This window comes from Chiloscyllium plagiosum, unplaced genomic scaffold, assembly GCF_037043375.1.
Source record: "Chiloscyllium plagiosum isolate Xiang-an unplaced genomic scaffold, Cpla_swu_hap1 HiC_scaffold_4, whole genome shotgun sequence".
NCBI lineage: Eukaryota > Metazoa > Chordata > Chondrichthyes > Orectolobiformes > Hemiscylliidae > Chiloscyllium > Chiloscyllium plagiosum.
The window spans coordinates 110902461-111023629 of record NW_028270142.1 but is presented as its reverse complement, the minus strand read 5'-3'; the positions used below and the strand labels follow the sequence as shown (position 1 = coordinate 111023629).

The 121169-nt window shown below is 42.2% G+C and overlaps 1 protein-coding gene across 1 annotated transcript; it reads left to right on the top strand.

Moving 5' to 3' along the window:
• The first annotated feature begins 3362 nt into the window (after nucleotides 1–3362).
• Nucleotides 3363–116214, top strand: tmie (transmembrane inner ear). Its single transcript, XM_043689394.2, has 4 exons — nucleotides 3363–3603; nucleotides 70035–70149; nucleotides 113797–113946; nucleotides 115773–116214. Exons 1-4 carry the CDS (start codon nucleotides 3487–3489, stop codon nucleotides 115877–115879), a joined length of 489 nt encoding a protein of 162 aa, XP_043545329.1. The 5' UTR covers nucleotides 3363–3486; the 3' UTR covers nucleotides 115880–116214.
• The last annotated feature ends 4955 nt before the right edge of the window (nucleotides 116215–121169 follow it).

Genomic DNA, 121169 nt, shown 5'->3' with positions numbered 1-121169 from the left:
TAAGAAGGGTGGTAAGGACAGGCCAGGGAAGTATAGACCAGTGAGCCTGACATTGGTGGTGAGCAAGTTGTTGGAGGAAATCCTGAGCGACAGGATGTACATGTATTTGGAAAGACAAGGACTTATTAGGGATAGTCAACATGGCTTTGTATGTGGGAAATCATGTCTCACAAACTTGATTGAGGTTTTTGAAGAAGTAACAAAGAGGATTGATGAGGGCAGAGCGGTAGATGTGATCTATATGGACTTTAGTAAGGAGTTCAACAAGGTTCCCCATGGGAGACTGATTAGCAAGGTTAGATCTCACAGAATACAGGGAGAACTAGCCATTTGGATACAGAACTGGCTCAAAGGTAGAAGACAGAGTGTGGTGGTGGAGGGTTGTTTTTCAGACTGGAGGCCTGTGACCAGTGGAGTGCCACAAGGATTGGTGCTGGGTCCTCTACTTTTTGTCATTTACATAAATAATTTGGATGCGAGTATAAAAGGTACAGTTAGTAAGTTTGCAGATGACACCAAAATTGGAGGTTTTAACAGATTACATTACAGTGTGGAAACACGCCTTTCAGCCCAACAAGTCCACACCAACCCGCAACCCACCCATACTCCTACATTTACCCCTTACCTAACAGTATGGGCAATTTAGCATGGCCAATTCACCTTACCTGCACATCTTTGGACTATGGGAGGAAACCGGAGGAAACCCACGCAGACACGGGGAGAATGTGCAAACTCCACACAGTCAGTCACCTGAGGCGGGAATTGAACCTGGGTCTCTGGCGCTGTGAGGCAGCAGTGCTAACCACTGAGCCACCGTGCTGCCCGCTAGTGGACAGCGAAGAGGGTTACCTCAGGTTACAACAGGATCTTGGCCAGATGGGCCAATGGGCTGAGAAGTGGCAGATGGAGTTTAATTCAGATAAAAGCGAGGTGCTGCATTTTGGGAAAGCAAATATTAGCCGGACTTATACACTTAATGGTAAGGTCCTAGGGAGTGTTGCTGAACAAAGAGACCTTGGAGTCCAGATTCATAGCTCCTTGAAAGTGGGGTCACAGGTAGATAGAATAGTGAAGAAGGCATTTGGTATGCTTTCTTTTATTGGTCAGAGTATTGAGTACAGGAGTTGGGAGATCATGTTACGGCTGTACAGGACATTGGTTAGGCCACTGTTGGAATATTGCGTGCAATTCTGGTCTCCTTCCTATTGGAAAGATGTTGTGAAACTTGAAAGAGTTCAAAAAAGATTTACAAGGATATTGCCAGGGTTGGAGGATTTGAGCTATAGAGAGAGAGACTGAACAGGCTGGGTTGTTTTCCCTGAAGTGTCAGAGGCTGCAGGGCGACCTTACAGAGGTTTACAAAATTATGAGGGGCGTGGATCAGATAAATAGACAAAGTCTTTTACCTGGGGCCAGGGAGTCCAGACCTGGAGGTCTGGCGTAGGTTTAAGGTGAGAGGGGAAAGATATAAAAGAGACCTAAGGGACAACATTTTCACACAGAGGGTGGTACGTGTGTGGAATGAGCTGCTAGAGGAAGTGGTGGAGGCTAGTACAATTGCAACATTTAAAAGGCATTTGGATGGGTATATGAATAGGAAGGGTTTGGAGGGATATGGGCCGGGTGCTGGCAGATAGGACTAGATTGGGTTGGGATATCTGGTTGGCATGGACGGGTTGGACCGAAGGGTCTGGTTCCATGTTGTACATCTCTATAACTCTATGACTCTATAGGCAGTGAGCCTTACATCAGTGGAAGGGAAATTACCGGAGAAGATTCTTAGGGACAGGATTTACTCACGTTTGGAGAGGAATGGATTTATTAGGGATAATCAGGATGGCCTTGTATGTCTCACAAATTGGATTCAGATTTTTGGGTAAGTGATAAAGGTCGGGCGTGGATGTTGTCTACATGGACTTTACTAAAGCATTTGACAAGGTCCCTCATGGAAGGCTGATCCTGATGGCTAAGTCACATGGAATCCATGGTGAGTTTGCAGGTTGGATATAAAATTAGCTTGGTCATTGAAGATGGACAGTAGTTGTGGAGAAGTGTTTTTCTGACTGGAGGTCTGTGACCGGTGGTATTGCACAATTATCCGTGCTGGGACCTCTATTGTTTGTAATATATATAAATGACTTGGATGAAAATGCAGGTAGTAAGTTTGCACATGAGTCAAATGTTGGTGGAGTTGTGGATAGTGAGTAAGGTTATTAAAGGATAAAACAGGATATACATCAGTTGGAAAATTGGGCAGAGAAATGGCAAATGGGAGGTCAAATACAAGAGGAAAGTATATTAATGACCAGACCCCGAGCAGCCATTGATATACGGAGAGATCTTGAGCTTCAAGTCCAGTTCAAGTGAACAATGTGGAAAAGAAGGCACATGGCATGATTGCCTTCACTGAATGGGCTTTGCGTATATAGTCATTTTGCAGCTATATAAGACTTTAGTTAGGGCAATTTTGGAGTGTTGTGTGCAGTTCTGGTTGCCATATCATAGGAAGGATGTGGAGGCTTTGGAGAAGGTACAAAAGTGATTTACCAGGATATTGCCTGGATTGAAGTATATTAGCTATAAGGAGAGGTTGGACAAACTTGGATTGTTTTTGCTAGAATGTTTGAGGCTAAGGGGTGACCTGATAGAAGTATATAAAATTATGAGAGGCATGAAGAGGATGGAAAGTTGGAAAATCTTTCCCAGGGTGGAAATGTCAAATGCTGGGGGACATAGGTTTAAAGTGAGAGGGGAAAAGTTTAAAGGAGATGTGTGAGGGAAGGTTTTAACACAGAATGTGAGAGGTGCCTGGAATATGCTGCCAGGGAAAGTGGGAGGAAGACATATATTAGCAAAGTTTAAGTAGCATTTAGACAGACATATTTATAGATAGGGAATAGAGGGATATGGTGCATGTGCAGGCAAATGGGATTAATTTAGTTGTGGTCGGCATAGACACTTTGGGCCAAAGCACCTGTTCCTGTGCTGTACTATACTATGTTCTATGCTCTATGTAACAGGCTTGAGGGGCTGAATGGTCTACTTCTGCTCCTGTTTCTTTTCCACTGATCAGTCAGGGAGATGGACACAGCCTTAGTATAAGCTACTTCTTGTCATGCTGCTATGTTGCAGAGATCAATGCAAAAACATTTTCAGCTGCAGAGAAAACTGAAACATGTTTTTGTTGGCACGGAAGAATTCTGTCCCAGTCATCAGCACTCATGGTTTCCTTAACTAGTGTTTGTGTACAGCCTGTGTGTAAAAGGAGATTCATTTAATTAATTAATGAATTTCCCCAGGGTGCAGTGCAGGCCCTGTGTACCGTGAAATAAAAAAAAGAAGGCAGCTGGTTCAGGGGCAGATGTGAAGTCTGTGAGCCCAGCTTCTCCTCATCAATCACTCAGCCTCTCACGGTGTGTGAATGTGCCTGCTTGTAGATGTGCAACTATCCTGATCGCCTCTGGGTCAAGGCGAGCATACAAGGGAATGGCGTGTCGTGGGGACCCATACTGCTGCTTTTCAGCCCTCAGGATAATCAGCACTGTCACGGCCCTGCTTTCTCTCCTTATCTCAGCTGCATCTTCTCAGTTCCTGGATCCAGACGTGAGTTACGTATTTGTTTCCTCTCCCTTTCTCACTGACACTCTATCCTCTGCGTCATTGTGGTATTGAGCTGCCTTGGTGCTACTGGTTAGTACAGGCAGTGCTGTCACTGTCTCGGGAGGCCTGGTTCCCCTGGCCACTCAACAAGAAAGACAAATGTTTGCTACAGAAAAAAATTTGGGGGTCATGTAGCTCCTCAAACACATATTCTGATCCCTTGTTTCCTCTCTTGCTTCATTCTCTTCTTCCTGACACTGTCACTGTTTCAATGCCGGGAAATTTATTTCCCTCTCCAATTTTAGTGCCTGCCTCTGTGTTTTTGCTGTGTGTTGAGGGCAGCAGTTTGTTAAAAATATCCTTTTGTCACTGGTGAAGGTTTTACAACAGGGTATCCCTTTAATAGATGTTAAATGGGAAAACATTGCTGGGGAGAAGGGTGGAAATATGTGAGGTTATTCGAGAGGTTGGGAGATGATGGGACTGTATTTCTATTTAGGGTCAGGTTCCTGACTCTGCATGATGTCAGGATGGTTACCTGACAGTGAAATTTTACAGGAACGGCAAAAAGATTTAAAAGAGACCCGAGGGGCAACATTTTCATACAGAGGGTGGTTCATGTGTAGAATGAACTGCCAGAGGAAATAGTACAGTTACAACATTTAAAAAGCATTTGGACAGGTACATGTGTAGGGAAGGTTTAGAGGAATAAGGGGCAAACACAAGAAAATGGAACTTGTTTAGATTGGGAAACATGGTTAGCATGGATGAGTTGGGTTGAGTGTCTGTTTCGATGCTTTATGACTCTATGATCTATGATGTGTGCTTGGGTAGGCTTCTAAGCTGGAAGGTCAATAGGATGCTTTTCGGCAATGCTACATCCATTGGTCTCACCAGCCAAGTATAGATTGTGCAAATCCTCTGTGTAATATATATATATATAGCTTTAAATTGAAGAAGGGCACAGCTGCTTCCATGATCATGGAAGGACAGTTCCCCCCACTAGATGGACAGCAGTAGCCCATTGACCATGAGAGATTCGGTGCCTGGATGCTGAGTAAAGCTCATGGGATGGAAGATTGTCCTGCACTTCCCAGTTTATCAGTGGCCCTTGTCATTTCATTTTCTCTCTTTCAACTGCAATGTGCAGTGCTGACTGAAACAGTCCAATTCTCAAGGTCTTCAACAGACTGCTTCACTGCCTTTTTTTCATTAATTCATGGGATGAGGGCATTTCCAGCTAGGCCAGCACTTATCCCTAATTGCTAGAGGGCTTTAAGACCTAACCACATTACTGTGGGTCTGGAATCACATGTAGGCCAGATCAGGTAAGGATGGCAATTTCCTGATGGGTTTTGTCTAACAATAGGTTTATACTTCCTAATTCCAGATATTTATTGAATTCAAATTCCACCATCTGCCTTGGTGATATTCGGACCCAGGTCCCTAGAGCATCACCTGAATTATCAGTCTAGTGATAATACCATTAGGCCTTCACCTCCCCCTTGCAGCCAAAGTAGCCATCTTGCCTCAAAATACATAATTGTTTTGCAAACACCAGTCAAATAAAAGCAAAGTACTGGAGATATAAAATAACAACACAAAACACTGGAGAAACTCAGCAGGTCTGGTAGTACCTGTGAGGGAAAAACTGAGTTAATGTTCTGAGCCCAGATATAACAAGGTATTAATGGGTGGAAAATCTAACAGTTTCTAACGAAAGGCATGAAGTATTTAACAAACTAATGGGACTGAAGGCAGACAAGTCACAGGTATTTGATGGTTTGCATCTAAGGGTTTTAAAGGCATTGACTGTAGAGATTAATGGAGGCCTTCGTGTAAGTACTCCAGAACATACTGGATTCTGGAATGGTTCCAGCAGATTGGAAAATTGTTGGTGTAATGTCTCTGGTCAAGAAGAGAGGGAGATGGAAAATAAGAAGCAGTTAGTCTAACATCTGCCGTTGGGAAAATGCTGGAGTTCATTATTCAGGAAGAAATAGCAGGGCATTTAGAACATCTTAACAGTCGAAGTTCTAGAACTAAGAGTCACAATCTGTAGTAAAGGTATCATAGTCCTACTCTCTCATTAAGGAGAGACAACCGGTGGTGGTTTAACCCAAGGGTCACCACAGCTCAGGTGAGGAGAGTCCTTCATAGGAACATCAGTTGGTGTGGGAATTGTTGGCATTACTCTGTGTTACAAACCCAATCACACCAACTGAGCTAACTCCCTTGGATAGAGGGTAGGGCATTTAGAACTGAGATGAGGAGAAATTTCTTCACAGAAAGAGGATGAACCTGGAAATCTCTGCCACAGGAAGTAGTTGAGGCCAAAACATTAAATATTAGACCCCAAGACTATGAGGTATAGGAGCAGAATTAGGCCATTCAGCCCATCAAGTCTGCTCTGACATTCAATCATGCCTGATATGTTTCTCATTTCCATTCTCCTGCTTTATCCCAGTAATCCTTCATTCCCTTACTAATGAAGAACCTACCTCCATTATAAAGACACACAATGTCTTCACTTCAACTGCCTTCTGAGGCAATGTTTTCAAGAAGAAGTTAGATATACTTTTTCCATCTAGAGGGATCAAAAGGTGTGGGATGAAAGCAAGAACAGGGTACTGAATTGAATGAGCAGCCATGATCATATTAGATGGCAGAACAAGCTTCAAGGACCACATGAAGATCTTTTGCCTGAAACATCTACTCTCCTGCTCCTCAGATGCTGCCTGGCCTGCTGTGCTTTTCCAGCACCACACTCTCGACTTCAAGGATCAGATGCCTACTCCTGTTCCTGTTTCCTATGTTTCTACGTAACATGGTTTTGTGAAAGACAATTCATGTTTGACAAATTTGCTCAGGTTCTCTGATAGTATAAGAAACAGAGTTGAAAAAGGGGGCCAATAAAGTGCATTTGGATTTACGAAAGCCATTCAATAATGTGCCACATTAAAGATTAATACACAACATAGGGGATACTGTATTAGTATGGTTTGAGGATTGGTTAACACATAAGACAAAGAGTCAGGATAAGCAGGTCTTTTTCAGGTTGGAAAGATATAATTAGTGGAGTGGTACAAAGATAAGTCTTAAGATATCAACTATTTACTACCTACATTAATGACCTGGAGCAGGGACAGAGTGTAATATATCCAAATTTGGTGATCATATAAAAATAGGTGTGAGGTTTTGTTATGATGAGGACATAAAGAATCTGCAAATGGATATAGATCTTTTGAGTTAGTGAGCAAAAGCTTGCCAGATAGGGTTTAATGTAAGAGTGTGCAAGGTCATACACTTTGCTAGAAAGAATCAAAAAGCAGACAACTATTTAAATGGAAAAAAACTCATGCATGAAACAGAAAGTTGGAAAGCAAGTGCAGCAAGTTAATAAAAAAAAGCAAATTAACTTTTCAACTTTCATTGCTGAGGGGAGGTTTGGAGTTTAAGAACAGAAAAGTCATGGTACAACTGTTCAGGGTGTTGGGCGAGGCTGCACCTGGAGGATCGTGTACAGGTTTTGATCCCATATTTACGAAATACTGGCATAGGAGGCAATTCAAGAGAAATTCATTGGACTGCCTCTTAGGATGAGGAGGTGGGTACTGCAGATGCTGGAGATTAGAGTCAAGATGAAAGTGGTGCTGGAAAAGCACAGCAGGTCAGGCAGCATCCGAGGAGCATGAAAATCAACACTTCAGGCAAAAGCCCTTCAAAAGGAAATTCCTGATGAAAGGCTTTTGCCTGAAACGTCAATTTCCCTGCTCATTGGATGCTGCCTGACCTGCTGTGTTTTTCCAGCACCACTCTCATCCTGGGATGAGGAGTTGACTTATCAAGAATGGTTAAACAGTTAGACTTTCATTCATTACTGTTTGAACAATGAGGTAATCTTATTGAAATGCACATGATTCTGAGGGGACTTAACAGGGTGGAAGTAGAGAGATGCTTCCTGTAGTAGGGAAATCATGAACTAGGAATTATAATTCCTGAGTAAAGGGACACTCATTCAAAATGGAGATGCAAAGGAAGTTCTAGAAATCTCTACCCCAGAGAGTTGTGGAGGTTCGATTATTGAAAATATTAAACAAAGCGGTATATAGGTTTTTAAAATATTGGGAAGTTGAGAGCTATGGAATGTGTTTATCCAAATCTTTATTTCATGCTTTAGTTTTCAGACAGAGCTTTTCATTCTTCTGCTGTGTACATTCACTTTACATAAATGCTTTATTTCCTTTCCTACAACCATCTAATTTACCTTTGTTCTGTTACATTTTTAGTGGAAGCATCCTCTCAGCTTTTACCCTGTCAAGCCCCTTAACAGTCCCAAACTGTTTAGCCTTTGCTTGTAAGACAATCCCTCCAATACCAGACGTCATTTGAGTGTATATTCTCTGAACTGCCTCCAATGAAGTAACACATTTCCTTAGATAAGGGAATCAAACTACTGACAGTGCTCCAACTGTGGTCTCATCAGCACCTTGCACAGTTTCAAGACTTCTTGACTCTTCTACTCCAACCCTGTTGAAACAAGGGCCAAGAATAATTAGCTTTCCTGCTGCACTTGTGTGCTAGGTTTGTAGCTTTTATCACAAATAGTAAGAGATAAACAATCTTCTGATGCAAGTAAAAGCAAAATTTTAATATGATAAAGTAGCTGAAATGTGCTGAGAACCAATGAAGAGCCCATTTTACATTGTGCCAAAAAGATTGAAAGTGAAAATTGGGCACAGTGTAAAATGAGCTGCCAATCCATTTTCTATCCATTTTCATTTCCTGACAAAGACAAATCCCTAAAGGCTTTAGTTGACAACATTGTCAGTAAGCCAAATGCCATGTAAGATTAATTCAGGATTTTAGTTTTCACTGAGTGCACCTAAGCCTGGCCTATTACATAAATCAATCTAAGGGCATCTGAGGTTCATAATCAAGGCTACTCTGCCCTCTCTAGGTACAGACAAGTACTGACACTAACATGACTAGTTCCCAATGTCATTCTGATTTACACCTATTTTGCAGCACTCATTAGAGAAAAGAAGTCAGGAAAATCTATTCTCTGATTTTTTAAATCTATCCTTTTTAATTTGCTCCTGGAATGGAGGTGCTTTTGCTATGGACACCATTTATTGCCATTTCCGATCTGCCCTTGAAAAGGTTGTGACGAACTGTCATGTATTCTCTCTATGAGGTGTAGATACTCTCATACAGTTGTCAGATACAGAGCTTCAGTTATTAATCCATCAAAAATGATAGAACACATGATTCCACTTCAGAATTGTTCATGACTTGCAGGTTGCCATGTGCCTGTTATCTTTGTCCTTTATCACAATTTCACAGGGCTTTGGGGAAGCTGCACCAGGAACATTGTATGCCGTTCTCCTCTTCTCACCTAAAGAAGTTCACACTTGGCCCAGAGGGAGTGCAATGAAGTTCACTTGACTCATTCTTGGGTTGAGAGGAATGTACTATGAGGAGTACCCTACGTTTTTTGGTGAATGAGCAGTCATGTAATCGAATCACCTAAAATATTAAGTTGACTACCAAAGTGGAAGATGAGGAAATGTTTCTGTCAGCTAGGGATTTGGGAACACAGGGTCACAGTCTCAGAATAAGCAGTTGACCATTTAGAACTGAGATATAAAGAAATTTCTTCAAATGTTTGTGAATCTCTGGAATTATCCACCACAAAGAGTGGCTTGGGTATATTCAAGACATAGAACCAGTGCAAACCAAAAATACTTTTAAAAAAATATTGGGAAGTTGAGAGCTATGAATTGTGTTTATCTAATTTTTTTTCATGTTTTAGTTTTCAGACAGAGCTTTTCATTCTTCTGCTGTGTACATTCACTTTATATAAACGCTTTACTTCTTTTCCTACAACCATCTAATTTACCTTTGTTCCATTACATTTCTAGTGGAAACAACCTCTCAGCTTTTACCCTGTCAAGCCCCTTAACAGTCCAAAACTGTTTAGCCTTTGCTTGTAAGACAATCCCTCCATACCAGGATTCATCTGAGTGTATGTTCACTGAACTGCCTCCAATGAAGTAACACCTTTCCTTAGATAAGGGAATTAAACTACTGACAGTGCTCCAGCTGTGGTCTCATCGGCACTTTGCACAGTTTCAAGACTTCTTGACTCTTCTACTCCAACCCTGTTGAAACAAGGGCCAAGAATAATTAGCTTTCTTGATAACCTGCTGCATCTGTGTGGGAGGTTTGTCATATAGGCTATAGCTTTTATCAAAAATTGTAAGAGATAAACAATTTTCCGATGCAAGTAACTGAAAAAGATTAATAATGTACATGGCTTAATGAAAGTTGTCAAGGATGGTTTTAAATCTAAAGGTGATACTTATAAGATTGCACAGAATGGTGATAATTCTGAGGTTTAAATTGGTTTTAGAAACATACCAGCGTCTAGGAGTCACGGAATGGCTACAGAATATCCTTCCAGAATAGGGTGGGATGGTGGAGGTGAAAGGCCAGAAGTTATGGTCCTCATTGGGACCAACAATATAGATAGTAAGAGGGATGAGGTATTGTAAACAGATTTTAGTGATTTATGAAGGAAAGAGCAGGACCTCAAGAGCAGTAATCGCAGGATTACTCACAACGCCAAGTGCTGTTAATATGAGGAGGACTCGATCAAGCATGGAGGTGTTGGTAGGTGAGCATCAAATCTCTGAGGTATTGGGCCTGGTTCTGAGGCTGATGGGGCTTGTACAGTCTGAATGTATCACTCTTTAACAGGACCAGAACTGACAGCCTTGTAGGGAGATTTGCTAATCCCGTCAGGGAGACTTTAGACTGGCTTGTCTGGGAATGGGAAATTGAGGGGTAGCTCAAATTGCAAGGAAGTAATGTTGGCAGCAGGAACAAAAAACAAGGCAAGTGAGATTAGACAGCAGGCAAAACAAAGGAGAGGGCTGAATGGCATACTTCTGTTCCTTGTTACTATGTTTGTACTATGCAATCTGAACTATAAGAGTCTCACACTAACATGCTTCACTAACTATCCTCTGAAGTGGCTTAATATTAGGAGATATTCAAAGAGAAGGCCCACTACCAGAATGGACAATTAATGCTGGTCTTTTCAGTGAATGTCATATTCTGAAAATAAACAATATGAAGAAGTTTGTTTAGTAACAGAGAAAGATGAGAAAAAGTTGTAAGAGCTAAGCTCACCAACAAAAGCAATTAAGCAAATCATGTGGTTGAACAGAGGTGGAAGAAGCTTCCGGAAAAGTAACTGATACTATCCTAATGAGATACAATGAAAGTTAAAAGGACAGATGGCTTCTAGTGTGTATCAGAACAGTTCTCTCAACACTTGGCTTTGTCACATCTGATTGAATCAACAGTGGCGTTGATGTCATTCTAATTGCATTTTCAAAGGATGTAATTTTGAAATAATTGTTTAAAAAGAACAATCGAACTCAATTCAGATAACAAAAGTGTTTCTTGAGATGTAATTTTCTGTAATGAAAAGGTTGACCTTGTCCCCAAGTCTCTAAAATATTGGTTATTGCATCAAATAGCGGGTCAGTGCCAGTGGCTAGTGGTGAAACATAGTTCACCAAACCCAGTCATTATTCAGCCATTGGCATTAAACCTGTCAGATTGCTGTATCAACTCAGTTCATTAATCTACATCAGAGAAGATGGAATGAGAAAGTTGAAGTGGTGAACTAAAGGTGTGGATCATCCTTACAGACAAAGCAGAATTATTCAGCCTATTTGCTTCTTTGATGCTAAATGACCTGTTGCACATTTCTAACAACAATATAATAACAGCCAGACAACCTGTTTCTGTAATTTTAGTTAAGGGATGAATATTGGCCAGAACACTAGGATAACCCATCTACCTTTCTTCAATGTGCCATTGTGAGATAATTTCCATCCAAGAAGCTTCAGTTTAACATCTCATTCAAAGAACAGTGTCTTTAACAATGCAGTACTACATCAGTGTTGAACTGAATATCAGCTTTGATTCATATGCTCAAGTCCCAAAGCAGGACTTGAACCCATGACACTCAGATTCAAGGGTAAGAGTGTTCTAAACTGAACCACAGCTGACTGTAGTTAAGTGTAGTATGGAATCCTGAAATACTTACCTTAGATAAATACTTACCTTAGATAACTGAATTTTCAAAGTGGATAGATTAACTTTCTTGCCCTTTGAAGTGGCCTAGTCAACCAGTTAGTAGAAAGGAAATCTTAATGACCTAACCTCAGAATGGTAACTATTTGAGCAATGATGTTTGTGAGGGCAGGTCACCAGGGAGTTGTGTGGAAAGTCACAGTTATCATGCACATTGTTGCATACAGTCGGTAGTCAATAAGATGTCTGTATAATGACTAAACAGCTGAACATACTGTAGATTAGGGCAAACACTGAGGTTTAGAGTGTTAAAACATAAGAACGTGGAGCAGGAGTGGGTAACTCATTCCCTCAAGCTTGCTGCACCATTCAATATGATCATGGCTGATCTCAGCTTCAACTCCACTTTTCTGTCCGTTCTCCATAACCTTTCAAACTGATACTAATTAAAAACCTGTTTATCTCTTATTCAGATTTACTCAATGTCCAAGCATCCAATGCAATCGGGAGTAATTACTTCCACAGACTCATGACTTTTTGAGAGAAGTAATTTATTTTCATTTATGTTTTAAATCTGCCACCCCTTATCCTAAAACAATGACATCTTATTCTAGGTTGACCAACATAAGGAAACAGCTCTTCCATGTCTACTTTGTCAATCCCTTTTAGCATCTTATATATCTTAATTACATCTCCTCTCATTCTTCTAAACTCCAGAGACTTTAGCATAAGCCGCTAAATCTCTATTCATAAGGCAATCCAGTGAACCTCCTCTGAACTGCCTCCAAAGCAACTACATCCCTCCACAAGTAAGGGGACCAAAACTGTACATAATACTTGAGATGAGGTCTCATTAATGCCTTCTACAATTGCAGCAACATTTCCCTATTTTTACACACTATTCATTTAGGAATAAATGTCAAGATTTCATTTGCCTTCCTTATTACCTGCTGTATTTGGATACTAGTTTCCTATGTTTCATGCACAAGGATACACAGATCCCTCTCACTGAAGCATTCTGAAGTTATTTTACATTTAAATAATAAGCTATTTATTATTTGAACTCAAATACCACTAACTCCCATGTGATGAGAATTGAACCCCTGTCTTTAGATCATCAGCCTAGTGACATCATGATTACTGTGCCACGATCTCCCCAATATTGTCACAGCCAGCCGCAAATCAACTGTTTTTCTATTGGCTGATTCCTATGTGTAGACCTTTATGTTGGCAACATGAAACTTGGACAGGGCTGTTCTCCTCTTGGTTTCTGGCCATTGTTCCCATTCTCTAAAGATAGGCAATTGCGTAGGATACATTTGAAAATGGACAAGGAAGGTTCAGGGGTCAGTACTGTACCTGTGGTTGGACAGTTGGGAGAGGAATGAACCATCCAGTTTTCATCTGGATGATCATGTGTTAAACTTAACAGGGCTGTCTTTGTTTTAGAGTCATAGAGTCATAGAGATGTACAGCATGGAAACAGACCCTTCGGTCCAGCCCGTCCATGCTGACCAGATATCCCAACCCAATCTAGTCCCACTTGTCAGCCCATATCCCTCCAAACCCTTCCTATTCATATACCTAATCCAAATGCCTTTAAAAACTGCAATTGTACCAGCCTCCAATACTTCCTCTGGCAGCTCATTCCATACCTATACCACCCTCTGCATGAAAAGGTTGCCCCTTAGGTCCCTTTTATATATTTCCCCTCTCACCCTAAACCTATGCCCTCTAGTTCTGGACTCCCCTACCCTAGGGAAAAGACTGTCTATTTAACCTATCCATGTCCCTCATAATTTTGTTAACTTCTATAAGGTTACCCCTCAGCCTCCGACGCTCCAGGGAAAACAGCCCCAGCCTGTTCAGCCTCTCCCTATAGCTCAAATCCTCCAACCCTGGCAACATCCTTGTAAATTGTTTCTGAAACCTTTCAAGAGTCACAACATTTTTGTGATAGGAAGGAGACCAGAATTGCACACAATATTCCAACAGTGGACTAACCAATGTCCTGTACAGCCGCAACATGACCTCCTGTACTCAATGCTCTGACTAATGAAGGTAAGCATACCAAACACCTTCTTCAAATCTTATCTACCTGCGACTCTATTTCCATTGTCAATAAGATACCTACCCCGAGAGTCATGATGGCGACTGCTGTGATCTAGCATTGTTTCTATAATTGGGCAAGCAGGTACCTAAAGAAAATTAAGTGATTATGTCTTTGTATAAAATACCAGTTCCATGTTGAACAACTCTTGCTTTAGTTTGTAATCCAACAGTATAATCAGTTAATCAAGCAGATTGAGTCCAGACTGTATCAATATCTGTGATAGAGTTGTAATGTATTTGGTTGCTATATGAATACGTCCTCTGGTACTTTTCTCAACAAGAATGCAGTCTCAGTGTTCATGTTCTAGAATTAACAAAATGACTCAATAATGCAGCAAAGACCACAAGAACATTGGAATTGTGAGACATGAAAAGACCACAATCCAACTAGTTCATATTTTACCAAACTGATGTTTGGACGATAAAATAATGATGAAGTAGTTGAATAATCATTGCAACTAATCCTTATCAATAAATCTGCAATAAACCCAGACACAGCCCAAAGAAAATCCCAGAGAGAAAGGGCTATGGTGACGGAAGATCCTGAGTTACCTGCTCCATTTAAGTATTTTATGTCTCAAATTAGTCACATCCTCTACCAATACTGGGTCCATTTCCTGCATAGTTAAAGTTGTGTATTTTTTTTAAAGCTTGGTTTTCATTAAAAAATCCTATAAAAAGTTAATTTCCCTCATCATTTGAGAAGAAGCAACATTGTTTTGTTTAAATTCAATCTTTGGATATGGTCAGGTCTGGCGTGTAATCCCCATCATTCATTGCTTTAACCAGGTCATATTGGTACTTCCCCTCGGATTCCCAATAAAAAGGTTGAACTAAGTAGAAAGGGTGATTGATGAGGGGAAGTGTTTCAAGGCTGTAAGGAGTCTTTTGAAACTAGGAAAAGGGGTGGTAAGGCAATGACCTTTATCGATAGTGTTTTAGAAATGATGATTAATTCCCTTGAATGTACAGGAAGAAAGATTTTTTAAAATAAAAAGTCTTCTTGGAATGTGGACATTGTAGGTAACATTAGCCATTCTAGAGATGATAGAATGGTAGGGCAGGAATGATACACAGGATGACAGAGTTGCAGGAGCAGAATGCTTGCTGGCAAGCAGGACTGCATGGAGAGTTTCAAAAGAGACATACCAGAACGTTTGAGTTGTAAAGAAAAGCTGGATAGACTGGAGCATAGGAGGTTGAGATACAACCTGGTAGAAGTTTATAAAATGATGAGAGATGTAGATAGAGTTAATGGTAGTTGTCTTTTCCCTAGGATAGGGAATTTCAACTCTAGGGGGCACAATTTTAAGGTGACAGGAAAGAGATTTAAAAAAGGCATGAAAGGCAAATAATTTTACACAGAGGGTGGTTCACATGTGGAATGAACTTCCTGAGTAAGTGGTGGATGCAGGTACAATTACAACTTCTAAAAGACATTTGCATAGGTACATGAATAGGACCGATTTGGAGGAATATGGGCAAGGAGCAGACAGGTGGCACTAGTTCAGTTTGGGATTATGTTCAGCAAAGGGTCTGTGTCCGTGCTGTATGACTCCATGATCCTATGAAGAAACAACACAACAAATGATTGAAGTTCATAAGGATAGCTACACCAAGGAAAAAAAAGCAAAGGTCACCTTGCACGTCTCTGAGAGCAATGTTATTTGAAGACAAATTAATGAAAACTTGAAAGCCAGCTGCACTTTGTGATTAATAAAAAATATTGATGATCTCACAAGCTTATCAGTGAAACTGTAAAGATGAAAGCAACTTATTAAAAAAAATCTGAACGTCAGCAGCAGTCTCATCTCCAAGAAATTGTGCATTAATATTTTTGTGGTTGACAAATATATGAATATCCTGTCACGTGCTATTTCTGTGACCTTCAACTCTCAGTTTAAGATCAACCTTCTTTTTTTAAATTTCCTGCAATCACTGAGGCAGAATTAGTTTTATTAAGAAACTCAGGTGCAGGACAAAAACATGTGACGTAGAACACGAATGTTGGAAAGAAGATGAAATGAATCAAGACATGATAGATATGTATTATGATTATGAGAGAGTGGGCAGTTTAGATAGAAACTGGATGTTTCCAGCAGTTTACAGCTGCATAATGAGTTTCCAAAGATAGAAGATTAAATGTAAGAGATATAGAATAGGAGGAATGAGAAATCCCTTTCCACACAGAGAGCTGTAAGGCTGTGGAAATTGAATTGTATTGAATTGAATTTATTGTCACGTGTACCGAGGCACAGTAAAAAGCTTTGTCTTCTGAGTAATACAGGCAGATCACAGAGTTAAGTAGCATAGAAAAGTAAATAATAGGTAAACAGCGGCAAAGACAAAAACACAGGTACAGGTGAATGTTAAGAGTTTGTGAGTCCATTCAGTATTCTAACAACAGTAGGGTAGAAACTGTTATGTAACCGGCTCACTCAGATTTAGTAATTGTTTCAACATTAAAGCTTAGAATGAGTAGGTGGAAGAAGGGAAAGAGGCTGAATGCCGATGCAAATAAGATGGGTAAGTATTTCTAAGACTATTTGCTCACATAGAAGGCAAATGTCAATAAACTTAAATAACTTGTTTCTATGTTGTGCCATAGACATAAGCATTGTGGGATGATTTCAAATTCTTTGAGGAAAAATTTCATGGGATGGCTTATCTAATTCCATTAGCATCTTCATTGGTGCCTGGTCAACCAGCTCATTCTTCATCTGCAGTTTCTTGAGCAGTTTTGTCATAGGAACTCTTGGTGGAGCTCTGGTATAAGCAAATTCCTTCCACTGACTCTGCCTTTCTTCAGCAGCCTCACATATGTTTGTTTCAAACCTGTTGATTAGTTCCCTTGTTATAATGCGTCTGCTCCTGTAGCACAGTCTCTCTGTTATCAGAGCTTGGTTCAACATAAAGCACTGATTTTGACATTCAAGAATCAACCATCAGTGACACAAATCTGTCCCAGTTCATTTGGCATTGGAAGAGAATGCATGTCATGCCAAACAAATTGGTTCTGTTGAGGACCACCTAAACTTCATGATGGAGTGAAGACAGCATTGATGGAAGTACTCCAACAAGGCAGTAGGCACCTTGGTTTCCTGTACAAAGTCTGAACACAATGATCTTTCTTGGAGACTCAGGATGGAATCTCCATAGACCTGAATGATGGGGACCATGGCAAGATAGTTGGGAAAATTGGATGAGAAATCTAGTGAGGAGTTTCCAGACTTCAAGAGCAAAAGGTCCAATTTTCCAACCAAATATTAAATTGTGAGCCAAACTTTTTGCTGGTGAGCAGTAAGAGATGTATTTGTATGCATTAGTGTACATTGGTATCTTATTTAATCTCAATCCACCCTCTTCCATCAGGCAGAAGATAGAAAAGTTTGAAAACATGAATCAACAGATTTAAGAACAGCTTATTCCCCGCTGTTATCAAATATTTGAATGGACCTCTCATTTATTAAAGTTGATCTTTCTCTGCACCTTCTCTGTAGCTGTAACAGTATAATCTGCATTCTGTTCTACCATCATGATGTACGTATGTAGGGTGTGATTTGCCTGGATAGCATGCAAAACAATACTTTTCACTGTATCTCAGTACATGTGATAATAATGAATCAGATCAAATCCATTAAATGTGCAGTTTCACATTCTTCCACCTACCAGACAGAGATCAGATGCCGAGAATTCCTGACAGGAAATTCAGAACAAAGACTTGCATTTCCTGACCTCCTCCTTAGACTGTCGGCACCACCAACTCTGGGCTCACTCCACAGGCAGTGGACTGCACACGCCCCATTTCCGTGGACATTGGCATCCAATATGTCCCAACCTCTGTGTTAACATTTCCGATCCACGTACAATAAGTTTCTGCAATACTGCAATTCAACAACATTGCACTTCAAGGATCAGCAGAACCTATCTTTACAATGTTGCCGGCAAGGATAATTTGCACAAACATGAGTTGCATTTCAGGTCTGCTTGCTCACTCTCTTGTACATCACAATGGTCGCAGGACTAAGCTGTAGGGACAGGGATTGGTAGTATGGATGAGAGTTACTGTTGTAATGCCAGGTGGTATGTGAATAAATGTAGGGGAGCAGTAGTGATTGGTCTGTCCATGGAGTGCAGGCAGTTAGAGCCATGGAGCATTGGTGTGGTGGATCGTGTCCTTTGCTGACCACGTTGGACCTGTGACTCACTGTGTCGAGCACAACCTGCATTTCCTGGTGTAGTCACTTGACTCCTAAATGCAAATGAGGAATAGAAAATAGCTGAGACCATACTTGGAAGGTGCTGTGCTCTTTGTTGTAAGAGTATTTTGATTTAAAAGTAGGGATGTCTTACTGCAGTGATATAGGGCCAAGGTGAGACCACACTTTAAGTATTGTTCTGCCTAACTAAGAGAGGGTGTTGCCACAAAGGTTCACCAGGCTGATACAGAGATGGTAGGGCTGTCCTCAGGGAGACATTGGTCCGTCTGGATGTGTATTTGCTACCAGGGATCGAGTTGCGAGGCATCAGAGCTAGTTGAGATCATCGCTGGATCGAGATTGGACATTGGAGGATCGCTTGGTTGTGCTGACCTGCTATTGGTGGATCTTCATGCTGGCTTTGGCCTAATGCCAATTCAGGGACCAGCCAACCTCAGAGCTATGGCCTCAACAGCTGCCCGCAGCCCTGGGTCGGGGGTTCGAAACACAGTCCGGGTGACTGTGAAGAAGGTAGAGGGTCGTACACCGGTGGATTCATCCTGTTTATTAAGAAGATACTGCTGGGATCCTGTGGGTTCACTGCAGCGGACATGTATTGCCTGCAGGATTTCCCTGGGGCAGGCTACTTTGATGTGACCTTCAGGAGTGCGAAGCAGTGCGAACAGCTCCTGAAGGTCTTCAAGGAGAAGGAAGGGGAGCCGCTGTTTTCCATCTTGTCGGCAACCTCATTGTGTGTGCCTCCTGCACAGAGGAGTCGGGTGGTTACAATCCATATGTACAACCCCTATGTTCCAGCGGCTGATGTCCTGACCTTCCTGGGAAGGTACGTCCAAGTTGAGGGAGAAGCCACCGATGTGGTCGACCCCTTTGGGATCTGGACCAGTAAGCGGCAGGTCAGGGTGACTCTGAGGGTCGATGGCAATGGGAACATTCTCCACCCACCCTCGAGTTTCGCAATTGGAGGGAACAGAGGCTACCTGACATATGCAGGGCAGCTGAAAGTGTGCCGAACCTGCGGGAAGTCGGGACACGTGGCGGCGGACTGCAAGGTGACCATCTGCAGGAACTGCAAACAGGAGGGTCACCTGACTAAGGACTGTCAGGAAGAAAAGAGCTGCAACCTGTGCGGGGAGGCGGGCCACATGTACAAGACCTGCCCAAGACAGGGGGGGCTCCACTTATGCACAGATGGCTGGATGTGGCAATGCAAGCCGTGGACCACCAAAGACCAGTAAGGTGCACCCAGACAGCAGGGAAACAGAGTCTGGTGGCACCCAGAAAGAAGAACAGGCTGGAGTGGAGGAGGATGCAATCAGCGGAGAGACACAGCAGCTGATCCTAGCTCTAGCTGGGCAGATTAAAGCAATGGAGGAGAAGGTAATCGAGCAGAGGAGTGGATACCTGTTAAAAACAGGAAGAGAAAATCCGGCCAGGCCCCCAAAGCCTCCCAGCAAAGGGGGAAAAGACAGCTGCACGAGGGAGGGACGGCCAACTCTTCAGATGGGGAAGACGGGCGCAAAGAATGTCATCACCACCAGAAGAAGAGACAGAGCGCCATAGATAAAGAGGAGGGCATTCCCTCCCAACCAGGAAACAAAGGACCCTCCGAAGTCCACCCTCCACCCAGTGAGAACCAGGAGGTACCCACTGCCCCACAACTGAGAGCTGCGATCCTCTGACAGTCCCATTGTCAGACACAGAACTGGACGGTGCGGACCCTTGCTCAATGACTCCAGAGCAGGTAAATGACCCCAGTGAGAGCCTGGATAGCTACCTCAGCCCAGCGAGGGTCCAGCAGTTCGTGCTCACCATGGGGATGCAGACAGCTACCCCAGAGACAGGACAGTCAAATGGACAACGGTAACCCCATAAAGTGGGATTAAAAAAGGTGCATTTGCTATAGTATAACAGGGCACCCACTCAGTAGGTGGGTTCTGCTGAAGCCACAGCTAAATAATAAGAGACTGGATGGTTAATTAAGGGAACTGTAAATAGGATAACTGTAAATTCGAGTAATTCAATCTGTTCTATGTAATGTTAAGACATGCAATGTATATATCTATGAACGACATGACAAATTGTACAAGTACCAAAGATTTATTTCTATGAATAAAGTATATTTTGAAATTAAAAAAATGGATGTGTACTGACTGCAGGATTTCCCTGGGGCAGGCTACTTTGATGAGACCTTCAGGAGTGTGAAGCAGTGGCGGCGGACTGCAAGGTGACCATCTGCAGGAACTGCAAACAGAAGGGTCACCTGACTAAGGACTGTCAGGAAACAAAGAGCTGCAACCTGTGCGGAGAGGCGGGCCACATGTACAAGACCTGCCCAAGACGGGGGGGGGGGGGGGGGGGCACTTACGCACAGATGGCTGGATGTGGCAATGCGAGCCGTGGACCCCCAAAGACCAGTAATGTTCACCCAGACAGCAGGGAAACAGAGTCTGGTGGCACCCAGAAAGAAGAACAGGCTGGAGTGGAGGAGGATGCAGCCAGCGGAGAGACACAGCAGCTGATCCTAGCTCTAGCTGGGCAGATGGAAGCAATGGAGGAGAAGGTAATCGAGCAGACAGAGGAGTGGATACCTGTTAAAACCAGGAAGAGAAAATCCGGCCAGGCCCCCAAAGTCTCCCAGCAAAGGGGGAAAAGACAGCTGCACGAGGTAGGGACGGCCAGCTCTTCGGATGGGGAAGACGGGCGCAAAGAATGTCATCACCACCAGAAGAAGAGACAGAGCGCCGTAGATAAAGAGGAGGGCATTTCCTCCCAACCAGGAAACAAAGGACCCCCCGAAGTCCACCCTCCACCCAGTGAGAACCAGGGGGTACCCACTGCCCCACAACTACAGACAACTGAGAGCTGCGATCCTCTGACAGTCCCATTGTCAGACACAGAACTGGACGGTGCGGACCCTTGCCTTGGCTCAATGACTCCAGAGCAGGTAAATGACCCCAGTGAGAGCCTGGATAGCTACCTCAGCCCAGCGAGGGTCCAGCAGTTCGTGCTCACCATGGGGATGCAGACAGCTACCCCAGAGACAGGACAGTCAAATGGACAACGGTAACCCCATAAACTGGGATTAAAAAAGGTTCATTTTCTATAGTATAACAGGGCACCCACTCAGTAGGTGGGTTCTGCTGAAGCCACAGCTAAATAATAAGAGACTGGATGGTTAATAAAGGGAACTGTAAATAGGATAATTGTAAATTCGATTAATTCAATCTGTTCTTTGTAATGTTAAGACATGCAATGTATATATCTATGAATGACATGACAAATTGTACAAGTACCAAAGATTTATTTCTATGAATAAAGTATATTTTGAAATTAAAAAAAAATTTGCTACATTGAGAAGAATGAGAGGGGTTTTAATTGAAACATATAAAATTCTAACAGAGTTGGACAGATTAGATGCTGGGTGAATGTTTTCCCTGGTTGGGGAGTCTATAACCAAGGAATATAGTCTCACGATACAGGGAAGACCATTTAGGACCGAGAGGAGGAAAATATTCTTCACTCAAAGAAGGATGAATCTGTGAAATTTGCTACTATAGAAGTTTGTGGAGGGCAAGTCACTGAATATATACATGAGGAGGATAGAAACATTTTTACACTTTAAAGATGTTAAGGCATATGGGGAGAAAGTGGGAATATAGTGTTGTAATGAAGGATCAGCTATAACCTTGTTGAATGACAGAGCAGGATTGAAGGACCTTATGCTGTGCTCTTGTTCCTGATTTCTATGTTCTGTGTTTTTTATGTCTGTCCCAGCATACAATTTCCTTTCTGAGCAACAGGAAGCCCTTCGTGAGACAATAACATCAACCATGATGAACTTGCAAAGTGCAGGTTGCCAACATCTGTAACCATCTCATTGTGCATGTGAAATGCAGGCAATGTCCCACTGTGTGGGATACAAATGCTGATCACAAATAATCTTGACTATGTTATTGATCATTACAGATTGAAGATTGTCATTGCTATGAAACAGATATATTCAAAGGTGACATTAAAAGAGATAAGTCCCAAAGCACAATGTTAATGCGAGACCTCATAGGTTGCACAGGAGCAAGGACTGATTCTTCTCACATTGAATTGTAAATATTCTGGACCATGCTTTTATATACAATTATGCTTTTCCTGGGTGATGTGGAAGAGGATAGGACAGTATTAATGCAGCACGTATAATCTCCTACTGCCTCTTTGCAAAGTGACTGATACTGCATTCATCAGAATCAAGTGCAATGCGAAAGTTCCTTGTGGAGGTAGTTCATTGCCCTCTATTGGGGTGCTCTATATCCCACTATGTGGAGGAGTATGTTAAATTGTGATTTGTGGGTGAGGCAAATAATGGAAGGACATATTCCGAAGGACGTGTTCTGCTTCTACTGTTCCCACACAAGTTTAATTGCAGGTAGACAGGGGAGTTTGGTAGGTGTTTACTATATTTGGCTTCAATTCTCCGATCTTTGAGTAAATGAGTTGGGACGTCGTGTTGAGATTGTGCAGGGCATTGGTGAGGCCTCCTCTGAAGTACCGTGTACAGTTCAGATCGCCCTTTTATAGGAAGGATATTATTAAACTGGAGAGGGTTCAGAAAAGATTTACCAAAATGTTGCCAGAAATGGGGGGTTTGACTAATAAAAATAGGTGAGGTAAGATGGGACTTTTTTCACTTGCGCGTAGGAGCTGAGGTGTGAGAAATTTATAAAATCATGAGGGACATAGAGAAGGTGATTTAAAAAAAGGCCTTTTCCTTACGGTGAGGAAGTTCAAAACTAACAGCATAATTTTAAGGTGAGAGGAGAGAGATTTGAAAAGGACATGAAGGACAACGCTTTTACACTGAAGGTAATTCATGTGTGGAATGAACTGCCAGAGGAACTGGTGGATGCAGGTACAATTACAACATTTAAAAGGCATTTAGACAGGTATATGAACATGAAAGGTTTGGAGAGATCTGGGCCAAATGCAGGCCGGTGGGGCTAGTTTAGTTTGGGAACATGGTTGGCATGGAGCATGTATGACTCTATGACTCCATAAGTGTGACTAAAGAATCCAGAATGGCAGGAGTTAATGTTGCTGTTGTTTGTGAACAAACAAAGGAGGACCATGCAGATGTAAGAGGAGCCCACGACCAGTAGCAGATACCAAGCAGCCTCCACATGAACAGATCAGAGCTGAAGGTCCCATCTGGGTGTGCAGAAGGTACGGGAGGCTCCTCATCTCTCATTCTTGATGCTAATTTCTCCAAATGAGTGAAGTACGCTGTCGCTTCAGACAGTAGAAGTCCCAGGACACGGTCACAGAATTGTTGCAACTGCTGGGTGCCACCTACAATATGAAGGGTTGACACGACAGGTAGTTCATGACCCTCTATTGGGGTACTCTATATCCCACTATGTGGAGGAGTATTTTAAACTGTGATTTGTGGGTGAGGCAAATACTGGAAGGACACGACAACTGTATTGAACTTTTGTGCAAATCGCTCCTCTGAAGCAGCTGCTGGAAATGTGTACAAGGGATTTCTCAATCACCCACACGGATCGAGGCTGCTACTAATACCATTTATAGCATGTCATACCATTGCTTCTCATTTCCCCTGGACAAGGTCAGTGTTACAGTCCAGGGCCAATGTTACAGGAGTCAGTGTTACAGTCTGGGTCAATGTTACAGGAGTCAGTGTTACAGTCCAGGGCCAATGTTACAGGAGTCAGTGTTACAGTCTGGGTCAATGTTACAGGAGTCAGTGTTACAGTCTGGGTCAATGTTACAGGAGTCAGTGTTACAGTCCAGGGCCAATGTTACATGAGTCAGTGTTACAGTCCGGGGTCAGTGTTACAATCTTGATCAATGTTACAGCCCGGGGTCAGTAGTACAGGGGTCATTGTTACAGCCCAGGATCAGTGTTACAGCCTGAGGTCAGTGATACAGCCTGGGGTCAGGGTTACAGGGGTCACTATTACAGGAGACAGTGATATAGCCCAGGGTGAGTGTTACAGCCTGAGGTTATTGTTACAGTCTGGGGTCAGTGTTACAGGAGTCGGTGATACAGATCAGGGTTAGTGTTACAGCCTGAGGTCAGTGATACAGCCTGGGGTCAGGGTTACAGGGGTCACTATTACAGGAGACAGTGATATAGCCCAGGGTGAGTGTTACAGCCTGAGGTTATTGTTACAGTCTGGAGTCAGTGTTACATGGGGCAATGTTACAGGAGTCGGTGATACAGATCAGGGTTAGTGTTACAGCCTTAGATCAAAGATACAGACTGGGGTTAGGGTTATACCCTGAGATCAGTGTTACATTCTGGGGTCAGTGTTACAACCTGGGACCATTGTTACATTCTGGGGTCAGTGTTACAACCTGGGACCATTGTTACATTCTGGGGTCAGTGTTACAGCCTAGACTCAGTGTTACAGCCTGGGGCCATTGTTGCAGTTTGAGGTCAGTGTTACAATTTGAGGTCAGTGTTTTTTTTAGATTACTTACAGTGTGGAAACAGGTCCTTTGGCCCAACAGGTCCACACCAACCAGCCACAGCGCAACCCACCAAGACCCATTCCCCTACATTTACCCCTGCACCTAACACTACGGGCAATTTAGTATGGCCAATTCACCTAACCTGCACATTTTTGGTCTGTGGGAGGAAACCGGAGCACCCGGAGGAAACCCATGCAGACACGGGGAGAATGTGCAAACTCCACACAGTCAGTTGCCTGAGGCGGGAATTGAACCCGGGTCTCTGGTGCTGTGAGGCAGCAGTGCTAACCTCTGTGCCACCGTGCCGCCGTGCCGCCCACACTGTTACAGTGTGTGGTCAATGTTACAGCCTGGGGTCAGTGTTACAGCCTGGAGTCAGTGTTAGAGGAGTCAGTGATACAGCCCAACGTCAGCGACACAACCTGGGGTCAGGGTTATAACCTGGGGTCAGTGTTACCGGGGTCACTATTACAGGAGACAGTGATATAGCCCAGGGTCAGTGTTACAGCCCAGGGTCAGTGTTACAGGCTGAGGTCAGTGTTACAGCCTGGGGTCAGTGTTACAGTCTGGGGTGAGTGTTACAGCCCAGGGTCAGTACTGCAGCCTGGGGTCGGTGTTACATGGGGCAATGTTACAGGAGTCGGTGATACAGATCAGGGTCAGTATTACAGCTTGGGGTCAGTGTTACATGGGGCAATGTTACAGGAGTCGGTGATACAGATCAGGGTCAGTGTTACAGCCTGGGGTCAGTGTTACAGCCTGAGATCAGAGATACAGATGGGGGTCAGGGTTACAGACTGGGGTCAGTGTTACAGCCCAGGGTCAATGTTATAGCCTGAGATCAGTGTTACAGTCTGCGATCAGTGTTACAGCCCAAGGTCAGTGTTACAGCCTGAGGTCAGTCGTACATTCTGGAGTCAGGGTTACAGTCTGGGGTCAGTGATACAGGGGTCAGTATCAAGCCTGGGGTCATTGTTACAGCTTGAGGTTAGTGTCACAGGGGTCAGTGTTACAGTCTGGGGTCAGTAGTGCAGCTTGGAGTCAATAGTGCAGCCTGGGGTCAGTGTTACATGGGGCAATATTACAGGAGTCAGTGAAACAGATCGGGGTCAGTGTTACAGGCTGGGGTCAGTGTTATAATCTGGGGTCAGTGTTATATCCCGAGGTCAGTGTTACAGTCTGGTTCAATGTAACAACCCTGGGTCAGTATTACAGCTTGGGGTCAGTGTTACTGTCTGCAGTCAGTGTTAAAGTCTGGGGTCAGTGTTACAGCTTGAGATTAGTGTTACAGGGTCAGAGTTACTGTACAGGGTCAGTGTTACAGCCTGGAGTCAGTGTTACAGTCCACGGTCAGTGTTACAGTCCACAGTCAGTGTCACAGCCTAAGTTCAGTGTTACAGTTCACGGTCAGTATTACAGTCCGGGATCAGTGTTACAGTCCGGGGTCAGTGTTACAGCCTGGGGTCAGTGTTACAGTCCGCAGTCAGTGTTACAGCCTGGGTCAGAGTTACAGCCTGGGATCAATGTTACAGTCTGGGGTCAGTGTCACATTCAGGAGTCAGTGTTACAGTCCGGGGTCAGTGTTACAGTCTGCGGTCAGTGTTACAGCCTGGGATCAGTGTTACAGTTTGAGGTCAGTGTTACAGTCCGGAGTCAGTGTTACAGCCTGGGGTCAGAGTTACAGCCTGGGATCAATGTTACAGTCTGGGGTCAGTGTCACATTCAGGAGTCAGTGTTACAGTCTGGGGTCAGTGTTACAGCCTGGGATCAGTGTTACAGTTTGAGGTCAGTGTTACAGTCCGCGGTCAGTGTTACAGCCTGGAGTCAGTGTTATAGTCTGGGGTCAGTGTTACAGTCTGGGGCCATTGTTACAGTCTGGGGTCAGTGTTAAAGTCTGGGGTCAGTGTTACAGGTTGAGATTAGTGTTACAGGGTCAGAGTTACTATACAGGGTCAGTGTTACAGCCTGGAGTCAGTGTTACAGTCCGCGGTCAGTGTTACAGTCCACAGTCAGTGTTACAGCCTAAGTTCAGAGTTACAGTTCACGATCAGTATTACAGTCCGGGATCAGTGTTACAGTCCGGGGTCAGTGTTACAGCCTGGGGTCAGTGTTACACCCTGAGGTCAGTGATAGAGCCTCGCCTCTGTGTTACAGTTAAAGATCAGTGTTACAGTCTGGGATCAGTGTTACAGTCTGCGGTTAGTGTTACAGCCTGGGGTCAGAGTTACAGCCTGGGATCAGTGTTACACTTTGAGGTCAGTGTTACAGTCCGAGGTCAGTGTTACAGTCTGGGGCCATTGTTACAGTCTGGGGTTAGTGTTAAAGTCTGGGGTCAGTGTTACAGGTTGAGATTAGTGTTACAGGGTCAGAGTTACTGTACAGGGTCAGTGTTACAGCCTGGAGTCAGTGTTACAGTCCGCGGTCAGTGTTATAGTCCACAGTCAGTGTTACAGCCTAAGTTCAGAGTTACAGTTCACGGTCAGTATTACAGTCCGGGATCAGTGTTACAATCCGAGGTCAGTGTTACAGCCTGGGGTCAGTGTTACACCCTGAGGTCAGTGATACAGCTAGCCTCTGTGTTACAGTTAAAGGTCAGTGTTACAGTTAAAGGTCAGTGTTACAGTCTGGGATCAGTGTTACAGCCTGGGGTCAGAGTTACAGCCTGGGATCAGTGTTACAGTCTGGGGTCAGTGTCACATTCAGGGGTCAGTGTTACAGTCCGGAGTCAGTGTTACAGTCTGGGGTCAGTGTTACAGCCTGGGATCAGTGTTACAGTCTGGGGTCAGTGTCACATTCAGGGGTCAGTGTTACAGTCTGGGGTCAGTGTTACAGCCTGGGATCAGTGTTACAGTTTGAGGTCAGTGTTACAGCCTAGACTCAGTGTTGCAGTTTGAGGTCAGTGTTACAGCCTGAGGTAAGTGTTACAGCCTAGACTCAGAGTTACAGTTTGAGGTCAGTGTTACAGTCTGGGGTCAGTGTTACACTCCAGGAGCAGTGTTACAGTCTGGGGTCAGTGTTACTGCCTGGGGCCATTGCTCCAGTTGGGGGTCAGTGTTACAGTTTGAGCTCAGTGTTACAGCCTGAGGTCAGTGTTACAGCCTAGACTCAGTGTTACAATTTGAGGTCAGTGTTACAGTGTGTGGTCAATGTTACAGCCAGGGGCCATTGTTACAGTCAGGGGTCAGTGTTACAGCCTGGGGTCAGTGTTACAGCCTAGACTCAGTGTTACAATTGAGGTCAGTGTTACGGTGTGTGGTCAATGTTACAGCCAGGGGCCATTGTTACAGTCAGGGTCAGTGTGACAGCCTGGGATCAGTGTTACAATCTGGTCCGTGGTATGCCTGGAGTCAGTGTTACAGTCTGGGGCCATTGTTACAGTCTGGGGTCAGTGTTACAACCTGGGGCCATTGTTACAGTCTGTGGTCAGTGTTACAGCCTAGACTCAGTGTTACAGTTTGAGGTCAGTGTTACAGTCTGGGGTCAGTGTTACAACCTGGGACCATTGTTACAGTCTGGGGTCAGTGTTACAGCCTGAGGTCAGTGTCACAGCCTGAGGTCAGTGTTACAGCCTGAGGTCAGTGTTACAGGCCAGGGTCAGTGTTACAGCCTGAGGTCAGTGTTACAGCCTGGGGTCAGTATTACAGCATGGGGTTAGTGTTACAGTCTGGGATCAATGCTACAGTCTGAGATCAGTGTTACAGTCTGGGGTCAGTTTTACAGTCTGAGGTCAGTTTTACAGCCTGGGATCAGTGTTACAGTCTGGGGTCAGTTTTACAGTCTAGGGTCAGTGTTCCAGTCCGGGATCAGTGTTACAGTCTGGGGTCAGTATTACAGTCTAGGGTCACTGTTACACTCCATGGTCAGTGTTACAGCCTGTCAGTCGGATTTGATAACTTCACTGACCTTCCCCCAGGTCAGGATGTCATGGACTGCACAAACACAACGTTGAGAGGTCCATATCATGATGCTGCTGAGTTCATAAATTGAAAAGGTTTCCATTGCACAATGTCCAAGTGATCTATAATTATTAATGCCTCTTCTCAGAAGTCTGTGCCTGGTATCCTGGGAACTTCCATGTTGCCGATATCCTTGAGTAATTCCTGCTGTGCTGTACAGCCAGATTCCTTACAGAATGGTAGCCTGGATGGTGCGTTGGGGGGGTGGGGGGGAGCCATGGGAGGTGACTCTGTTACTCAATCTCCCCAGTTGCTTTGTGATACATTGCAATCCATTCTTCAACAAGGCCCATGGTAGAGGAGACAATATGCCTCCTGAAAATGAGGCTCCAATCTGTGGATCAGCCGGGGGTGGCTCTAATAGTACAGTGCAGACAGAGTGTACCACATGACGCTAGCATGCTATACAACTGGAGCAGGTAAAGATGAGAAGTGATGAAGGCTAATGAGCTGGGAGAGTGGGAGGAGGAAGGTGAAGATACTGAGCAGCAGGAACATCATCTTGTCCAACAACATTAGGTGCACTAAACCAGATGGGACATAATTGACACTGAGTATCCAGTACATCAGCTGGATGTAGTGATCATTTCATTGTCTATAAAATTATTTTTGCTGAAAGGCAAGTTGTTTGTTTCTGTTCCAAGTGGCAGATTCAGCTTCTGTTTGTTTGTTTCCTGTTGGTTCTGCTCCTGGTGAATAAAAATTACTGTTTTCAAGCATTTGAAGATTTCATGTGCATGCTGACCCACACTGAATGACAATAAGATGCTGGGATACACTCATCATTGACAGTAGAGGAGTAAAAGTGACTTAGAGAGTGATGTAGAGTGGGAGGTGGCTGAGGGCAGGCTAACTTTGTGGCTTGTTGATTAAACATAAGTAAATGTAGGAATGCACAGTTGTATGTACAAGGAAGGTTTTAGACATGCCACTTGATGTCATCAAAAGCGTTGATTATTGTTGCTGTTCCATTTCTGCCAACACTTGACCAGATGTACAGCCAGTCTTCCAAAATAGTATTGATGCCTGGGATTTTGAGGTATCCTGGCAGTGATGAAAATATTTGCCTAAAGTGAGTGGGTGAATAGAAATATTTACGCCAGGCAGGTTGACTCTGATTGGACGAGATATTGAACTAGAGATTGGCTGTCACCTGTTTTGGCAAGTTGGAACAGGCACAATGTGCAAACCTGTTCTTTCTGTCTGTCTTTTATTGCATCTGGTACATAGGCCAAAGCTGGGGGTCTGTCTGATTTATTTCTTCTTCAAACTTTCTCTCTTAGCTTGATACGAGTGATACAAGGCCATTTCAGAGGGCAGTTCAGTGTCTGTGAGTCTAAGGTTACCTGCAGCTGTTCCAAGGATATTTCTTCCCTGAAGGGCAAAAGGAAAGCAAATGGCTGTTTACAATAGTCCTATACCTTCACAGTCTCCGGTAATGCAGTTGGACTCTTAGTCCAACATTACTGATTTATTGAATTATCATGGTGGGATTTGAACTCATAATTTTGGAGCATTAGCTCTGCCCTCTAAGTGAACGACTTAATCCCAATAGTGATCAGAAGCTGTTAACTGAAGTTAAATTTTACACTCCATCACAATACTGGGCTTGAATAAAGGGGACTGTGGGCCTGGTGAAAGGAGGAGAATTATTACTGTCCTAAGCTTTAGTAGGACAGGAACCAATCCCAGCGCATCAACACTCTCCAATCAGCTCTCTGCTCACAATGGTGCTTCTGGGATGGAAAGCTAACCCATGGTGATGCAATTTATAAAGATAAGATAGAAATAATATTAGCTTTTTGCTCTGATTTCAAGGAATCAATAATTCCTACCATAAATGTCTTGAAATTGCCAATTCATTTTAATGTCAGGTTCAAAAAGCTAATAATCTGTTGAGATACCTAACATCAAAGCAGGTGCAGTGCATCTGGATAAGATAACACAAATGGTGCTGGGGTCTACTTGTTCAATTTTGTCTTATTTATGACTGGTTGAAATCTATAAGATGACAAAGCTTGCCTGGAAGAAGAGGATTTTGAATACACACATGAAAGACAGGATCATGTGCCCAACTGGAAAAATTACATGCTACCAAAATATGTTGAGCAATTGAAATTGTTTCATGACTAGTATAGCTAGCTTCTCTCATTAACCTTGTGTATTTGTAGTGAGATTTAGATTATGTATTAGTTATTACATGAATGGGATCCAGCATCAACACAATAACTATTTGGCTAACTGTTCTGTTGGGTGAACTCTTTGAATTTTGCCACATTGATGTCAGAGATTAATGGATGAATTAGTGGACCTGAATTTCCTAGGCCCTGGGGAGCCTGAATGAGGCTTGAGAATTCATTGAGGAGGAAATCAAAGTTGAATATTGATTTAGCACATACTGGGGGACATAGGTCCAGTCAATTCCCTGGAACAATACAAAGATAGGTAGAGGGACAGGGAGCATTGAGGAGGTGGGGAGGCTGCAGAAGGATTTGGACAGGTTAGGAGAGTGGGCAAAAAGGTGGCGGATGGAGTACAACGTGGGAAAGTGTGAGGCCAGGCACTTTGGTAGAAAGAATCGAGGCATGGACTATTTTGTAAATGGGGAAAAAAATTCAGATATCTGAAGAGCAAAGGGACTTGGGGGTTCTAGTCCAGCATTCTCTCCAGGTAAACTTGCTGGTTGAGTCAGTAGTTAGGAAGGCAAATGCAATGATGGCATTTATTTCGAGAGAACTTGAGTATAAAAACAGGGATGTACTTCTGAGGCTCTATAAGGACCTGGTCAGACCACATTTGGAGTATTGTGTGCAGTTTGGGGCCCCATATCTCAGGAAGGATGTACTGGCCCTGGAGTATGCTCAGAGGAGGTCCACAAGAATGGTCCCATAAAATGAAAAGCTTAATATATGAGGAACTTTTGAGGAATCTGGGTTTATACTCGATGGAGTTTAAAAGGATGAGAGGGGGATCTAATTGAAGCATACAGAATACTGAATGGCCTGGACAGAGTGGATGTCGGGAAGATGTTTCCATTGGTAGGTGAGACTAAGACCCGAGGGCATAGCCTTAGAGTAAAGGGAAGACATTTTAGAATGGAGATAAGAACAAACTTCTTCAGCCAGTGAGTGGTGAATCTATGGAATTTATTGCCACAGAAGGTTGTGGAGACATGGTGGCTCAGTGGTTAGCAAGCTGCCTTACAGCCCCAGTAACCAAAGTTCGATTCCAGCATCGGGTGACTGTCTGTGTGGATTTTTCACATTCTCCCCATGTCTGCATAGATATCCTCCCACAACCCAAAGATATGCAGGTTAGGTGAATTGGCCTGCTAAATTGCCCATAGTTCAGCAATATGTAAGTTACCTATGTTAGTTAGGGGTAAATGTAGAATAATAGGGTAGGAGAATGGGTCTGGGTGGGTTACTCTTCAGAGGGTCGGTGTGGACTTGTTGGGCCAAATGGCCTGTTTCCATACTGTAGGAATTCTATGATCTCTATGAGGCCAGGTCATTGAATATATTTACGATGGAGGTAGATAGGTTCTTGATGTTCAAGGGTTACGGGGAGAAAGCAGGAGAATGGGGTTGAGAAACTTATCAGGTCATGATTAAATGGCAGAGCAGACTTGATGGGCTGAATAGCCTAATTTTTGCTCTTATGTCTTATGGTCTTATTATGAAAAGAGTAAATGTGCAATTTGTTGAGTGTAGCAGAATAAAGTATTTACTATTAATGTGCCACTGAGCAGCGGAAGTGAGGGAAGAATGGAGTCAGGTCAACACCAGTGCTCATAATGTCTAGTCTCTATTAGTAATGAAGTTCATAACCTTTTGCCAAGTTATGGACATCATCTCTTGGCCATTATCCACTAGGTTTAACAAAATTTAAACTTGCTGGTCACTTTTCCCGCACATCCCACAACTGGATCCCTCAAGAATGTCACTTGTGGATCCACTTTACCTCTTTGTGCTGCATCTGACAGATCTGTCATATATGTAATGATTTCTTTCATTAGAGTGATCTATCAGGCTATTTATTAAATCTGATTTTTAAATATTTTATTATTTATTACATTAATCATATTATATTCTGTTTGTCAGGACATTCATTACAATACATAAACATTTGGGATACAAAGTATCATGTTTACTGTTATCAGCTACTTTGATTCTGAGATTTTTTAATTAATTCTATTCAATTATGAGAAATGACCTTATATGTTTGATTGTCATGCTCATGTTGCCTATAGCCTTGTCTTTTTAATACATCTGATTTCCTGATTCGAATTTGGTCCCTTTGCATGTGCCTCAAAACTCAGAATTTTCACAGACACCTCAACGATGATTAAAGTCTGTCCTCCTGCAAATAGAGGGGGAGAAAAGGGCTAATTGTGGTACCATCCAAAGAAGAAGGACCTTAACAAAGCACAAAATTGAGACAATTCTGATTTTGCTAAGAGACCATGTTTTGGAGTAATATTCACCAGTGAATTGAATACTTACACATCCATGCCAATCTGATTATCAATTTACAGTCTGATTGAACAGCTAAAAGCATAATTCATGCTATGTCTCATTGCTGAAAGGACTTACATTTGTAGAATTAACGACATAATGCTTATGTTTTCACACATCTAAACTCATAATTAGCAAATTCTGCGCATTATCAATCAGGAAACGTGATGGTGGCCAATATCTGGTCTGAGTTTATTTCTCTAAACTTTTCTCTATAATCATGCTTTTGTCCTTACTATTGTAGAAAGCCTAATTCTGATTTTCACATTTATAAAATGTAGAATGAAAATATGTTTCTCTTTGTTCCATATCTTTAAATGCATGGTGCCTATTTATTTAGATTAGTTACAGTGTGGAAACAGGCCTTTCGGCTCAACAAGTCCACACCAACCCTCCAATGAGCAATCCACCCAGACCCATTTCCCTACAACTAACACTACAGGCAATTTAGCATGGCCAATTCACCTAACCTGCTCATTTTTGGATTGTGGGAGGTAACCCACTCAGAAACGGGGAGAATGTGCAAACTCCACATAGACAGTTGCCTGAGGCAGGAATTGAACCCAGGTCTCTGAGGCAGTGTGCTAACCACTGTGCCACCGTGCTGCCAACAACTTGTTAATGTCACATGCCAATGGAAAGCTTACAAAAGGATGTGACAGAATCATCCAATGTCTTTTATAGATTTCACATTTCTCACTAAGCTTTTTGACTAGCCACATATACTCTTCATTAACCATACCTAAAATGTTTAACAGGATTTTTTAACCTTTGCCCATTAGGATGGGCATATTGGCTTTGTGTCTTTAAGACACTTGGCTTTATTTCACTGTAATGTTTATTCTGCAGCAAGAAACTCATCTCGTGCCTTTCCAAAGCTCGTTGATCATCTACAAGGTGCAAGTTCGGAGGGTGATGGAATACTCATAACTTGCCTGAATGTGCAGAGCTCCAAAAACACTCAAGAAGTTCTAAAGTGTTCAGGGAAAAGTAGCACACTTAGCTGACATCCCTTCCACCAACTTGAACATTTATTCCCTTCATCAATGATACAGATTAGCAGCAGTTTATTTATTACCTAGAAAATACATTGCTGCTACAAAATCAGGAATGTGTGTGGTTTGGAGGGGAACTTGCAGGTGATGGTGCAACAACTTGTTAAGCCTCTTTCGGTGATACAAGATGTCTGCAATCTTGTACCACCCTCAAGTTCCCCTCCAAACCATACACCATCCTAATTTTGTACCGTAACACTGTGCCTTCTTGTTGCTGGGAACATCCTCCCCTAACAACTCTGCAGACTTACCAACACTGTGTTCAAGAATACAGGTATTGGAGCTGGGATATAAATACTGGCCTAGTCAAGCCTGATCACATCCCATGGCAGATTGACAGGATTGTTACTGTGCAGAAGGAAGCCATTCAGTCCATCAAAGAATTAAAGAAGAATTAAAAAGAAACCAGATGTCATTAGTAATTATCTCACATGTAAATGAGTACCATTGGGTTAGATTGCACTAGCTTCCTAGATATGGACAGCGAGGCAGAAATCCTAGTAAAATGGAAGACCTCTTAATTAACTGCTGCAGGTAATGTCACATCAGGGTCCTGTGTCTATCCCCATGGCCTCAGGATGCATTTCTGATCCCAGTGGTGGGACAATGTAAGATGTGGTAAAATTCAGCTCTTCAAGTTTTGTTAAGGGATACAAGGATGTCCTGAATGGGGAAACCTAGCCACTGTTGAATCCTCTCGTCTTTGTGTCACCATGGAATGTGCCATTTGCTCCATGAAAGTTGAAAGGAGTGATTGTTTCCCCAGAAATGTTTTGAAGTTAATACACATCTCAATCCAACATGCTTCCTCCCCTCCCCCGCCCCACCCCGAGAGCTGATCGTCCCAGTTAGGGTCAGTTGCATTTCGCAATCTTCTAAATGCAACCTGCTAAAGCTCATGGTACAGTCTTCCGATTGACCACCCATTGTGTGAAATTTGTCAAACCCTGGCCATGCCTCTCAGCAATTTAACAAAGTGTATTTCTTATGGAATTCACTTGATTCAAATCTTCATCATTTTCCAATTCATGAGGATCCACGTCATAAAATATTTTACCTCTGACAATACTAAGGCGAAGCCTTGTTTATTTTTTTTTGGTAAAAATGCAATTCATGCCCACAAGTCCCCTTCATTCTTCCAAGTCACATAGTTCTGATTTTAAGAGCATCTTATCTTGGCAACTAAGGGGAGCTTTCAGTCATTTTTGGCAATGGTCATTGGGATTGTGGTTTGCTGTCTAAGTAATCTTTTCTTAATATTCAGTTTTTACCTTGAAGAATCCTTCTGTCATCTGTGAGCATTTTATCCAGAAAACTAGTTGGTGAAGGATAGAGCTGGAGCCAAACTTTCCTCATGTTTATGAGCACGTATTTACATAACTATACAATGCAAGCATGCACATTTGCAACTTAAAACGATAACTTCAGTCTGTGTCTATTTATAAGGAAACAAGTGAATATCTACTCCACATACAATTTACACTATTAGAATATAATTAAAAATAATCTTACATACTAATCCTAAACCAAATCCTCGAAATTCTAAGCCTAATAGAGCCAACACTGACTGTCATAGAATCACAATGCTCACCTGGTTTTGACTAAACCTGACAGGGCCAGCCTATTCCTTCTGCTGACTAACCTAAGCCTGGCAGGGCATCAGTTGATTTTTGGATGAGATGTTTTCTGGATAATTTGTTAATTTGCTTTCTGTGTTTCTGTCTGATTTTCTATCTTTCCACTTTCTATCGAGGTTGACCCTATCTTTTTGCACAAAATAATTTATAATATTTAACTATGGTTACTAGAGACCATAGTAATTTTTTCCACTAAAGATGGATGCAGAAAACCAATAGGACAGTTCTGACATATAAGAATATAACTAACATACAAAAAGTAATTATAAGCAAGTAACTATACTGATTTACAATGTGGTCATGAATTAATCCTGTCTCATTGCACACGACCAGGTGTAAGGTAGCATACTTTCTGATTGGCTATAGAATGCATTGTTCTGGAACTGGAGCTGAATATACTTCAGGAACTCAATTTCAAAGCATCATTTGACAATTTGATTCATCTGATCTACATGAAGATTAAAATCATCCCCGATTATTGTAATACCTTTCTCAAGTACCTATTATTTGATCCTTAATTTACCCCAAAGTGTAGTTAGTGTTAGAGAGCCTGTAAGTGACATTTTACCTCTGCTGTGCCTTAACTCCACCCAAAGTGATTCTACATTTTGATCTTTAGAACTAAGGTAATCACTCACTTAAACATTACAACCACGTATCTGAAATTGTTATCAAGTCATATATACTTATTTCTATTTGTGACACTGTTCTGTTTGATATCTGTCTCTTTGCACTGTCGTGCCATTTGGCGTTCCAAATTTGTTACTTTGTACCATCTCGCTTCTGTATATATGCTGTTTTCTGCTGGCATCCACAGACCATTAGTCTGATGTTCAGATTGACTAATTGCTACCCACATGCCAGTTACGAATATTGTTTATCTTCCCTTGTTCTACGGGTAATTATCAATTACTATTGATCAACAAGAAGTGATCCCAAGTAGGGACGGTTTTCTGCACTTGTGTGATGAATAGCAATTGCTTATTGGTTCCACAGGGCAAATGAAAAGGATGTACATATTCATTTTAACAGTGTTGTGAATGCTGCTCCAAACTCTTGTGTTCTTGATTTCAACAACAGATGGGCTGAGGCAGGGATACAGTCAGATTACATGTTTGGAAATGGACAGTCATATTGATGGTGTGGGTATGTGTTCAGAATATCTGTGTTCAGCAGCTCAGATATGAAATATAAGTTAAAAAAAGAAAGCCTGGTTCAGCCCCAATCATTTCCTAGAGCAAGGGATGGAATTGGTAGTTAGGGATTGGAGTTTATATCAAGGCTCAAAGACAATGATTTCAATCTTCCCAACTTTCTGAGAGAACTTTCTCTCATTCAGTCGTGGATGTTGGAAGATGGAGAGATTAGGTGATAAACTAAGCCTGGTGAGATGTCACTTATAAGAGTAGTCTCATCAGCATGCAAGTGGATACTAATACTTTGATTTTTAGGTGACATTTCTGACAGATACATAAATAGAAGGGATTAAACTACTCGATTATGTTAATTTTAATCATATGCAAATTAACTATCTAGATTTGCAATTAAACTATAGCTATAACCTTGTTGGCAGAGACAATAATTTGAACAGGACAAAGTGTATCACTATCATTTGTTAATAGAATTAAAGGCAGCTGAGATTACAAAGTTCTTGCCCTTTAATCTCATCTGATTTTCTGTGCCTCTAGATTTCTTCATTAAAAGATATAGGTCCTTCATTGCTTACTACATTTCATGTATTAACATGTATCTATCAGATGACCAACTGGAATTGTCTGTTGGTGAGCTTCATTTATAGCTATCAAAGAAAACAATCACTGAGGTATTGCCATGCTTAATGGAACCTAGGTGCTTAGCAACATCTTAACCATCAACCAAGCAATTATATTTATACTGAAAGGCCAAAGTTCAAAGTTCAAGATAACACTGGAGCTAGAAATATCATGAAAGATAAAACAGGAAGTGTTGGTTAGACAAGGATAAACCCTGGAACTTTAACAAGGAGACAAGATTGAGGTAGGCAAGGTACTTGTTAGGACTGTACTTGGAAGGAAGAATGAAGTAAGAGTAAAGTGATATTAATTCATGCAAATGCATGCAAATAGGTCTTTCATTAGCCATCTTGTCTCACTATTCATCATGTGGTTGGAAAATGAGACTCGCCATCACGACGCTCCTTGCTGGACATCTCACTCAATTTTTCCAAGTTGCTTGCCAGGACCCACATTATTCAAGGGCCGGAAAAAAATCACCCTTAGTTATTTTCATTTAAACATTGCCTGAATTCATTCAAGGAGAAACAGGATGAAATGGACAGAATACAAGCACAGCATAGTGAGGGGTTTAGAATAGACCTTAGCATGGCTCAGTGGTAGCATTCTAACTTTCAGAAAATCATTAGCTCAGAGTCCCACTGAGACTTTGACATAAAATCCAAATACACTGCTGTGCTGTCAAAGGAATGAAATGTTAAGCCCTGTTTGCTGCTTTAGATGGATGAAAAATATTTCATGGCTTTGGTTCAAACAGAGCAGACCTATTCTCCTGGCACCTGAGTGAATATTCATTCATCAATCAACATCACTAAAACACCTAATTTGAAAGTTTTATTTCATTGTAATTCCTGAAGTTTGCTAATTGCAATTTGTCACAATGACTGCACTTAAAAGTACTTAATTGGCTGTAAAGCATTTGGGATGTCTTGTGGTGAAACCTTCAAATATTTTCTTCCTTTGAGTTGAATCTCCAGTGCAGATAAGAAGATGCTGATTGAAAGTTGACTGTACTTTATGAAGGTTAAGCTCCATTACATTAACAATCTTAAACTTCCATTTTAACTGGAGAAGCTAGGTTTCTTTCCCATTGGATAAAGATGGTGGAAAGAAGGGTTAGGGTCTTTCATTTAAATTGTAGGTGGCAGGAGGAGCAGAGATGGAGAATTAAAATGACCAGCAATTCTCCACTCAACTCCCTCTGTGACCTCTATATTCTCAGCCTGTTCCAGTCAAGTTTAATGGATGATATAATGATCCCCATTAGCAGTTATTGATTCTTCCAGGCTGACCTTTACCCGATTCTTCGTCTGCCCGACTGCTGCTCTCTCTGGGCTCCATCTCCATCTATCGTTTATTCTTCCCTACCCCCTCTCCTCAACGCATCTTCAACCTATTTACCAACCTTTTCCTAGCTACACTTAATTGTAAAGAATGGTTATTGGACTCAAAAAATTAACTTGGCTTTCTCTCTACAGATATTGTTAGATCTGCTGAGTTTCTTGGGCACTTTCTGTTTTTGTTTCAAATTTCCAGCAGTCTTTAATTTGAGTTTAACAAAGTCAGGTCATAACTGTTGTCAACTAGGAGAAAGTCAGGACTACAGATGCTGGAGATCAGAGCTGAAAAATGTGTTACTGGATCAGCGCAGCAGGTCAGGCAGCATCAAAGGAGCAGGAGAATTGATGTTTCGGGCTTAAGCCCTTCTTCAGGGATTCCTGAAGAAGGGCTTATGCCCGAAACATCAATTCTCCTGCGCCTTTGATGCTGCCTGACCTGTTGCGCTTTTCCAGCAACACATTTTTCATAACTGTTGTCCTCAAACGTCCAGTTGGAAGCAGTTTGTACTGAATTTGCTTTCTCATTTACTCACTTCCAGCTACATCCCTTGTTTGTTTACATGTCCCATTAACATCTCCTCTTTCCTTGCACAATATTGCCTTTTCTCGCTTAATCACTGCTATCTACCTTTGTCCGAATTGCTTTATTCTTTATGTATCCCATCACCTCCTCGGCCTCTCATTTTGCTTAAAATCTGATTAATTTCTAACTTTATCTGGTTGTGAAGAATGCCCATTTCACTAAAGTGCTAACTCCCTTCTCTCTGCACATTTGCTACCTGACCTTCTAAGATTTCCAGTATTTTCTGATTTTATTTATCTTTCTGACCTTGTTTTCAGTTGTTATTTCAACATCCCTTATTAAAATTCAATATCATTTTATTGATGTTAACATGATGTGCCCTCAAGATAAAATGTTCTATTAAGAAGATTACCATTATCTTTCTCAATGTATCTGCGTTTTTCACTCACTCGATGGATTGGGTGAAAATGTGGAGAAGTTCAAAACCTAGGGGGTGGATAGGATGGACCATCAAGATGAGATGGCGGATGTTTGGGAGTTCACCAGTAGTAAGAAGCTAAACCTGAACTCATTTCATGGGGAGTGAATAGTTGTTTCTTCTGTCATGATGTATTTAACAAATGTGGAACTGAAGATCGCTGCCAACACGTCTGAATCGGTTGGGATAAGTGTTTCAATCTGTGATGGAGAAGGCTTCAACTTGAAATAACTCCACAGACGTAGTTATCCTGTCACCAAATCACCCTTTACTTACACGCAAAACGTGCTTGACACTGATCTGGCTCCCCCAGAGCCAGGTCTGCGAGTGTCAGGATGTCTGATAATCCTGTTTACATCTGTCAGCCAGGGCCCCCTGATTGGATCAGGTTAACAGCCCCAATCAGTGAACTTGTATTCTATGAGATCCCCCTGGCTGACCTCATTACAATCACTACATCTCTCCTTCTCTGAGTCCAAGGAGTTAGGCCTTTTTTTTGTAGTACCTTCTGGGACATTTTAGCACTGGGCCAGGTTCCACTGACTCTGCCTCTGATCTGGGTGGTGTGCAATACCACAGATGCCTGGAGCATCTCAGAAGAAATTCCTTCTCCTCGTCAGGCCATAAAAGCGGTGCCATCTGCCGTGTCCATCTCAGATTCCTAGGTCTGTTCAATGCCCTCACAATGTCTTCTTCTTTCTTACCCTCCTCCCCACTGTCTCTCGGTTCAGCCCTGGAATCCACATCTAGAATTGAGGGTGTCTGTTTTGGAATGGAGCCTGTTGGCCTTGGAGTTTTGGTTGGCTGACCTCAGGAGCATTTGTGTCGAGCGGGCCCAGACATAGTGAGTGTATCCTGTTCGGAGGGAGTGAACTCTGTTCGGCTGTCCCTCCCACAGGGCTGAGGGTGGCAGGCAGCATGGAGATGGCAGGCCCAGTTACCCTTGGAGCATCCTGAAAGGGGACCTTTGGGGGTCCTGTAAGTGTTTCCCACACCAGTCGAGGACCCTTTTAGTGCCACCCTGTTGCTTGGTGAGGAATGGGCACCTTGATTGAGATCAAGGTCCCTCATTCACCTGAATTGAGAAGAAACATTTTCACCCAGAGGGTTGTAAATCTATGGAATGCCCTGCCTAGTGACGTAGTTGATGTTTTTAAACCTAAGAAAGAAGGAATTAAGGGATACAGTGAGAGGGTGGGTAAGTGGAGCTGAGGCCACTAAAAGATCAGCCATGATCTTATTGAATGGCAGAGCAGGCTCGCGGGCCAAATGGCCTATTCCTGCTCCTAGTTCTTATGTTCTTATGACCTGTGGCATTTCTTCCTCAAAACGGTGTGGAGACTGACAGTGAAGAACTCCCCAGGATCTAACCCCATCTCTAATCTAGCGAATGTTCCCACCAAGGTGCCTGTATGTGAACTGGTGGAGGGTGCAAGATTGCCAGCCTTGTCAGTGCTTCCTCTGAGACAGACTTACTCTCTTCCTCAGGCGGGAGAGGAAAGGAATTCTTGTTGCTGGTGCCTACGGTAGACAAAAGAGAGAATGCATCATGATTGAAGGCTAGAGATTTGGGCACATTTAGAGCACATTCACAATGGAGAGTCACACAGCAAAGCAAAATGGTTCTTACTTGCTTGCTAGAATATGGGTGTTATTGTACATCCACAGAACGGGTTCTGGTCTTTGTTGAGAAGGGGCAAAACACTGTCTTCATAGGGGCTGATGATCTGAATTCTGGGTGCCCCAAATTTGATCTGGCTCGTTCAGGTCTTCTTTCCTTCTGGAATGAGTCAAAGGGGAGAGTTTAGTCAGGTGAAAGTGGCTGGCACTGCTGTTAGTGCAGGAGCAGGTAGGAGAAAGGTGCTGAGGTGACCCCAGTGAGTGAGATGACCATGCAAAAGGCATGCACGGTGGGTAGTGAGGGTGGGGAGGAGTGGCTGGACTGGCTAAGAGCAACTGATGAAAAGCGTCACAGACAATAGTGAGAGTGGCCACTCACGAGCCTTGTTGGGACGTGGGTGCAACAGCAGAGAGTGAGCATGAGGTGGCAGAGAGAAGATGGTGGTACTTATGGTAGCGAAGCAGGTAAGACCACTGATGGCAATATTGGATGCTGATTCAGACTGTTGCGACAGCACTGACCTGGTGGCAACCTCAGGGTGTCACAGCCCCCCTCTTGCAGTCCTGGAGGAAGAGGATGAGCCTCCTCTGCATCACCCCATTCAGCAGAACTTCCACATTCCTGACTGGAGAGCAGCACCCCAATATTCTCTTGCTTTCTTTATTTAAAAAATATACTTTTTTCATTAAAAATTTATACAAAGTAACAAATTCAGTTCGGTTCTGTACTGTAGCATATAAGGAGACAAACAAACATTGGAGTTTGACTCAATCTAACAAACAAACCAAAGGCATCTCTTACTTGTATATTTATATGCATTTGAGGTACTGGGAGGGTCTGATAAATCAACGGGCATCTCCAACAGTACAGGGCAGTTCGGGACTGCTCGCACTTGACTGGGTGCACAGCATCCTTTTAAATATGGTGCCAGCACCATAAATTCTGGGATGTCCCAACAGGGCGAAGTGTTTCTGCCTACAACATGTGAAAGATGTCAGACAGATGGGTGGCACTGGGATGTGGTGCGTGGTTAATGAACTGAGACTGAGATGATTATGCGAGGAAACTCGATGGGCCTCACAAAGAGAAATCGTCCATGAAACTCGACAAAAATAACACTAAGCCGATTTCTAGTAAGATTCCATCCTCGATTTGTGACATTGCAGCTACCGGATTAATGTGCTGATAAAAATTACAATTCCTTACAATTCCAAACAAGCGTAAACCTTGTTATTACAAATGGAATATTTCCTGTTGGTATGCTTTAATACAACTTCCTGAGTTGAGCCACCTTATCTGTTTAATTCAAATCTAGGTGTCGATAAGAGAGGGGATTATAAAAAACCTCTTATCAGCATCACTGAACTGAGCACAATTATTCATTGCAGCTGTTATCAACTATTAAACATTTAATTTTTGCATTCTGTCTAGAGAGAAATTTGAAATGGTACAGCTTTGAGATTTATTGATGCCATGACTGTTTTACTGAAGTATACACATTCACTGCTCAATATGTGCAATCAGCTTTATTAAAGTCTGAAGGCTGAACTCTGAAACTGACCCTTTTCATTTACTAATAGGAGTCATATTGTTTCAGGACCCCTTTCCAAAATTTAGTTTCCCTATGCACAGTTAAGGTGGGTTATGGCCATGATTAGAATGACAAGGTCACCGCAAATAAAAATAAAATATTTTCAATGTAGGAGATCAAAAATAAAAACAGTAAGTGCTGCAGAAACTCAACAAGTCTGGCAGTACCTTTGAAGAGAGAAACAGCTGATGTTTAAAATCTAATGAGCTCTTCAGAACTCCTGACAAATGTAAACTGTTGATTCTTTGTGGGAATGCTTGATACCAAAATTTGCTAAGTAGAATATATATGTGAGTGTAAATTTAGCAGAAAAGCCGAAGTTAATTTTCTCTCACCCCATGTTTCCTGAGGCTGTTGGTAGCAATGCAGCAGGACAAATTGAATTTACATCACTGTAGAGCTGCCTGGGGAGGCTCAGTAAAAACTTTTGGTTCATTTGGCTAAATAAAGCTCAGTTCATTTCGAGTATTACTTGGGTCCGACCATTCCAGCATAGAAATCATCTATTATCCCCATTTTATGCCAGCACTGTCCAGTCTCCAAGTATCACACTAATACTTACATGTGAAGAGGGCCTGAGTGGCCGACCAGTAAGGGACAGTTTCTTTAGAAGAATCAGAAGGAATAAAAGCCCTCTGGGCAAAGTTAACAACCAAACTGTAATACCACCTGCAGCCAATAGGTGCCAGCAGTGAAGCATTTTATAAAACTTGTTGAAAGTGTTTTAAACTTGATTTTTCCCAAGGTGGTTGAATGATGTTTTTCAGCCACTTTGAAGATCTACTGCTTTTGCTCCCCACACTTTTTTTTCACATTTTTACAAAGACTACGCAGAATGTACTGCAAGCTCTTCAAATGGACTGCATTGGTTCAAGATGGCAGCTCACCGTCATCTCTTCAAGGGCAATTCGGGATTAGTGTAGTTTCTATTTGAGTATTGCTGTGAAAAGATATATCTTACTGAAGCTTTTCAAATTGCACATCAGGATAATTTACAAGAATACCAATTCAAGGTGAAAGCCAACATTTATACGATATCAGAATAGAGTGCTGATTGGTTGTCAGTGGACTCTGATGATTGACAGTTAACTGACAAGCTTTGTTTATATTTTAAACCAGGCAGGTGACTCTAATTGATCAGGGTAGCACTCTGACAAATGAACCAGAGAATGGCTGTCACCTATTTCATTGATTTGAGATTTGCACTGGGTGTGTACATATCTTTCTGCCTGCAAAGAACAGGGCCCTCTCTGTTAATATATGTGGCTTCCAGTGAACACCAGTGTGCCACATTACAAACCTGACTAATAATCTTAAATTGATTGTCAAGATTATTTGGCAAATGCTGTCCAATTGTAGTATCACATCTAACGTTGGAGAGTGTTGCAAGTTTTGCAAATAAGCTGGTTAGATATGGTCTGTACTTTGTTTCTATGAACAGTCTGGTGAAATGCACTATTTAATATGATTGGCCAGTCAGTAGCCTACATACCTGGCAACACAGTGTCATTGAAATTCATATACCACACCACTCATCTGTGTGGTTTGTAGAAATTTTTCTAACTTGACAACAGCATTTTGTTCATGGAAAACATCACTCATCCTGCTTCTAGCTTGATGACAGGTTTCACTTGTTGAGTCCACTCACCACTAATAACAAATATAGAATCACCATGATATGTAAGCTCCAATTACTATGATTCAATTCAACAACTCCTCTCACTTGAGCAAATTTTCCTGAATTGAGTTTGAAAGGATGTTGTTTTACAGCTACATCATGAACAACCAAACATGTATTCCTGGCCTATTCGCACAAATCTACTTAAGATTCTGAAATAAACTATTTGATACTTTTCTAGATCATAAAATATCTAACCCTTTTAAGTACCAGAATCCAACCTTAATTCTCGTAAATCAACCTTTGAAGTTTCAATGTCTGATTCATTCATCAATTGCACTGATATTTTCATTTCAATCATCACCACTTTCATGATTTTAACTAAAAATTTTTCCCATTAACATAAAACACTTGCTAATTTTTTGTCCTCTCTGAAGTATTCACAACATCATTTACATCGCAGAGACTCTTTTTGATTTGATAAGACCAAAGAACATCACATTTAAAGGCTTTTATGGAAAGCTAACAATACTAACACTTTGAATTTTAGTCCTTTCTATCTGTTCTAGTTTTCATTGTTGGTTGAGCACTATTCAATGCTTTTTGGTGAAATCACATGCTTTGCCTGATTTTGCTCTGCAACTCGAAGCATAGACTAGAAACACCTCTGAGATTTGGTTCATTCATTTTTCTTTAATCAATTTGAATGGACCTCTCTTCTCATACCAATGTTGTTACGAGCAGATTCTGAGTTAGCTTTACCAATTTAAGGTTTTCAAGTAAAATTCTAACCCCAAGTGATTCTTTTAATCTTTTAACTGCCTGGGTGATAGAACTCTTAAATATTTAAAAATTACTTCCTCTGATTCTGTTTGGGTGCACTAGCATCAAATGTGGACATTCCAATACTTGCAGCAGTTCACACTGAAAGCCCTTTACATTCTTTTCTTTTAAAATATTGGTTTCAAAGTAACAATTCAGACACTATTTCTTTTAGTCAATTTGTGATTTCAATTCATGAGATGGAGAAGATCATTAGAAGCCTTGTTTTTTTTTTCTGTTACAATTCTATCTTTGTTTTAAGTTTCTTTGACATTCTACAGGTACAACATTCCGTGAGTCACATAAATGACTTTACAAGACAGCACTGAATTTATATCAGCAATTGGTTTTGGTTTGTAACTGAACATAGAACATAGACCAGTACAGCACATACAGGCTCTTCAGACCTTGATGTTGTGCCAAACTCTTATCCTACTCTAAGATGTGGGTGGCATGGTGGCACGGTGGCACAGTGGTTAGCACTGCTACCTCACATCACCTGAGACCCGGGTTCAATTCCCACCTCAGGCAACTGTCTTTGTGGAGTTTGCACATTCTCCCTGTTTCCTCCAGGTGCTCTGGTTTTCTCCCACAGTCCAAAAATGTGCAGCTTAGATGGATTAGCCATGCCAAATTGCCCGTAGTGTGTTGGTGCAGGAGTAAATGTAGGGGAATGGGTCTGGGTGGGTTGCTCTTCGGAGGGTTGGTGTGGACTTGTTGGACCGAGAGGCCTGTTTCCACACTGTAAGTATTCATAAACTAACCGACATACCCTTCATTTTACTCTCATCCATGTGCCTATCCAAGGGTTGCTTAAATGTCCCTAATGTATCTGACTGTACTGCCACCACTGGCAGAGCATTCCATGCACCAATCACTCTCTGTGCAAAGAACTTACCTCTGACATCTCCCCTAAACCTTCTGCCAATCACCTTAAAATTATGCCCCCTTGTGATAGCCATTTCTGCCCTGGGAAAAAGTCTCAGACTATTCACTCCATCTCTGTCTCTCATCATCTTGTACACCTCTATCAAGGGCCTCTCGCTCTTCTTTGCTCCAATGAGAGAAGCCTTAGCTCCCTCAACCTTTCTTCATAAGACATGCCCTCCAGTCCAGGTAGCTTCCTGGTAAATCTCCATTGCACCCTGTCTAAAGTTTCCACATCCTTCCTATGATTAAGTAACCAGAACTGAATATAATATTCCAAGTGTGGTCTAACTAGGGCTTTATTAACTGCAATATAACTTCGCGGCACTTAAATTCAATCCCCTTGCTAATGAATGCCAATACACCATATGTCATCTTAACAAACCTATCAACCTGGGTGGCAACTTTGAGGGATCTATGGACATGCACCCCAAGATCCCTGTGTACCTCCACACTGCCAAGAATCCTGCCTTTAATCCTATATTCTGCATTCAAATTTGACTTTTGAAAATGAATCACTTCACACTTATCCAGGTTGAACTCAATCTGCCACTTCTCAGCCCAGTTCTGCATCCTGTCAATGTCCCATTGCAACCTACAATAGCCCTCCACACTATCCACCAACCTTCATGTCATCGGCAAACTTAATAATCTAGTCTTCCACTTCCTCATCCAAGTCATTTATAAAAATCACAAAGAGCAGAGGTCCCGAAGCAGATCCTTGTGGAACACCACTAGTCATCAAGCTCCAGGCTGAGTAATTCCCATCTACTACCACCCTCTGTCTGCTAAGGGCTAGCCAATTCTGTATCCAGACAGCCAAATTGCCCTGTATACCATGCCTCCTTACTTTCTGATGAACCTACCATGGGGAGCCTTGCTAAAATCCACGTACACCACATCCACTGCTCTACTTTCATCAATGTGTTTTGTTATATCCTCAATAAGGCTTGTGAGGCATGACCTGTCCCTCACAAAGCCATGTTGACTATCTCTAGTGAAACTATGGTTTTCCAAGTCATCATAAATCCTGTCTCTCAGAATCCTCTGCAATAATTTGCATACAACAGATGTAAGAATGACTGGTCTGTAATTCCCAGGATTATCCCTACTCCCTTTCTTGAACAAGGGAATAACATTTGCCACCCTCCAGTCATCTGGCACTACTCCAGTGGATGGTGAGGACGCAAAGATCATCGCTAAAGGTGCAGCAATCTCTTCCCTTGCTTCCTGTAGTAACCTTGGGTATATCTTATCTAGACCAGTGGGCTTATCTATCCTTATGTTTTTCAAAAATTTCATCATATCCTCCTTCTTACCATCAACCTGTTCAAGCATATTAGCCTGTTACATGTTGTGCTCACAAATTACAATCCCTCTCAGTAGTGAATACTGAAGCAAAGTATTCATTAATAACCTCCCCTACATCCTCCAACTTTAGGCACAAGTTCTCTCTACTATCCCTAATCAGCTCTACCCTCACTCTGGCCATCCTCTTGTTCCTCACATAAGTGTAGAATGCCTTGGGATTTTCCTTAATCCTACCTACTAAAGTTTTTTCATCTCCCTTCTAGCTCTTCTGAGTCCATTCTTCAGTTCGTTCCTGGCTACCTTGTAACCCTCTGGACCACTGTCTGATTCTTTCCTCCTCAACCTAAAGTAAACTTCCTTTTTCCTCTTGACTAGATGTTCCACATTCCTTGTCATCCAAGGTTCCTTCACCCTACTATCCCTTCCTTGTCTCAGTGGGACAAACCTGTCCAGCACTATTAGCAAGTGCTTTCTAAACAACCTCAACATTTCTGTCGTGCATTTTCCTGAGAATATCTGTTCCCAATTTAGGCACCCCAACTCCTGCCTGATAGCATTGTAATCCCCCTCTCTAATTAATTGGGTGGCACGGTGGCTCAGTGGTTAGCACTGCTGCCTCACAGCGCCAGAGACCTGGGTTCAATTCCCGACTCAGGCGACTGACTGTGTGGAGTTTGCACATTCTCCCCATGTCTGCGTGGGTTTCCTCCGGGTGCTCTGGTTTCCTCCCACAATCCAAAGATGTGCAGGTCAGGTGAATTGGCCATGCTAAATTGCCTTGTAGTGTTAGGTAAAGGGGTAAATGTAGGGGAATGGGTGGGTTGCGCTTCGGCGGGTCGATGTGGACTTGTTGGGCCGAAGGGCCTGTTTCCACACTGTAAGTAATGTAATCTAATCTAATCTAATATTTTCCCATGCTGTCTGATCCTATCCCTCTCTATGACTATAGTAAAGGTCAGGAGATCGTCTCATTCCTGATGAAGAGCTTATGCTCAAAACATCGACTCTCCTGCTCCTCAGATGCTATCTGATCAACTGTGCTTTTCTAAAACACACATTTCGACTATAGTAAAGGCCAGGGAGTTGTGATCACCTGACCTGCTTTGTTGCCAAGCACCAAATCCAATATGGCCTCCCCTCTAGTCAGCCTTGTTAAGTTACCCATAACAACAAACCTACTACTTCAACACCTTTCCAAAATCTTCCTTCCAATCTGCTCCTCCATGTCACTGTTGCTATTGGGGGGTTTGTAGAAAATACCCAATAAAGTGACTCCTCTTTTCCTATTTCTGATATCCCCCCCCCCATACTGACTCTGTAGACAAACCCTCCTTGACGATCTCCCTTTCTGCAGCTCTGATACTACCCATGATTAGCAATGCCACTCCTCCAACTCTTTTACCTCTCCCTCTATTCCTTTTGAAACATCTAAACCCTTGAACATCCAACAACCATTCCTGCACCTGTGATACCCAAATCTCCATTATGGCCACAACGTCATAGCTCCAAGTACCAAGTTCCAAATTCATCATCCTTATTCCAGATACTTCTTGTGTGAAAATAGACACACTTCAACCCATCACACTGACTGCAACTTTGCTCTATCAACTGTCTATCCCTCCTCACAGACTGTCTGCAAGCTGTATCTGGCAGTTCACTAATTACTCCATCCTCAAATCCACAGTTCCTCTTCCCCCTGCCAAACTAGTTCAAACCCTCCCAAAGAGCTCTAGCAAACCTCCTGTCCAGGATATTGGTGCCTTTCCAGTTCAGATGCAATCCATCCTACTTGTACGGTCCCATCTTCCTCAGAAGATATCCCAATGATCCACATATCTGAAGTCTTGCTGGAAAAGCGCAGCAGGTCAGGCAGCATTCAAGCAGCAGGAAAATCGACGTTTCGGGCATGAGCCCTTCTTCAGGCTCATGCCCAAAACGTCAATTCTCCTGCTCCTTGGATACTGCCTGACCTGCTGTACCTTTCCAGCAATACATTTTCAGCTCTGATCTCCAGCATCTGCAGTTCTCACTTTCTCCTATCTGAAGTCTTCCCTCCTACACCAGCCCTGCAGGCATGTGTTCATCTGCAGTCGGTCGCTGATCCTAGCCTCACTAGCCTGTGGCATTGATAGCAATCCTGAGGTTACTACTCTACTCATCCTGCCCTTTAGCTTCCAACCTAACTCCCTATATTCACTTTGCAGGTCCTCCTTCCTTTTCCTACCTGTATCATTAGTACCATGACTTCTGGCTACTCTCACTCCCCCTTAAGAATCCTGTAGACTTGATCTGAGACATCCTTGACCCTGGCACCCAGAAGGTAACATACCATCTGGGAGTCTCGCTCACGATCACAGAATCTCCCATCTGTTCCTATCACTATCACTCTCCTATTCTCCTCCTTCCCTTCTAATCCACAGATCCAGTTCTCCTGTAAATAATACAGTATGGAAGTTAAAATATTTCCATTCACTTAGGGGTTCTAATCTGTTTTTATGAGACTATATCATTGAGTGTTAGTTATAGAGTCATACCGCATGGAAACAGACCCTTCAATCCAACTAGTCCAAATCAACAATGTTCCCAAACATATGTGCACTTCCCCTGACAGGTCATTCCAAATACTGACCACTCTGTCTAAAAAAGTTGCCCCACGTGTCCTTTTTATTACTTTCTTCTCTCAATTAAAAATATACCACCTAGTTTTGAAGTCTCCCACTCTAGGGGAAAAAAAACCTCGCTATTCATCCTATCTATGCTCCTCATAATTTTATAAACCTCTATATGCTCAACCTCCTAAGCTCCAGTTTAAAAAAGTCCCGGTCAAACCCTCCATTCCCAGCAACATCCTGGTAAATCTTTTCTGGACCCTTTCCAATGTAGTAATATCTTTCCAATAGCAGGGCAACCATGACTGCACACAGTACTCCAGGAGAAGCCTCACCCAAATCCTGTACAACCTACACATGACATCCCAATTCCTAAACTCAAAGAACTGAGCAACGAAGGCTCAAACAAGTTCTGAACAAGTGACATACTGGACTCAAAATGTTAACTCTGTTTCTCTCTTAACAGATGCTGCCAGAAGTGCTGAGTTTCTGCAGCATTCTTTCTGTTTATTTCAGATTATTAGTTTCTGTTTGTTTGGGAAGGGTTTTGAAGAAGAACAAAAAATTCTTCCAGTATCCTGGCCAACGTTCCTTCCTCAACCAACACAACTTCAATGGCAGTGCACATAAAATATGTAATTCATTGGCTGTGAAGAACATTATAACATAATAAGATGCCACTTAAATATGGGTTATCTGACCTTTTCTGATTGGTTAGCGATTGGAGAGCCAACAACAGCTAATCAGAGAGGAATATCTCTGTGCCCATCTTTAAAGAAGAGGTGTGGCCAGGCTATTGGCATCAGATGGGCACATTGAATTAATTTTGTTCATCATCATTTTATCATGGTGATGTGTTCAAGCTAACTTTAATCTAACAAGGACTCTTCTTGCATTCAAGGTACTATATAAAACGAACTCTTCATTCCAGTCAGCGATTGCAATCAGCCTGCACTCATCACATTAAAGTGGATGAACCATTGAACTGGAGAGTAACTAGGATGGTCACTGTAATGCAAATGGGATCCTATGTGCCTGACAGTCCAGTGCTTGTTCCAGGCATTTACTGTTCTGAACTACGAGGGCAAAATTTTTACATCAACAGGCTCCCATAACTTGTGCCTTTCTATCATGGTAAGGCCAGCATGTTGCACCCATTCTTGCCAAATCTCTCTGAGATGGTAGGCTATTGGAATAGCTGCACAGAGATCTGTCTTGACTACTGTATTGCAACGTAAGCTCTCAATTTGAGTGTTGCAGTGTGTGCTAACTTAGTTTGCCTGATAGCTAATTAATCATTTAGCAAGGGAATGCTACAATTTGCTTGAAACATTTCCCCTTTTCCCAATTTATGAGTATTAAAATGTAACTGTTCCTGTAACAGTTACTGCTCCGAAGGGCCATTACGTGATACTTTCCTGTATATTGGACAATACAAGTTGGCAGCAAATGAGGACAAGATGGAGTTCAGTTTGATCACAGACCAGGATTAATCAAGCTACACACACACACACACACAATAACTTGGAACAATAACAACTGGTTCTTTGGTATCTTGATCATAGTAAAATTATTTATGACATTTTACTGAAATGAAGGGAAGGGAGGGAAAGTGGAAACTATGAACATTGCACAGTGAACTACAGGAATAAAAGGCAGAGGATAGGTGGTGGACACACAGGATGGAAGGAGCTTCCGAGGCAGAGCTCAGGGATCAAATGAAGGCCAAATGTTGATGTACTTGAAGAATGGCCACTCATTTGAATGGTCACTCATTTGAAATACTCAGCAAGAGAAATTTCAAAGATCCTTTAGGAGCTGAAAGAAGCATTCCACTACCAACAAATCTACTTGTAGTTTCTTAAAAATGTACCTCCCTGGGCCACTCCTAACTTTAAAAACATCTCTTGGCATATTCAATCTAACAGGGGAGCTAAAGCTGTTTGACTGACAGGCTGCCAGTCAAAATATCAAGAAATGAAGGTCTTCCCTCTTCAATTGCATCATTGAATGTCCCAGCATCACTGTCCTGGAGTCACCTTTGACTAAACGTTTAAGTGGACCAGCCACATAACTACAGGTCTGTCTGAGGTCAGAGACTGGCAAACAATTCACCTCCTGACTCTTTAAGACCTTCCCATCATCTACAAGACACATTCCAGGAGTGTGATGAAATATTCTCCTATTGCCTGGATGCATGCAGCTCAAACCACTAAAAAAATTTGACCTCATCCAGCTGACTTGAATGGCAACTGATCAATATTTTTAACATTCATTCCCTCTACCACCGACAGTGTTAGCATTACAAAGTGTACTGCAGCAACTAGGCACTCCTCCCTTAACAGCGTCGTCCAAACCCCAGACCTCTAGCATCAAGAAGCTTAAGGACAGCTGACTTATGGGAATACTGCCATCTACAAGTTCCCCTCCAAGCCACATACCATAGTGACTTGGAACTATCGCTGCTCCTTCACTTATCCTGGGCTCGAATCCTAGAAGCCCCTCCCTAACAGCTCTGTGAGCACCCTTCTGGACAGACAACAGTGGTTCAAGGAATAGTTCACCACCACCAGCCTAAGGACACTTAGGAAGGATCAATAAATCCTGGCCATACCAAAGGTGTCAAAGACACACGAACAAATGTTTAAACCTCAAGCCATAACACTATTGGAGCCTGTTCAGCATAAATTCCAGCCCAGTGGAGGGTGTTAAAGTCTTGAAGCCAACAAGTTCCGAATTGTTGATTTTCTTCATCTACTCTGTCAGGTAGGACATGCCTGGAAGTAAAGTGGAGTTCCTGTTATCACTCTGGTGGAGATATAAACAATCTGAAGAAACTCCTGACTGTTTAATCTCTGTGTTGTTGAGTTTTGGTCTTCTCCAAGGCTGGAGCTGCAGCAAATCATTTGGAAGCAGAACTTCCACCACATTAATACGTCAAGGGCATGGAAACACCAATGATTACTGCCAAGTTTTCATCTCAGCCACAAACCATCCTAACTTGGCCATATACCTCCATTGTCATAAGGTCAAAATCCCAGAACACAGTATCTAACCATGTTCTGGGTGTATGTTCACCATGTATGAACCACAGCAGTATTTTAGGAAGAAGGCTAAATACCACCTTCCTAGGGTTAACTAGGAATAGGTCATAAATACCAATCTGGCAAGAACTAGAAGGCATAAGTTTAGGGTGAGAGGGGAAAGATTTAAAAGGGAGCTAAGGTGTATATTTTTCATGCAGAGGGTGGTGTGTGTATCGAACGAGCTGCCAGAGGAAGTGGTGGAGGCTGATACATTTAAAAGGCATCTTGATGTGTATATGAATACGGGCCAAGTGCTGGCAAATGGGACTGGATTGGGCTGGGGTATCTGGTCGGCATGGATGAATTGGACTGAAGGGTCTGTTTCCATGCTGTATGAGTCTATGAGTCAATGACACCCACATTCAAGAGAAGAAAAGTAAAATTTAGTGAAAAAAATAAAGTAGGAAGGAGCTGAAGCCAAATGGAAATCAATTATTCAGTCCAGTTAAAATCATCATAACAATCATTCCTTAAGTGCACTGATTCAGATTTTCATGAAACAGGGAACAACTAAAAGCATTTCTTAAACAGAAGTCCATATCCTTTGATTGGTAGACTACCACCACTTTTGTCATTCAGGATTATGTTTTAGAAATTTGAAGACTTAATAACTATAATTTATTTTTTGAATTGCAATCAATGTAGTCAAAATTACTAAGACCCTGTGCCTTCACAAACTGTTCTCATACTTTTCAAGGTAAGATCTGCATTCAGACACTGAAGGAGGCAAGAGGGAACAGATAAGGAGGAAGCATACAGAATGGTAGAGAAACATGAGGAAACAGAAATAGAGACAGATACTACAAGGAGCGGTCAGCTGAGGAACTGAGAGAGAATAACAAACAGAATGTTCATGAGAGACCTGCAATCAAATAAGAGAAAACCAGACACAAACACATTTCTCGTTGGTTTTCCTTACAGTAAAGCTTCATTTCATGTTGTTATAAGTTAGCGGATTATGAGTGCAAGGCCTGACAGTAACAGCAAATCCATACAAAACCTGTGGTTCAGAATCAGGGTAGAAAGGTCTGTATGCTATGCTTGAATATATACTGGAGAGGGTGTGGTAATGCAATTGCAAGTTTGACTTCCATTAATGTAATAAACATTATCAAAAATTGGTGACAGCAAATCTGCTGCTCATTTTGCATCACTGCTGACATTCATTTTTGTTGACATTTAGATTCATTGTCATCTGCTTGCAAGAAGTTGAGAACTATCCCACTACAGCTTCAGTGTTCTCAGTGCCATTATTACTGTAATACTAATGTTATGCAACTACCTTATTAATATGAATGATAGCTGTCATATAACGGTAAATACTTGTAACCATTTTTTTTTCAAAGTAGATGAAACTCAAGAACCCAGATACATGAGAAAATAAAGCCATAAGGTATTTGATCAAATAATTAATATGTTACTGTACAAAGTTAGCAAAGCAAACAAATCCATTCTATACCATTTATAAACTTACATCAGATAAATATGAGTAAACAGACAAACTGTGGTTGAACACAGAGCACAATCAAAAGTAAGAAGGCAGAACCCATGGAATTTTCAGCAACTCACCCACATGATGCTTAAACTGTGGGTCACCAAACCTTAGAAAAACTTTGTTTCCTTTATAAAGAATTCAAATGTTCCACTTTCAAAATTCTAACCTTGTAACTTTCTGAGAAGCAACTCCAACATGGGCTACCGCAATGACAGTTCACAACATTACAAAATGCTAAAAGGGATCTATTGTGATTGTAATGAGGTCAGCCAGGTGGACCCCATAGAATATGAGTTCCCTAATTGGGACTGTTAATCCGGTCTAGTCAGGTTTCACTGGCTGACAGATAAAAAGAGGAGTGTCAAACAACTGGTGGCCTCCATGTTGTGGTACTGGCTTGGCCCTTTAACCCATCCTCCCGATTTTGTCAAAAACATCCCAAGAACATTGGTTAATTTACTTTGCAACAAAATGATGTATTGGATCATGGCAGAAATCCTGAGTCTCCCCATTGAGGAGGGCGGTCAGTCGCTGGTGTGCCTCCGCACCCGGGTGATGACTTTGGCCTTCAGACCCTGTAGCGATATCTTTACATTGAATGTCCTCCTGGATGCTGTGCCCTAGCAGCATATCTTTTCTACTAGGTGTGTGACCTCAATTACAACACGCAGCTCCTGATTATTGATTGCTAGGGTTTACAGGTCACCCTCAGGATGCTGCCTGTCTTTCACCAGGAGCTGATCACCGTCTGGGACATGGTCGACTTACACCGGGCCTATGCACTGTCAGAAGTAGCGGATATTATCAGAGAGCCATTGCTCAGGATTCCGTACCTCCACAATCGTGGGGTGACTGGTAGTGGAAAGGGCCGTGGCTATGGGGGTGAGCAGAGTCAAGGACAGGCTGGGTGGCAGGAGACTGGGCTAGATGTTAGTGCAGGAATTGGCAAGCAGCAGTAGACGTCTGGCTTACAGCCAATGCCATCTGACCCCTAAAAACAGAGATGTTCAGACCTGACATTGTGCACCAGTTGGAAGAAGCTCAGGTGTGCGGTGGAATCCTGTCTGTGTGTACCCCTGCCCAGACGGAAATTCACATTGGCCCCAGGATCCCATAACCGCCCTGTGCCCCACAGCCTGAGCTACCTCTGGAATATGTGTTGCATGTCTTTCAAAGAGGCAAAATGGTGGGCTCTGTCCAGATTGCTGCTGCACATCATCCACCTCTACTCATTCATTTGCTGCCTGGACACATCTTGGCATGTTTATTGGCCATGGGGCGGCAGGGAGCCCCAGTGACATATTCCATCGGTGACCTGGGATGGAGGGTGTTGCACCCAGCAGTACCTTACAATCGTAGATTGTGCTGGTTCACAGATTCCCAGCCCAACTGCTTATTTTGCAGCGCTGTGGAGTCCGTGGACCTTGAATATGTTGGTCATGGGTGTTTGAACTCCATTTTTAGTTATTTTTAAAATGTTCTGTTATGTTTTTGGCTGCACAGCGCATGCTCCTGATCTTTGGTCACCCGGTAATGAGGGGTGTGGGCAGGTCAGAGGACCTCCTCAAGGGTGTGCTCCTGGGTCTGGCTATAAACAGGTCCAAGCAGCGGGCTGTGTAGGAGCTTTGCTCTGTCAACTGCCTGCCCCTCTTCTACAGTTACGTTCAAGCTCAGGTGTCATTGGAGAGGGAACACACAGTGTCAACCAATGCTCTTGATGCCTTAGTGAGAGGTGGGCACTGTGGGCGATGAAGTGCTTTATTTCCCCCTCAAAATCCATTTTGATTTAGTCCCCACCTTCTCACCCTACACCTCCCCAAAGAAAGAGGAGTGTCAGACATTTTGACACTCTGAGAGATGGCTCTGAGAGATGGATCGGTATCAAAGTCTTTCAAATGCAAATAAAGGGTGATTTGGTGATGGGATACTGGCCTCTGTGGAGTTATTCTACGATAGACAGGGCTAATGCACATAAGAGTTTACTCCTGGTTGGGGGAGTCTAGAATCGTTGGTCTGTAATTTAAATATAATGGTGATGCCTTTACTTCTGGGATTAGGAGTTTTGTTTTACTCAGAGTTTTGAGAACCTTTGAAATTCTTTATCATAAAGCACTGCAGAAATTCAACCTCTGACTGTGAGATTGATCGATTGCTCATTACTGATCAAGTACAGAGTTGTACTTATGGATGAGGTGAATAAAAAGCATCAAAATGACATCATCATCCATGATCATATTTAATGACAGGCTAAATGGTCTATTCCTATTCTCTATTCTTTGTGAGGTGGTAGGCTGTTTGAATAGCTGCGCAGAAATCTGTCTTGTAGTTTTGGCTACTGTATTGCAATGAAAGACCAGAAGCTCTCATTTTTAATGTTGCAATGTGTGCTAACTTAGTCTGCCTGAAAGCTAATTAATCACTTAGCAAGGGAATGCTACAGTTTGTTTGAAACCCTTTGCCTATTCCCAAGTCAGGAGTGTTAAAATGTAACTGTTCCTGTAAGAGTTACTGCCCCTAACAGCCATTCCGTGACACTTTCCTGCACATACATTTTTGGCAGCAAATGAAGATAAGATGGAGTTCAGCTTTGATCACAAGCCAGGATTAATCAAGCTACACACACACACACACACACTTGGAACAATAACCTTGGTATCTTGAACATACTAAAATTACTTACGATATTTCACTGAAATGAAGGGGGAGGGAGGGAGGAATTGATCCACCAAGTATTTACTTTCAATGAGCAGGGCAAGGAACTGAAAAAGTTTTCAAAATGATGGGATTTGAGGAGGAATTTGAATGTGCAAAGTGAAAACTATGAACATCTGCAGGACAAAAGGGCAGAGCATAGGTGGTGGACACACAGGATGGAAGGAGCTTCTGAGGCAGAGCTCAGGGATCAGATGAAGGCCAAAACGTTGAAGTCAATGAATGTTGATGTACTTGAAGAATGGCCACTCATTTGAATGGCCACTCATTTGAAATCCTCAGGAGAAGGATTTACATAGTTAAGAGGAGCATTCCACTACCAACAAATCTACTTGTAGTTTCTTAAAAATTTCCTCTCTGGGCCACTCCTAACTTTAAATACATCTCCTGGCATATTCAATCTAACAGGGGAGCTAAAGCTGTTTAACTGACAGGCTGCCAGTCAAAATATCAAGAAATGAAAATCTTCCCTCTTCAATTGCATCATTGAATGTCCCAGCATCACTGTCCTGGAGTCACCTTTGACTAAACGTTTAAATGGACCAGCCACATAGCTACAGGTCTGTCTGAGGTCAGAGACTGGCAAACAATTCACCTCCTGACTCTTTAAGACCTTCCCATCATCTACAAGACACATTCCAGGAGTGTGATGAAATATTCTCCTATTGCCAGGATGCATGCAGCTCAAACCACTAAAAACAATTTGACCTCATCCAGCTGACTTGAATGGCAACTGATCAATATTTTTAAACATTCATTCCCTCTACCACCGACACACAGTGTTAGCATTACAAAGTGTACTGCAGCAACTAGGCACTCCTCCTTTAACAGCGTCTTCCAAACCCCTGACCTCCAGCATCAAGAAGCTTAAGGATGCTGACTTGTGGGAATACTGCCATCTACAAGTTCCCCTCCAAGCCACATACCATAGTGACTTGGAACTATCGCTGCTCCTTCACTTATCCTGGGCCAGAATCCTAGAAGCCCCTCCCTAACAGCTCTGTGAGCACCCTTCTGGGCAGACAGCAGTGGTTCAAGGAATAGTTCACCACCACCAGCCTAAGGACACTTAGGAAGGATCAATAAATCCTGGTCTTACCAAAGATGTCAAAGACTCATGAACAAATGTTTAAAACTCAAGCCATAACACTATTGGAGCCTGTTCAGCATAAATTGAGTCCTACAAGCTTGAAGTGGGTGTCCTGTTTGCCTTTGATTTGAAATTTGACTCAGTCACATAAGAAAAGAGTGAGTAAATCACACAGCTCCATTTAGACTGCCCCCTCAGCCCATTTCAGCCCAGTGGAGGGCGTTAAAGTCTTAAAGCCAACAAATTCCTGATTGTTGATTTTCTTCATCTACTCTGTCAGGTAGGACATGCTTGGAAATAAAGTGGAGTTCCTGTTATCACTCTGGTGGAGACATAAACAATCTGAAGAAATTCCTGACTGCTTAATCTCTGTGTTGTTGAATTTTGGTCTTCTCCAAGGCTAGAGCTGCAGCAAATCACTTGGAGGCAGTTCCCACCTCAAAATGTCCACCACATCAAAAAGTTAAGGGCTTGGAAACACCAATGATTACTGCCAAGTTTTCATCTCAGCCACAAACATCCTAACTTGGCCATACACCTTCATTGTCATAAGGTCAAAATCCCAGAACACAGTATCTAACCATGTTCTGGGTGTATGTTCACCATGTATGAACCACAGCAGTATTTTAGGAAGAAGGCTAAATACCACCTTCCCAGGGTTAACTAGGAATAGGTCATAAATACCAATCTGGCAAGAACTAGAAGGCATAAGTTTAGGGTGAGAGGGGAAAGATTTAAAAGGGAGCTAAGGTGTATATTTTTCATGCAGAGGATGGTGTGTGTATCGAACGAGCTGCCAGAGGAAGTGGTGGAGGCTGATACATTTAAAAGGCATCTTGATGTGTATATGAATACGGGCCAAGTGCTGGCAAATGGGACTGGATTGGGTTGGGGTACCTGGTCGGCATGGATGAGATGGACTGAAGGGTCTGTTTCCATGCTGTACATCTCTATGAGTCTTTAAATCAATGTTACCCACATTTAAGAGAATAAAAGTAAAACTTAGTGAAAAAAATAGAGTAGGAAGGAGCTGAAGCCAAATGGAAATCCATTATTCAGTCCAGTTAAAATCATCATAACAAATATTCCTTAAGTGCTCTGATTCAGACTTCCATGAAACAGGGAGTAACTAAAAGCATTTTTTAAACAGAAGTTCATATCCTTTGATTGGCAGGCTACCACCACTTTTGTCATTCAGGATTTGCTTTAGAAATTTGAAGACTTAATAACTATAATTTATTTTTTGAATTGCATTCCATGTTTAAAGATCTATCAAAATTATTAAGACCCTGTGCCTTCACAAACTGTTCTCATACTTTTCAAGACAAGATCTGTATACACACAGTAAATGAGACGAGGGAAGATGTAAGGAGGAAGCATACAGAACTGTAGAGAAACATGAGGAAACAGAAACAGAGTATGGGGACTGGTACAGTAAGGAGAGGTCAGCTGAGGAACTGAGAAAGAATAACAAACAGAAAGTTCATGAGAGACCTACATTCAAATAAGAGAAAACCAGACACAAACACATTTCTCATTGGTGTTCCTTACAGTAAAGCTTCATTACATATTGTTATAAGTTAGCGGATTATGAGTGCAAGGCCTCACAGTAACAACAAGTCCATATAAAACCTATGGTTCAGAATCAGGGTAGAAAGGTCTGTATGTTGTGCTTGAATAAATGCTGGAGAGGGTGTGGGAGTGCAATTGCTCATTTTACTTCCATTAATGAAATAAGCAGCATCAGAAATGGTGACAGCAAATCTGCTGCTCATTTTGCATCACTGCTGACATTCATTTTTGTTGACACTTAGATTCATTGTCATCTGCTTGCAAGAAGTCGAGAACTATCCCACTATAGCTTCAATGTTCTCAGTGTCATTATTGCTGTAATACTAATGTTATGCTAGTACCTTATTAATAGGAACAATGACTGTCATATTATGTCACGTACTAATAACTATTTTTTTCAAAGTCGATGAAACTCAAGAACCCAGATACATGAGAAATTAAAGCATAGATATTTGAACAAATAAATAAAATGTTACTGTACAACATTAGAAAAGCAAACAAATCTATTATATACCATTTATAGGAGAAAGTGAGGTCTGCAGATGCTGGAGATCAGAGCTGAAAATGTGTTGCTGGAAAAGCGCAGCAGGTCAGGCAGCATCCAGGGAACAGGAGAAATTCCTGAAGAAGGGCTTATGCCCGAAACATCGATTCTCCTGTTCCCTGGATGCTGCCTGACCTGCTGCGCTTTTCCAGCAACACATTTTCAGCATATACCATTTATACACTTACATCCAGAATTAACATCAGATAAATATGAGTAAACAGACAAGCTGTGGTTGAACACAGAGCACATCAAAAGTAAGAAGGCAGAACCCATGGAATTTTCAACAACCCTCCCACACGATACTTAAACTGTAGGTCACCAAATCTTAGAAAAACTCTGTTTCCTTTATGAAGAATTCCAATGTTCCACTTTCAAAATTCTAACCTTGTAACTTTCTGAGAAGCAACTCCAACATGGGCTACCGCAATGACAGTTCACAACATTACAAAATGCTAAAAGGGATCTATTGTGATTGTAATGAGGTCAGCCAGGTGGACCCCATAGAATATGAGTTCCCTAATTGGGACTGTTAATCCGGTCTAGTCAGGTTTCACTAGCTGACAGATAAAAAGAGGAGTGTCAAACAACTGGTGGTCTCCATGTTGTGGTACTGGCTTGGCCCTTTAACCCATCCTCCCGATTTTGTTAAAAACATCCCGAGAACATTGGTTCATTTCTTTCGCAACAGAAAGAAATCCTGAGTCTCTCCGTTGAGGAGGACGGCCAGTCGCTGGTGTGCCTCCGCACCCGGGCGATGACTTTGGCCTTCAGACCCTGTAGCGATATCTTTACATTGAATGTCCTCCTGGATGCTGTGCCCTGGTAGCATATCTTTTCCACTAGGTGCGTGACCTCAATTACGACACGCAGCTCCTGTTTATTGAATGCGAGGATTTACAGGTCACCCTCAGGATGCTGCCTGTCTTTCATCAGGAGCTGATCACTGTCTGGGACATGGTCGACTCACACTGGGCCTACCCACTGTCAGGCGTAGCGGATATTATCAGAGAGCCATTGCTCAGGAATCCGTACCTCCACAGTCGTGGGGTGACTGGTAGTGGAAAGGGCCGTGACTACGGGGGTGAGCAGAGTCAAGGACAGGCTGGGTGGCAGCAGCCTGGGCTAGATGTTAGTGCAGGAATTGGCAAGCAGCGGTAGACATCTGGCTTACAGCCAATGCCATCTGACCCCTAAAAACAGCAATGTTCAGACCTGACATTGTGCACCAGTTGGAGGATGCTCAGGTGTGCGGTGGAATCCTGTCTGTGTGTACCCCTGCCCAGACGGATCCCATAACCGCCCTGTGCCCCACAGCCTGAGCTACCTCTGGAGCATGTGTTGCATGTCTTTCAAGGAGACAAATGGTGGGCAATGTCCAGATTGCTGCTGCACATCATCCACTTCTACTCATTCATTTGCTGCCCAGACACACCTTGACGTGTTTATTGGCTACGGGGTGAGAGTGAATCCCAGTGGCATGTTCTCTACACGGGAGTCCTCCCTTGATCCACCGGTGACCTGGGATGGAGGGTGTTGCACCCAGCAGTACCTTACAGCCGCAGATTGTGCTGGTTCACAGACTGCCAGCCCAACTGCTTATTTTGCAGCACTATGGAGTCTGTGGACCTTGTATATATTGGTTGTTTGCATTCCCTTTTTAGTTATTTTTAAAATGTTCTATTATGTTTTTGGTTGCACAGCCCATGCTTCTGATCTTTGGTCACCCAGTGATGAGGGGTGTGGGCAGATCAGAGGACTTCCTCAAGGGTGTGCTCCTGGGTCTGGCTATAAACAGGTCCAAGCAGCGGGCTGTGGAGGAGCTTTGCTCTGTCAACTGCCTGCCCCTCTTCTACAGTTACGTTCAAGCTCAGGTGTCATTGGAGAGGGAACACTCTACCAATTTTCTCGATTGCTGTAGGGCAAGGTGGGCACTGTGGGGTTGAAGTGCTTTATTTCCCCCTTGAGCTCCATTTTGATTTAGTCCCCTCCCTCTCTCTCTATACCTCCCCACCACATTTTTTCATTGCCCTGATCAGGCTTTGCTTGTTAATGTTCCACTAGCCACATGGGTGTTTTCCCCATGGTGGAAAACATAGAAAAAGAAGAGTATCAGACATTTTGATATTCTGAGAGATGGCTCTGAGGGAGCTGGACCAGTGTCAAAGTCTTTCACATGCAAATAAAGGGTGATTTGGTGATGGGATACTGGCCTCTGTGGAGTTATTCTATGATAGACAGGGCTAGAGTTTACTTCTGGTTGGGGAAGTCCAGAATCGGAGGGCTGTAATTTAAATATAATGGTGATGCCTTTAGGTCTGAGATTAGGAGTTTTGTTTTAGTCAGAGTTTTAAGAACCTTTGAAATTCTTTGTCACTGTAGAAACTCAACCTCTGACTGTGAGATTGATAGATTTCCCATTACTGATCTAGTACAGAGTTGTACTTATGGATGAGATGAGATGAGTAAAAAGCATAAAAATGGCATCATCATCCATGATCATATTTAATGACAGGCTAAATAGTCTATTCCTATTGTCAATTCCTATGTTCATATCCAAGCTGTTCATCTCTTCCCCTGAGATTGTATGTTTTCCACTGGACTCCCAAGGCTGCACTCCAGTGTCTAATCATTCTAACTTTTTCAAAGGCAGCTAACACCACTAAGCTGACACTATCCCTGGGGCTTCTCTGAGCTTTGATATTTCTTAGCTGCACCCATCAAACGCTGCACATGGACTTCCTTCATCCCTATTCTAAACTGTTAGTGGCTTCTAGGGACTTCTCTCCTATTTGCCTAGATTCTGCTAAAAGCAGCACTTCTTCTGCTTCAGCGCTCTTCCAGTTCTGAAACTGCAAATAGCTTATCACAGCAAACACACAGACAAGTTGAAACGCAGAGAAACTTCTTAAGTTACATCCAAATTCATTATAATATTGCCTACTCCTCTCTGTCTTTAAACTGACCTTTAGGGGGTTTAGCATCCTTCATTTATAATTTCTTCCTTGATCTGAAGAAGTAACTGCAGACCGGGAAGATGAGTTGTGACAACTAGATTCGATATGATTTTATTGAATGGTGGAGTACGCTTGAAGTGCCAACTGCCAACATCTGCCTCCAGGTTTCTATGTTCAGAGTTCACTGGATGTTTTGAAGCTAATTTGGTTGCAACTCACAAGACAAACAATTATTTATATTTCGATTCCAACCTAGCATCACAGAATCGTGGAATTTTACACTACAGAAAGAGGCCATTCAACCCCTTGTGTCTGTGCCAGCTCGTGAAAAAGTTGGACAGCTGTCCCTTTCTCCAGCCCTATCTCCGTAACCCTGTAAATTCATCACTATATATCTACTTCTCTTTTGAAATCTTATATGGAATCTGCCTCAAACATTTCAATCTTAACACCTCTCTGAATAAAGAGCCTGGTGGCTCAGTGGTTAGCACTGCAGCCTCACAGTGCCAGGGACCCAGGTTTATTGTCTTTGTGGAGTTTGCACATTATCCCTGTGTCTGTGTGGGTTTCCTCCCACAATCCAAAGATGTGCAGGTCAGGTGGATTGCCATGCTAAATTGCCCATAGTGTTAGGTGCATTAGTCAGAGGGAAATGGGTCTGGGTGGGTTATTCTTTGGAGGGTTAGTGTGGACTTGTTGGGCTGAAGGGCTTGTTTCCACACTGTAGGGAATCTAATCTAAAGAGGTTTCTCCTCATATCACTCCTAGCTCTCTTGTTGACAGTCTTGTAATTGTGACCCCTTGTTATTGACATGCCATCTAGTGGAAACAGAACATCCTTTTGTATCCTGTCAAAACTGTTCATAATTTTCAACACCCCAATGAGGTAAACTCTAAATCTTCTGGGTTCCAAGGAGAATAAGCTCAATTTCTATAAAATTTCCTTGTATCTAAAATCCCTCATTCCTATTATGTAAATCTCCTTTGAACTCTCTCCAGAGCTTTAGCATCCTTCCTTAATTAAGGTGTTCAGAACTGAACACAACACTCCAAATGTAGTCTGACCAGTGATTTGTATGGGGTAGCATCACTTCCTTGTTTTTATGCTTAATGCCTCTATTTATAAATCAAGGATCCTGTACCCTTCTTAACAATTATTTCAGCTTCTGAGGTCCCTCTGCTCCTGTACTCCCTACAATGTTGTACCATTGAGCCTGAATTGTCTCTTCTTGTTTCTTCCACCAAAATGCATTATCTCACATTTCTCTTCATTGAAATGTATCTGCCAAGTGTCTGCCCATTTGGCTGATTTGTCAATGTATCAGTGGCATCCTCACAATTCACTATTCTTCCTTGCTTAGTATCATCGGCAAATTTAGACATTATTACTTCAACACCCATCTCCAAATCATTAACGTAAATCAGCAAAAGCAAGGATCCAACTCCAATTCCTAGGAAATACCACTTCCAACTCTATACCTAACCATTGTTTCCTAACTTTTAGCCAACTTCTCATCCTCACTATCCAAGAGCTCAAACATACCTTTGAGGTGAAGCAGCATTTTACCTGCACTTCTCACAATCTAGGAGGAAGTGAGGAGCGCAGATGCTGGAGATCAGAGTAGAGAGTGTGGTGTTGGAAAAAGCACAGCCGATCAGCCAGCATCCGAGGAGCAAGAGAATCAATATTTCAAGTATAAGCCCTTCATCAGGATGAAGGACTTATGCTCAAAATGTCAATTCTCCTGCTCCTTGAATGCTGCCTGACCGGCTGTGCTTTTCCAGCACTACACTCTCGACTCTTGTCACAATCTAGTCTAGTGCATTTGCTGCTCACAAAGTGGTCTCCTCTACATTGGGGAAATGAAACATAGACTTGATGACCACTTTGCAGAATATCTACTTTCTGCCTGCAAAAAAGACCTTGAGTTTCCAGTTGCCTGCTACATTAACACACCACCCTGTTCCCTGGCCAACATCTCTGCCTCAGGCTTGCTGCAGCGCTCCAGTGAAGCTCAGTGTAAGTTGGAAGTAGAACACCTCATTTTTCGCTTGGGGACCCTGCAGCCCTCTGAACTCAATATCAAGTTGAATAATAATAGGGCCTGAACTCCCCCATGTTCTAGCCCCCTATCATACACACTAGGCCTTCTTATGACATAGTCTGCCATTACACACTACCTATTGTTAGCTACTAACAGTCTCCATTAACAGCTATTCACCCTCCCAGCTAGACTGTTATCAACCCCTTTGTCTGTCCACCTGTTCTTCATTCTTTTTGGCCTCTTTCTATACCTATCGTTTACCCCTTACCCCCAACCCACCCTATCTGACATTTTCCTAGCTACCATGATGAAGGGTCACGGGACCCAAAATGTTAACTTTGATTTCTCTTCACAGATGCTGCCAGACCTGCTGAGCTTTTCCAGCAACTTCTGGTTTTATTTCTAATCTTGCTGCCAAGGACCTATCAATCACCAAACATTTCTAATTTGCTAACCAACCTGCCATGTGGTACTGTATCAAATACTTTCTGCAAGTCCAAATGTACAACAGCCACAGCATTATCCTCGTCAACTATCTGTGTCACCTTGTCAAAGAACTCAATAAAATTTGTCAGACATGACCTGCCCTTGACTGTCTAGTATTAACTCATTTTTTCTCTAAGTATAAATTTACCTTATCCCATATTATGGCCTCCATTGATTTCCCCACTACTGATGTCAAGTTGACAGGTCTGTAGTTTCCTGGGTATCCTTTGCCCGTTTCTGAAACAACAATAACATATTTGCAAACCTCCAGGCCCCCAGGATTAATCCTGTGTTCACAGAGGCCTGGAAAATGTCAGTCAATGACTCTGTGATTTGCTGTCTTATCTCTCTCAACAATCTGGGATGCATCCCATCCAGCCCTGACAACTTCTCTACCTGAAGTACTGCCAACCTTTCATGCACCTCTTCTTTGTCTGTCATTATGCTGCTCAGTTGTTCAATACCCACATTTTCAACTCGACCATCTTCTAACTTGGTAAAAAGAGAAGCAAAGTATTCACTCAGTCCTTTGATTAAGTGAGCAGCTTACCCTGCTTGTTCCTTTTGGGCCTCATGCTATCCTTTAATCTTTTACTATTAGTGTTTGAAGAACATTTCTTTATTTGTTCTTGAGCAGCCTGCCATCTTTTCCTCATGAATCTTCTTAAACTTCCTTACTGCAGTCTTAGCCTCTGTCCTGCATTTGAGGTACTCTTCCAGGTTTCTGTTGCTATTATTATTCAGATTTGCATCATATACCTGCTTTATCTTCTCTATTTTCTCATCAATATCCTTAGTTATCCAGGGTACTCTAGCTTTGGACAGCCCATACTTATTTCTCATGTGTATGTACATAGCTTGCACTCCATTCATCTCTGTTTCTAACTTTTTTCATCCACTTTTTTATCCACTAAAATGCATTTCCAAACAATGTGCTTCAGTTCAACCTTTAGACCCACAAAATCTGCCCTTTTCCAGTCTGGGATCTTAATCATTGACGTTTTAAAATCCTTTTTAACTTAATATTGGACCATAATATATTATTTCCCTAAATTGCTATTTCCCAAAAGCTCCTCCATTCTGACCTTCTCCACTTGGCCTGCCTCATTTCCTAGGACAAAATTCAGAACAGATCCCTCCCTGGTAGGACTGGAAATGTACTGTTCCAGAAAGTTTTCCTGCACACATTGTATGAATTTCTTCTCTTCTGTTCTCCATCTTTTCCCAGTTTACCTTAGAGTAATTGAAGTCACCAATTATCTCATCTCGATGTGTCCTGCAGAATTCCATGATCTGCTGACAAATGCTGTCTTCTATTTCCTCCCCACTACTTTGAGGTCTATAATAAGTACCCAACAAAGTCACTGCTCACATCCTATTAAATTCCTTAAAGAAATATTACCAAACTTTTTAAAAGTAGTAGACTTCAAGGTGCTTTAATTGCACATTTCCTATTCTGTACAGTTAAATTTTAATTCCTGAAACCAAAAATTATACACTAAACTCTACGAACTATGAGGTCGACAATCACACAAACACCTATCACTAGCCTGTCTGCCTATATATATGCTACCTTGTAATGAAGCACCTTTTCAACCTTTAAGCCTAACACTTTGTGCTTTTCATCATTTCTTCAGCCCAAAGGTTCTCTGTTACAAAATGTAGCACTGTTTGTAACACTGTCTAGGCCTCTAATTCCAATTATTGATCTCAAATCTAGCAAAGCAAGGAAGGAAGTTTGATACACATTAAGGACCTGAACATGATATAAAGAGCACAATTTGGAAAATTCAAGCAGTTGCAGGATCTTCAGAAATGTAGTAGTGAAAAGGAAAGTAGCAGGCTTTATTAGGAAAAAGAAAACAATGGTGTAATTGGAAGACACATAACAACAAACCAGCTTAAGTGATGTATTTACTAAAGCAACAGGTTCGATAGCAGTTCATTAGAGCAATTCCATTAATAATAGAACCACAGAAAGAGACATCAGAATAGATGGCCAAAAGTTTGGTCAAAGAGATAGGTTTTAAGAAGCATCCAAAAGGAGATAAAAATGAACACAAAGAATTGTGAGGTAATGCATTTCAGTCAGAAGAATGGAAAGGTACAACATGAACAAAATGGTCGACTTTAATAGGTGTGCTGAAGTATAGAAACCTGAGGGTGCGTAAACACACATGTTTGAAGATGACAGGAACAGTTAAAAAAGCTTTTAAAAAATAAAAGTACAAGATGCTCGTCTATGCTAATAAACGCAAACATAAGGAAGTTATGCTCAGCAGTTATAAAGCTCTGGTTACCTCTCATGATTCTGTATTCAGTTCTAGTCATCCCACTTTAGAAACGAGCTGAAAAATGTGTTGCTGGAAAAGCGCAGCAGGTCAGGCAGCATCCAAGGAGCAGGAAAATCAATGTTTTCAGGCATAAGCCCTTTTCCTAGTTGATTTTAACCTACTGCGAATCCTCTTGCAAGAATACCTTCCTTGAAGAAGCTCTCTTCCTCTCCTAGTTGATTTTATCCTAGAAAGCCTACCAAGGCCTTAGAAAGGGCACAGAAGAGATTTACTAGCATAGAACTGAATGAAAGCCTTCAATTATGTGGAGGTACTACAGAAGCTTGGTTGTTCTGCTAAAAGCAGGGAAGGATAAGTAAGAAGAAATTTGAGAGAGATATTCAAAATCCTGAAGGTTTTCAATAGAATAAACAGGCAGGCAGTGTTTCCGTTGTGGAAAGGTCAATAAACAGTGGACACAGACATAGGATAATTGACATGAGGAAACATTAGAATATTAGTATTTATCTCAATGGGACTAGAATGCAAAGGGAAGGAAATTATCCTTCAGTTTTACAGAGCTTAGAAAGACAAAATCATAATTTCTGAACTCAGTTTTTGATATAGGATTGCAAGAAGAATTGATTAGCCTTGGAATGGGAAACAGAGCAGATTCACCAGAATAATATCAGTTGAAATGTTAAATTGTGGCTTGTGATTCAGATGGCTGAAGGATGATTACTTTAATAGCAGAAATATGTGAAAATTATTTCAGTTGGTGGGGGAATCAGAATAAGGGGCATGATTATGGGCGGCACGGTGGCACAGTGGTTAGCACTGCTGCCTCACAGTGCCAGAGACCCGGGTTCAATTCCCGCCTCAGGCGACTGACTGTGTGGAGTTTGCATGTTCTCCCCGTGTCTGCGTGGGTTTCCTCCGGGTGCTCCGGTTTCCTCCCACAGTCCAAAGATGTGCAGGTCAGGTGAATTGGCCATGCTAAATTGCCAGTAGTGTTAGGTAGGGGGTAAATGTAGGGGTATGAGTGGGTTGCGCTTCGGCGGAGCGGTGTGGACTTGTTGGGCCGAAGGGCCTGTTTCTACACTGTAAGTAATCTAATCTAATCTAATTATTGGAGTTAAGCCATTCTGGAGTGAAATCAGGAAGCACATTTCACAAAATTTTGAGCTTGGTCCTACAAAAGATTATGGATACTCTTGAAATTATCAAATGCTAAGTCAACAGAGCTTTTTGAAACAAGACTATCAAGAGGTAAATGAAATTAAGTCACAAATCAATTAATTGTACATCAGAATATGCTCAAAGGGCTGAATAGCCTACTCCTGTTCCTACATTCCCAGTAAATTTGCACGATATTATGTTAAGTGAATGTAGTTGCGGATCTTCTACATAATATGCTATAGCACATTTTAAAACTTGCAGAAATGTCAGTGACATTCTTTTATTTCACAGTCCACTACAGTTCCTCCAAAGAAACCAGACCCCGTGACATCAGAAACAGTGGTTTTCTGGGGACTGCGACTATGGCAGGTGATCGGAGTCTTCTCCATTTTCGTCTTGGCCGTCAGTAAGTCATTGCAAACAGTTAGCCCTTGTTCTTATCAGTACTCCCAAAATTTGGTCTGTTGGGATGTTAACTGAGGTGAAAAAAATGCCTCTCTGTTTCTTGCTCTCTAGATAAAAGAAATAAAGCAATACTTTTGGAGAACAATTCTCATTGTGAGTGAAATACCGAAATCTTAAAGTTGTATCATATTAATGTTTTGTTGAAGAGGTTTACATTTGCAAAACACTTCTCATAATCTCAGGATATCACAAAGCATTTTACAATTATTTATTTCTAAAAGTGTAACACCTGTTGTAATGTGAGATGTTCAGCTAGCAGAAATGTTATAATTAGATTCCTTACAGTATGGAAACAGGCCCTTCGGCCCAACAAGTCCACACCAACCCTCCGAAGAGTAAGCCATCCAGACCCAGTCAGACTCATTCACCTAGTCTATATTTACCCCTGACTAATACACCTAACCCTATGGGCAATTTAGCATGGCAAATTCACCTGACCTGCACATCTTTGGACTGTGGGAGGAAACCAGAGCACCCGGAGGAAACCCACGCAGACACAGGGAGAATGTGCAAACTCCACACAGACAGTCGTCCGAGGGAATCAAACCCGGGTTCCTGGCACTGTGAGGCAGAAGTGCTAAACACTGAGCCACCATGCCACCATACTACTTTTATGATGGTAATTCAGGGATGAATAAATTCCACTATCATTCAAAATCTATTCATACAATCTTTTAGAGAGGAGACATTGTTCTAATTTAAAGTAAAGCATAAGTACCTATGTTTAACTGGTTGGAATACAGCATCTCCACCCATATTGTAACAGAATGCCAGCTGAGATTACTGTGCTCAGGACCCAGGAGTGGGAATTGAAACCATAACCCTCTGACTCAGTTGTGAGTACTACCAAATGAATGTTGGTGCTTTAGATGGGTGACACAAAGTAAAGTTAAACAAAAATGTTTTATTGATCTTGTGAAAACACTTCACATAGAATTTTCACACTGCAACCTATTGCATATGACAAAAACATCTTGTAAAACTTCTCAGAAAAGAATTATTTAAAAATACTGTGACAGTTTTTCACATGCAGAAGTGTTGGTAGATTTTAAATATGGATAATTAAATGGTACTGCTTTTTGAGAACACAAAACTTGCATATGGAATAAGGATGTCATCAAAAAATCTTCTGATTGCTAACCATTAAAAAGCACAGTTAATCTAAAGCATTATGAATGTAGATTGAAAATGAAAATGCACCCACAAGCCTTCAGCTTTCAAAGAAAGATAATGTATACTAAACATGCCAAGAGAAGATCCTATCTCCCTTGTTAGGTAAGTATAAAATATCTCAAGGCACTGTTTTTTTAAAAAAGACCATCTCTTTCTGGCGTCCAAACCAGCATAATCAAACAAGATAATACCTAGTCTGCACCATTCAAAAATAGGCATTTTAGTCCAAATGGTATAGGCCATGTCCAAGATAAAGTTCTACTATACTTCAATTAACCCTTTCACAGATCCTTCTATAATAAATGCAGAAAATGTTAGAAATATACATAGTGGAAATATAGGAGTCTGAGCGATGTGGCTGCGGCAAGATTTATGACAAAGTGAATGAAATGTCTAGCAAGGTCTATCTCGATGTCAAAATGAGCTTCTTGGGTAAAGCAAGGTAAAATGGAGTCTTTAGGTGGGATGGGGGATGGGGTACTTGGTGAACAGATGGGGCCTGATGTTGATGGTGTCTACTACAAGCTGTATTCCCTGCCATCACTCTGTGTTCTCTGTCATGTAAGTGCCAATAGAAAATGGATGACAATGTCCAGGATGGAAGCAGGAAGTGTCACGTTGATAGGTAGAAGTATGTGATCTATGTATGCAGGATGCTAGGACAGTGGAAACACAAATACGTGAATCAGCCATTTGGGAACATCTGCTACATTGAATTTGCAATCATTTCATCACTCTTTTACTGTACATGTTGAGTGACGGTGCTTAGGGGTCAGATGCTGGTCAAGGATGATTTGTAACATGCCATTATTGTTGGAAATTGAACTTGGACATCTAAAGGTTTTGAAGTTAGCAGTAATGATGTTATGAAAGACTTGAGCAAGAGTGAACTGATGTCTAAAATACTGAGGGAGCCACACAAAATTACTTCATTATCTGTCATATAAGTGTCACAGCACTCGGAGCTGAATATGGTGAGAGGTTGAACATTTATTGTAGATCTGGGATAAGGACAGTGCCAGAGGAGTACTGCAGACACTCCCTTCTCGATGACATTGAGGAGTCACTCAACCAGTACAGCACGTTCACCAAGTTGCTGCACGTGCTGGTCCTGAATGTGAATGAACGATAGAGATGTGCTCTCTTTATCAGAGTACAGCATGTCTTGCTATACTGAGGAAGTGTGTTCAGCATTCATCTGTAAACTCTTCAGAGATCTAAGAACCTCCTCCTTTCCTGTTTTAGGTCTTTTCCATTGAGTTCCACCAAAAAAGAGCCATATCGGACCTAAAACATAAATTCTGTTCCTACCGCCATAGATGGTGCCAGAGCCACTGAGCCGGTCCAGCACTTGCTGCATTTATTTGATCAAGTTATGTTTCTAAATTCTCCAAGATTTATAAATGAGGGTATAAATGGATTAAGACATGAATTTAATGCACATTGTTTAATTGCAAAGCCACAATGTTTTGTTTTTAGCCAGTGGCTTGAGTGAAGCTTTTAAGAAGAACTGTCAGCACATTTATGGATATAATAAAGACAAGGGAATTGTCAGTTTGATTGGGGACTTGATTTTCAAATTAGGATCAGGATCACAATATCTTGATAATTTTATGACAATTTCATCTCATACTCAATTTTCTTTTACCCTTAATCAATCTCTTGTTCTCCGTTAGTGAATTTTAAATGGCTTTCAGTATTCAATCTTGCTCCATCTTCTAGGAACTTTATGTGACTCTTCTTTGGATCTAATACTATCCTTAACTTCTTTGGTTAGCCAGAGTTGTGCCACTTTTCCAATGGTACTCTTTCACTCAAAAATAGTGCATAACTGTTGCAATGCATGTCATCTTTCTTTACATATTAACCATTACCTATCCATTGCCATGCCTTTTAATGAAGTTAAAACCCCTCGTACCTTTGTAGTTTTGGTAATTTCAGATTGGGCTACAGTATTTCACTTCCTATCGCAATGGAGAATTCTATTATGTTATGACCCTCTCACAAGATTAGTCATAATGATGAAAAACAGAACACACTGGAGAAGGTCAACAGGATCTAACAACACCTGTCGAGGCTGAAACAAAGTTAATGTTTCATACGCCAAGTCTTGTATGGTGTGTACATAAAACCATAGAATCAAAGAAACAAAGAGCAGGAGTTGGCATAGGAACAGGAGTAGGAATGGCATGAGGGCAATCTGTAGGTTTGCGGACAATATGAAATTGGTGTGCTGGTAAATAGTGAAGAGAATAGTCTTAGATTACAGGAGGTTATAGACAGTCTGGTCAGATGAGCTGATTGGCAATAAATGAAATTCAATCCAGATAAGTGTGAGGTGAAATTCTCGGGCAGGATTAACAAGGAAGGTAATACATAGAGTTATAGAGTCATAGAGATGTACTGCACGGAAACAGATCTTTATGTCCAACTCGTCCATGCCGACCAGATATCCCAACCCAATCTAGTCCCACCTGCCAGCACCTGGCCCATATCCCTCCAAACCCTTCCTATTCATATACCCATCCAGATGCCTTTTAAATGTTGCAATTGTACCAGCCTCCACCACTTCCTCTGGCAGTTCATTCCATACACAAATCACCCTCTGCGTGAAAAAGTTGCTCCTCAGGTCTCTTTTATATCTTTCCCCTCTCACCCTAAACCTATGCCCTCTAGTTCTGGACTCCCCCACCCCAGAGAAAAAACTTTGTCTATTTATCCTATCCATGCCCCTCATGAGTTTGTAAACCTCTATAAAGTCACTCCCCCAACCTCCGATGCTCCAGGGAACACAACCCCAGCCTATTCAACCTTTCCCTATAGCTCAAATCCTCCAACCCTGGCAACATCCTTGTAAACCTTTTCTGAACCCTTTCAAGTTTCACAACATCTTTCCGATAGGAAGGAGACCAGAATTGCATGCAATATTCCAAAAAGTGGCCTAACCAGTGTCCTGTACAGCCGCAACATGACCTCCCAACTCCTGTACTCAATATTCTGACCAATAAAGGTAAGCATACCAAATACCTTCTTCACTATCCTATCTACCTGCGACTCCATTTCAAGGAGCTATGAACCCGTCTCTTTGTTCAGCAACATTCCCTTGGACCTTATCATTAAGTATATAAGCCCTGCTAAGATTTACTCTCCCAAAATCAGCACCTCACATTTAGCTAAATTAAACTTCATCTGCCACTTCTCAGCCCACTGGCCCATCTGATCAAGATCCGGTTGTAATCTGAGGTAACGTTCTTCGCTGTCCACTACACTTTGGTGTCAACTGCAAACCTACTAACTATATCTCTTATGCTCACATCCAAATCATTTATATAAATGACAAAAAGTAGAGGACCCAGCACTGACCCTTGTGGCGCTCCACTGGTCACAGGCCTCCAGTCTGAAAAACAACCCTCCACCACCACCTTCTGTCTTCTATCTTTGAGCCAGTTCTGTATCCAAATGGCTAGTTCTCCCTGTATTCCATGATATCTAACCTTGCTAACCAGTCTCTAATGGGGAACCTTGTTGAACGTCTTAATGAAGTCCATATAGATCATATCTACTGCTCTGCCCTCATCAATCCTTTTTGTTACTTCTTCAAAAAACTCAATCAAGTTTGTAAGACATGATTTCCCATGCACAAAGCCACGTTGACTATCCCTAATCAGTCCTTGCCTTTCCAAATACATGTACATCCTGTCCCTCAAGATTCCCTCCACCAACTTGCTCACTAATGACATCAGGCTCACTGGTCTCTAGTTCCCTGGCTCATCCTTACCACCCTTCTTAAACAGTGGCACCAGATTAGCCAACCTCCAGTCTTCCGGCACCTCACCTGTGACTATCAATGATACAAATATCTCAGCAAGAGGCCCAGCAATCACTTCCCTAGCTTCCCACAGAGTTCTAGGGTACACCTGATCAGATCCTGGGGATGTATCCACTTTTATGCATTTCAAGACATCCAGCACTTTCTCCTCTGTAATATGGACATTTTTCAAAATGTCACCATCTATTTCCCTACATTCTATGTCCTCCATATCCTTTTCCACAGTAAATACTGATGCAAAATACCTGTTTAGTATCTCCCCCATCTCCTGCGGATCTTTGAGGGGCCCTATTCTCTCCCTAGTTACCCTTTCATGATGAACCATCGGACCCTTGCGAGCATCAAAAATCAGGAGGCAACTGTCCACTGGTCCCTTAGTGTAGTAGAACAGATACATAAGGCAGTTTATCCAATATGGGATAATAGCCATTATTAGCCAAGACATCAAGTTTAAAAGTAAAGTGGTTATGTTGGAATTGTATGAAACTTTGGTTTGACCACAGCTCAAGTACCATGCATAGTTCTGAAATTCACACTATAGGAAGGATGCGATGGTACTGGAAAGGGTGCAGTGGAGATTTACCAGGACATTGCCTGGGCTGGAGAGTTTTACTTATGAAGAGAGTTTACATAGTCTACGAATGTTTTCCTTGGAGCAGAGAAGGCCAACTGGGTATAGATTAATAAAATTATGGGGGCATAGAGAGGAGTTGAAGAAATCTTTCCCCTATGTGGAGTGATTAATGACCAAGGAGCATAGATTTACAGAAAGGGGCAGAAGGTTAGATGGGATGTGAGGAAATGTGTTTCACTCAGAGGGTGGTCTGGTTGGGAATCTGGAACTTGCTACCTGATTGGTAGAGGCAAACACCCACAAAACATTTAAGAAGTATTTGGATGTGCAGTTGTAATGCCAAGGCATAAACAGCTGTGGGCCAATTGCAGGAAAATGGGATTCGAATAGTTAGGTCCTTATTTTTTGACCAGCGCAGACTTGAATTCTGAAGGACACATTGGCTGTGCTGTAGTAGACCTCTATAACTTGATGAGTCTGAGGAGGCCAGTCAGCCCTTTGAGCATCCTCCACTGTTCAATATAAACAAGGCTGATTACCCAACTCAGTACATTTTTCCCACTTTCCAGTCCCCACCCCCATACACTTTGATCCCTTTAGCCCTGGAAACTATGTCTAAATCCTTGAAAAGGTTCAGTATTTTGGCCTCAACCACTTTCCATAACACAGAATTTTGCAGGCTCACCATTCTTTGGGCAAAGATATTTCTTTTCATCCCAGTTTTAAATGACCTACCCTGTATCCTTAGAATATGACCCTGATTCTTCTTCATATCTGATTATCATTTAACTCTCTTCTCATTGCTCAAACTCAAATCTAATATAGCCAATTTCTAGTGAGTTCTTCAATGTAGTGGCCAGATCTTTGTGCACTTCCATACCCCTCTATATCCCTTTGTAGCTTCCTTATATCCTCTTCACAGCATGTCTTTCTATATATACTGATGTCACCAGCAAATTAAGCAACTATCTTTGATCCATTCATCTAAATAATTTATAAACATTTCAAGAGTTGGCCATCAGCGCTAGACCCTGTGGCATGCCACTCAGTCCATCTTGTCAACCAGAAGTGACCCATTTATGCCTACTCTTCCATTCTTCATTCCATACCAATATGTTACTCCTATATCATGAGCTCTTTTTTCTTGAAGTAACTGATGATATGACACCTTGTCACATGCAGGTACACTTACAAATTTTAAAAGACATTTGGACAGGTACATGGGTGGGAAAGGTTTAGAGGGATATGGGCCAAATGCAGGCAAGTAGGACTAGTTTAGTTTTGGGAAACTGGGTCGACATGAACTAGTTGGACTGAAGGGTCGGTTTCCATGCATTTTGAATCTATGACTCTATACTACATCTATAGGCTCCCCTATGTCCACAGTGCATGTTACTCTTTCAAAGAATTCCCTTCCTTAGGGTCACCAGACCCAAAACATTTACTCCGATTTCTCTTCACAGATGCTGTCAGACCTGCTGAGCTTTTCTAACAACCTATGTTCTTGTTCCTGACTCCTTATTAGTTTTGTTGGCATTTCAGTTCAAGCTAACTACTTTCTTTTTTTTTGAATACTGCTGCAAATTCATCATTCCACACGTCAGTCATTTCTTTATAATCATTGACAACATCACCATTTTCAGTATTCAAGGGGCCTATTTTGATCTGATTATCCTCCTTTTCCCAAAAAAAAGTGTTGGCTTTAATATTCTTTACAAGTTTATTTTCATTCTTCCTTGGAGTTCTTACTATCTGTCATGCCTTGTTCCTTTATGATTCAACAGACCTACAGTGTGGAAACGGGTTTCAGCCCAACCAGTCCACACCGACCCTCTGAAGAGTAACCCACCCAGACCCATTTCCCTCTGACTAATGCACCTAACACTGTGGGTAATTCACCTGACGTGCACATCTTTGGACTGTGGAAGGAAACCCACACAGACACGGGGAGAATGTGCAAACTCCACACAGACAGTCACCCGAGGCTGGGAACGACCCTGGGACCCTGGTGCTGTGAGGCAGCAGTGCTAATTACTGAGCCACCATGTGCTCCATTTTGTATCTATGTAAACCAGGGCCGGGTTTTGTGGGGAATCGCAATCATATGAAGATTATCACTCTAGCCCCTTTCTCTTTTTTTAAGAGAGCTCCGCATTTCTGCATCAGAAATACAGAGCAATATCTAACAGTTCTTTCATAGTATAGAACAGACCGAGGAAGACAAATCACACCCTCTTTTCACAGTAGTCAACTGCCATATTCTGAAACATGTAGGCCCTGACAGCCATTTTGGCAACTGCTATCAAAGGGTAAATCTGTAAGGTAAGTGCAATGTAAGGGTGCTGGCAAGGTTAGGTGCTAGATGTAGTGTAAAGAGTGCCAGCAGGTATAGTACCAGATAAGTAAGGTGTCAACTGCACAGAGGTTAGATTGCACAGTACGTAGGATACCAGATGGGCACGGTGCCAGGGAAGTGTGTGCCAACTAGGTAGAGTGCTAGTTGTGGTGGAAAAATGATGGAGAAATCGGGTTCACTGGTTGGTGGGGAGAGTTGGGATTGGGTACAGAGAGTGTTCATGTTTGGCAGTGGGCTTGTGGGGGGGGGCGGGAGGGGGGTTTCAGGTTAGATCATGTGGACTGGGGGAAGGGTTCAGGTCATGCCTGGTTAGCCTGGTGGCAGGATTCAGGACAGATCTAGTAATGACAGGGTTTGGTCTGATGTGATGGGGGAGGGATTCGAGTGCAGTTTGGGACAGGGAGTGGATGGGGATTGTGTGTGTGTGTGTTTGAGTGTAGGTGTAAGCATGTTTCTGTGTGTGTGTGCAAGTGAGTGTGTGAGTGGTGGAGTGAGGTGGGTGTAGTGTTCGGGTGGTGGGTTTGGTATTGGGTCATGGGGCAGGATCTGTTGGTCAGGTGCTGGGTGAAAGGTTGTTGGGTCCTGAGGGTGGGGGTGTGAGTTTGGTGGTGCTGGGTCCCAGGGAGTGGATGTTGTCATCTGAGAAAGAAGTGTGGGACGTTAGATCCCAAGATGTCAGGTCAGGGTCTTGGGTTGGGAGGTGGGAGGTGAGTTAGATAAGTGTGGGGTCAGTTTAGTAACTGTATAGGAGTTAGACTATATATTTAACAGTCTAACTTTTCTTGAGTAACTACTTACTTAATTTCATTGGAACTATTTAAAGTATCTGCTTTTTACGGAGCTGTTCATACAGTTCAAGGCACACTGCAGTTACCCAGTGGAAAATTCAATTAGCTGGACAATTTCTTCTGAGTCTGCTAATAAAGGAGATTCCACAGGGTCCCGATACATAACTCCTGTCAACAGCCACAAAATGGCCAGAAGAAATCTGCCTCTACTTCAATTACTTAATGATGTCTCAGATCTTTTTTATTGTCCATGGTAGTTTCTTTTAGAAAGTACAGCTTTTGGCCCTTAGCTTTACGAACTATTACTGTATCACACTAAAGATTTTTTTTTTAACAGCTTTAGTAACTGTTTCCAATTTCTTCCTTTCAAATGGGACATGAAACATAATCATTTATTGTTTGTTGCAAGATAAGCGTTCACACACGATCGAGCTGTTAATAAAAATCTAGCTTATTTGAGCCATTATATAAATGCCAGCTCATTCTTTTTCTTTCTTTGGCTCTAATTCATTTATTGTCCTTGACAAGTTATGATTCTATAGATGTAGACATGGATCAAAAATACAACCTGTGGCATGTTTCTTTCTCTCTTTTTCTAATCTTTTACTAATGTAGAGCCTTTCATTATGACAGCAGAATAAATTCATGATGGCATGATACCATTAGAGACAAGGTCTGGGTAGCTGATGGGTTTTTTTTTCAAAGTACGATGAGTCCTGTTCATAGTTACTCTGCATCCTTGAGTACAACAGTGCCCAAGCAACAGCATTCCAGGGAACTATCGAGGGAGTTTGTAAACTTTCTAACTAATTCCTGGCGGATGCCATTTCTATTTTAACACCTGGGCTGCCAAGTTGATGTGCACAGCTATTTTCTAGTAAATTCATATCATGACAGAAGCACTGTGGAGTATTGTGGTTCAGGCAAACTCATCAAATCCATGGGCATCATTTGTGGTCTGTCTGAAATTCCTTCTTCAGTTTTTACTCTCTCTGAAGTGTTTGATGGGACAGGAGAGAGGGGGATATATACCAGTTAACTCAAACTGTTCCTGATTTTTTTTTATTCATTCATGGGCTGAGGGCATCGTTGGCTGGGCCAATATTTATTGCCCATTCCTAATTGCCCAGAGGGCAGTTAAAAGTCAACCACATTGCTGTGGGTCTGGAGTCACATGTAGGCCAGATCAGGTAAGGATGACACTTTCCCTCTGTAAAGGACATTGGTGAACCAGATGGTTTTCTCCAACGATCATAGCCATCGTTAGACTCTTAATTCCAGATTGTTTTGAAGTAAAATCTCACTACTTGCCTTGGTGGGAATCAAACCCAGGTCCCCAAGACATTTGAACCGGGGTCCATAGAATAGCAATCCACTGCCAATACCAGTAGGCCATTTCCTCCCCATTTAGGAATCTTTAGTGGGCTAACATAGAGGCATTATTGTCCTCTGGTTTCAAATCCAACCTGCTCCAGGCTGTGTCACCACAGGCTGACCAGTTTTGATGAAACAGATTGAGAAGGATTATTGTGTTGTCTGGTCCAAGCCCTGTTTATCCTGGGCTATGGTGATTAATGGGACATATGTGAGCTGATTAACAGCATCCAGCCCATTCTTCACCTCATCTGGGTGATCCTCCCTTACCTAATCCCCTCCTACTTTCCAACTCCATTTATTGGATCTTTGAAGAAGTAGAATTATACTATGGTTTTTGTTCGATTGAACTTTGAAGAATGTCAGCGCTACTTTTTAGATTGTCGTCCTATCTCGCTGATTGTCCCACAAGCCTTGCAGATATAATCGCTTCAGAAAGAAATCACTGTTGGCATCTCCCTACTCTCTCAGATATTAGGTTAGAGGAATCAATCTGTGCTCAGGACTCCTCATTACATTCATCTGCCAAAGAATCAGATCAGACTTTGTCCAGGTGGCAGGATGTTTGGGTCAAACTCTTGCACTTAATAACAGATCCTGAGCCTTGATTTGCTGGCAGAAACAATATTAATCATAGCATGTGTTGCAAGAATAGTTCTAATTAATGCCTCCTCATCTGTGGTTCGTTCAAAATCAGCAACTCACACAGAGTGGACTTTAGTACATTCAGGGTAAGAGCTCCAAGATCTTGGTATTTTCCGTGATAGAAAAACGATAATTTTGTTTAGGTAAAAAAACATGTTTTTATTTTTCAGATGTGACAACTTGTATCCTAAAGCAAATCTTGGGAATATAGGGCATGTGTCACCCAGACACGACTGCACTAATGTAAAGCACTTTGAACATAGCAACAGGAGTAGGCTATTCAGCCATTCAAACATGTCCCACCCTTCAATCTGATAATACTCATCTGCACCTCAACGCTGCTTAACAAGCTTTGTTTCACATCCGTTAATGCTAAGTGTCAGCTGCCTGGCTTAAGTCAGACAGTTATTAAGACCTACACCAGAATTTTCAACTGAAGAATCTAGGCTAATAATGCAGGTTGAAGGGTCTGTCTTTCAGATGAGATGTTAAACTGATTGCTTTTATGTTCTGTATGTTTATTTATAAATCTAGTAGCACATGCCTTTTTACCAACTTTATCAAGTTGCCATTTTCAATGATTTGGGGTATTTTGACGGGATATGTTTTGGGCTGGAGGAATGGTTGTAATTGAATTCCCTGGGTTCGGGATTGGAACTTTGTTTTTCCTGATAAATACTTGCAACTTGAGGATTGTCTAGCTCAGTTGGTAGGACAGCTGGTTTGCGATGCAAAGTGATGCCATCAGTGTGGGTTGAATTCCTGTACTGACTGAGGTTACCATGAAGGGGTTTCCATCTCAACCTCTCACCTCACCTGAGGCATGGTCACCTTTATAATGAAAGAATAGCCCCGTCGTCTGGTAAGACTATGGTGACTTTACAGGACTTTATAACCTGGTTGCAGGAAGATCCTGACTGGGAGTTAAATGACCAAATCTAATTAATATTCCAGAAAGATAGATAAGCAAGAGGTGGAGTTACTTTATTGGTTAAGGATGATATCAAGGTTGTATTAAGAAATGGTATTGGCACTAGAGATCAAAATGTTGAATCCGCCTGCGTGGAAATAAACAGAATGGAAGAAATACGTTAGTAGGAGTAATTTATGGCCCCTGAGCAGTACTTCCAAAGTAGGCATATTATAAACAAGGAAATAATGAGGGCTTGTGAGAAGAGCACAATAGTAATTATGGGTTATTTGAATATGCATATGGTCTGGATTAATCAGCTTGGCAAGGATAGTCTCAAAGAAATGTTCATAAAGTCTATGAGGAATTGTTTCTTATAGCAGTATGTTATGGAACCAACCAGAGAACCAATTACTTTAGTTCTGGTATTATGTAACAAGGAAGGATTGATAAATGGTGTTGTAGTTCAGGATCCTCTTGGAAGGAGTGATCACAACATGCTACAGTTTGAAATTCAGATTGAGAGGGTGAAGAGAGTCACATGTGAGAGTTTTGACATTGTTAATTATGCAGGCCTGAGGAAGTAGTTGGCCCAAGTGGACTGGGCAAAAATATTAATTTTCCATTTGGTCTTGAGGAAGGGAAATTCTTTCAAGGTTCGTTCTTTTGCTGTTCTTGACAACATCTGTCTCTGAGCCAATAAATACTTCTGTAGGTTGCATATGCTTTCAAAAGTTTACTTGAGCCAGATTTACCAAAACATTAGTTGACTGTAATGTTTCATGAAGAGTTACACAGAAAATATGGACAGGAGTAGCTGATTCAACTCTTCGAGCCTGCTTCACCATTCAATATGATCATGGCTGATCATCCAGCTCAGGATCCTCTTCCTGCTTTCTCCCGCGTACCCTCGGATCTCTTTATGATCCAAGCACTATACCTAATTCCTTCTTGAAAACATGTAATGATTTGGCCACAATCTCTTTCTGCGGCAGAGAATTCCATAGGCTGACCACTCTCCGGGTGCAGACATTTCTCCCCATTTCAGGCCTAAATGGCCTGTCGTGGATCCTTAGAATGTGACCCTGGTTCTGGCTTGGATATCAGGAGCATCCTTTTTGCATTGGCTCTGTTTGAGACTGTTAGAGTTTTATAGGTTTCAATGTGGTCCCTTCTCATTCTTCTGAACTCCAATGAAAATAGTCCTAACAGATCCAGCTTTGTTTCATACCATCCCAGATATCAGTCTGGTGGCTTCCAGCTATTCCAAATGATTCCTCCAAGTGTCTGTTTGCCGGCATGTCATCAACATACATTACACCATTAGTAACATTGACTGCTGCCTGGTTAATTAGCCTCTGGAAAGTGGACAGAGCATATGGCATCACTCAGCATTGTTTAGTGTAACAAAGACCAGTAGTCCTTTAGATTAGGCTGTCCAGGAAACCTGCTTGTAATGCTTGAGCAGATCTGTTTGTACTGGCACTTCTAACCTCATCCTCCAGGTAAGGAATTGGGACAGAGGAGTTTGCCCTGGTTATTGCATTAACCTTTCTGTGGTTCATAAAAATACTGATTGAACCATGACTGTTGAACTCCAAGTACTTTGATTACTTTTGTTCAGATGGTTTTCTAACATGTATAGAATGTTTGCTTTTCAACTCGGTTGGTTTGTTGGGATCTCGGTAATAATAATGCCTTTTTGTGGGATTGGAATGCCCTACATGATGTCATATATGAGAAAGATTGCTCAGCCTGAAATCTTCTCCCTACAGACCTCTTTAAATACTGTGAGTGGCCTTGTCAGTCCCCTTGCTTTTCTGTATCTATGTATGTGAGCATGATGCCAAATCTCTCTATAAATTTCCTTTTAGCTAAACACCCTCACTTTCCCCTTCATTCTCCTCTCTCCTTGCTGCTGACAGACCTGTGCTTGTTTATCCTCTTTCACAGCTGTAGTATTGTTTCAGCAATGTGATGTGACATATTACACTTCTCCTGTGGTCTGCACTATCAATCAAATAATTCACCTCACCAATCCTCCTGGCTCTTCTAAATGGACCAAAGAACTTTCAGTGGTTCATGCTGTCAAAGTAGTAACACTAACAACATTCCCCTGATTGAAGTGTTCAAGTTTCAGCCTATTCATTCACTCACTTACCTCTCACCTATTTATGATATTTTAAAGATATTATTGAGCCACATCACAGGATATCATAAGCCACTCCCAGGAAACAGAACATAATCTAGCATTGAAGATTTGTCTGCTGCTCTAAGATGCTTTTATTGGTCAGTATCAGAAGACCTCTTATGTTGTGTCCATAAACTACTTCAAAGCGATTAAACCTGATGGTTTATTGGCTGACAAACACATGAAATCCCAACCCTCAGTCTCAGTTATAGGGCTCATCTGCCCTGATCATCATCTTGAGAGTCCAGTGAAACCATTCTAAAGCCCCTTGTGTCTATGGGTTGTAAGCTGAGGACTTTAGCTATGTTAGATCCAGACAATCCACAACTTTCTGAAAAACCTTAGGCACAAAATTGGTACCTCAGGCTGGTTTTCAGTCAGTAATCCACATCAATAAAGAGCTTGGTTCACTTTGCTGCCATGGCATCCATGGAGAGCACTGGTTCTCCATGGAATGGCATCCAGAAACTGATTCGCCATATCCATAATACTGAACACATACTGATGGCCCCTTGTGTTTCTGAAGACCTGCCACACAATCTACCAACGCCTGCTAAATGATCCCCCAAAACTGGTACAGGAATAAGGCGCACCAAATTATTGTAATTTGGGCTTTCGCACTGTTTAGCACATTGTTAAAAAATGCATCAGATCCTTGTAAAGACCTGGCCAAGAGAAATGTGACCTTATTCACACTTCTGGATCAGTGCATGCTAGACTAGCTGTTGGAATTTCATCGGCTATCACCAATATCGCCAGACAGTATTTGGGTGGTTCACCATCCATTCTTCATCTGCAAATGGTCACCACTTCCTCGATTTTAGTAGAGTCAGATCACAGAACTTTCTGTGCTTCAGTTTCAGTTTGAGCAGTTTAGGCCAATTTATTCACCTCCGGGATGTGCCTTGACCAAAGAAGATTCTTTGGCACCTACATCATAGGGTCTTATGATCTTATAAGACATTTTCTTCAGGTCAGCCATAATCACAGAAAAAAAGTTCTACCAAACAAATGGTAGAGTGACCTGTCTGTGGTGCCAATCTGGCCACCAGTCTTTGAACTGTTTAACCATTGACCATTCAATGCCAACAAGATCTCTAACAGACGAAATTTATTGCACCCACCCAAAGTTTACCAGTTTTTGTTCACATTGGCAAAGCATGTGGCACCAAGACACAATGAGTACATATGTGCAGGAAATCTGGTTTCAAAGGCACCAGAACCGAAACAGAGGTGCCCAACAGCATCACAACAGTGACTGCAAAGAAGATGTTAAGAGCATGTACAAATGCAAGCCTATCACAGTCACTGTGCAAAAGGTAAATTTTAGTCAATGAGCAGGTTTTCCGCATGATTAACTTTGCAAATTATGTCAATATTATAAGGTGATGAGAATCTTTTATGACCATTAGCATATCCTGAAAAGACAGGTCAACACATGTTAAAATCTAAAGGTGACACAAGAGCTAATGCCAACGTCACATCCTGAAGGATATATACCTCAACAAGTGATGCTTCCTGTGAGAGACCATCTCTCAACATAAACAGATCACCAATTCCATGCAGTGGCAGAATCACACTGCAGTGACAATACGTAAGCTTATCATGGCTCCCCAAAATCTTTGACCTGACAGCAGCCAATAGTCCAGCAATGTCAGGACTTCCAGCATGCACAGATATCAGTACAGGCACATTTCATGAGGTTTCAATGAGATCCATTGTGGTGGAAGTAACAAGATTTGACACAGTTGAATCGTAGATGAGCAAGTTTTCTATTTAGAGTCATATGTCATAGAATTGTATAGCATAGAAACCTTCAGTCCAACTCATCCATGGCAACCAGATATCCTAAATTAATCTGGTCCCATTTCCCAACATTTGGCCCATATCCCTGTAACCCCTTCCAAAAAAAGAACTTGTCTACTTACCTTATCCATGCCCCTCATGATTTTACAAAACTTTGTAAGGTCAACCCTCATTCTCCGATGCTCCAGAGAAAACAGTCCCAGCCTATTCAGCTTCTCCCTATAGCTCAAATCCTCCAATCTTGGTAACACCCTTTTAACTCTTTTCTAAACCCTTTCAAATTTAACAACATCTTTCCTATAGCTGGAAACCAGGAATGTATACAGTATTCTAAAAGTGACTTAACCAATGTCCTGTGCAACATGACATCCCAACTCCTATACTCAATGCACTGACCAATGAAGGTAAAAATGCCAAATGCCTTTTCACCACCCTGTCTACCTGCAACTCCACTTTCAAAGCATAATGTTTCTGCACCCCCCGGTCTCTTTGTCCAGCAACACTTTCCAGTGCCTTTTCATTAACTGTCTAAGTCCTGCACTAATTTGTCTTACCAAAATGCAGCACCTCACATTTATCTAACTGAAACCCCATCTGCCACTCCTTGTCCCACTGGCCCATCTGATTGTTATATTCTGTGATCACCTTGTTCATTGTCCACTACACCATCAATTTTGTTGTCATTTGAAAACTTACTAACCATTCCTCCTGTGTTCATAACTAGATCATTTACCAGAATGATGAAAAGCAATGCACCCAGCAACAATCCTGTGGCACACTACTGGTCACAGGCCTCCAGCCCGAGAAATAACCTTCCATTACCATCCTTCAAGCCAGTTTTGTATCCAATTGACTAGTTCCCCACTGGATTCTATGAGATCTAACCTTGCTCGCCAGTCTACCATGCAGAACCTTGTTGAATGCCTTACTAAAGTCCACATGGACAATGTCTACTGCTCTGCCTTCATCAATCTTCTTTGTCGCTTCTTCAAAAAACTCAATCAAATTAAGTGATTTCCCATTTACAAAGCAATGTTGAAGATCCTGAATCAGCCCTTGCCTTTCCAAATGTATGCAAATCCTATCCCTCAGAATCCCCTCCAACAACTTACCAAGCACTGATGTCAGGCACACCGGTCTATGGTTCCCTGGCTTTTCCTTACCACCTTTCTTAAATAATGGCCAACCTCCAGTTTTTTGGCACCTCACTTGTGGCTGTACAAATATCTCAGCAATGGGCCCAGCAAACACTTCCCTAGTTTCCCACAAATTTCTGAGATACATCTGATCAGGTCTTGGGGATTTATCCAACTTTATGCATTTCAACACTCCCACTTCTGTAATATTGACACTTTTCAAGGTATCATTATTAATTCCCTAAGTTCTGTTGCTTCCATGTCTTTTTCCATGTAAATACTTGTTTAGTATCTCACCTGTCTCCTGTGATTCCACAGTTACATTGATCATTAAGGGGCCCTATTTTCTCTTTTTCGTTTATTGTATTTATAGAATCTGTTTGGATTCATCTTAACCCTATTTGCCAAAGCTGTCTCATGTCCCCTTTTTGCCCTCCTGACTTCCCTTTTAAGTATATTCCTACAACCTTTATACTCCTGTAGGGATTCACTTGATCCCAGCTGTCTCTACCTGAGATATTATTTCCCTACAGTATGGAAACAGGCCCTTTGGCCCAACTAGTCCACACGGACCATCCAAAGAGTAACTCACCCATTCCCCTACCCTACATTTACCCCTGACTAATACTATGGACAATTTAGCATGGTCAATTCACCTGACAGCACAATCTTTGGATTCTGGGAGACTCCACACAGACAGTCACCCAAGGCCTGGAATTAAACCTGGGTCCCTGGCACTGTGAAGCAGTAGTGCTAGCCATTGAGCCACCATGCTGCCCAAATTATGCCTTCTTTTTATTGACTAAACCCTCTTCTTCTGTAGTCATCCAGCATTCACTACACCTACCAGATTTGCCCTTCACACTAACAAGAATGTACTGTCTCTGAACTCTCATTTTTAAAGGCCTCCCACTTTCCACCCGTCACTTTACCTGTAAGTAATCTCTTCCAATCAACTTTTGAAAGTTCTTGCTTAATACTGTCAAAAATGGCCTTCCTTCAATTTAGAACTTTAACTTTTAGATGAGGTCTCTCCTTTTCCGTAACTATTTTAAAACTAATAGAATTACGATCACTGGCACCAAAGTACTCCCCCACTGACACTTCAGTCACATGCTCCTTCTCTAGTAGGTACATCCATATACCAAATAAGAAAGTTTTCTTGTACACACTTCACAAATTCCTCTCCATATAGACTGGTAGTTGTATTGTATAGGGTAGTTGTATTGTATTGTAGTTCCAGTCTATATTTGGAAAGTTAAAATCCCCTACCATTTCAACCCTCTTATTCTTACAGATATCTGAGATATTTGTTACATATTTATTTCTCAATTTCCTGCTGACTATTGGGGTCTATATAACAATCCCAATAAGATGATCATCCCAATCCTATTTCTCAGTTCCACCCAAAAAAACTTCACTGGACATTCTCCCCAGAATATCCTCCCTCAGTACTATGTGACTAAATTTGCAAGTTATGTCAACATTATAAGGAGATCAGAGACTTTTTTGACCATTGACATCACCTTGCTTGCACAGATGACAGAGTGGTCAAACCAAAAGCAATGGGTTTTATCATCTTGCAAAAGACAAACACCAAAGCCTTTTTCACAAGGCATCCATTTGAAGATTCATATTTTCATTGTGGTCATAGCAATGCAGTAGGCAAAATTTTGCTGACAGAACCCACTTGAAAGAATCAAAGATATATTGGCTGTCATCTTACTGCACACAGGAGACTTCGTTTTCGAGCAAATCTCTCAAAGGCGATAGCTTTTAAGTGAAGTTGGGATTAGTTTGAGAAGCAGAAGGTATGCTCCATGTATACAAATCCTGTTAGTCCCCACAGCAGATCTGAGCTTCACACCTACAATGAGTTCTTCCAAGAATGATACCTGGACTTCAGGAGCTAAGTTATGGAGAGAAATTACATAAATTAGGTGTGCTTTCTTTAGAATTTAGAAAGTAAAGGGGTGAACTAATGAATGCTTTCCAGACTTAAGAGGAAAAAACAGGATGGATGAAACTATTTCAACTGATTGGAGATTCTAGAACTAACAGGCATATCTAAAAATTAGGGACAGACCATTCAGGAGAGATGTTCGTGAGCACTTCTACACACAAAGGGTGGTAAATGTTTGGAGCTCTCTTCCACAAATGGCAGTTGATTCTGGATCAGTTGCACATTTTAAATCTGAGATAGATAAGTTTTTATTAAGTAAAGGTATTGAGGAAAATTAGCCAAAGATAGGTATATGGGGTTTTATCACAGATCAGCCATAATCGCATTGCATGGTGGACAGACTCGAGAGACTGAATGGCCTACTCCTGTTCCTGTGTTAGCTCTTCAGCAAGTTTGAAAGCAAAAGCCTGACTCACCACTGAACTCTCAACTCCTGACACACACCTGAGCAGATTCATCCCCTCATCCCTACCCCTCAGCACTGTTGGACATGATCTAACCATCTGCTTCCCACTGACCAGATCCTGCCAGAATTGATATTTTCCTCTCACCAGAGCCCGGCCAGACCCGACTCCACCCTCACCCTGGCCTGATCCAATCCTCGGCCCTTGCATAAGCACTCAACCATTAGCCTAGCACCTTAACTACATCACCCACTTGGCACCCCCACACCTACCCACTTGGTACCATCCACTCCCACCACCCCACCACTCCTCCCTTGCCACACTTTCCTGACATACTTACCTTCCTCAATCATTGGTAAAGTGTCTTTGGAAATGTTACCTCCTGAGAGACTATAGCAATTATCTTTTAAGAAGGACATTTTCTTTCCCTGTAACACTGCTGTACTGAATAGATTCCTACTTGTTTCCATCATTTGGGGCAGGCTGGAATAAAATACAGCCTGAAAAATATCACCAACAAGTGAGTAGGCAATTTTAATGAGGATTACATTCAGTCAAATCTTTTCCAACACCTTTAGAGTCCCTAGGCCATTACTGATTTAGCTATACTCTGTTAAGGCTATGAACTTGTGAACACATAAGACACACAGAGCTCTCGTTAACATCTACATAGAGCAGATGTTTATATCGAGGAACATGGAACTTATTGTGAAATCAGTGAACACTTTGCAGGTATGAATCATGTTATACAAATCTTACACAATATCTCAATAATTTCTTCTTTCCCCCAGCAAAGCTGGAGTCGGTTAGAATCGGGGAAAACTTTCCATTGGTTGGAGTCATACCTGGCACAAAGGAATATGGTTATGGCTCAAACAAAACCAGAAATTGCTGGAGAAACTCACCAGATCTAGCAGCATCTTGGGAAGAAAACAAAGTTAACATTTTGAGTCCAGTGAGCCTTTTTCAAAACTAGAAGCAGTTAGGAAAGCTGATGACAGTAGCTGATGGAGTGGCGTTGCTGGTAGGAAAGTAATATGTTGATAGGTAGAGACAGAGCCCAGGGAGAGAGAGAGAGAAAAAGGCAGACAAAGGGTTTGTTAATAGCAGACCAGGAGAGAAGAGAAACTAGATGGTGATAATGGAGACTATGAATGGTTGAAAATGGGTTGGGTCTACTGAAAGTTGGTTATACTTGTTGGAGGTCAGTCATTTCAGTTTCAGGACATCTCTGCAGGAGTTTCACAGGGTAATGTCCTAGGCCTAACCATCTTCAGCTGCTTCAAAAAATGACCTTCCCTCCACCATGAAGTCAGAAATGAGGATGTTCACGAAAGACTGCACAACGTTCAGCACCATTTGCAACTCCTCAGATACTGAAGCAGTCCATGTTCAAATGCAGCAAGACTTGGACAACATCCAGGTTTGGGCTGAAAAGTGGTAAGTAACATTTGCACCACACAATGAATATCACCAACAACAGACAATCTAACAATCATCCCTTGGCTTTCAATAGCATTACCACCAACACTCTGGAGGTCACCCGTTGACAGAAACTGAACTGCACTAGCCATATAAACACAGGGCCTATGGGAACAGGGTCAGAGATTAGGAATCCTATTGTGAGTAATTTGCCTACTGACTCCTCAAAGCTGCCCACAATCTACAAGGCACAAGTCAGATATAATACCTTTGCTTGCCTGGATGGGTGCAGCTCCAACCGCACTCAATAAGCTTCTCACAGTAAGGCATAGGAAGATCTCCCACAATATCCAACCAAACACACCTCATAAACCACCTAACCTCCCCTATGGCACACCCTCACCCAATTCTGACCCCATTCTACCACTTGTTATACCCAGAACAACTTGCTGCTGCTGGGATATCCAGTCAATGGACCAGCACTCCTGATGTCTTTAAAGGCCAGTGTGCAAACAGACAAAAACACTCGCACTCCAGAGCTGCCCTACATGATTCCTGACAAATGCCCAGGACATGGCAAAGAAAGGAAAATTGTTTGTGCGAGGACCTGGAGGCAGTATTGCCTCTAATTTTCTTTCCACCTTTGCAGGCCTACGTGGTCCATGCATAGCAGCAACTTCTGGAACCAGAAGCCAATGCCACGATAGTCTAGCCGATGCTAATCACCATGTGCAGAACCTTGGAGTGGCTACACACACACACACACACACACACACACACACACACCTTGAAGAGAACATTGCCTAGGCATCCTGCTAGATGGCAAGGTACCCAGCTGACACATCATCATTACCCATGAACAACTCCCTAACTATGCCGACCTGATCAGAGGTTGCCACTTGGGTCAATGTGGCCTCTACATTGGCATGCCCAGTAATGCAGGCAAATGGTCAATGACCCTCACCACTGTACCAGTTTAAGTGCCACCATCTTCTCTCTAACACCTCACATTCACTCTCTCTCACTGCACCTGTGTCTGTCTCCCAATAAGGCTCATGTCCTACCACTTTCACTATTGCTCATGACATCTTCTCACTTTCTCTGACCCATCTCAGCCCCTGACACCACTAACCTTGTCTGCCCTTAGTGCTGCGTACTCATTCACTCAGGGTACCTCCCCATCTGTACCAGCACTGCCATCCACTTTCATCTCCCTTAATACCTACCAGACTCTCATTCCAGGATAAAAACAGCCTAGTGTAGGGCAGGAGGAGTTGAGAAGGGCGGTGGGCTGTCTGACATTTGACACCTTATCCCTCATAAGGAGAGGATCTAGATCCTGACCACCTCAGGTGGCTCACTGACTAGGTGCAAGACTCTGAACTGGTATCAGAGGATGTTCTAGGCCTATTGTAATATAAAGGGTTTAGGTCTGTCTCTGTAATTTACTAATAAGACAAAGAGTAAATCACCACTGGAAGTGATGCAGTCTCCATGATCTTGCTCTGTAAGCAGTCCCACGGCAAGATAAATTCACAATATGATGGTTCTTTCAATGAAGTTAATGTTCTCCTTCCCACAACAGACTCTAAATATTGTTTAGCAACCTGAGACTAAACATATTATACTTGGAAAACTTGTTACTTGATTTACGACTAGTTTGGTCACAGATCACATGGGCCCATCTCTGGGCAGAATTAACATGATCACACTATCCCTTAATCAGAACATTCTGTTTTACTCTAAACCACAGGAGACAGTGTCAATTAGAATAATATTGTCAAGTTTTATATTTATAACACAAGAGCTGCAGTCCCTTGAATATAATCAAACTGAAGATTAATATCTGGTAAGCTAGTATTAGTAAAAAGGCAACCAATGTTATAAGCTTTAAATTGGAGAAAACCATCACTCCATTAAATGGTATGGTGGCTTAGTGGTTAGCACTACTGCCTCACAGCACCAAGGATCTAAGTTCAACTCCAACCTCAGGCGACTGTCTGTGTGGAGTTTGCACATTCTCCCTTTTGTTTATGTGGGTTGCCTCTGGGTGCTCTGGCTTCCTTCCATAGTCAATGATGTATAGGTTAGGTCGTTAGGCCATGCTAAATTGCCACTAAATCCCAGGGATGTAGAGCCTAGGTGAATTAGCCATGGGAAATAGAGGAGTGGATCTGGGTGGGACGCTCTTTGGAGGGTGGGTATGGCCTATGTCCACACTGTAGGGTTTCTAAGATCTAGCCCAGAGTTCTTCAGGTGCAATGGTAATCACCCTGAGCACCAATTCTTAATATGAATTACTTCAGTAAAGGCAAATATATTCCTGTAATTTCTATTCCCCTTCATTTGCAATGAGTGTACTTATATTCTGTTTATGCTGGTAAAAATTAGCTGAACCAACCATATGCTCTACCACTGGCACATCATGTCTGCAGTGTGCTCTGTAGATGTATTGCACTGCAGTAACTCACCAAGTTGCCTCTAGCAGCACATCCCAAATCTGTAACTTCCACCACCCAGAATGAAAACAAAAGTAGTCACATGGAAACACCAAACTTCTATGTTCCACATTTTCTGATCCACATATCATCTTGACTTGGAAGTAAATCAATGTTCCTTCATCATCACTAGATAAAAATTTGGAAACTCCCTTCTTGATAGTACTCTGAGTGTGCAGCAGTTCAAGAAGGGCCACAGTCACTTCCTGAAACACAGCTAGGGATATGCTAGAAATGGTAACTATGCCTGCAAATCCCAAATCCTTAAATAAATAATGTCAAATACAGCAAGACCTGGACAATACCCAGGCTTGGGCTGAAAAGTGGCAAGTAACATTCACCCCACACAAATGCCAAGAAATAAACAGCTCCAATAAGAGACTATTTAACCACTGCCCCTTGATAACCAACGGTGTTACATAAAAACTGAAAGAACTGTGCTTGTTAGAAATCAAAAACAAAATCAAAAGTTGCTGGAAAAGCTCAACTAGTCTGGCAGCATCTATAGAGAGAAATCAGAGTTAAAGTTTTGGGTTATGTGACCCTTCCTTAGCTTGGTTTTTATGCAGAAGATAGGGTGAGGGGAGGGGGAAAGGTAAAAATGATAGGTGGAGATGGAGCCCAAAGAGAGGGAAGAACAGATGGACAGACAAAGGAATGGATAATGATTGGCCTGGAAGGATGAATAGCTACAAATGGGGACTGTTGGTGGCTAACGATGGTTTGTGTGTAATAGCAGACTATATGATAACGAGACATGATATGTGGAGGTTGGGGTAAGCGCATGTGAAGATGCCTCAGGTACTAAAATAGTTGAACTCAACATTGAGTCCAGAAGGCTATACAGTTCTCAAGCAGAAAATGAGGTGCTCTTCCTCCAGATTGTGCTCACCTTCACTAGAGCACTGCAGCAAGCCTGAGACAGAGATGTTGGCCAGGGAACACAGCGATGTGTTGAAGTGGAAGGCACCTGGAAGCTCAGGGCCTTTTTTTTGTGGAAAGAATGTAGTATGTTTGAATGAATGTAGACACGTGTGTGATTGTGAGTGTGTGTTTGTAGACAACTGAAGATGAATGATCAAGGAATAGTCGTTGGAATTTAGAAGAATGAGGGGGGAATCTCATAGAAACATAGAAGAAAGTGTTAAATGAAGATTGAACAGAGCCCTTCAAAATTAGGTAGGATTACGGTCAGATGAATAGGGAATAGCTATTTCCTTTGTCTGGGAAGTCAGTGAAAAAAGTGCAACATGAACGCAAAAAGATGACGAGAAAAAACATTGGGAGAAAGCATGTTGCACAAAGAGTGAAAAGTATAGAACATTTTATCATGGAAAAGAAGTTGAAGTAGAGAGCCAGTCTATGCTTTGTTTCCCCAGTGGTGTTACATCACAGAATCTCCCACTATCAATATCCTGGGAGTAACCATTGACCAGAAACTAAACCAGACTAGCCATAATACAAAGCAGTTACAAGACCAGGTCAGAGACTAGGATACTGGAGTGAGTAACTCACCTCCTAACTCCCCAAAGCCTGTCCATCTTCAACAAGGCACAACTCCGGAATGTGATGACATTTTCCCCATTTGTCTGAATGAGTGTAGCTCCAACAACGCTGAAGAGGTTTCAAATTTGATTGATATCACATCCACAAACATTCACTCCCTTTACCACCAACACTTAGTCATCATAGTGTGTACTTCAGAAATTCACTAAAGATCCTTAAACAACACATTCCAAACCAATGACCACTTCCATCTAGAAGCATAGGAGCAGCAGATACACCGGCAGGTTTCTCTCCAGGCCGATTGTGCCAAGGCCTATATGATATGACAGATGACAAGGTGAAACAAAACAGAGTAGCAAACAAAACTAAATCCCTCTCTGATGCGCATAACACATTTGATGCTTGTTTCAAACAGAAGGTCAGTAAAATGGTGTCCCCTGTCGCAACAGCCTCGGATGTATCTGTTCCGTCAGTCACTGCTGCAGACGTCGGATCAGACTGCTTGAGGTGAACCCATGGAAAGTGACCAGCCCGATGGATTCCCTGGTCATTCATTCAGATCCTGTTGTGGACCAGCTGGCAGGAGTATTCGCTGACATCCTTAACCTCTCCTTATTACGATCTGAAGTTCCCATCTACTTCAAGAAGACCACCATCATCCTGGTGCGAAAGAAAGCTCATGCAATGTGCCTCAATGACTACCACCTGGTGGCTCTGACCTCCATGATTGTGAAGTGCTTCAAGAAGTTAATCATGGCTCACATCAGCTCTAGCCTGCCAGCCTGCCTTGGTCTCTTGTAAAGCGCCTACAGGCCCATGGCAAACACGATCTCCCTGGCCCTGGACTCATTCCTGGAACATCTGGATAACAAGGATACATACATGAGGCCCCTACTTATTGACTACAGCTCTATCTTCAAACTATAATCCAACCAAACTAATCTCTAAACTCTAAGACCTAGGTCTCTGCTCTGCCCTCTGCAACTGAATCCTCAACTTCCTGACTGACAAACCACAGTCAATAAGAATAGGCAACAACGCCTCCACCATGACAATCCTCAGCACTGGTACCCCGCAAGGCTGCGTACTTGGCCCCTTACTATACGTCCTACCCACTCATGACTGTGTGGCCGAAATCCATCCTAACTCCAACTGCAGGTTCACTGATGATACCACGTTGTAGGCTGGATTTCAAGCAATGACGAGACAGAATACAAGAAAGAGATAGAGTGCCTGGTGGCATGGTGTAAAGACAACAATCTCTCCCTCAACATCAGCAAAATGAATGAAGCAAGGTAGAGGACATGCCTCATCTGTGTCAATGGAGTTCAGGTGAAGATGGTTGAGAGCATCAAGTTTCTAGGAGTGATGATCATCAACAATCTGTCCTCTAGGCAAACGTGAAGACTGAAGATGCAGGAGATTAGGGTCAAGATTAGAGTGGTGCTGGAAAAGCACAGCAGGTCAGGGAAGGGCTCCTGCCTGAAACACAACTGTGTTTCCTGTGCACCAATGCTGCCAAATCCGCTGAGTTTCTCCAGCAATTTCTGTTTTTGTTTTTTCTGTATCGATCCTGTGAAGTCCTCTAAAAATTGTGTATGTTTCAATAACGTTGACTCTCATTCTTCTATATTATAAAGAATGTCTTGGGCAACTGTATTCATAGCATCCTTACAGTGTGGAAACAGGCCCTCCAGCCCAACAAGTCCACACCGACCCTCCAAAGAGTAACCCACCCAGACCCATTCCCCTACCTTATTATCCTGTATTTACCCTGACTAATGCACCTAATCTACAGATCCATGAACACAATGGGCAATTTAGCATGGCCAATTCACTTGACCCGCACATCTTTGGATTGTGGGAGGAAACCAGAGCATCCGGAGAAAACCCACACAGATACAGGGAGAAAGTGCAAACGCTACGTAAACAGTCACCTGAGGCTGGAATCAAACCCAGGTCCCTGGTGCTGTGAGGCAGTAGTGCTAACCACTGAGCCACCGTGCTGCCCCCATGTTGCCTGACTGTCTGTGTGGCGTTTGCTCATTCTCTCGTTTCTGTGTGTATGTCTTTCAGTTTCCTCCCACAATCCAAAGATGTGCAGTTTAGGTGAATTGGCTATGCGAAATTGCCCATAGTGTTCAGGAATGTGTAGGTTAGGTGCATTAGTCAGGTAAATATAGGGTAGGGGGAATGGGTCTGGGTGGGATAATCTTCAAAGGCTCAGTGTGGACTTGTTAGGCCGAAGGGCCTGTTTCCACACTGCAGGGATTCTATGATGGTCTATGATAAGCATTCCAGTTGTGGCCTGACTAGTGCCTGGCCCAGTTTTAACAAAACCTCCCTGTTACTCCATTGCCTTTTGTAGGAAGTCAACATTCCATTTGCCTTCTCTATTACCCACTGAACTTGGATGCTAGATTTTTATGATTCATGGATGAGGTCTCCCAAATGCCTTTCTTCTATAGGTTTCTGAAATATGTCTCCATTTAAGTGACATTCAACTCCTCCATCTTTTTGTGTAACTTCACATTACCTGTCATAGAAGGTGTCTTTACTGTAGACTCTGACAGATCAAAGGAATGTGCAAACACTGGGATGAAGGTTATAAAGAGCCCACATGCAAGCAAAGCATGGGGAATGAGCAAACAATATTGGAAGCTACCAAAATACTCATTGATTGTAATATTGGTCCCATTGGTTTAACAGGTTTCATTGAGGATCTCCTGATCCAGAGGGGAAAAACCAGTGGAACTAGATCAAGGCAAGACTGGTATTTTGGAACTGGTCCTGGTCCTGGATACTGGTCAGCGAGATCCATAGCTGCACCCAGAAGAAGAAAGTACCTGCAACTCCCAGGACCAGAGGAAAAGGTCTGAGGAAAAGTGAAGATAGAAATGAGAGGAAGATAGAACAGAGGGAAATAAAAGGGGCCAGAAGGGGGAACAGAATATATCACTGTCAATGGGCAATCCCCTGATACCTTGCAGACAGATTTGTTGATTTAAGGCATGTTTGCCTTTTGTTGTGAATGACTGCCTCAGGTTATTTAGTTTCCAATGGAAACTCTTTCAACTCAGGTTTAGTCTGATGTTGGCTGCTATGGTAATAGATGTGGATGGTCGGCCACAAACACCATAGTTGCTGAAGGTCTGAAATAAAAATAGAAAATGCTGGTGCTGCTCAGCTGGTCAGAAAATGCATGTTAAATTAAACACAGGGTTAAGGGCCCAGCTTTTAAAAGCAAAGGTGACATTTCTTCAGAAGGAAGGATATTATTAATTTGGAAAGGATACAGAAAAGCTTTACAAGGATACTGCCAGGCTTGGAAGGTTTGAGTGATAAGGAGAGACTGGGACTTTTCTCACTGGTGCATAGGAAGTTGAAGAGTGACCTTATAAACGTTTATAAAATCATGAGGGGCATAGATAAGGCAAATGGCAAAGGCCTTTTTCCTAGGGTGGGTGAGTTAAAAACCAGGGAGCACTGTTTTTAAGGTGAAAGAATAAAGATTAAACGGACCTGAGGCGAAACTGTTTCACATGGAGGGTGGTTCAGATGTGGAATGAAATGCCAGAGGAAGTGATGAATCCAGGTACAATTACAACATTTAAAAAGCATTTGGACAGATACATGAATCGGAAAGGTTTAGAGGGATATGGGCCAATGCAGGCAAATGGGACTAGTTTAGTTTAGGAAATCTGGTCAGCATGGATGAATTGGAATGAAGAGTCTGTTTCCATGTTGTATGATTCTATAACTTCATGACAGCTGGCAGTTTTTGTCTCCATTTAGCTACCAGACCCAGGAAATCCATCCATGTGGAAACCTAAAGAAAACAAAACTTTCGGCTTCATTAAGATTTTGAAATGAGCAAGTTGTTCGGTCTTGTTTTGGCAGTTAGCTATCCACTCATCGAATTACCTTCATTAAAATTGCAATATATTCGGTACAAGGTTAATTTACATTTTACTCCCCCACATTACCCCCAATCTGAAATTGCTGTAACAAATGACTCCTAATAACACACATTGAATGATCTTTCATTGTATCTGAAAATGATTGAAGAATATTGTTCCTTTCCTGAAAGGATTGGATAGACTACAGTTGCTTCAACTTTGATGCTGTTTCCTGGTGCGAGCTCACACAGCAGCTAATTTGGATGGTTAAAGGATTTTAAAAGTGACAGGTAATAAAATCTATCAAGAAAGGACTCAACGTTGATGCTAGACTACTTTCCATCTGGAAATTGATGACTAGTGTATTGCTGGGCATGTTTTATGGAAAAAAACCTGCCTTCCAAAGTGTGCAATTATGTGATTACCCTGTACTCTTAATATGACTGGAGTCCTGAGCGCTGGCAGAGTCAAAAAGATTAGCATGAGTGCAGATAATTACCAGCCTCCACGAAATGCTAAAGTATGACTTGAGCTACAATGTCTCAAAAAGTAAAGGAAAAATAAACTACATAGAAATGCAACCTGGTATCAGTAAAGAGAATACTTCCTAGTTTCAGATAGGAGAAAATCTGAAAACCGTTAATTTAGAATTTGTGAGGTGACATATAGGATCTTTACTAACACCTTAATACAAAAGAATATGACAATACTGATTTGAAGAGTTAAGAATGCAGAGGAATTAAAGAAACATAAGAGGAAGAAGATAAACCCAAGCTACTGAAGTCTTTGTACAATTTCAGCAATGCTCCTGCTGGTTCCATTCTTTCATTAGAGGATTATATTACACAACACCTGGTTATAGTCCAACAGGTTTATTTGGAAGTACTAGCTGTTGGAGTGCTGCGCCTTCGTTAGGTAGGAGCACTCCAAGTCGGGGAACAATTCAGCTGTCAGGGGCATTCGACCTCAGATCTTCGGGTGACCGCTCTCCAAGACAGAATTAGGGATAACAACAACGCAGAGTGGCCAAGCATAGGCTGATCACCAAGTTCGAAAGCCATGAGGATGATCTCAACTGGGACCAGGGGTTCATGTCACACTACAGGTGACCCCAGTACACTTACATTCTCACACACACACTCACACAAAATACACATACACACACACCCTCAAACAGTTTTTCTTTCATACTCACGTACATACAGACTCCACACTCACATGCTTATACTCTGTCACACTCATGCACATACACATACACACTCACATGTATGCACACAGTCACACTTGCACTCTCTCCCACACACACAGAAACACACAGACATATGCTGTTTCTCCCCCACCTCCCCCCTCCCCCACATACTTGAGCGCACACACATATAAGTCTGTGGGGTGAATTTGCATTTGCAGAATTGTACTTGCAGATACATTATATTTTGCTCAAAAAGCACAATACAGGCAGTCAATCCAGGTAACATTTAATAACTTCCTATTTTGGAAATAGAACCAGTCTGACTCAAACTTAAGATACACACAGACTCTAACCTCAAACCTTTAATGCATTGTCTGAGCTGAGATATTAGCTTTTTTTAAATAAAACCTTAAGTTATCTCGAGAATGTGACTTGAAAGAAGTTCTGAGGTTTACATATGAATGAATCAAAACTTGCAATCCAGTCTAAAAGATGAAAGACTTAACAGTAATCTAGGTTTGTTTAATTTATCATATAAGTTGCATGACACTATGATCTTGTGTTATAAATTCTGTGTCCCATGACCCTGTCTCACTAGTTACCTGATGAAGGAGCAGCGCTCCGAAAGCTAGTGCTTCCAAATAAACCTGTTGGACTATAACCTGGTGTTGTGTGATTTTTAACATTATTCACCCCAGTCCAACAATAGCATCTTCACATCATAGAGGAATGTAGTGATTGTGACAAGGTCAGCCAGTTGAACGTCATAAAATATGAGTTCCCTGATTGGCACTGTTAATCCAAGCCACCCGTGGACTGGAGGAAGAATACCCCAGCTTCTGCCGTGGGATCCTTCAACCTCACAGCATCAACGTCGACTTCACCAGTTTCCTTATCTCTCCTCCCCCCCACCTCATCCTAGGTCGAACCATCCAACTCGGCACTCCCCTCTTGAACTGTCCTACCTTTCCATCTTCCTTCCTACCTTTCCACTCCACCCACCCCTCAGAACTATTACAATCACCCCCCTACCTACATCTACTTCCATTCCCAGCTACCTTCCCCCCACCCCCACCCTCCTAATTATCTCTCAGGCCCCTTCCCCTTCCACATTCCTGATGAAAGGCTTATGTCTGAAACATCGTCTCTCCTGTTCCTCGGATGCTGCCTGACCTGCTGTGCTTTTCCAACGCCACACTTTTCAACTGTGTTAATCTGATCCAATTTGGGAGCCCCGGCTGACAGATATAAACTGGATTGTCAGAGCTTCTCCTCACTTGAGGGACTGGCTCTGAGAAAACAAAAATAAAAAATAAACAGGAGTGTCAGAGGTACGGTTCACTCTGGGTTCTGTGGTTGCCAGACCAGTGTCAAGTACCTCAAAAATGTAAATAAATGGTGACTTGATGATGGGATGCCAGTGACTGTGAAGTTATTTCAGTAATGATGAGAGAAAGAAACATGCTCCTGAAGAAATTCACTTGTAATATCTTTGAGTTGGGGTAAGCATTTCTGGCATCATGTAGTTGACTGATTCAATCCTGCCATTGAAGACTGGGCCCAGTATGTGGAAAGAAGCATTATTTTTTGCAGGCAAATGATATTGAGGCAGATGAAAAACAACAAGTAATTCTCCTGACGGCTTGTGGATCCACAGTTTTTTTTCCGTCAGAGCCTAACATTTCCTGAGGCACCAGATATTAAAACCTTTCAAAAATTGACGGCTTTAGCTAAGGAATATTTAGACCTCAAGCCTTCTCTATTTCTGAGATGCTGTCGGTTTTACTTGGCAGTTCGCGAAGAAGGGGAATCCGTGTCTGGATGCTTGACGAGGTTAAGATGACTGGTAGGCTTTTGTTTAACCCTTAATGAGATGCTGAGAGACTGCTTGGTATCTGAGATTAATGATATAAGCATGCAAAAGCGCCTCCAAGCTGAAACCCAACTGGACTTCAACTGGCTTTATCAAAATGCAGCAAGTGGAGCATATGAGTTACAGGGTATGCCAAGGGAAGTGGACACTTTCACAAGTCCGACTGAGCTTGGGGAAAACAATTGCATAGCCTCATTCAGCATATATCATGAACAGAAGGACTCTAGATCAGCCCACAGCAAAATCTCAAAACAAAGACAAGCCTTAGCCAACAGATTAACATTTTCTTCAGGATCCGCACCAGCGAGCCACTGTAGTTGCTGCCACTATGCACATTTGAGACAGCAAAAGAGTCCCACTGGGCCTGAATTAAGTAAGAGATTTCATTGACCAGTATCCAGGAGAATGCACATCCTGGAAACTCCACTTATATCCGGTTTGGAACTATTAAATTTCTGAGTAACATTCAAATCAGAACCAATCAAAATAAGCGTCTGGTTAAATAGTCAACCAGCTCTAATGCAGGTTGATATTGGTGCAACAGTATCGGTAATTGCAGGGCCAGTCTTAAACAAAATTCACTCTAGACTCCAACCCTTAAGTTTACATAACACCTCAGCTCAACTAAGAACCTATCCCAGGGAACCTTTACAGATTATGGGCACAATTTCGGTTCTGGTCTTGCATGAGAAGCAGCTGGATCATAGAACATAGAACATAGAACATAGAAAAATACAGCGCAGTACAGGCCCTTTGGCCCTCGATGTTGCGCCGATCCAAGCCCACCTAACCTACACTAGCCCACTATCCTCCATATGCCTATCCAATGCCCGTTTAAATGCCCATAAAGAGGGAGAGTCCACCACTGCTACTAGCAGGGCATTCCATGAACACACGACTCGCTGAGTAAAGAATCTACCCCTAACATCTGTCCTATACCTACCACTCCTTAATTTAAAGCTATGCCCCCTCGTAATAGCTGACTCCATACGTGGAAAAGGGTTCTCATGGTCAACCATATCTAAACCCCTAATCATCTTGTACACCTCTATCAAGTCACCCCTAAACCTTCTTTTCTCCAATGAAAACAACCCCAAGTGCCTCAACCTTTCCTCATACGATCTTCCTACCATACCAGGCAACATCCTGGTAAACCTCCTCTGCACCCGTTCCAGTGCCTCCACATCCTTCCTATAGTATGGCGACCAAAACTGCACACAATACTCCAGATGCGGCCGCACTAGAGTCTTATACAACTGCAACATGACCTCAGGGCTCCGGAACTCAATTCCTCTACCAATAAAAGCCAGTATGCCATATGCCTTCTTCGCCGCACTATTTATCTGGGTGGCAACTTTCAGAGATCTGTGTACATGGACACCAAGATCCCTCTGCTCATCCACACTACCAAGTATCCGACCATTAGCCCAGTACCCCATCTTTTTGTTACTCTTACCAGAGTGAATCACCTCACACTTACCTACATTGAACTCCATTTGCCACCTTTCTGCCCAGCTCTGCAACTTATCTATATCCCACTGTAACCTGACACATCCTTCCTCACTGTCAACAACTCCACGAATTTTCGTATCATCCGCAAACTTGCTTACCCAACCTTCTAGCCCCTCCTCCAGGTCATTTATAAAAATGACAAACAGCTATGGTCCCAAAACAGATCCTTGCGGAACACCGCTAGTAACTGCACTCCAAGATGAACCTTTACCATCAACTACTACCCTCTGTCTTCTTCCAGCCAGCCAATTCCTAATCCAAACCTCCAACTCACCCTCAATGCCATACCTCCGTATTTTTTGCAGTAGCCTACCATGGGGAACCTTATCAAACGCCTTACTAAAATCCATATACACCACATCTACCGCTTTACCCTCGTCTACCTCCTTAGTCACCTTCTCAAAGAATTCAATAAGGTTTGTGAGGCATGACCTGCCCTTCACAAAACCATGTTGACTATGCTTGATCACATTATTCCCATCCAGATGTTCATAAATCCTATCCCTTACAATTCTCTCTAAGACTTTGCCCACAACAGAAGTGAGACTCACCGGCCTATAGTTACTAGGGTTATCCCTACTCCCCTTCTTGAACAAGGGAACCACATTTGCTATCCTCCAGTCTTCTGGCACTATTCCTGTAGACAACGAGGACATAAAAATCAAGGCCAATGGCTCTGCAATCTCCTCCCTTGCTTCCCAGAGAATCCTAGGATAAATGCCATCAGGCCCAGGGGACTTATCTATTTTCACCCTTTCCAGAATTTCCAACACCTCTTCCCTACATACCTCAAAGCCATCCATTCTAATTAATTGTGACTCAATATTCACATCGGCAACAATGTCCTGTTCCTGAGTGAATACTGATTAAAAGTATTCATTCAGTGTTTCCCCAATCCCTTCAGCCTCCACAGGCAACTTCCCACTAATATCCTTGACTGGACCTATTCCTACCCTAGTCATTCTTTTATTCCTGACATACCTATAGAAAGCCTTAGGGTTTTCCCTAATCCTACCAACTAAGGACTTTTCATGTCCCCTCCTTGCTGCTCTTAGCTCTCTCTTCAGATCCTTCCCGGCTACCTTATAACTCTCAATCGCCCCAATTGAACCTTCACGCCTCATCTTTACATAGGCCGCCCTCTTCCATTTAACAAGGGATTCCAATTCCTTATTAAACCATGGCTCCCTCACAAGACCCTTTCCTCCCTGCCTGACAGGTACATACTTATTAAGGACACTCAATAGTTGCTCCTTGAACAAGCTCCACATATCAATTGTGCCCATGCCTTGAAGCCTACTTTTCCAAGCCACGCATCCTCAGTCGTGCCTCACTGCATCATAATTTCCCTGCCCCCAGCTATAACTCTTGCCTGTAGTGCACACTTATCCCTCTCCATCACTAGAGTAAAAGTCACTGAATTGTGGTCACTGTCCCCAAAGTGCTCACCTACCTCTAATTCTAACACCTGGCCTGGTTCGTTACCCAGAACCAAATCCAGTATGGCCTCACCTCTTGTTTGCCTGTCTACATATTGTGTCAGGAAACCCTCCTGCACACATTGGACAAACACCGACCCATCTAACGAACTCGAGCTATAGCTTTCCCAGTCAATATCAGGAAAGTTAAAGTCCCCCATAACAACCACCCTATTACTTTCATTCTTCTCCTGATTCATCCTCGCAATCTTTTCTTCCACGTCTCTAGGACTATTAGGAGGCCTGTAGAAAACTCCTAACAGGGTGACCTCACCTTTCCTATTCCTAACCTTAGCCCAAACTACCTCAGATGGCGAGTCTTCATCCATTGTCCTTTCCACCGCTGTAATACTATCTTTGACAAGCAATGCCACACCTCCCCCTCTTTTACCCCCACCTCTGACCCTACTAAAACATTTAAACCCTGAAACAGCCAATCCTGCAACAGCCAATCCTGTCCCTGTTCTACCCATGTCTCCATAATAGCCACAACATCGAAATCCCAGGTACCAACCCACGCTGCAAGTTCACCTACCTTATTTCGTATACTTCTTGCATTGAAGTATACACACTTCAAGACACTTTCCTGTTTACAGGCACCCTCCTTTGAGATTGGATCAGTTCCCACTGGCTGTAGTAAAAGGCTGAGGCTCAAGCTACCCACAGCTTCAGGTCAAATTCAGTGGTGGGTTCTCATTCGAAGTGTATACAATTACAAGTTGGAACACCAACCAGGAGGCAAGTAGCAAATGTGGAAGCCTTAAGTCTCCGCCAACTGGCAGATACACCACTGGAAGAACCCATTCTGGTTCAAAACTTTCGGGACACACTTGCAATCATAGCTGACAATATCACACTGTGGACACAAAAAGATCTGGTCCTGACAAAAACCTGAAGCAACTGGTGGTGGGGGTGGAAACAAAGGGGCCATCAGAACCAGAAACTGAAACTTTTCTGGACCTTGCAAGACCAGATCACCATAGCGGATGGCATTTTATTATGAGGAGCAAGAGTGATTGTCCCAAGCAAAGGTCACCACCAGATACTGGCTGAACTCCACCAGTATCACCTGGGGGTATCCAAAATGAAGATATTGATGAAACATTATGTCTAGTGGCCAGGATTGGATACAGATATAGCTTTGTTGGTGAGGCAGTGCCCAGAGTGCCAACCAGGCCAGAAATTACCACCAGCAGCTCCCCCACATTCACTGGAATGGCCGGGTAAACCCTGGACTCAGTTACATGTTGACTATGTAAGTCCTTTCATGAGTTCAATGTTCTTAGTCATTGCGGATGCCCACTCTAATTGATTGGACATGCATAGAGTTCATTCGTCTATCACGGGCATGATAATAGAAACGCTGCGAACATCTTTTGCAATACATGGGCTCCCAGAAGTGTTGGTCCCAGACAATGGGTCATTATTTACCAGCAGGGAATTCGAGTATTTCTTAAAGCCAACTGGCATTCACCATATAGGGATAGCTCCATGCCATCCATCATCCAATGGTCTGGAAGAAAGAGCGGTCCATACACTTAAGTCAAGCTTAAAGAAACAGTCCAAAGCTTCACTCGTTCTAAACCATCTTGGTTCCTGTTTGATTATTGGATCATCCCTCAGGCAACTCCAGGGATAACTCCAGCTGAGTTACTAATGGGGAGAAAACACTGCACCAGGTTAAATCTGATCTTCCCTGACCTGGAGGTGACAGTGAAACGGCATCAGGAATGCTAGTGCTGGACACAAGGCTTTGCTAAGCAACAGAGACAATTTACTTTATGGAGTTGAGGTTTGGTGCCAAAGTCACGGAAATGGCCCTGCATGGGTAAGAGGCAAGGTCAGGACACATAGCATACAAGGTTCAGGTAGGTAAGGTGGTCCTGAACATGCACGTGGACCACATTAAAGCTGCAAACTCACAAACAGGGCAGGAATAAAACATACCAGCCCCTCAGAACAGCCAGAAAGACTGTGGGTTCTCCCCCTCCCTCTAAGGAGAAGTCTAGGAGTCTGAGATAGATACAGCAGACTTAACAACCCCGATGCCTTTACCGCCCAAAGAAGAACATGAAATTCCTTCCAAGACACTCTGTGCGCAAAAGGTGGACTACAATCCTGCACACACCACCTGTATCTGAGGCTGAGTCAGAGGGCTGGGACACCTTGTGAAAACTCCCCAGGAGATGCTACAAGAAAAAGAACAGGCCACTGCCCCAGTACTTAGAGGGGGAGGGATGAAGTGATTATGATAAGGTCAGCCAGGTGGACCTCATAGAATATGTGTTCTCTGATTAGAGCTGTTAATCTGGCCCAAGCAGGGAGCACTGGCTGACAGACATAAACAGGAGTGTCAGAGGTTCTGTTCACTCTGAGAGCTGGCTCTGAGGGAGTTGGATCAGTGTCAAACACTCTCCATGTGTAAATAAAGGGTGATGGCATACTGGCCTCTGTGCAGTGATTTCAGAATATTCAGAGATCCATTGTTGTACCTATAGGAAGAAAGTACTTATGAATCCCAGGGCCAGGGAAATGGAGGTCAAGGGTCAATGTAGTTTTGTGAACAAAATGGTTCAAGAAAGAGGGAATGGCAGAGAAAGAGGAGGGGACAAAGGGAAAGAGATTGAATCTTTGCCAATGAATAGTCCCCTGGCATCCTGCAGGCAAAACTGTTGGTTTCAGATATGTTCATGTTTAGTTGTGAATCACTGCCTCAGGTTATTTGGTTCCCAGTGGAATATCTCTCAACTTTGGTTTGTCTTACATTGACAGCTGTGGCAATAGATTAAGATATAAGGTTTCATTAAAATATGGAGGGACAATATAAACTGCCAGCACTGGACAGTTCCATTCAATAGGCAATGAGTATTTATGACATGTGGAAACAACATAAACAGCATTCAAACTGAGCCTAAAGACAGAGGATATGATGGGAGAAATTTCAAAATAGAAGAGTGGGGCTGGAGATTTGAAAATGATCACAGTCACTGTGATTCATTTGTTGTTTCAAATCTGACCCCAGAAAATTTAACACTAACCTAACCTTTGAAATTATCATCACACACAGTACCGAGGCAGTGGTATACTGTTGCAGGAATATTCTTTCTGATGAGGCATTAAACTGAGGTCCATTTGAGCTATCTTGTGTACATCTTCACTCGGAGGTTTTTTTAAGTCTTCTCCAAAGCTCTTTGAAAATCACAAAGTGAATGAGAGGGAAGAACCGATAGTAAGCACCATCACCAAAGCAAAATTGATGGGAAAGCTATTGGACATACATACTGCCCCTAGGTTCAGATGCCTTCCATCCTATGTTCCAACAAGAAGTAGCTGCAAAATAGATGCACTTATTATATAATCTTCCAAAATTCCTTAGATTCTGAATGCAACACCTGGTCTCTCGGTGGCTCGTGCTGGATCCCGGCCTGGTCTCTCGGCGGCTCGTGCTGGATCCCGGCCTGGTCTCTCGGTGGCTCGTGCTGGATCCCGGCCTGGTCTCTCGGTGGCTCGTGCTGGACCCCGGCCTGGTCTCTCGGTGGCTCGTGCTGGATCCCGGCCTGGTCTCTCGATGGCTCGTGCTGGATCCCGGCCTGGTCTCTCGGTGGCTCGTGCTGGATCTAGGCCTGGTCTCTCGGTGGCTTGTGCTGGATCCCGGCCTGGTCTCTCGGTGGCTCGTGCTGGATCCAGGCCTGGACTCTCGGCAGTATTTGAGCTGTCTCTCAGTGGGCTCAGAGTGTTGCCTCACCTCGGCATGCAAGTGGATCTACCTAGGCATGTTCCCACGGCAGTGGAGGAGATTGGAGAGGAGGCAGTTTCAGCAGCAGCGACAGTATCTGCGGCGGCAACATTGAGAACAGACTCCCTGACTGAAGGCTATCTCCCTTGCTGCGACTAAGGAGTGCTGACAATCATGGCAAGCTTTCTGCCTTTGTGCCTGAGTACTGTGAGCCTGATATCTCCATTTGAGGTGATAAAGTTCTAAAAGGTATGGCAAGGCAAGGATACTGTGAGCATCTAGGTAGCCTCAAGGTAATTGAGAGCTAAGCGATCATGTGACTAGCCCTGAGATGCAGTCTGGCCTAGTGTCTGAGTTGGATGCTTGCCTCAGCGTGCAGTGTCCTCATTAGAGAATTGCAATGCCAGCTACTGGTGCATCCTGAGGTGCAGCATTGAAGCGCAGAAGTTTCCTGAAAATGGATTGGACAGGAACCATGAAGGTCCTGAGAGGCTGTCAAGTCTCAAATGCCAGGCTACATGATTTAGAGTTACGTGTGGCTGTGTCCTGGAATGTGTCCTGATATACTGTTGCTTAGTGTCCAAGACTGTGGTCACCAGATCCCCATTCAAACTTCTGTGTCATGAATCATTGATATCTTGTTTCCTCAGGGCAAATGGTAGGATAGAAAGTTGTATGTTAATGAGCAGAGATTTGGTGTTAATGAGATTGTTAATAGGCATCTCACAGCTGCCTGATATCTCGTCTTGATATCCAGAATGTAGTTGGAAAATGTAGGTATTACTCCCAAAATCAAGATAGACTTGCTGAACTTCTCATGTGATTCTACCTGATACTCTGGTGGAGGAATACAGAACAATACAGCATAAATGCAAAATTGGAGATGGGCCATTTACGAGGGAAATCAGGAAGTACTTTGATTCAAAGGGTAATGGAATTCTGGAAATATTTGCAAATCAATTTGACTTTAAGGCAACCCCAACATTATTCCTACAATGGCAGCACGGTGGATCAGTGCTGCCTCCCAGCACCAGGGTCCCAGGTCCGATTCCAGTTTTGGGCAACTGGGTGGAGTTTGCACATTCGCCCCATGTCTGCGTGGGTTTCCTCTGGGTGATCCAGTTTCCTGCCACGATCAAAGATGTGGAGGCCAGGCGAATTAGCCGTGCTAAATTACCCATAGTGTTAGGTGCATTAGAGGGAAATGGGTCTGGGTGGGTTACTCTTCTGAGAGTCAATGTGGACTTGTTGGGCTGAAGGGCCAACTGTAGGGAATCTAATCTAATCTAGAAGCTCAGATGTTGGCAGCAATCAAAGGGTCCTCTCCCTAAATTACACATGACAACAACAAAATAAGAAAAAAGGTAGTATTCACTGGGCGTGAATTATGTAAAAATGTCACAATGCATATTTCAATAAAGTCCACTCAAGTGGTATTCTTAAAATTGATTGCAAAACCTTCCTTTCCTAAGATACATTCTTAATTTACTTCTTTTGTTCAGTTCTTTTGCCATACCCAAGAAAACAGTGCCAACTCCAATTCACATCAGTGGAAGGAAAACATGATTTTGACAAGTTCTGATTTTTCAATTATGGGAATTGCTGAAAAGTGATTCCCATCTGAAAATGCTTAAATCCTCCCTATTAGACCCAGATTCTCAGTCTAACTGTGATAGGGAGGCAGTAACTGGTATCACACTGTGCCCCTGCTCAAATTAGTCTTATCGCTGTGCCAAGGGATAAAGACTCAATAGTTCTGTCATTGAGTGTTTGTGTTTGATCTAAATTTCCTGCTACCTGGTCTGATTCTAAGGCAGATGAGGACCTTTGGCACTGATCACTTCTTTACAATCAATTTCTGTAGAGCAGTGAAATGCCAACTGTGACTTTTTTTCTCTCTATAGCGATTATGTCCCTGTTGGGGTTAATTCGCTTCGGGGCTGATCAGTGAGACAGAATCCATCAAGCTGTGCTGACATTCTTTGAAGCTGCATTTTAACAGAAAAAAAGACATTCTCTCCCAGCAAACATTATGGGCACTACCTGTTCCTTCTCACCAAATTGCTGTGAAGGAAGAGAGGCTAGCTGAAACGTCTTTCATCCATGGCAACTATAGCCTCAAAATTAACAACGCATTGCTGGAAGGGCAAGGATAAGGCATGGCTAAAAGTAATGAAATCAGAATGACAAGAGCTATGGACGTTGTAGTGGGAGTGGTCATAGCATGGAGAGGCTGAACTCTCATTCACATAGTGAAATTTGCCTCCTTTAATGCAATTAAAACCCTGATTTTAAAGGTAACTAGTGTAGTGAGATTGTACTGAGGTTGTAGAAAAGTGAGTCTGTCCTCATGCTAGTGAATAACACTTATATTAAGTAACATACAGCAGTGAGTGTGAGAGAACCCTACTGTTTCAGTCCTAGTTCAAATTGCCCCTCACATTAGCAGGTATCACTAGTCACATATACTACTCATTAACATAATGAGACTTACAGAATCATAGAATTATAGAATGTTATTGTGTAGAAGGAGGTCATTTGACCCATTATGTCTGTACCAAAATCTAAAGAGCTGCCCAGCTAGGCCCATTCTCCAGCCCCATCTCCATCGTACTCTAACTTCAACACCTTCAAATATATTTTCAGCTCTCTTTTGAAACTTCCTACAGACTCCACCTCCAGCATTATCCTAGGCAGCCAGCGCAGTCCAAATCCTAACAACACTCAGAGTAAAGAAGTTTCTCCTCAGCTTTTCTCACTGACAATCTTGAAATTGTAACTTGATCCTAATCCAACAATGGGCGCTGGAGGAGTTCCCCAAATATTAAGCCATCGGAGCAGAAGTAGGCCATTCAGCCCATTGGGCTCACTCAGCTATTCAATGAGATCATAACTCCACTTTCCTGCTTTTTCCCCATAATAAGAACTTAAGAATTAGGAGCAGGATAGGCAATTCAGCCCCTCAAATCTGCACTGTCAATTAACATAATGGTGGCCAAACTCATGTCAGCCTCAGCCCTATTTTCCTGCCCATTCTCCATAATCCTTCAACCTGTTGCTAATGAAAAGTCTGCATATCTCCTCCTTAAATTTATTCTATGTCCCAACATCCACTGCACTCTGAGGCAGTGATTACCACAGATTCATTACCCATTGAAAAAAGTAATTTCTCCTCAGGTCTGTTTTAAATTTGTTACCACCCCTATCCTAAAACTGTGATTTCTTATTCCAGATTGCCCCACATAAGAAAAATGGGTGGCAAGGTGGCACAGTGGTTAGCACTGCTGCCTCACAGCGCCAGAGACCCGGGTTCAATTCCTGCCTCAGGCGACTGACTGTGTGGAGTTTGCACGTTCTCCCCGTGTCTGCGTGGGTTTCCTCCGGGTGCTCCGGTTTCCTCCCACCATCCAAAGATGTGCAGGGTCAGGTGAATTGGCCATGCTAAATTGCCTGTAGTGTTAGGTAAGGGGTAAATGTAGGGGTATGGGTGGGTTTCGCTTCGGCGGGTCGGTGTGGACTTGTTGGGCCGAAGGGCCTGTTTCCACACTGTAATCTAATCTAATCTAATCTAAAAATGCTTAATTCCTTTATTGGCTAAAAATCTGTTTAACTCAACATTGAATATCATGGTTCAGTGCCAGAGCCCTCCGTACTAAAGAGTTCCACAGACTCACTACTCTCTGATGTAAAAGATTTCCCTCATCTCTGTCTTAGATTCTGAGATTGTGCCCTCTGGTCCTAGACTTTACCACAAGGGCAAACAATCTTTTCACATCTACCTTATCCAGTCTCCTAAGAATCTTGCCTGTTTCAATAAGGTTACTTTTAACTCTTCTAAACTCTACTGAGTGCAAACCCAACCTCCTTGACCTCTCCTCATTTGGCTGTCCCTCCATCCCTAGGATCAACCTTGTGAACCTTTTCTGGTCTATGTCTAATTCAAGCACAAAGGAACCTCGATTATCCGAAAGCCTTGGGATGGGAATATTTTTTACGGATAATAAAATGTTCAGATAACACAGTTCAGCCAAACATCGGGACCTTACGATCTTGTCCAGATAATCTGAAATTCAGATAATCGAATGCTGGATAATTAAGGTTCCTCTGTATATCTTTCCTGAGATAAGGATTCAGATGCTCAAACTGTTCTTATCTACAGCCACACACCATGCACCTTCCAATACATAACAGGATCAATAGCCTGGATATTTTTGGTGGTGGTTTGCTTAGGCAGGACGGCAGATATCCCCACATGTTTTGGAGTTTTAATTCTATTGTACACATTCTTTAGTCCACAGCAGACTGCAGCTAGGAAGTCAACCTTTTTGAAATGCTTGAATTTCTATTGATCACGAAACAGACCAATCAAGCTGCAGCATCAAGTGAGACAATCCCTCCGCTATCTGAATTATTATTCTACTCATTTAATATCCAGTACTGGATAAGTAGACAATGCTCTGATTAATTATTTGGAAAACTAAAACTATAGTTTTCAGACCCATTTGCCAAACTCCATTCCCTAGTTGCTAATTCTATTCCTTTTACTGATAATTATTGAGATTAAAGAAATCTGATTACAACCTTGATGACGCATTCAGCCGTACGTCTAACCACATATGCATCACTGAGGCCAGCTATTTCCCCATCAGTAACATTGCCCAACTTCACACCTCTCCCTGCCTTCATTGCTAAATCCCTCATTCATGCTTAACTATTGCTATCTGACTATTCCAATGAAATACTGGCTGGCCTCACATTCAACCCTCTGTAAACTTGGTATCATCCAAAACTTTGCAGCACATGTTTTAACTTGAACCAAATCTCATTTACTTACTTATGTTTAACATTAACTTCTGATAAAGCAACAACTTGATTTTAAATTCCTGATCCTCATTTTCAAACCCCTCCATGACCTCACCCATCCCTGTTTATATAATCTGTTCCAACTGCAAAACTTTCACAAAGATCTGCACTCATCTTGAGTTGTCCCATTTGCAATCACTTCGTCTAGCTATGACATCTCTTTTATAGGCCTAAAATCTTGACTTCTTTCCTGATACTCCCTCTGTAACTTGCATTCCCCTTTTATCATAGCCCTTAAAAAACTCCCCCTTGGGAACTTTATGTTCACAATTCTCTTCAGATAGACTGTAGCACCAACAGTGCAGCATTCCCTCAGTATTGCATTGGAATGGCTGGCCAGATTTTGTTTTGTTCAGCAAGTGAGACTTGATGCCTTGACTCTCCTACTCAGCAATAAGACAACTTGTACATGGAGATCACCAAGATTCTTAGAGAATCATAAGATCTTTCTCTTTCTTTCCAGTAATTGTACTGTGCTGTATCTTCAAGTGCAGAATTCCCAGAACGAAGAAGGAGATTGAAGCACGTTATGCCCAGCGCCAGGCTGCAAAGAGGTATGCCAACACCTTGGATAATGTTCCACCACTCAACGAACTGACAGAGATGCCAGGAGGTGAGCTATGAGTTTCCTAAATATTAAAAACAATCTTTCTCAAAAATATGTTTCTGTGAAGACATCTTCCTCCTGTATTAAAGGTGCAGAAGGAAAACATAGACAAAAGACAAAGGATTTAAATCAAACAATGAAATCTTTGCACCTGGTAGCTCGGATTTTGGCCAAGGATATTAGACGCTGATGGGTGTCCAGTTATGCTATTCTGGAATTCAAGGAAATTAACTTTCAGGCAAGACAATCAAATTATACAGAAACTCTGTTAATGAACGAGGAAACCTCTTTCAACTGAAACTTTTAGGGGCCCTGGTGTGTTTATTCAATAATAGACTCCCTGCCATTTTTTATCTCCTCCTTAATTTAGGGAACGGCAAACTCCTTCCCAAAACTCCCTTGAAACAAAATCAAGCGACACTCCTTTAATAGATTCCACTTAAACTGCTTTTAAAGGCGTCACTTGCTCTCAGTCAATTTCTTTACTTGTATAAAAAGTGAAATTGCAGGAAACTCCTACTAATCCATCACTATCAATACAAAAATCAGATCTTATATTGTTCCCTGATGATTGCACAGCGTTCAGCTCTATTTGAAATTCTGAAGATAAAGAAACATGTCTTCTTGCAGCAAGGCCTAGAGATTATCCTGATTTGGTAAATAGCTAATAAGCAGCCATGTCACTCCAACTACAGGCAGCGATCTTTTCCACTGCACCTGACAGCATTTGAGAACATTTCTGCATAAGGACTATGGTGGCTCAAGAACAGAAGGAATAAGGGATAAGCAATAAATGCTGTTATGCCTGCAAAATTAATTTTAACCAAAGATAAAGGACTGATTAACATTTAGAGTATAAAGGAGCCACACAATGTGCAAGAGACAGAACAAACTTCACTTGAGTTATAAGGAAGAAGAGAGACATGCAGGTCATCAAAGACCAATAACAACTGAGACACCTCCCTGTTGCCCACTCGGCTCCATGTTGAATTATAAATCAAGTTACACTCCATTGAATTAATAGTAAGAGAAGTATGCTATTCAGCCTCTTGAGCTTGTTCTGTCATTCCAATTGGCTCATCTTGTCATTCATTCAGTTTCTCCCAACATGGATTCTGAAATTATGCCAAATGTTAAAGATTTCACTAAAATGATTTTCTTTCATTACTTCATATCCCGACTAAAGCTCAACTGTATATAATCCCCTGCTTAAGATACTTCAGTGCAGAGTTTTGTAAAATGTTATTATATTTACGGGTGCTGTTTAAATGTGAGTTTTTGTTGCTGTTATTTTGATTTATGTGTTTCGAAATTAGATCAGTGTCCCATCAGTATTTATCTTCCTCCTCTATGCTGTTATAACTAATTGAAATATTTCTGGATGAAATGCCCTGGGGTTGTGATTTCAGTTGAATCTCCGAGCTTTCAATCAGCTCATTGAAACTATCTGATCTCAGCTGAACCAACAGTTGGAGCATCAGGAATTAATTTTAAAAACTCAGCATAGTTATTTTGAGTTGTGTACATGTGTGTGTGTCATCACACGGGTGTGTACATTTGTTCATGTGAGCTATATCTGTGGATGTTTTATAGAAAGTACAAGAAAATACTATAATGATACTCTCAACAGTCATTCGACTAGATAGGGAAGTTAATAATCCCTGAGAATCTGCATTTCAGCTTCAGAACATAACAGCTTAAAAATAAGAGTAAACCTCCAGTAAAATGAAATTTAAATGAAAGAACGTCATATTGTCTTACTTTCCTTGTCCTGATCTGCTTTCTCATTTTCTCTCTTTTTATTTTTCTCTCTTTTTACCCTTAAATCCTAGATTCCTCTGACACTATCCCTTTGCAAACTGTCTCTGGTCAACTCCAGCACAGATCTGTCCACTCTCTACCTGTCCTTCAGGAGGAAGATGAAATGGCACCCCTTTGAATTCAAGATGACTACTCACTGAGTCAACTTTTGTTCTTTTATTTCAATTCCTCCGCCAACAAGAATCTGTAACTGAAGAAACGTCCTCTCGTGTCTTTTTGTCTCTTATTTGAAGGGCTATTATCAGATTTGCTGTTTTGAGTAAAGTGAATTTGTCGAATGTTTTGACAACTGCATGCCATAAAGGCCAGATTTGCAGTAATGTTCTAGTAGGAATGCTACATTTTAGTCTTCAGTTCCTGATTTGTTATGGGAATTCAGGGCTGGTATGAAAAGACAGACTCCAGCCTCTCTGTCAACATATGTATAATACAGCAACAGGGCTGCTTGTTTGAATAGTGCTGAGCAAAGTTTGCTAACTTATTGCTTAGAAAGTGGACACAATCCATACTAGGAATCAGCAAATGTGGAGTTCACTGCAGGAGCTGAGTGAAGGAAAATGAATGAATAAATAGAGGACCAGTCATTAAAAAAAGCAATATACTCTTGATGCTGGAAATCTGGAACAGAAACAGAAAATTCCGGAAATATTCAGCAGGTCATGTGACAAGGTTGAAAGTTGAAACAGCATAAATGTTTCATGTCAACAACCTTTCATCTGAACTGAAGAGAATTAATAAAAACAGAAAGTATTGGAGAAACTCAGGAGAAAGAGTTAATGTTTCATGTCCAATATGATTCTTCAGAGATATAAGGAAATAAGATATAGAAGCAGAAATAGACCACTTAGCCCATCGAGTCTGCTCTAATATTCATTGAGAGCATGGCTGATCTGATTATGCTCAATTCCACTTTCCTGCCAATAAACCTTGATTTCCTTACAGAATAAAAATATCTATCTCACCCTTGAATATATTTAACAATGCAGCCTTGACAGCCTTCTGTAGCAAAGAATTACACTCTGTTTTAAGGAAGTATGAAAGCAGACAAAGGAGGCCGGAGGTTAGCGGGGTGATAGTGCGATAAGAACGAAAGGGAAACTATTACATTAGATTACATTACAGTGTGGAAACAGGCCCTTCGGCCCAACAAGTCCACACCGACCCGCCGAAGCGTAACCCACCCATACCCCTACATTTACTCCTTACCTAACACTACGGGCAATTTAGCATGGCCAATTCACCTGACCTGCACATCTTTGGACTGTGGGAGGAAACCGGAGCACCCGGAGGAAATCCATGCAGACACGGGGAGAACGTGCAAACTCCACACAGTCAGTCGCCTGAGGCAGGAATTGAACCCGGGTCTCAGGCGCTGTGAGGCAGCAGTGCTAACCACTGTGCCACCGTGCTGCCCACTATGTGATAGGTTGAAAGACAATACAGATTAAATGACAAAGAAAATTAAAATGCAACGTGGAGGATAAAGGAAAGAAGCAAAAAGGTGGGCTAAAGAGAGTATGACTGTGAAAAGCAGTTGCTGTCAGGCCTCCTGAATATTCCCAACGTTTTCTGTTTTTAACTAAATAAAAAACCAGTGTAGTGTTGTCAATAATTCACAGGCAGAAGTTTCATTGAATAGGTATGATCACTTATATACGAACACAGTAGCTTTATTATCCTTTTGATTGAATAGGATTCACCCCACCTTTCCCATGAAGTGGAAAAAGGAAAAATTTCCCTATACATGTTACAGCTTAATTGTCAATTCATTTTAATTAATTCAAGTTTCTTTAAAGTAAATTTTGAAGCCAACAAATATGGGAAGTAAAGTTTCTGATCCATAACGATGATTCCTGCTGGAATTCTTGATCCAAAGCGCTTACGCATGCTGCCAGACCTAAAACTCAAAGACCTTCTTGTCTTTCCAAAGCAAAAACTCTGATCTTGGTAGCAACCGGGACTAAATGCCTCATCATCATTGGATGTTGCTGTTGTGCTCTGATTTCCATTGGCTGTTCATTGTAATTCAGTAACTCTCATTGGTTACCCACACTAATCCATAACACCCATTATTGCTCACATTGAACCCTGGTCTCCATTGGTGGCCTATACTGAATCCTGATTCCCATTGGTCACTTGTACTGAGGCTTCACTCTTGCTGCTTTCCACACCTAAACCCAACTCCTGTCTGTCTGACCATCTTCATTAACATCTTCTTCTCTGTTTCATATTAGGTTTGTTGGGTTATCAGCTTGAATTAGCAGTTGCGGTGCAATTGATGTCAGAAGGAATTATCAAAATTACCACAAAAAGAAGAGTGAGGTTCATCTATTTCACCTTGCATCATCCAAGTATTTAGATTAAATTTCCTTCGGCCCAACAAGTCCACACCGACCCTTCAAAGAGCAACCCACCCAGACCCATTTCCCTCCGAATGATGTACCTAATACTATGGGCAATTTAGCATGGCCAATTCACCTGACCTGCACATATTCGGACTGTGGGAGGAAACCAGAGCACCCGGAGGAAACCCGCACAGACACAGGAAGAATGTGCAAACTCCACACAGACAGTTGCCCGAGGCTGAAATCATACCTGGGATCCTGGTGCTGTGAGGTAGCAGTGCTAACCACTGAGCCACCACGCCGCCATAGATTTGAAAAAAGATAAAACTGCTTTAGAAGCAGTTTAGAGAAGGTGCAATTGACTCATATACTGGAATGAAGATCTTATCTCATGAAGAAATATTGAGGCTTTTAGGGTATGCCTGCATCCATTGATGATCTGTTTGAAACATAACCCCAGAGGATGTTTCCTGTAGAGGGGAAAACTAAACTATGGATAAAGTTTAAGAATAAGAGATCTCCCTATTTTAACAGAGATGAAGTAAAATAATCTAAGATTGAGTATTATTATGTAGAATTCTTATTCTGAGAAGGTATTGAAGGCTAGGTTTATAAATTTGTTCAAGGCTCAGTGAGATAGATTGTGATAGACAAGAGAATCAAGGATTATGGAGTTTGACCGGAAATTGGAGATTAGACCAAAATCAGATCAGCTTTGATCTTATTGAATGGTAGAGCAGCTTTGAAGAGCAAATGGCTTACTCTCACTTTATGTTTCAAAACAAAAGTCTACATTTCCATTAATTTTTATATCTTGAATGTACATTTTTAAGAATAGAATTCAAAAGTACAAAATCGCTACAGCCATAACCTTAACAAAAGAATGAAAACTAAATGCTGGTCCTGGCATCTGAACTGTCATCTGAACTGAAGAGAATTAATAAAAACAGAAAGTGCTGGAGAAACTCAGGAGAAAGAAATTGCTGAGTGTAAATAACGTAAACAACGCAAGTCGATCATTCGTTTTTTAAATTCAGCAATTTCTGACCTACAGATGAATGATGTGGTCATTTTGAATGATATGTTATGGCCTAGCAGAGGTCATTCCATTTTTTAAGGTGTTTTCTTCTCAGTAGCTAGGCTAGTTCTGCAGATTTAACACTTGCAAACTATTCATTTATGTTTTATATTGAAGAGAAATATTTGGCATATGAATGGTGCTGCAATACTGTGATTGTTTAGTCTAACTTTTATTCTTTCTTTCGTATAGTTCCTCATTTTCATATTCTATCCTTCAGTTGCCATCTCTCACTTATTCTCTGTCTCCCTTGCTGTCTCAAACAAATTGTCACCTACTTTCCTTTTAATCTGTTCTTCTTATATGCTTCTATCCATTCTTGCCCTTGTTCATTATCATCATCATTGTTTCTCTGCCTTTTTCTATAAGTCTTAGTTTCTCACAAAGATTCCTATTGGTGCGAAAGATCCCAGTCATGATCCAATTATAGATTGATTGTACTTGGCTCCCCTGTGTTCTCCATTATAGACCTCAGCAGGGTTTGCTGCAGAAGTTGGAAGGAATCAAATTCCTGCGGTTCAGGCACCTACAAGGAAGGGAATTTGGATTTGTCCAAACTACTCATCACCAAGCTTTTCATGCAAGAATTTGAATCTACAAAATATTACAAAACAAAATTTTACTTGGCTTTGATCCAAATGATTAGGTCCAGATATATTCCTATGGATTCAGTACACATCCATTCATTGTTCATTTTCAGGAAATGTGCTCTCTGTTTGAAGAAGCTTCTCATCATGTCTCCATTGTTTCTTTTGCCAAATCATCAATCTGGATTCTGTGATTCTTGATCCTTCCAACAATGGGAACAGTTTTTCCCTATCTGCTTTGTCGTGACCTCTTTATCAAATTACTTTCTCAACTTTCTCTTCTAGAAGGACAAACAGGCCAACTTCTCTAATCTACTACCTAACACAAATTCTTCCCACTTGAAACCATTCTCATGAATCTTCTGATACCTTCAAATCATTCCTGAAGTATCGTGCCCAGAACTGAATGCTCTACTGGAGTTCAGGGGATTCCAGTATTTTATACCAGTTTAATGTAACTTTCTTCCTTTAATTCAATGTTGCCATAATAAATGGATATATTATTAAAATAGTATATTGAATGTTTTGTTAGCTGATGACCCAAGCTCTCCCGCCACCTTCACTGTTTTAGGCACATGTTCATTTAGGTCTACAAAAAAAGTTCAGTTCAAACAAAAGGCCACTGGATTTGAAACATTTTTCTCTTCAGATGCTACCAGACCTGCTGAATTTCTCCAGCACTTTCTGTTTTTGTTTTAGATCTCCAGCATTTGCAGCTCTTTGATTTATTATTAATTTAGATCCATTTGCTTCTGCACCCTCCTTTTAGAATTCTCTCTTTAATTTTTACTGTCTCTCTGTTTTCTTCCGACAAAAATTTCACTCCTCTATGCAATAAATTGTGTCTGTCACTTGTCTGTCTATTCTGTCAAATTTGTTACATCCTTTTGAAGTTCTATGCAATTCTCTTTATATTGAATAACTGATTGCACTGAATAACGTGCAGAGGAGATTGACAGGATGTTGCCTGGGCTAGAGAATTTTAGTTAGAACATAGAACATAGAACATAGAACAATACAGCACAGAACAGGCCCTTCGGCCCACGACGTTGTGCCGAACATTTGTCCTAGCTTAAGCACCCATCCATGTACCTATCCAATTGCCGCTTAAAGGTCACCAAAGATTCTGACTCTACCACTCCCACAGGCAGCACATTCCATGCCCACACCACTCTCTGGGTAAAGAACCCACCCCTGACATCTCCCCTATACCTTCCACCCTTCAACTTAAATTTATGTCCCCTTGTAACACTTTGTTGCACCCGGGGAAAAAGTTTCTGACTGTCTACTCTATCTATTCCTCTGATCATCTTATAAACCTCTATCAAGTCACCCCTCATCCTTCGCCGTTCCAACGAGAAAAGACCTAGCACTCTCAACCTATCCTCGTACGACCTA

Excerpts from the sequence above, each read along its gene's own strand:
- tmie (XM_043689394.2), top strand. The coding sequence starts at position 3,487 with ATGGCGTGTCGTGGGGACCCATACTGCTGCTTTTCAGCCCTCAGGATA. Across the intron at positions 70,150-113,796 it reads CATTTTCGTCTTGGCCGTCA|TAATTGTACTGTGCTGTATC; the intron begins GTAAGTCATTGC and ends CTTTCTTTCCAG. Across the intron at positions 113,947-115,772 it reads ACTGACAGAGATGCCAGGAG|ATTCCTCTGACACTATCCCT; the intron begins GTGAGCTATGAG and ends CTTAAATCCTAG.